This window comes from Pelobates fuscus, chromosome 3 (assembly GCF_036172605.1).
Source record: "Pelobates fuscus isolate aPelFus1 chromosome 3, aPelFus1.pri, whole genome shotgun sequence".
NCBI lineage: Eukaryota > Metazoa > Chordata > Amphibia > Anura > Pelobatidae > Pelobates > Pelobates fuscus.
The window spans coordinates 72,012,939-72,157,117 of NC_086319.1; the positions used below are offsets into that span (position 1 = coordinate 72,012,939).

At 41.4% G+C, this 144,179-nt stretch overlaps 4 protein-coding genes across 4 annotated transcripts in view; 1 reads left to right on the top strand and 3 right to left on the bottom strand.

Moving 5' to 3' along the window:
• Positions 1 to 11,626, bottom strand: part of WASHC3 (WASH complex subunit 3) — a 19,683-nt gene extending 8,057 nt beyond the window's left edge. Inside the window, exons 1-3 of the mRNA XM_063447201.1 lie at positions 11,519 to 11,626; positions 8,350 to 8,448; positions 6,925 to 6,990 (exon numbers count right to left, since the gene is read on the bottom strand). Coding sequence (XP_063303271.1) covers positions 6,925 to 6,990; positions 8,350 to 8,448; positions 11,519 to 11,569 — 216 coding nt within the window. The 5' untranslated portion in view covers positions 11,570 to 11,626. The remainder of the gene's footprint in view (positions 1 to 6,924; positions 6,991 to 8,349; positions 8,449 to 11,518) is intronic.
• A 21,103-nt stretch (positions 11,627 to 32,729) lies between these two features.
• NUP37 (nucleoporin 37) lies at positions 32,730 to 78,274 on the bottom strand. The gene is made up of 10 exons (XM_063445178.1): positions 78,193 to 78,274; positions 70,814 to 71,007; positions 58,313 to 58,437; positions 56,721 to 56,793; positions 52,791 to 52,885; positions 44,465 to 44,555; positions 40,918 to 41,099; positions 40,742 to 40,792; positions 38,192 to 38,285; positions 32,730 to 32,886 (listed from the first exon to the last, which is right to left on the bottom strand). The coding sequence occupies exons 2-10, from the start codon at positions 70,967 to 70,969 to the stop codon at positions 32,773 to 32,775; spliced, it is 981 nt and encodes a 326-aa protein (XP_063301248.1). The 5' UTR covers positions 70,970 to 71,007; positions 78,193 to 78,274; the 3' UTR covers positions 32,730 to 32,772.
• Positions 78,275 to 78,581: 307 nt separating this feature from the next.
• On the top strand, positions 78,582 to 111,456 carry PARPBP (PARP1 binding protein). Its single transcript, XM_063447202.1, has 11 exons — positions 78,582 to 78,656; positions 87,712 to 87,868; positions 94,193 to 94,423; positions 94,848 to 94,949; positions 95,359 to 95,529; positions 96,139 to 96,293; positions 100,280 to 100,463; positions 102,171 to 102,349; positions 106,692 to 106,773; positions 108,949 to 109,111; positions 110,906 to 111,456. The coding sequence occupies exons 2-11, from the start codon at positions 87,719 to 87,721 to the stop codon at positions 111,202 to 111,204; spliced, it is 1,716 nt and encodes a 571-aa protein (XP_063303272.1). The 5' UTR covers positions 78,582 to 78,656; positions 87,712 to 87,718; the 3' UTR covers positions 111,205 to 111,456.
• Positions 111,371 to 114,637, bottom strand: PMCH (pro-melanin concentrating hormone). The gene is made up of 3 exons (XM_063447204.1): positions 114,370 to 114,637; positions 113,234 to 113,438; positions 111,371 to 111,544 (listed from the first exon to the last, which is right to left on the bottom strand). Exons 1-3 carry the CDS (start codon positions 114,628 to 114,630, stop codon positions 111,495 to 111,497), a joined length of 516 nt encoding a protein of 171 aa, XP_063303274.1. The 5' UTR covers positions 114,631 to 114,637; the 3' UTR covers positions 111,371 to 111,494.
• Positions 114,638 to 144,179: the final 29,542 nt, after the last annotated feature.

The window sequence follows — 144,179 nt, forward strand, 5'->3', positions numbered from 1 at the left end:
GGCTGCCAGAGCTAGTATGAATTGGAATTGTCAGAAGGAAGGGTATAAATCACTTTACAGGAAGTGTTTAGGAAGGCTGCGTAAGTCACATGCAGGAAGGTGTGATTGGGGCTGAATAAACAAAGTGATTTAACTCATAAATGGCAAAGAATTGAACAGTGAATATTCCTCACAAACTGCTTAATTAGTAAAGTTGTATTGGTGCCTGTAGTGCCCCTTTAAAAGGTACACTTTAATGTTGGGAATACAAAGATGTTTCCTCTACCCCTGCAGCCCCCACCTATGATGTGAAGGGTTAAATTACCCTTCATGTTCCTCTGCGCTGGGTCGGGCTTCACCTCCTCCGACAGCCAATGGGGGAGATCTAATGCACATGTTCCATGTGCGCATTAGGACTTCCCCATAGGAAAGTATAGCCTCAATACTCGGTGTCAAACTCTGTGAAATGCCAGGAAGCGCCTCTAGTAGCTGTGTGATTTACAGCCACTAGAGGTAGTCTTAACACGGCAATGTAAACATTGCAGCATCTCTAAACTGCAATGTTATACATTGAAGACAACTACAATGAGATGTCCCTTTAAAGAAAAACTAAAAAGTGTTAGGAATACAAGTTTGTACTCCTAACACTTTAGTGTCCCTTGTCCTTGATAACAAGGTTCGCCCCAGTTCAGCTTGAAAATACATTTTTCACTTACCTTTTTCAAGCACCGTGGCTCACTCGCCTCCTCCTGCAGAGTCATGGCCTCATCAGGAGTCTATCAAATCCAATGCTCCTCAGCAATGAATCAATGCTTTCTAATTGGGGTCATCAGTCACGTGACAAGAGTTTAACTCTGCTACTGCAACCAGCAGTGCATCTAGTGGCTGTCACTAGGATAGTCGCCAGAAGATGATTTAACCACATTGAGATGAAGTGGCCTGGGTGACTTTAATATGCCTTTGAAGAAGTTAAAGGGACACTATAGTCACCTGAACAACTTTAGCTTAATGAAGCAGTTTTGGTGTATAGAACATGCCCCTGCAGCCTCACTGCTCAATCCTCTGCCATTTAGGAGTTAAATCCCTTTGTTTATGAACCCTAGTCACACCTCCCTGCATGTGACTTGCACAGCCTTCCATAAACACTTCCTGTAAAGAGAGCCCTATTTAGGCTTTCTTTATTGAAAGTTCTGTTTAATTAAGATTTTCTTATCCCCTGCTATGTTAATAGCTTGATAGACCCTGCAAGAACCTCCTGTATGTGGTTAAAGTTCAATTTAGAGATTGAGATACAATTATTTAAGGTAAATTACATCTGTTTGAAAGTGAAACCAGTTTTTTTTTTCATGCAGGCTCTGTCAATCATAGCCAGGGGAGGTGTGGCTAGGGCTGCATAAACAGAAACAAAGTGATTTAACTCCTAAATGACTGAATTGAGCAGTGAAATTGCAGGGGAATGATCTATACCAGGGCTTCCCAAACTTTTATGGGCCGAGACCCACTTTTCAAAATGGTAATTTTTCGAGACCCACTTGCTTTTAATGCGTATTTTAAAAAGTGAACACCATGGCAATCCGCTTCAGAGGCATACAATTGGCAAACTATAGCAATCCGCTTTAGATGCATACAATTGGCACACCGTGGAAAGCCGCTTTAGATGCACACAATTGACACACCAATGCAATCCGCTTTAGATGCATAAAATTGGCATATCATGGCAATCACTTTTAGATGCATAAACTTGGTACATCATGGCAATCAGCTTCAGAAGCATACAATTGGCACACCGTGGAAATCCGCTTTAGATGCATACAATTGGCACACCATGGCAATCCGCTTAAGATGCATACAATTGGCATACCATTGCAATCAGTTTTAGATGCATAAAATTGGTACATCATTGCAATCAGTTTTAGAGGCATACAATTGGAACATCATGACAGCTTTAAATACATAAACTTGGCACACCATGGCAATCAGCTTCAGAAGCATTCAATTGGCACACCATGGCAATCAGCTTTAGATGCATAAAATTGGCATATCATGGCAATCACTTTTAGATGCATAAACTTGGCACATCATGGCAATCAGCTTCAGAAGCATTCAATTGGCACACCATGGAAAACAGTCAGATGCATACCATTGGCACACCATGGCAATCAGCTTTAGATGCATACACTTGGCATATCATGGCAATCACTTTTAGATGCATAAACTTGGCATATCATGGCAATCACTTTTAGATGCATAAACTTGGCACATCATGGCAATCAGCTTCAGAAGCATACAATTGGCATACCATTGCAATCACTTTTAGATGCATAAAAGTGGTACATCATGGCAATCAGTTATAGAGGCATACAATTGGAACATCATGACAGCTTCAAATACATAAACTTGGCACACCATGGCAATCAGCTTTAGATGCATAAACTTGGCATATCATGGCAATCACTTTTAGATGCATAAACTTGGCACATCATGGCAATCAGCTTCAGAAGCATACAATTGGCACACCGTGGAAATCCGCTTTAGATGCATACAATTGGCACACCATGGCAATCCGCTTTAGATGCATACAATTGGCATACCATTGCAATCAGTTTTAGATGCATAAAAGTGGTACATCATGGCAATCAGTTATAGAGGCATACAATTGGAACATCATGACAGCTTTAAATACATAAACTTGGCACACCATGGCAATCAGCTTTAGATGCATAAACCTGGCATATCATGGCAATCACTTTTAGATGCATAAACGTGGCACATCATGGCAATCAGCTTCAGAAGCATTCAATTGGCACACCATGGCAATCAGCTTTAGATGCATAAAATTGGCATATCATGGCAATGACTTTTAGATGTATAAACTTGGCACATCATGGCAATCAGCTTCAGAAGCATACAATTGGCACACCATGGCAAACAGCTTTATAAGCATATAATTGGCAAACTATAGCAATCCGCTTTAGATGCATACAATTGGCACACCATGGCAATTCGCTTTAGATGCAAACAATTGGCATACCATTGCAATCAGTTTTAGATGCATAAAATTGGTACATCATGGCAATCAGTTTTAGAGGCATACAATTGGAACATCATGACAGCTTTAAATACATAAACTTGGCACACCATGGCAATCAGCTTTAGATGCATAAACTTGGCATATCATGGCAATCACTTTTAGATGCATAAACTTGGCACATCATGGCAATCAGCTTCAGAAGCATTCAATTGGCACACCATGGCAATCAGCTTTAGATGCATAAACCTGGCATATCATGGCAATCACTTTTAGATGCATAAACGTGGCACATCATGGCAATCAGTTTCAGAAGCATTCAATTGGCACACCATTGCAAACAGTCAGATGCATAAAATTGGCACACCATGGCAATCAGCTTTAGATGCATAAAATTGGCATAACATGGCAGTTTTAGAGGCATAATTTTGATATATCATGGCAGTTTTAGAGGCAGAAACTTTACACATCATGGCAATCAGTTTTAGAGACATACAACTGCTTACTCACAAACTCAGAATCAGAAATTTTGTTGTCCTGCTCTTTCATCCAGGCACCTCACGTTGATTATCCTAGTGGTGGAACTAATGTAGAGAGGACCGTGGTGCAAGTATGTTTTCTGGGCCCCCATCTAGTGAAAGTGTGGCCAAAAGGTAGATCTCCATCTGTCGGAGAACTTCAACAATAATATGCCAGATGGAGATCTACCATTTGCACATCATTGCAGGGTTATATTTGTGAGCAGTGTTTAAATGTAAGCATGTTTTTGTATTAAGTATATGTGTGCATGTATGAGTGTATTTGTATGTACTGTTGCTATTGGAATGTAGTGGTGTACTTGTTTGTAATGTTTGCATCTGAATGCAGGGGTGTTTGTATATGTAGTGTAGGACTTTAAATGCAGGTGTGCTTTTTGTGTGTAGTGTTGGTGTTTGAATGAAGGGGTGTTTGTAGATCATTTTAGTGTTTTAATGCAGGGGTGTATTTGTATGTAATGTTTGCGTTTGATTGCAGTGTGTGTGTGTGTGTAGTGGATGCAGTGTGTGTATATTGTGTTTATAAAATATACATATACACAATGTGTGTTTCAATGTAAGCATGGTTTTTGTATGGAGTATGTGTGCAGTGTATACACACAAATACACACATTGACACAGCGATACACACAATGACACTTAGTTTCCCACACACAGATACACAGACACTCATGTACACAGATACACACAGACACACAAATACACGCAGAGACATGAGGTGAGGGTGACAGTGTGGGAGGGAGTGTGTGTACTGGTAACAGTGTGGGGGGCAGTGTGAGAAAGGGTTACAGTGGGTGGGCAGGGGGAGAAAGGGTTACAGTGTGGGGGGGGCAGGGGGAGAAAAGGCGACAGTGGGGGGGCAGGGGGAGAAAAGGTTACAGTGTGGGGAGAGGGGCAGGGAGAGAAGGGGTTACAGTGGGGGGGTAGGCAGAGAAGGGGGTTACAGTGGGGGGAGGGGGCAGGGAGAGAAGGGGTTACAGTGGGGGTAGGCAGAGAATGGGTTACAGTGGGGGAGGGGGCAGGGAGAGAAGGGGTTACAGTGGGTAGGGTGAGAAGGGGTTACAGTGGGTAGGGTAGGCAGAGAAGGGGTTACAGTGGGTAGGGTAGGCAGAGAAGGGGTTACAGTGGGGAGGGGAGGCAGAGACGGGGTTAGAGTGGGGGGTAGGCAGAGACGGGGTTAGAGTGGGGGGTAGGGCAGGCAGAGAAGGGGTTACAGTGGGGGGAGGGCAGGCAGAGAAGGGGTTACAGGGGGGGAGGGCAGGCAGAGAAGGGGTTACAGGGGGGGAGGGCAGGCAGAGTAGGCGTTACAGTGGGGGAGGGGGCAGGCAGAGAAGGGGTTACAGTGGGGGGAGGGGGGCAGGCAGAGAAGGGGTTACAGTGGGGGAGGAGGGCAGGCAGAGAAGGGGTTACAGGGGGGCAGGCAGAGAAGGGGTTACAACGGGGGGGAGGGCAGGCAGAGAAGGGGTTACAGGGGGGCAGGCAGAGAAGGGGTTACAACGGGGGGGAGGGCAGGCAGAGAAGGGGTTACAGTGGGGGGAGGGGGCAGGCAGAGAAGGGGTTGCAGTGGGGGGAGGAGGGCAGGCAGAGAAGGGGTTACATTGGGGGGAGGGGGTCAGACAGAAGGGGTTACAGTGGGGGGGAGGAGGGCAGGCAGAGAAGGGGTTACATTGGGGGGGAGGGGGGCAGGCAGAGAAGGGGTTACAGGGGGAGGGGGGCAGAAAGAGAAGGGGTTACATTGGGGGGAGGGGGTCACATTGGGGGGCGGGGGTCAGACAGAGAAGGGGTTACAGTGGGGGGGAGGAGGCCAGGCAGAGAAGGGGTTACAGGGGGGCAGACAGAAGGGGTTACATTGGGGGGGAGGGGGGGCAGAAAGAGAAGGGGTTACATTGGGGGGGAGGGGGGCAGGCAGAGAAGGGGTTACAGGGGGGAGGGGGGCAGAAAGAGAAGGGGTTACATGGGGGGAGGGGGTCAGACAGAGAAGGGGTTACAGTGGGGGGGAGGGCAGGCAGAGAAGGGGTTGCAGTGGGGGGGGAGGGCAGGCAGAGAAGGGGTTACATTGGGGGGAGGGGGTCAGACAGAGAAGGGGTTACAGTGGGGGGGAGGAGGGCAGGCAGAGAAGGGGTTACATTGGGGGGGAGGGGGGCAGGCAGAGAAGGGGTTACAGGGGGGAGGGGGTCAGAAAGAGAAGGGGTTACATTGGGGGGAGGGGGTCAGACAGAGAAGGGGTTACAGTGGGGGGGAGGAGGCCAGGCAGAGAAGGGGTTACAGGGGGGCAGACAGAGAAGGGGTTACATTGGGGGGGAGGGGGGCAGACAGAGAAGGGGTTACATTGGGGGGAGGGGGGCAGAAAGAGAAGGGGTTACATTGGGGGGAGGGGGGCAGACAGAGAAGGGGTTACATTGGGGGGAGGGGGGCAGGCAGAGAAGGGGTTACAGGGGGGCAGACAGAGAAGGGGTTACATTGGGGGGGAGGGCAGGCAGCGAAGGGGTTACGGGGGAGGGGGGCAGACAGAGAAGGGGTTACAGGGGGAGGAGGGGGCAGAGAAGGGGTTACAGTGGGTGGGGGGTAGACAGAGAAGGGGTTACATTGGGGTGGGGGGGCATTGTTTGGGCTCTGTGCCCTACCTTCTTTAAACATCCCTGGTGGTCCAGTGTCTCCCTGGTGGTCCGGTGGGTTACCTCTCCGGTCTGCAGCTCCGCCGGGTGCTGAGCTGCAGACAGTGTAATAAAAGTCTCGCGAGCTCCCTGAGTGTTGCCATGGTAACGTTATGGGAGCTCGCGAGACTTCTATCACACGGTCTGCAGCTCTGCACCCGGCGGAGCTGCAGACCGGAGCTGCTGGCAGACTGACTGGAGGGAGCCCGGCGGCATACAGGGCAAGCTGCCGGGCTCCCTCCTGGTGTCAGTCTGCATGCCTGACTGCCCGGCGGCCCTGGATGTGTGGGTCAGCGCGACCCACTGGGGATCGCCCTGCGACCCACCAGTGGGTCGCGACCCACACTTTGGGAACCGCTGATCTATACACTAAAACTGCTTTATTTAGCTAAAGTAATTTAGGTGACTATAGTGCTCCTTTAACTCTTCTACTTTCTCTGACATCACCATCTTCAATATCTGTCAGGAAAGCCTCACACACAGGACATACATATACATATGTAATTGGCATAATTTACATTCACTGAAATGGATACCATTGTTGTAATTAACAAGCTAGAGAGATATAGAATGGAAGAACTGCCATGTTTGTGCACCTTTTATGTCATAAATGAATACATGATTCTCCCTTTGACCACTACCTAAATTAAGTGAAATTTATAGAAATAGGCTCACAGCCCTAGAAAGAAATCTCATTTTAATTATTATTATTTTTTTCACAACAGACCTTGGCATCCAAGATGTTTAAAGTGGTTTCAATTTGTTGAACACGGAGAGATAGTGCTGACAGTTTCTAAATTAAATTAAAACATTCGTTAATCAAATGTACAAACTGTACAGTCATAAACTTGCATATACTTTTGAATTAGTGTGCATTAAGTACTCAGAAATACGAACACAAATAATCAGATTTGTATGGTTCCAGGCAATGAAATATTTGTCAACTCAAGGAAGAAAATTAGAATTCAAGGTGAAATCAAAGTGAATTTTAAATTTAAGGTTAAAACAGCCAAACTGGTAGTACTGTAATCCTTTCTTCTCCCACGGACAACACTAGGTATAACTGCACCTGCGGCTCCATGAAAGACGCGGGGGCTCTAAGGCACGATGAGGATTCATAGGATGGCAGGACCAACACGCCAGCTTGAGAATGCACCGCCAACCTATCATGATGTACCACTTATATGCATGCCTTGCCCTTGTGTTAGTTCTCTTTTCATGTTTCTGTGTTAAATGTTAAAATTTGTCGGTGGACAACCGCAGGTGATGCATTAGTTACACTATCCAAATATGCATTATACACAATCTAGTGGCTGTCAGACTGAGGTGCAGCAGTAAGTGGAGTCTGTCTAAACACAGAATTAAGCTTTTTATATGAATAAAGAAAAGAATGAAGGATAAAGGAACACCATAGTGTTATGAATACAAACTTGTATTGCGAAAACTATAGCGCCCTTGTCCCAAATTAGATTTTAGGCCCCCTCCCCAACACAAATTAAAAATAAAAAGTTATACTTACCTTTTTTTTTTTTTCACCCAACATTGAGACTCCCTATGTCCAGCTGCCCACTTCATCTCGCACAACGTCATTGTGGATGCATCGCATCCTTGGCAATCGTCCAATCCAATGCTCCGCATAGGAAAGTATGAAACGCATTGCTTTCCTATGAGCTGCATTTAGTCACATGACCGAGTTACACTCGGTTGTTTGCATTAGAAGCGCCACTAGAAGTATGTTTAACTCTGCAATGGAATGGAATGCAATGCAATGTTTTACATTGCAGAATTCAAACTACAGGGGCATTGAGATGAACTGGTCTAAGGGCATTTAGTGGTCCACTAAAAGTAATAATGCAAAGTATAATTACAAATAAACACACACACACTTCCTTTAACTGTGAAATTGTGTTTGTAAACTTGAACCAGAATTAATTTATTAAAACATTATCGGTGGTCTTATAGTGAACCACCAATACTCTGTAAACGACAAGGCGTTATCCTTTTCTATTCTCTACCAATTATTGCATGAAGGTTTTTTTCTTTTAATAACTTTATATCTGATGACCTGATCTTACCCTATGATAAACTATTATATCATATCCAAAATATTAAACACAAGCATTGTAAACAGCTATTGGGGTTAACAAATTACCTCCTCACAAATGGTTGCAAAACGGTTAAGGAACTGAGCCGTGTGCACGACAAACTGGTTCAAGAAAGCCACCGTTCTTTTTTGCTGGATCGCTGGAACCTAGAAAAAACAAGACGCGTTATTATTCTTTAAAAAGCGACAAGAGGGTGGAGCCTAGAAGCTAACCTGAGCGGTCGCATTTCAGCAGAGCTCCCGGAAAATCAGCCTGACTTAAGCATAAAATTCAGCAAAACCCAACAAAAACCAACCCTGCGGGACCCCCGGTCACCCACACCAATATGGGGCGCAAAACAAAAAAAAAAACAGAGGGCAGACAAACCGAACTTAGGCATGAATATAGGGGACTTATGGCGGCAAGCACATGGCGCCTCGCAAGCCAAGATGGCGTCTTACCCCGACGAAAGCTCCGACTTCTCGGACGATCACACCTTGGGGTTGAAGGACCTCCTCATGCCGGACCCTCAAAGACCAAAAGTGACCACGGCACCACCCTCCACCCTCAAGGACTCATCTCCCGTAACCAAGGCCGACATGCAAGAGCTGCTGTCGGGCCTCCGACGAGACATACATGCGGACGTTGCCGCACTCCGTGCCGACCTCCACGGCCTGACAAGCCGCATGGGAGCTCTGGAAACGGACTCCCACAATACCAAACAGCAAGTAACTCACCTTCAATCGGAGATGAGGTCCCTACGGAGACATCATGCCGCCCTGGAAAGGAAGGTCACATCCATGGAAGACACAAGGCGGTCCAAGAATTTAAAGATAAGAGGGGTGGCGGAGACGGTGCCAGACGCGGAATTACCACACTTCATGAGATGCCTACTGGGATCGATCATGCCCCAGAAACAGGCAAAACTGATCACGACAGAGCACCAGTTCAGAATACCCAAGCCCATTAAAGCCCCTAAATAGGCTCCCAGGGATCTAATTGTACGCTTCCAGACCAGACAAGACAAAGCAGCGGTGATGACTGCCTTACGGACACACACACACACACACACACTATATGTTCAAAAACTCTTCCCTTTCCTTCTTTGCGGACCTATCCGGAGATACACTAAAGTGGCGACGATCCATGCAGCCTCTAACATCACTGCTCCGTGCACACACCATCATCTACCGGTGGAGGGCAACCCAAACCCTGATGATCACTCACGGGGGGAATTCCTACCCGATACACCGGTTGGAAGAAGCGACTGCGATCCTCGGAAACCTTGGTCTCCCGTCTGACTCAATTTCCAAAGCCATGCATAATCCGCCAGACACACCGCACAACTGGGACCCAGCGAACATCACCACCTTCGTGCCCCGGAGACCCCAGGAGACCACCTACGCAAAGGCCACAACATGAAGGTGAAGCGCGGAGGAGCATCTGCAGCCTCCCCTTGCAAGGGACAAGCTGCTCTCCAAGTGACACCCAGACGCGGTCAGGACAGTCAATACAAAGTTTAATAATAGCTGACCGAACTGTGTTTAATGTTTAACATTTAATACTTACAAATGTTGACGATAAGCCTAATCACTATTACCCCTATTGCTATGAGGCTATTGTTGCTACCTACTCTTTACTATTATTTTAACTTGACTACCTTGATTTAATTTGCTTAATTTTCTCTTATCAATGACGACCTCTGATACTGTATGCCATGCAGAATCTACCATACACCTTGCTGGTCAGACTCTACCGTAGCTCCCTAATCTAACCATACATACAACAGGCACACTTTTCAATCATACCTCACACACACACACACACTAACCACAAGACTAAGACCAGGCAACCATCCCAGGGCGAAACCCTGCACTACAGGTACACACTCACACACGCGACTACTCGACCCCAACTGCACATCTATCACAAATTGCGACTCTCACACTGACTACCAGCCAGAGAAAATGTTTATGCCTGAGTTATGGCCTACCGGAACCAATCTCTAACCTACAAACATAAAATGTGCAGGTACATATAGTGCCACAGTTTTTGCTGTTTTGTTTCTCCCCTCTTATGCACACAAAAACTAGCGAATATGGGAAACAAAAAGGGGAAGGGAAAAAGAAAAGGGGGAAAAAGAAAAGTTAAGCAGACATAACTAGGAGAAAATCTACTGTACTCTAACACTTAATCCGACATCCAGACGACCACCCATACATTGACTATTGTTACCACAATGTAGTCTTGATCTAGTTAGATTGAAAAAGCGTGTTTAAAATCTTGTTATACCTACAAAAAAAAAAATGGTGCATCTTAAACATACTGCCTTATTGCCTGTAAAGTGTGTATCCTGAACCTCTTGTCAACTGCTGTCGGGGCATGACAAACTGTTTGTTATTATCTGCACTACAAAAATAAAGAATTAAAAAAAAAAAAAAAAAGCGACAACAAATCCCGCAGCACTGTACAATGGGTGGACTAACAGACACGTATTTGCAACCAAAAGAGTTGGACGCACAGGAACAGAGGGGGTTAAGGGCCCTGCTCAATGAGCTTACATGCTAGAGGGAGGGGGTAAAATAACAAAAAGTAAGGGTAGGCTAGGCAAGTAGGTTCCTAGAATAGTATTCACAGAGGGCTTAGCTGTTTTTTTGATCACAGTTGCAGGAAAAGATCAAGATGTGAGGAGAGAAAATTATAAACAGTTAAATTGATATGCTTTTAGAAGTGACAATAATAATAATAATAATAATAATAAGTTTTTTTGGCAGATGTAGCGGCTTAGAGAGAACATACATGTTTATTAGGGAGCTGAGGTAGAAAGGAGCAGCCTTATGTAGGGATACCACAGTATTCCAACTGGGGTAGCATATTCAACAAATAATCCCAGCAACATTTATAAATGGTAAAATGGGATCTATTACCACTCATAATTACCCGGCCAATGAGGGAATATTTCAATATTGATATAGGAACAAACAAAGGCTTAACAGATGTCAGTACTATTTTCCTGTTACTTGTGTACACAACATGTTGCAGTTTAGATATCAGAGGTGATATCTGAGCTTCTCCACTCCAACTCAGTGTTACAATTATATTTTTGACATTTACACTGGCTGACAAGGATGGGGAATGTATATGTTTATATATAGATATCCATATAAATGAGAACATGCCATAGCTCTGCACTGTAAACGTGTACAGTACTTGTATTACTCAGTAGAGAAGCCCCACCTTTGTGAGATCTATCCCGGAGCCAACGATAGGCAGCCCATCTTCATCCATGACACTCCAATAGGGTCCACACTTCCTGTACAAGCAGCTGTCAGATCATGTGATCCCATGATTCACTCGTACCATAGAGGATTAGAGTGAAACCAGAGCGACGATCGGTGGACTCCTGCTGCCGCCATCTTTGATTAGGGCAAACAGTTCGGACGCCAGCTGTCGCCATCTTTGATTAGGGCACACGGGTCAGTTAATCAACATTGTCAGGTTTATGTAAATATGCTGTGTGTTCAATTATATTACTCCTCTAATGGTTATATAGGAGAATATTCACTAAATACCAAACATTCTTAAATAGGGGAATATTCACTAAATACCAAACATTCTTATATAGGGGGACATTCACTAAATAACAAACATTCTTATACAGGGAAATATTTACCAAATACCAAACATTCTTATATGTAGGGAAAATACACTAAATACCAAACATTCTTATATAGGAGACTATTCACTAAATACCAAACATTCTTATATAGGAGAATATTCACTAAACACAAACCTTTCTTATATATTGGGAATATTCACTAAATACCTAACATTTTTATATAGGAGAATATTCACTAAATACCAAACATATTCTTATATAGGAGAATATTCACTAAATACCAAACATTCTTACATAGGGGAATATTCATTAAATACCAAACATTCTTATATACAGGGGAATATTCATTAAATACCAAACATTCTTATATACAGGGGAATATTCACTAAATACCAAACATTCTTATATACAGGGGAATATTCACTAAATACCAAACATTCTTACATAGGGGAATATTCATTAAATACCAAACATTTTTATATACAGGGGAATATTCACTAAATACCAAACATATTCTTATATAGGAGAATATTCACTAAACGCCAAACATTCCTATATGTAGGGGAATATTCACTAAACATCAAACATTCTTAATTATAGGGGAATATTCACTAAACACCTAACATTTTTATATAGGAGAATATTCACTAAATACCAAACATATTCTTATATAGGGGAATATTCACTAAATACCAAACATTTTTATATAGGAGAATATTCACTAAATACCAAACATTCTTATATACAGGGGAATATTCACTAAATACCAAACATTGTTTTAAATAGGCGAATATTCACTAAACATCAAACATTCTTAATTATAGGGGAATATTCACTAAATACCTAACATTCTTATATAGGGGAATATTCATTAAATACCAAATATTCTTATATAGGAGAATAATCACTAAATACCAAACATTCTTATATATAGGGGAATATTCACTAAATACCAAACATTCTTATATATAGGAGAATATTCACTAAATACCAAACATTCTTATATATAGGGGAATATTCACTAAATACCAAACATTCTTATATATAGGGGAATATTCACTAAATACCAAACATTCTTATATACAGGGGAATATTCACTAAATACCAAACATTGTTTTAAATAGGCGAATATTCACTAAACATCAAACATTCTTAATTATAGGGGAATATTCACTAAATACCTAACATTCTTATATAGGGGAATATTCATTAAATACCAAATATTCTTATATAGGAGAATATTCACTAAATACCTAACATTCTTATATAGGGGAATATTCATTAAATACCAAATATTCGTATATAGGAGAATATTCACTAAATACCAAACATTCTTATATATAGGAGAATATTCACTAAATGCCAAACATTCTTATCCAGGGAAATATTTACCAAATACCAAACATTCTTATATGTAGGGAAAATACACTAAATACCAAACATTCTTATATAGGAGACTATTCACTAAATACCAAACATTCTTATATACAGGGGAATATTCACTAAACACAAAACATTCTTATATATTGGGAATATTCACTAAATACCAAACATTTTTATATAGGAGAATATTCACTAAATACCAAACATATTCTTATATAGGAGAATATTCACTAAATACCAAACATATTCTCATATAGGAGAATATTCACTAAATACCAAACATTCTTATATATATAGGGGAATATTCATTAAATACCAAACATTCTTATACATAGGGGAATATTCACTAAATACCAAACATTCTTACATAGGGGAATATTCATTAAATACCAAACATTCTTATATACAGGAGAATATTCACTAAACACCAAACATTCTTATATATAGGGGAATATTCACTAAACATCAAACATTCTTAATTATAGGGGAATATTCACTAAATACCTAACATTTTTATATAGGGGAATATTCACTAAATACCTAACATTTTTATATAGGAGAATATTCACTAAATACCAAACATATTCTTATATAGCAGAATATTCACTAAACACAACACATTCTTATATATTGGGAATATTCACTAAATACCTAACATTTTTATTTAGGAGAATATTCACTAAATACCAAACATATTCTTATATAGGAGAATATTCACTAAATACCAAACAATCTTATACGTAGGGGAATATTCACTAAATACCAAACATATTCTTATATAGGAGAATATTCACTAAACACAACACATTCTTATATATTGGGAATATTCACTAAATACCAAACATATTCTTATATAGGGCAATATTCACTAAATACCAAACATTTTTATATAGGAGAATATTCACTAAATACCAAACATATTCTCATATAGGAGAATATTCACTAAATACCAAACATATTCTTATATAGGAGAATATTCACTAAATACCAAACATATTCTCATATAGGAGAATATTCACTAAATACCAAACATATTCTTATATAGGAGAATATTCACTAAATACCAAACATATTCTCATATAGGAGAATATTCACTAAATACCAAACATATTCTTATATAGGAGAATATTCACTAAACATCAAACATTCTTAATTATAGGGGAATATTCACTAAATACCAAACATTCTTATATAGGGGAATATTCACTAAATACCAAACATTCTTATATAGGGGAATATTCACTAAATACCAAACATTCTTATATAGGAGAATATTCACTAAATTCCAAACATTCTTATATATAGAGAATATTCACTAAATACCAAACATTCTTATTTAGGAGAATATTCAATAACTACCAAACATTCTTATATATAGAGAATATTAAGTAAATACCAAACATTGTTATTTAGGAGAATATTCACTAAATACCAAACATTCCTATATATAGGGGAATATTCACTAAATGCCAAACATTCTTATATAGGGGAATAATCACTAAATACCAAACATTCTTATTTAGGAGAATATTCACTAAATACCAAACATTCTTATATATAGGAGAATATTCACTAAATGCCAAACATTCTTATTTAGGAGAATATTCACTAAATGCAGAACAGCAGCTGGATCCTATACACTATGGGGTTTATATTCACTACATAATACTCTTGTTGCACTGTGTTAATCTTGTCTTATATATTTTATTTCATTATTATATTGTGTTACTTGCTGGATATAATTCCCTATATTGATTTTTTTTTTCTTATACATGAGCAATATCCATGATTTATTTATACATATTAAAAATAAAGAATTACCATATTTTTCCATGTACAAGACAGTTTTTCCTAAACATTTTTTGCCTAAAATCAGGGTCCCATACTTATGTCTTATACACAGAATGTCACTGCAGGGGATAAAAAAACAAACAAACAAAAAAACCACTTGTGCGCGGGGCATAAGCCAAGATGGCACCTGCCGCATTTCAGTGTTCCACGGCCAACACACACACACCTGGCCTCCCTTCCACCGATCCACTTCTGAATGCTGTGGCAAGGAGGAAGAGGTCCAAATATGCATGGGGGCTGTAGCAGACATGAGCACTTTCCACAAACGGAGCTCCAGATACATGCCACACCATAAAAGGCAGCCATATTAAGGTTTGCTCCACCTCAGGTAGGTCTTGCTTTCTGATTTATATTTATGGGGAAGGAAATGGGGATCAGGGAGTAGAGTGAATACTAATGTGATGTCCCAGCATGTCCTCACACCAGGGCCGGATTAAGAGCCCAGTGGGCCTGGTGCTGACAATTATGAGGGGCCTAAGTACAGAATCTTATCGACCAAAAACACTAAAACAGACATACCTCTCAAGCATTATGTATCTGGTGGAGATGTTGCCGGAGGGAAACTTATAGGATGCAGCTATAAAAAAAAAAAAAAAACTCAGATTCTCTTAAAATATGCTAATCTCTCTCTAAATTATGCTTTCATCTTTGAAGTAAATCCATACCCCCTAACAGCAGTGTCCAGTGAAGCAGTAAGTCAATGGGCGGTGTAAAAGGGTGGGCCAGTGACGCGTATCATGGAACCAGAACTTCCGAAAAGGCCGAACATGCCCAAAAAGGAGGCGTGTCTGCCCAAAGAATTGGAAGGCTAGTCTAGCATGAATTCTTGCTGGTCAACAGCTTCCTGAGCGTGGCATAAATGCATCTAATGATGCGCTAGCTCTGTGCTTTCTAAGGACTGTCCCCTAGTACTCGCTGGTCCACTTCTATCCTAACCTACTTACTAGAAGGAAGAAGCTCCTGGTATACAGTCTGAGACAGAGAAAAGGGGGATGTAGTGAGTGTAAAAGAAAGGGAACATGGCACCGTGTTAGAGAGACCAAAGTCAGCATTACCTTAACTAATTTAATTTCAGCTAGTCCACACAAGTTTTGTTCCTCTACATCCCTCTTAAGTTTCCATACTTAAGCAAGAGTATGTGAAGAGTAATTAGGGTTGCCACCTTTCTTGGACAGGTTCTTTCTTTCTACAGGCCTTACTAATTTGCATAACTAATTATGTATGCGTGACATCACATGATGTAAATCACAAGGAGTGACAGAGAATATTCTGTGAAATTACCAAAATAGACTTAGTTTGATTCTGCTATATAGATGGATTGCTCCCAGTGTCTCCCAGTCTCCCAGTGTCCCCATGTCACCCAGTGTCCCCATGTGTATGTGTCCCCATGTCTCCCAGTGTCCCCATGTCACAAGGGTACACTGTGAGACATGGGGACACTGAGACTATGCATCACAATGTCTCTGTATCCCCATGTCTCCCAGGGACACTGGGAGACATGGGGACACAGACACTGGGAGGCATGGGGACACAGACACTGGGAGACATGGGGATACTGGGAGACTAGGGACACTGAGACATTAGGGACACTGGGAGACATGGACATACAGACACTAGGGACACTGGGAGACATGGGAACACTGAGAAACTAGGGACACTGGGAGACATGGGCACACAGACACTAGGGACACTGGGAGACATGGGGAGACTGAGACACCAGGGACACTGGCTGGGAGACATGGGGACACTGATACACTTGGGGACATTGTGTTCCTAGTGTCTGTGTCCCCATGTCTCCTGGTGTCTCAGTGTCCCCATGTGTGTCTGTTTTCCCATGTCTCAGTGTCCCCATGTGTGTCTGTGTCCCCATGTCCCCTAGTGTTTCAGTGTCCCCATGTGTGTGTGTGTGTGTGTGTGTGTGTGTGTGTGTCTGTGTCCCCATGTCTCCAAGAGTCCCCAAGTGTTTCAGCATCCCCAGAGGTCTCCATGTGTCCCCATGTCTCATAGTGTCCCCTAGTGTCTCAGTGTCACCATGTCTCCCTGCAGCCTTTACACCATCCCTCACTTCTCTGAGCTGTAGGCTGTCTCTGCAGGCTGGGAGCTGCTGTCTGGTCTCTTTTTGCTGTGTAGCTGCTCCCCCGCAGATCAGTGAGTAGAGCAATGCAGGTATATGCTGTAACTTCCTATCCCTGCCTCTCTCCACACACACAGCGACCCCTAATGGCCGATAATTGTATTGCAGAGTAATCTCAAATAAATAAATACCGGCCAGGTGAACAACCCTAAGAGTAGTGTGTTAAAAAAAAAAATAGTAAAAATTTTTTTTTTCATTAATGGGCCTATTCCATGGGCCTGGGCCTGGAGCTGCAGCTGCAGCTCCATCAGCCCCTATGTTAATCCAGCCCTGCCTCACACCACCTGCTGTATTGTGGGAGCTGTAGTCTCCCAGCATGCCCTATAGAGCCATTAACTTCACAGAATACCGTAGCACAGAGGAGGCGTGAGAAACAGTAGTGTGTGGTTCTCCTCAGAAGTCACCTCTAAAATATCAAAGTTGTTCTATTTGATGTTTAAAATATTGATTTCTTAATATTGGGCTCAAAAATTAGGGGTCGTCTTATACATAGAGGCGTCTTATACATGGAGATATATATATAGTTAGTCATTCATATATTCATTAATGGGAAATTCAGTTGTAATTTTGTCTGAACAGTTGGATCAGCAAAAATAATTCTGTCACTTCCAGGACGTAAGTGAAATACTTCCGTCTATACTTCCTCTTTGTCGCTACTTCACCATTCCATGATATTTCATGTCCAAATGCATGCTCGGGCGCCTACATTAGAAATGCAATCAACGTGTATGTGTGCTTAGCATTTTCTCCAGCAGTGCTGCACATACAATTGGTAAAAATAAAGAAAGACAGTTGATTACTTAGTATGCAACCCTTGCACCACGAGGGCAGTCCAGGGCTTAGCCCAAATCAGATATAGAAAAAAAGGAGACGCAATAAAGTTTATTGCTGACTGGAAAGTAATCACAGCCTCAAATGTAACTAGAATAAATCAAAGCTAAATAAAAAAAAAAAAATAATAGTGAGAGAATCCTAATATGAATAAAACAACAAGTAAAGTAATCTAAACCTGTACAAACTATCTTAAAAAATAAAATACTGCAGTACCTAAAATGGGACACCAGATGGCACCAAAAAAAGGCTTTATTGTATCTGGCCTAATGAGCCATATTAGTGTGCATAATAATAGCACTTATAACCCATTCCCATTTCCATTACCTTCCCATGATTGTTGCTATGTATAGTTTAACTATTCTTATGGATATACAACTAAACCTAAAATGCCATCATAACCCCCAATGATAATAGTAGCAATTAAAATCTTGAGACAAGGTGTATCCTGCAAAAACTTGTCTAGTCAGTGGTAAATCGCCGTAACAGCCTCAACAAATTCAAATCCCTCTCTACCTTCCAAACTGCTTAGACAGGATAGGATCAAGATATCTGGCATAGAAACATAGTGTCAAAACATATTCATAAAGTAAGTGTGCATGATTACTGTGTGTATAGGAACATGCATAGTTAGGGAGTGACCTCAAAGAAAAGTATTTGGCATGTTGCCCAACTCGCGTTTCGGTGCCATCCAGTAGTGCACCTTCGTCAGGGTCGAGGAGAGAACTGAGTCTCTACTCCCTTTAAGCATTTTCCAGGGGGCGGCAAAAAAAGCCGCCCCCAAATACCCAGGGCAAATGTCTTATTAGCCTTGTGGCTAACTAAAAATCCGGTCGGTCGGCGCTGGCGAGGGAGCACTTTCCCCTGAGCTCTCTGCTCAGCTCCCTCGCACGCCGCAGAGTGATGCCGGGAGCCGAAATATGACGTCATATTCCGGCTCTCGGGATCATTCTGCGGCGCGCGAGGGAGCTGAGCAGAGAGCTCGCTAATTAGTGCTCCCTCGCCAGCGCCGCCCATCAGCCCCACTGGACCACTGGTTCCCAGGGACAGAGAGAACCCCCACCCAGCATTCCCTAGGGCAGCACAAAACCAGGATACACCACTGGGAGTACCATCTCTGAAATGCTGGCTCTGCACAGTATGCCAAACTGGGAACATTCTTTCAGTCAGCAATGCTGTCATTTGAGCTACTCTGGCCTTACATTTAAAATTTACTTTGAATTCTCTCTTTAGTCAATAGCTCACATTAGCACATTTAAACTGGATTCACTCTGAACAAATCTGGTAACAAGCAAATTCGTAAAAAACAAAAAAAGTTTTTTGCTTTAGAAATCCCCAATATTTGCTCATTGGCCGTGCAAATAAGGGAATATAAATAATAATAGTAACAAAAATGTAAATGATCTTATTAAACCTGTTGGGTGTTCTATGATGTTGTATATAAAGTGGACTTTAATGTCTTTAGGGTGGCATAGAATGCCCCGCAGATTTGGTGTGAGCAGGACTAAATAGCTGCTCACACAAGAGAACCCCAGGTATCACTGGATACCTTTGGCTCCCCTCTGTCTGCTGGGGTGATTTTTAGTGACCCCATAATTTTAGATAAGCTGTTTGCAGAGCTGGAAGCAAAAAGCTCTTTAAATAGCAATTTAAATGCCTATATAAAGATCACAATGTGAGCAGGGTTAAATCCCTGCTCACACTACTAATCCCAGGTATCAGTGGATATTTGGGGCTCCTGAAAGTTAGCTGGGCCATTTTTAGTGGCCCCAGACTGACCTATGAGCTCTGTGCAGAGCTGGAAGTCAGCAATGCACAGAGCCCTTTAATTCATTCATAACAATGTGGTCAGACACTTTTCTTTTTTTTTGTGGGGTAAAGGCAGCTTTGGGGGACCCTCCACGGTTTCCCAGTCTGGCCCCAGCTGACTGGGACTGATTCCTATATATGAAATATGCTGGGATCAGGGCTGTTATCAGAATTACACCAAGTGTAATTCAGAAAACAGCCAGTAGATGGTGGCAACACTCCATACTGTGTTAAATACAGTAAAATCGATTTCTAATATCAGAATTAATATTAGTTGTGTGTTACCTTAGGATTGGGTTTAGTGTTAAGGATAGGGTAGGGTTAGATTTACATGTAAGAGTAGGGTAGAGTTACACTTAGTGTTGGGGTAGGGTACATTTAGAGTTAGGGTAAGGTCAGGGTTAATGCTGTGTATGGGTTAATGCTGTTTTAGGGTTGAAGTTGAGGATAAATTAGGGGAGGCATAAGGTTAGGGTAAACAGTGAGGTAAGGGGTAAATGTTAGTGTGGGGTTTGGTACAGGGTTAATGTTCACTATCAAAAATGAATTTAGATCCTAGACACGTTGGGCATCTAACAATCAGGACTGATATATTCATCTATTTTGAGTTCTTTTTAAACAGTTGCACTGGATGTGTAAAAAATGTATAGATGCAAAAATTGTTGAAAAATTTTTTTTTTTTTACTTTATTCAAATGTAATGTTGTGTTAGGTGTACATATAGGATGTTAAATGAAATCCATTTCGGTCCTTTAACCCCTTAAGGACCAAACTTCTGGAATAAAAGGGAATCATGACATGTCACACATGTCATGTGTCTTTAAGGGGTTAAAAAAAAATTCTATAGAATTTGTATTTTGGCACTTTAAGAGAAACCCTTAAATTACAGTGGAACAAACCTAAAGTTGTCTCTGCCTTTAGGAGATTAAATTACATATATAGAGAAATCTCAATGTATTCTTCCAGGTAAAATATTTTATAAATAAATAATATATATAATAACTGATATAGCTATATTTTACTGATTGGGATCAATATCACCCCTTTATGGAGTTAAAGGAATATCCCACACACATAACAGTTTATAAAGTGATGATTACAGATGCGGACAGACGGGAAGGTTTTCTTCCTTTTCCATTATCTTCACAGAGCTAAAGAAAGCGATGGGGCCGGCCTCCCTCCCTCCCTCCCCTTCTTCTATAAGAACTGTACTGTGGATCATTGAGAAACATTGGAAAGTCGCAATTGTGCACTCTCAGTGTGTTTTTTTCATATATCCCCTCAAGAAAAACATGGAAAAACCCAATGCCTGCATGTTTTCTTTGAAGTATACTCATTTCTATGATAAGGTATTTAGAATGTCATAAAAGTCCCTGGCATAATTGTCAGGTGTCCCAATACTTTTGTCCATAATGCGTGTATATCTATAAAATTTAATTATTTCTCTATATGATGTTATACATTACATATATAATTAAATAAAAAATGGAGGGGTCAATTCCTTCCTATTGTTTCATGTTAAGAATTAATCTGCATGATACTTATTCATATATATGTATGCACATTCTTCTCTCTTATTGTTGGGTGGCTCGCCTTCTATCATGCATATTATAGTTCTTCTTTGTCACTTAAAAATATAACGCAATCAGACTTTCCTGGCTTTTCTTATTAAAAGAGATTTATTCTTCTTGCTCCGCAAATACAAAGTCAGTACTTACAATGTCATTGATGTTAAATAGGTCAACGGCTGATGGTACATGCTGGACATTCAGAGTGTGAAGACACTCTGCCCTTGTTGTTCCGTGTCTCATTCCCCTAGATTCCCTCTTACACAGATAATACATTCCACATCTATACCACCAAAATGGCGATGTAAGCATTACAAGTCAATGTTAATGATACAATATGCTTGTTGGCAATTCTAATAACCCTATTAGGTCATCCCATGTTCCATGGACACTCAGAAATAAAGAATAGTTTACAAACACTTATTGTCATCTGTTCAGGTCACTCAAGACCCACCACACCTCAGTGTGAAATGTATGTAAGAGACATTTCCAAAATATTAAATATTTAACATTTCATGTTAAACTAGGACACTCTAGTGCAGGGCTGCGCAAAAGGTAGATTCCCTGATGTTGTAGAACTACACCTCCCATGGTGCTTTGCATGCCTTTAGAAGGAAAAAGAATCATGAAATCTGTAGTTTTAAAACATCTGGGGATCTACCATTTGGGCACCCCTGCTCTAATGGTTATGGGGTTTAGTGAGTGGGAAGAGAAATCTCAATGTTTTATCAGGAATACTTTTTAATTCTTTTATTCCAATTACTCCTTTATTGTGTTAAGAAAGTGGTGATTATCTCCAATACAGAGTGCCCCTTTACAATAATTTTGAAATTATACCTGAAACATACCAAGATCACATTTCGATACCATGCTGCCCTCTGCTGGTAGTAAATGTACAAAATAAACAAATGAAAGAGACTAACAGGGTTATTCAAATCAAAGTGATTTTCAAATTTAAGTTCAAATTAGATTAATTGGAAAAAAGGTTTGCATAAACCAAAAGGGTGCAAAAATGATCCAATCAATATACTGCCAAATATATACATACTATAAATATTAAAATTTGCCAATAGAGGGAAAATGAAGGAACAGTAAAACAAAACAAAACAAAAAAATCTAAATTAATATAGTAGATATTAAATGTATAATATATAAATATAGATTTATTTTACTACTCCTTATTTTGTCCCCTCTACTGGTCACTTCTCATCTGTTAATAAAGTCAACATTTAGTGGCTGTCCCATTTTTAGCACTCGGATGGAAAAAATGAAAATGTTTGTCCACTTTACATTTCGATTGACTCGTGATACAGCCATATGACACTTTGGAGTTACGGAATTCAGAAAACCTGACTATTTTCAGACAAATTGCAATTCATTTAAATCCGAATGCATAAGATTGCTACCTGTTGTGGTTCAAAGCCTATAAGAACATGTATCTTGAAACCTTAATTTATTCCCACTAGAATCTAAATACATTGAACATTGTGAATCTCCCCACTCAGGCAATCAAGCATTGTTAAAGACATAACAGCTCTGTTCACGATCGATTTGAGTGAGAGGGTGAGTGTGAGGAGAGGGACAAGGAGTAGTAGTGGGTCGGGAGGGTGGAGAGCGACCAGTGAAATAAATGCAGACTGGGGATTGTGAGTGTAGCGGGGCTCCAATACCACGACAAGGTACTAGACGACACATAGTTCTGGGAATCAACTGAGCTTTATTTGGCCGCACACGGGCAAGGGGTCTACATGGCAACATTGCACGGGTTTCTTCCCAGGAGTCTCTATTTCTGAGAGATAATTGAGCTCAAAATAAGATAACTCCGTTATCTCTCAGTTACAGGAACTAACACAAAAGATTACAAATTACCCAAGGAATACACCATAATAACGCAGGAACCCCACAAAAGTCATATTACCGAATAGCTTGAGTCTGAGCATCCACTTATTCGAAATAGCGCTCAGATTCCTTCAGTAGTTTGGAATTGCCATTCAAATTAAGTTTTGACCGGTCGGCCACGAGGTGAGGTCCCAAAATAGTTCCACAGAAAACCAGTCATCTTTTGGGGGTTCCCATACGAATACATCCCCCCCCCGGCTGTTAGGAAGCCATTCTCCTAGCTCTTTGGGAAGTTGGACGGGCAGTGGCACAAATTTCCCGGGTGTGTACCGCTACCTGCGTTCGGGAGACAAAATGACCGCCAATTCTTGGAGCACATGTGTTTGGTTATACGAACGGCGGCCGAGTGTGGCTGAGAGTGCTGGGATGAGTGTTAACGGAAGTCTGGTGCGTGAAAGAGAGAATGGAGAATAGGCTGTGTAAAAGGTAAATTGATATCCTTAGATATTGTTTTGCGATGAGCAATCAAAGGGACAATAACAATGGACAAATAAAGTAAAAAAAACAACAATTACCAATCTAAAAATGGTAAAAGTATTGTTGAAAAGAGTTGGACTATGATCAGGACTGCCATCAAAAATATTGGGTCCCCTTTCACAGTTCAAAGCCTGGGCCCCCGGGGCACGTTCGCCAAATCCACACACAGAGTCCAACAAAGATGAGAGGATGCCGTGTGTGTAAAGTAGATGGATTGTGTGTTTAAAGTGGATGCAGAGTTTGAGCGTAGTGAATGAAGTGTGTGTTTGTATTCGTTTGTGGGGATGGATAAGGGTTGTGGGGGATGTAAGTTTTTTTTTTTTTGTAATTAAGTTAATTAACTGTGAGACTGTGAGAGATTCTCTGGTAGTCCAGCAGCTTACTTGTATAGTGAAGAGGGGGTCCAAGAGAGTCCAGCTTAAACCTCCAGCAGGAGACATGTCCTCTTCTTGCCAGAAGTCAAAGCTGGAGTTTCCTGGGCCCCTTCTACACTTTAGAAGAAAGCAGGGACTACTACAACTCTGGCTAGTATATCGATCTAAGACAGTTTGAATATATTATGATATAGCAATTGGTTCTCACTATTTAAAGTACTTCTATAAAAGCAGGATATTTAGATATTTCCAAATAATTATTAAACACAGAGATGATTTTATTTAAACAATTTCTTGAAGACAAAGGGCAAGTCTGATATATATTTAGTCCTTGCATGGACCCACATGACCTTTCACTATTTAGGAAGAATGCAGCAGTATAGGCGTTTCCATACTTTGATGGAAAAAAACAGGATCCTTAGAACCAATCAACTTCTAAAGAAGCTTAATTTAGAAAGCGCCCCTTCTTTTCTCAGCCTTGCCAAAAACTATCAGTTTTAAGAGACATGCATCACTTCACAATTGTTTTTAAACCAGGAAACACTTTACAATTAGTTTATAAACTAAAATAAAGCAAAAGACGCTTTAAAAAGTATGTAATAAACATTTATAAACCTACTACAAACTTTGTCAGTTTGCATTGTTGGGAACTCCTCTCATCTAGGGGAGTTTCTTTAGACGCCCCACCCATCTCTGTTTTCAGAGCAGTGCACTAATAACAGAAACAGGCCATCATTGTGCAGCTGCAAAACAGACAAAACTGGAGAATGCCTTGCACACTGATTAGACTTCAACTCTTCTCCCCATCAGGATGTTGCAAGGTAAAAATCTTTAAATTGCACGTTTAAATCGGTCACGCATGCCGAATGCATTCTTAGCGATAGGACACGGATTGGTTAGATCAATGTCCTTCTGGAGGGGCTGTAGAAAGCCTAAGAAGAAGAAGCAGGTAAACATTGGGAAAAATAAATAAAATAAATCATTACCTGCTTACCAAGCCCTCACTCTAGGAGCCTGGGGGTCTTGGGTGCATCGCTGCGGCCTGTGGATCTTGTAGCAGGGGGAGGCTGCTCTCCTGCTCGCGGTGTTTATAGCTAAACCTCACCTCCCCCCCTTTTGACCAGGGGGATATCCCGGTCCCCACTGGACTGCTGCAAGCTGCTCCAGCAGTTTCTAATACCTGCTTAAGTGGCATATTGCCCGAGGCGAGTAAACAAGATGGCAGCTGCCTTATCCTCCGACACACAGGGCATGCGTACAACTCAGGAGCCACATTGTGGCTACCTGGACTCTATCTTGTGGAAACTGGATGTGAAATTCTAGGACTTTGATAGAATCTCCAAAGCTGTGTACAAGCTACCTTGTATAAGCAGCTGGAGAGATCCGAGGGAGGAGTGCTGCTGAGGCAGAGCGAGACCCCTGAAGGCGTTCATATCATACAAGCGCCTCTACATCCTGCTGTCCTTCTGCCAGGGTCGAGAGTCTATCAAGGCACTGCCTCCAAGCATGAACTACACAAGCAGAGGATCGCCTGCCGTAAACAAAGCCTACTACCTCGACCCTCCGCTCAGACCCGGGTAGTGGAAAGACTTAACCCAAGTGGACTCCAAAGTCCATGAACTAGTGATGCTGGCCCTCACACAGGCCTGGGGCCGGAGGAATGTGCTGATCTGCCGTGTTCCAGCAGAGTTGCCCTTGAGTCTCCGAACTATCATGTTGTCTCTGTTACTCTCCAGCAGGTTACAACTTCCTGCCACAGCATTGGGCATCGGATGATGGGGACTCTTGCCTGCATATAGGCCTATCACTTGAGCTATCCATATGTTCCACAGATAGTTACTTTTCAAATTTTCCTTACTGTGGTGGAGCAGAAAAATTATGTGTTTTGTTCCAGTGGTCTAATCCTTTGATATATTACCTAGGACAAAGGAGGACAGACACTGGGATGAAGTGGGCTGGGTGCCTATAGTGTCCTTTCCACAAGTTTGGACAGAAATGACTTAAATCTCCCCTATTTGTCACAAACTGAAATGGGGAAAAACACTGATGATACATATAAAGACCCAAGTACTGGAGTAGACAAGATGGAAAAAAAGTGGAAGAAAGACCAGACCTCCATGTGGTTGCAGCTCCCAAAAAAACAAACAAAAGTAGCCTAGATATGTTAAAGCACTTTAATGAATGTAATTTTTTATATATATATATATATATATATATATATATATATATATATATATATATATTTGTGTTAGGGGCAAAAGCCATATATATGGAGTAAGATAAGTATAGGAGTAGAATAGTAGAAGAGAGCAAGTCGGTTGTGGTGTGCCAGAACCGACGATGCGATGGGCCTGTAAATAAAAGAGGGTCCACCCAAGGGTAAAGAGAGGAAAAAGGTGGAAAGGTTGTGTAGTGGGAGTGGAAGGAGGGCCATGCAAATTGCTAGACCTCGGACGGTGTGGAGTAAGGTAAGGGTTTCCTTTAAGTAAGGAAGCACACATAGCCTCTCCCACAATTACAGGCCAACCGGCCTGAATACTTGTGTTAGGGGCAAAAGCCGTATATGGAGTAAGAGATAAGTATAGGAGTAGATTAGTATAAGAGAGCAGGTCTGTTGTGGTGTGCTGGAACGGACGATGCAGTAGACCTGTAAATAAAAGAGGGCAAAAATAGATTCAGACAATTTTAATACAGTCAACAATATACATACATCTTATCCAGACATTTCTTTAAAAGCCATGCGTATTTCTTGGACAGGTTTTGGAATGTACCGAGTATATGCAGAAGATTTCCAACACCCTAGGGTCTTAATAATGTGTACTGGTATGTTGACACTTGAAGCCGTGGATGCTGCCCCTATTCTGAAGGAGTGACCTGAATAGCTGGAGGGGTTAAGTCCTAGTTGTATTATTAAGGATCTGATATGTAGCATGAATTTCGGGGTCGTAAGGACTGATCCGTGTAGTGAGAACAGAGGTTGCGAAGGGTGATTGCTGGGGGTATGAAGATGGGAGTCTAATACTGCTACAGGGCACCATTTGTTGTGCATAGGGTAGTATGTAATTTTTACTGGTAGGTTATGTTGACTTGTTTTAGTATGGGGTAAGGAAAGTATGTAATATCGTCTAAGGCAATAGTTAGTTGTGGTGGTAATGGTAAATTCCTGTGGCATAAAGAAGCCATAGAAAGCTACGTACATGGCAGTCTTAATGACTTAATTGGTACGGGGATTGAAAGGGCCCGAATGCAAAAGGTCACAGAGATTGGATAGAGGTTGTTGTCAATAAGTAATCTTTTCGGCATATGTGCGGGGAACGGATTTCTGAATGCCTCTAAGTACGGTTTTAATCTGATATGATGACATGAAACTATGATTGTTTGGCCATAGATTTAACATATGATGCTGTATGACTGTGAGGTATAATTTGATAATGTTATGAGATAATTGAAGTTTGAGGTTGCAAAAAGATGCAAACCCTAGTAAGATGCAAACCTAGTAACATAGCAAAAGGATGAGTGATGTTATGTTCTAGGATGAATCGTTTAAATAAAACAAAAGCTCTATCGTAGGTTCTTCCAACGTGTGTTGGCCGAGAGAGCCAGTTTAGATAACTTCCGGCTGTGTTGTAAAAGGATATCTAATCCAAGATTAGGTTCTGAAACGAAGGGGCGGCTGTGGGCAGGGCTTGGTGAAATGCCTGGAATTTAAATCGAGACAAACTGTCAACCGCAATGTTACAGACCTCTGTTACATGAATGTATGACAAGAAAAATTGGTGACAAGCCGCCAGCCAGGTTAATTTCCTTAGAAATTTCACGATAGTTAATGATGATGAGCGTCCTTTTTTGATAATGGGGCATGTGGCTTGGTTATCTGAGTAACAACGGACCAAATAACCCAACCACAAATGACCCCAAGTCACAGCAGCCGCTACGCTAGGGTACATCTTGAATAGGGCTGATGTACTTGAGAAATTCTGCCACATAAGCAGGTCTGCTGTGGCTTGGGCATCTAGTGTAAATCGGCTATCGTCATTGAAAAAATAGGGGAAAAGACAAAGCAATCTAGATATGAATGAGCGACTTTGGGGAATAATTCAAATTGCAAAGTTTAAAGGGACACTCCAGGCACCCAGACCACTTCTGCTCATTGGAGTGGTCTGGGTGCCAACTCCCACTACCCTTAACCCTGCAAGTGTAAATATTGCAGTTTTTCATAAACTGCGATATTTACATTGCAGGGTTAACTCCACCTCTAGTGGCTGTCTATTAGACAGCCACTAGAGGTCACTTCCTGGGTTCTAGCACAGGTTTCCTGTGCTAGAGCGTCGCTGGACGTCCTCACGCTGTGTGAGGACCTCCAGCGTCGCTCAAAACCCCATAGGAAAGCATTGAAATTATTTTTCAATGCTTTCCTATGGGGAGACGTAATGCGCATGCGCGGAATTTCCACGCATGCGCATTAGGTCTCCTCGGCCGGTGAGCGAGATTAGTCTCGCCCACCGGCCGACGTAATCACTAGGAGGAGCGTCGCGGAGGCGGAGACAGCGGCGAGGGACATCGCCGCTGTCCCAGGTAAGTGACTGAAGGGGTTTTCACCCCTTCAGTAACCGGGGATTGGTGGGTGGGAGGGAGAGGGACCCTCCAGTGCCAGAAAAACGGATCGTTTTTCTGGCACTGGAGTTTCCCTTTAAGGAACCTAATAGTGATTGCAATTCTTTCTGATTGCAGGAACCTGAGTGAAGGTATTGATCGATTCATGTGAGTATGTTTCCTATTTTGTCCTGAGGTAAGCTGCCCTGAATGGAAATAGAATCTAATTGAATGCCTAGGAAGTTAATGATCGTGTCCGGGCCTTCCGTTTTCTTTGGTGACACTGGAATTCCCAATTGGTCAAATAGGCTGATGGCTTCCCTGAGACTACTTGGGGGAAGGGCGTTATCTTGACCATCAGGAAGTTATCTAAGTAATGAGTGACTGTGGAGCATCTGTTTATGTTCAGAAGTAACAAACATAATGTCATAATGTTTTATGCCATGTATGTGCCATAGTGTAGGATGTATAGGTAGCAGTTTGAATGCGCTGACTATATCTGTTTTGCTTAGCCATGCACCTACCCCTGCTTTAATGATAGCTGCAATGGCATTGTCAATGGTAGTGTACTGTAGGGAAAACTCCTCTGAAGGGATCAGCGAGTTCAGACTTGGAATTGCTGAGGTATGGGGTGCTGACAGGTCAATGATTAATCTTTGTTTCATGAAGTTTCTTCCCGTGACAATACCGATAGGGTTTGTCCTCCATGAAGTAAAATGCGTAAGTGTTGTTTTCTACGATATCCTGGGAGGCAATTTGGAGTGATGCCAGGTTAACATCTTTACCTTCCATGATATATCTTTTTTAAGGTGAGCTGGGATCATATGAGCAGGATTAACGTTTTGTAAGTCTTAAGTGTTCACTGAAACACCTAGGTGAGTTTCAGTAGTTACTGGTTGAACTGTAGTGGAATATCTGGATGTTGTCAGAGCTAGAGTGACTGATTGTAGTTTCTCCAATCTGTCATTAATTTTCCCCATGGAGGCCATGAGAGATAACAACTTGGAGTGAATATCCGCTGAATTAGAACCGCTTGGGCCTTCCCCTGCATCCACATTATCTGTAGATGTGCATAGTAGTCTGAAAAGTTCTGCTTTCCTAGCGGTAGATGGGTATGGAATCTGTTGTTTCCGGAGTTCGGTAGTAATGCGGGGGATAGTCCAGGAATGTGAAGGTGTACCGGATCTAGCCAGAGTGCTGGGCAGAGATAACTCTTCACCACCGTCTTGAGACATGCTAAATAACAAAGATTACCATTATTACATGTATATCTTATAGTTGTACGGGCTTGCTAGCTAATGCCAAGTGGCGAAACAATTATACTAGATTGGTGACTGGTGAGGCTCTGCTAGATGCCAAGCTGGAAAACAGGAAGAAAGGATATAAAAACCCTATGTCCCTTACCATCTTGTTTAGACAGCAAAATTAAGTGCCAAGAATTATATGATATTTTAGGTGAATTTAATAAACTGGAATTAATATGTATAGGTACATAAACACAATAACACCATTGTGTGAAAATAGAGGCGTATTATAACCGAGAATGCAGAAAACCTAAATAAACATGAAAGACATGGGGAGATCAATAATTATCTAAATGCAATACAACAAATTAAAAGCCATCTAATCAGGTAGAACACTGAGTTGTCTGTTTGGAGGGAGTTGTTTGTACGCCCAAAGCCACGGCCCCTGACAACAAACCGAGGCAGGGACACTAAATACGTTTTTCCCAGTGTGGGCTAAACAACTGAAAAACTGGTTAGATTTTGTGGCCAAATAGCAACAAACTACAAGGACCTTGTTATTCTGCATTTTCTTAGGGATATAGAACTGCTATTTTACACGCATTATGTAATCTTATTTTCAGAGGAACATATTAACCTGCTCTTGGCTTGGCAGACACCAGCGGGTCAGGCACAGAAGAGCACATAATTTTTCCACCGTGTTGAAAATTTAAGCATTGCGATGAACTTTTGAAATATAACTAACTTTAGGCTGAGAGCCAAGTTTTTTTTATTTTAATGCTGATTTGCGTGCGTAGATAGAAATAAATCTAAGACCCAAGCCAGCATTTGCTACAATGCAATCTACAAATGTATCAAATTATATAAATGCAATCCTTATGCAAAAACACATTTTTCCTTTTAATATGCGGCGTCCAAAAGCAGAGGAAATTCAACTATATGTACACTAAAATAACAGTATGGGGAGATAAAGAAATATAAAACCAGTAGCTATTTTCCATCCCAATGCAGTGCTTTGCAATATAGTGGTAGGTTTTGAATAAACAGGTCACCAACACACTCTTATAGCGGAATAGCAAAAATTAATTTTTGGACAGTTATGTCTGTACAGTAAGAGGCACAAATGTTGAGGTCACGGATGTATCACAATATATTGAAAATAACACTGTTTTTAGTCAACTTAATTTTACAAAACCATTTCAAAATGACATGGGATGGACATTTCTTTCAGTTAACAAAATGTTAGTTTATGTAATTGAAAGCACATGGCACATTCTGTTCAGCCATATTCAATAAAATATTTTTAGTTAAATGCCCAATAAACTTGCAAACTCTTGAAAGATAATAAACCATCAACGTGTTTTCATTTCATTCTAAATGCTGTGATCTTTAACCAAATTGCAGGAAAAGTAGTTTGCATTTTTTAAACCAATTTCCACTGCTGTTCCCAGACTATATTATACGTACACTTGCAGAATTTAAATATATGTTCATTCGCATAGGTTAGATAGCAATAAGAAAAAAAATATATAATGTACAAAAACGAAATTGTGTTTTGCAATTTGACTGCCCCGTCACAATCCCTCATACTAAAAGATTTAATTTTAGTCTACCTGAGTGTAGCTCCCTTTCTGTCCATCCTAACCTGCTGTTGTACAGGTCAAGAAGCAATGAAAGGCTTTATTATTATTTATAAAGCACAAATAAATTCTGCAGCGCTGTAAAAAAGGTGGACCGGCAGACCGGTATTTATAACAAGACAAATTGGACACAGGGTGTGGAGGACCTTGCTCAAAGAAGCTTACATTCTAGCGAGAGTGACAACAATATTACAGTTCTCAGAAACTATGGCTTTGAGCAGAACTGCACAGAGAACTTTGATATCTGCAAATCAGATCATAGCCCTAAAACTTTAACTCTTTTGGTACCTAATTGAATATGTCCAGTTCAAGAACAGGTCAGATTTCATACATGAGGAAAAGCTATTTCCAGGAGTAGGCAAAAGACAAGTAGAGAATGTATATACTATGCATTAAAATGGGTAAATTAAAGTTTTGAGTACCACTTTAAGGAAATCAGTTGGTACCATAAATGCAGTTAATGATTTGCTTAGTTTCCATTAACCATAGAAAGTATCAGATTGGATTACAAAATATAACAGGTTATTGTACAAAGCAATGAAGTGTGTTCTCTCTCGCTCTCAATACTTAAAAAATCTAGAATTAAAATGGAGGAGATGAAGTTAAAGGATGTCTTTACTATTACAAACTTTTGTGTGTAAGGTTAATTATGCATACATTCCCAAAGCTCAATTTTAAAGGGATACTATAGTGCCAGGAATACAAAGCTGGAACTAGTTCCCTCTGCCTCCACCCCTCCCACTGCCGCGTTGAATAGTTATAAAAAAATAAAAATAAATGCAGATTGTAAGGATGTCCAGCGTCAGTTACCGGACCAAAAGTCTGTTAACATCCAGGAAGCGCATCTAGTGGCTGTCTGATAGACAGCCACTGGGGGCAGACTTAGTTCTGCAATGTAAACATTGCACTTTCTCTGGAACTGCGGTGTTTTACATTGCAGAACTAGGTGCAATGAGAGGAAGTGGTCTGGGTAGCTATAGTGTCCCTCTAATGCTATATATTAGAAATAAACCAAACAGCACATCAATTTCCATAATAATCTTTATTTTATAAAAACTCAACACAAATATTTACATTTCTGTAAACCAGAAATAAAGTTTGTGATTACCACCCACAACGCAGAGAGGAAGTGATCTGTGCCAGCTGAGTCCAGATCCCACAGGTACAGAGCCGATAAGAATAGGCTGGAATTTAAAACACAATAAGAAAACTTCAGATACATATTAACACATTTAATTAAAATTAAACAGCAATTCTGTGTATTGATAAATATTTAGAGATGTGACAGAATTTAATTATGTACTTTTTTATGTATTCGTTTGGTTTAATTTATACCCCCCATTTGTTTAGATATATACCTTATCTTGCAAACGTTTTAGAAAATTATCCCAGAAGGGGTAAATATCAATCTTGCAATAGGGGCAATAAAAGAAGAAAGATAAAAGACCCCACTCACAGGTAATTAGAAGCCACGGATTTACAAATTTGCTTTGAATCTAGAAGCCAGCTACAAAAGTTAGGAGCACGGTTTTTTAAACTTACAAGAATGTGTAAGCCTGTTCCTTCCGAAGCGGGCAGCGCATTCTGTAGGTAGGCAACAAGGGAGCTGTGGTCTTCTTGGTCTACTCCCTCACACACTGCTTAGTGAAGCCAAGGTTGGAGTGACATCATATTCCGGCTCCAGCATCACTAGGGGGCGTGTGAAAGAGCAAAGCATGGAGATCACAACCCCCTCACCACCTGCCGACAGAAAGCACAGCCGGCCACCTGCTTTGGAGGGAACAGGCTCACAAATCCTAGACACCAGGACTAAATTCCTATTCACCAAGGGGACCTGGGAGTTGTCGAGCCCGGTTAGTAAGCTGAGAACATAAGAACGTAGATACACTTTCCTGCTTTTTGCACCAGTTTAAAAATAGTGTGCATAGAGTACCACATAATTGTCAACAGAGTTTTGATTATATCTATTGGTTTCGCTCTTTGTTTTGTAACTATTTGTGAGACAGGCTGCATGGTGACTGCAGTATTAATGAGAGATGAAACCAGTCAAATAAAGTTGGCTAAGATTTAAAGGAAAACTCTGATCACCGCAACAACCTCATGTAAATTAAGTTGTTATGGTACCAGGAGGCACCCAGGTGCTATCTTACATCAAGGAGTTAAACTGTTCAAGAACGGTTTGGCCCCAAAGGCTGCCTCCAGCGCTGATCCTTATTCACCTGGCTTCTAAACTGAGTTTGACTGGAACCACGGAGTGCTGACAGGCAGGGACATTGCTGATTGGCAAGAGTGGTCAGCGGACACTATCTACTGTACAATACTAGAAGCAGCAGAGAAGCTTTAGCTGTGGGCAGAGCACTGTATTGTTACGCACACTGGGGAGAATGGGGACCAAAGACTCCCTGCGCCATACACAACCAGCAATGTTAACTTTGTCCAAAGTTGGACAGCATTCATTGGCTGAGAGTGAAAACCAAAGAAAAAAGTTACATGCACTCTTCCCAAATCCCTATACATATTTAAACAAATAGAGGCTATTTAGTTTCTCCAATGACCATGAGAGACTTTAGCCCACCTGCCATGTCAAGGCAAACCTCTCAGGTAGGACACTAACCTTTCACCTTGATTCCTAGAGCTACTGGCAAAGATCTCTCTAATGAGACAGAAATAAGTATTTTTTTTTTTTATATACACCCCTACATGCTTATTAACCCATAATAAGGAACACATGGGATGGGAGGCAGCATTGTAACATAGCTGTGTGATACAAAAGTGAATACAAATACAAAAAAACAAGTCCTATGCTCAAACTCCCATCACTCCTGGGCAGCAGCAACGACCATAGTACACATTTGTTTTTGTATATGATAGTGAAAATAGTTTCCACACAAAAAGGAGAGACCGCATTGGGAGTGTCACAATAACCTCTAAAGTGAGCTGTGGCAGTTATGGTGCTTAGAGTGTCTCTTTCATATGGAATATCGCTATAGTCTTGCAAGGTTATGTAAGGTCTTTTCTATATCAGCAAACATCCTGTTTTCAGAAATCATAGCTTTAATGCAATGAGTAATTGAAAAATAGGGAAAAAAGATTACAAAACAAAGGAAGATTTATAATTATTTATATAGTGCCATCAAATTCCGTAATTTTTCAAAATTGATTTTAGTCAGATTTATCAAAATATTATATTCTAAAAAGTGGTGCAAAGTCCTAAAAGTTGAGTAATCATCACTGGAATGTGTCTGCTTGTTCTACTGGTTACCATGCTGATTACTCAGCTTCTAGAAGTTTGCACCATTACTCGGACACAATATTTTGATACGTCACCCCAATAGTGAGGCACTGATTGGTGTTACAATAGTTTCATAACTTGTGCTAAATTTGGTCTAGACTTCTAACTAAATCAAATCGACGCACTAGTGTGCATTCCAAGAAAAATATAGTGTTACTTTAGTTACATAAGTTTTAATGGGAACAACTTAATATTTTGAATTGATATAGGATATTGAAATGTTTAAATACCCCACCCACACAACAGAAACCAACCCCAAAACACATACACACATCTATTCGCTATAGACAACTAAAATTGTCACCATATGCTATTCTATAATCTGTTCTGCTCTATCTGAATAAAATGTTTGGCACACAATGTTCTCTCCAATCCATCAGCAAGTCCTAAACACACAGATCATATCCTGACAAAGATTTGTAACAAGTACAGTTAGAAACATGTTGACTTTATGAACTAAATATTTCCTATTTATACATGCTTTCGTTTTAAAGGAAGGGTTTTCACAGCAATACAGTGCAACCCCTAGAGTTATTCCATATATATTTCCAATATAACATTTACAGATGGTGTATATCAGTGATGGTGAACATTTTGGAGTCAGAGTGCCCAAACCACAATACAAACCAACTTTTATTCCTCAAAGTGCCAACACGGCAATTATACACACGGACACTCACATATATACACTGACATTCACAGACACCCAGCCGGCCAGCTCTTGGGCCCCTAGGATACGAGGCTAACAAGGCAGTGCCGCCTAAGGCACCCTACCGATAACTTATGGCCACGTGCCCACAGAGAGGGCTCGGCAGGCAAGCTGTGGCACACATGCCATAGGTTCGCCATCACTGGTCTATATGCACAAAAAACAAATAGACCCAAGCAAAAGAGAAATGAACATAAATATTAAAAAAAAACAACAAAAAACAACATATGGGACAAAATACTTCCTTTGAAACCTTATGTGTTTAAAAAAAAATTATTTAAAGGAACACTATAGTCACCTAAACAACTTTAGCTTAATGAAGCAGTTTTAGTGTATAGATCATGCTCTGTATGTTTCACTGCTTAATTCACTGCCATTTAGAAGTTAAAGGACCACTCTAGTGCCAGGAAAACATACTAGTTTTCCTGGCACTAGAGTGCCCTGAGGGTGCCCCCACCCTCAGGGACCCACTCCTGCCGGGCTCTGGGGGGAGGAAGGGGTTAAACGTACCTCTTTCTCCAGCGCCGGGCGGGGAGCTTTCCTCCTCCTCTCCTCCTTCCTTGCGACGTCATCGGCTGAATGCGCATGCGCGGCAGGAGCCGCGCTCGCATTCAGCCGGTCGCATGGGAAAGCATTTACAATGCTTTCCTATGGACGCTTGCGTGCTCTCACTGTGATTTTCACAGTGAGAAGCACGCAAGCGCCTCTAGCGGCTGTCAATGAGACAGCCACTAGAGGTTTTGGAGGCTGGATTAACCCATTTTTTATAAACATAGCAGTTTCTCTGAAACTGCTATGTTTATAAAAAAAAGGGTTAATCCTAGAGGGACCTGGCACCCAGACCACCTCATTAAGCTGAAGTGGTCTGTCTGGGTGCCAAGAGTGGTCCTTTAAATCACGTTTTTGTTTTTGCAGCCCTTGTCACACCTAACCTGGCTCTGATTGACACAGCCTGCATGAAAAAAAAAAAAATGATTTCACTTTCAATCAGATATAATTTACCTTAAACAATTGTATCTCTTTCTCTGTAAATTGAACTTTAATCACATACAGGGGGCTCTTGCAGGGTCTAACAAGCTATAAACATAGCAGAGGATAGGAAACTCTAAATTAAACAGAATTTGCAATAAAGGAAGGATAAACTTTAGCTGACTCTTTACAGGAAGTGTTTAGGAAGGCAGTGCAAGTCACATGCAGGTAGGTGTGACTAGGGTTCATAAACAAAAAGTGATTTAATGCCTAAATGGCAGAGAAATGAGCAGTGAGACTGCAGGGACATATTTTGCACACCAAAACTGCTTCATTAAGCTAAAGTTGTTTTGGTGACTATAGTGTCCCTTTAATTTTAGATCAGATCTTATAGCACAGTGTTTGTCTGCAATGGAATACATATCAGTAGATAATTAAGAGGTACCAATTACAATTCACCTTGAGATGTATGACATGGTCTACTGTGCCATACCCGAAGTGTTTGCTTTATAAGCTCTTATCTCTTGCTCTGTTAATTGAGCTTTAATCATACACAGAAAGTTCAGTAGGCTATAAATTATTAGTTATACACAATGTGCAATTAAAAAAAATAAAATAAAAAAGGAAGCGTGTAGGTGTGACAAAATGCTGGTACGCCATCACTTGGGCATCAATTTGTTTGGGTGGGCTCTGGTGGGGAGCGGCCATTTAGACTGCACAGACTTAGACCTATTCACGACATGGAGAGACAAGATGGCGCCGAACCATGTGGGTGGGGGTTGGAACTTTCCCCTTTGTGACTAAGGGAGCCGAGTCACTTATTGTTGACTGTGTGTTAATACATTACATAATGCATAATGTTTTCCTGTGTATGCAAAGTAGGTGTTCTGTGATGCTGTGTCCTATTGGTTATTAATAGGCTTAGTGTGATTGGCTGTATGTTTAGGCCCAGTTTGATTGGTTGCTGTTCCAAACCTTTGTGTATTTATTAATGAGTTTACTTCTATACAAATACCTAAGTGTGTCTAATAAAGTTAGTTCCTGTTCTACCCTCAACCTGTGTGTGTCTACTGTTCTTGGGGGAGAGGTGTTAGCTGACTGAATCTTCGTGAACATCTGTGGTTTGGCTGGCGGGAAGAAGCTGTTCGGACGGGTGTGCTCAGTCGGAGCACAGGGTACCTGTCACAGTAGGTAGGCTGTATAAGTCACAACAAAGTAAAGTGTTGCTAGGGCTGTATAAACAAACTGATTTAACTCTGAAAACGGGAGTCAATTGAGCAGTGAGACTGCAAGGGCATGATACTTACACCAGAACTATTTCATTAAGCGAAGGTTATTTTGCCTAAAAGGTTAATTTAAATTGCAGACCAATATGATGTAATTTATTTAGAGAATGGTCAGTGTTAAAATACACCCTTCTCCATATCCAGTCAAAAAGCTGCATCTCATTAACATAAGGTTCAACCAAGAGCTGCATCACATATTAACATAAGATTCAACCATTATTTAACAACATTACCTGTGGATGTTTTAAATGATGAATAAGAATCTGAGTGTTTTTCTTTCCTGGATAGCCTGTGGTTGCAAATAGATTTTCACTACACCTTGACCACCTGAAAACAAATTATAGTAAAAAAAAGTCATTAACTATGTATACACCTACGTGAATAATAATCAGATAAACATGCCACAAGCTGAATAGGTCTGGGCCTTGGGGTGGCAAAAGCACCCACTATTTGCCACACCCCATCAATTACAAGAACTGTGAAAACAGTTGAGCACTCAATCACGTTCACTGGAAAGGAATCCCTTTATAAATGAAATCTTATTTATATATCCATTATCAAACAGTACATATGGTGCAAGGAACAGTTTGTTGGATTGGGCAGATTGGATCCCAAGTGGGCAAAGTATCTAGGGAGAGTACATTATGAGTTCATTTATTTATTGCTTGCATGCTCCCCCACAAGCTCCATGGACCTTTTCCAGCTTTTCAGTTAGACACGGGCAAAAAGCAGTTTAACCCCTTAAGGACCAAACTTCTGGAATAAAAGGGAATCATGACATGTCACACATGTCATGTGTCCTTAAGGGGTTAAGTGACACTATAGGCCCCCAGACCACTTCAGCTAATTGAAGTGGTCTGGGTGCTGTGCCCCTTTTACACTTAGTGCTGCAATGTAAAACATTGCAGTTCCAGAGAACTGCAATGTTTATATTGCAGCTCTAAGTCTGCCCTCAGTGGCTGTCTACCAGACAACCACTAGAGGACTTCCGGAATCGTAACAGACTTTTGGTCTATCTGATGCTGGACGTCCTCACGCTTTGCATGAGGACCTCAAGCGTCAGATTTTCCTCGATAGGAAAGCATTGATTCAGTGCTTTCCTATGGGGAGGTCTAATGCACGAGCGGCATTTGTGCATTATACCCACTCGTCACGGGACAGAGGAGGGGGCAGAGCTTCAACCCAGCACCTAGGGACATCAGCACTGGGATCAGGTAAGTAACTAAAGGGGTTTTAACACTTTATTTACCAGGTAAGTAGGGGGCGCGAGGGAGGCAGAGGGATCGGTAGTGCCAGAAATACAGCTTTGTTTTCCTGGCACTACAGTATCCCTTTAATGCTCTTCAGCAGGGCAGAGCTGCACACATATTTACAATAATGTAACCACGAATGTAGCATCTTTCAGATAAATGCATTGCTGAAGGGTGTGAATGGCAGATTTAAAATTACCTCCTGGTGATCCCGTCTCTTAAACGTAAATCGTGACAGAGCAGGAACGAGTGTGCATCAGAGTGTACAGCTCTAAGGCTGCACACTAGTTAGGCACGCTTGTATGCGAGTGTGGCTGAATATGTATCTATCTCTGTGAGCGCTGATGGTTATGTATATATACATGTCTTTTTGTATTTATTTATTTAATTATATATATATATATATATATATATATATATGTGTATATATATATATATATATATATATATATATACACACATATATATATAATTTTTTTCTATTTCTCACCCCCCTATATAGCACTGCTTTGCATGTTTGCACATTCTTAAAGGATATTTAAAGGTATAGCAGCATTCTCTTTGTATTTTTGCACATTTAAAGGGATATCACGTTTGAGATCTCCACTCATAGCACCTTTATAGGGATACTTTGTCTATTCCAGATTTAAAGGCATAGTACCATATATTTATATTTGTATTCTCTATTTAGTAGTATTTTAGCCACTAGTCACCTAGCCAGCTCCTGGTATTCCCACTCTTCTAGAGAGTTATTTTCCCATATATACATGTCTGTCTTAAATCATATATATTTGTGTGGTTAGTTATGCATGTTTATGAGCGTATGGCTTGTTATATATATGTGTATACAAGCACAAATTGTACACAGATTTGGTAAAGTGTATGATCTACTTTTTAGGAAGTATGTAATCTCACGTATTTCTCCTACACTTGACAATCTTGACAAAGGCTAGAGCTTAAGGCAAGCTCAATGTTCATTGAGAAGAGAAGTGGAGCTTTAATTACGCTCCACCCTATATCAAGAGTAGGAAAAATACCTAAAACAAAGTTGTCGCTATTTTCCCTTATGTTTTAAAAAGAAATAGATCCGAAATTAAGAAAAGAAGAAGAACAAATTCTGAAAGAGGAAGAGAAGAGGAAACAATACCACTCTTAGATAAGTTCTCATCTTTGTGACCTTCTGACATAAGGAGTGAGCTCATTCTTTTCATTTTTATAATATGAAGTGCCATGAAGTGATATTTTCTGTATCTCAAAATTCCCAGCTACTAGCCTCATTGGCAACTACCATTCAAGGGTTTCTAATCACAGATAAGTTTTTGCTCAAATACATCATATCGAAGCAAACAAACTATATGAACCAGCTGCTATTCAAATCTCACCGGTTTGCCAAGCTGACACACAGTTTTATTTCAAACATAGAAATTAAATAGACAGTGAATACATTTTACGTACAAAAATCAACTCATGTAAATCTAAGGTTTTTTTCATATTTTTTTTGCGATGTACACAAACACTTTAATAATGGTATACCTGAATAATCTTGCTCTATCAGCATGGACAGGCTTATTGTTTTGAGGATAGCTGCAATAAAATAAAATAAAGTCAAACATGTTGAACCCAAAACCTCTTCAGTTCGAAGAGCATACTATAAATATATTAAAAGATATAATTTTAGAACTCAAGTAGGAATCCGAATATTAAAGTACCTGGAACGCGGCATCTCCCATATGATCCAGTCATTTCCTGCCACTGCTCCTACCCTGAAAGGGTTTTTTAAACACCAGTCAGCTGACATAAGAGGAACTTGCACAGATTCGAGCGACAAAATGGCCTGATGTGTAAGCAAATCATAGAAACGTATAGTTCCTGTTTTTTCTGCTACCATCAACTGGAAGGAGGGAAAACAAAACTTTTTTATGTTGTACACATAATTTTGGGATCTTATGCTTATGAAATGTGTCCATATAAGGAGTTACAAAGTATAATTGCAGCTTTATTTTATATCAGTGTCAATTGCAAGACAAAATGAACAGTTATATAACTCCACCTTGGTACTGCGAGGCGGTTTAGTTCCCTTCCTTTTTTGCCTAGAGTGCTTGCTAATGCCATGCATATGCCCTGCCTACCAATGCTTTTCTACAAGGAACATTGAATTAGCTGGGAAATCAACACTAATGAGCGCAGAGCTGCAGCGAAAGATCTTCTTAATGCTAGGTAAGAGACATTTTTTTTTTTTACATTTTCATTTTGCATCATGACAGATTTTTAAGGTACAGCATGGGCATACAATACAAAAATTATCTTGACCTCACAGTGCTGACCCTGCTAATGTCAGAAAGGCATGTATCCAGCTAGAGAACCATGTAAGGAATGCTCCAGTAAGGGGAGATAAATAAATAAAACACAGCTCCCACCTGAGCTGTCAGTTAGGAAACCATAATTCTCAATTCCTGTTTACTTATATAAATTTTGTATAACGTATGTTTACATTGTGTGCATGTTGTCTACTTATCTCATAAACCTCTGGATCAAACAGCAAAAAGAATAAAAATATCCTGACTGATGAGCCTCTTGATGCTATTGATATTTTTAACGCATTTTCTATGTGCATTAACTGGGGAGACTAGCTCCCTTATTACTACTGGCAGTTTATAGTGTTAACATTTTAGGAGGGTTATATGACATATAACAAGTAACTGACAGACACAGATGTTGACAGATTCAATAGTCGAAGAGGGCTCTATTCAAATGAGCTTACAATTTGGGAGGAATTGAGATAAAGGATGTATTGGGCAGAGAGATTAACATGTTTTTTATATGAATATGGTAGGGCTCCACAAATCCCGGGGGCCTAAGAATTTTGTCCTAGCGTCTGAGATTGGTCAACCTGTTCCCTCCTCAATGCCCGTGCAGCTCTCTGTGCGCCGGTGTAACAGGAGGAAGTGAAGGGATCTCTATTTTCTTCCTCCCGTCGTTGAGACTGCACAGGTAAATGACAAGCTGGCAGGGGAGAAGCTAAAGTCTGCTCTGCTTGCTGTCCGCACCCCATTCCACAGAGCCGGCCTCCAGTCTGCCCCCATTACTCAGAGATTGTCCGTCCCAGTCCGCTCCCCTGCACAGCCTCATCACCGGGAGGAAGTCATTACAGTTCCCTTCACTTCCTCCCGGCGCACATGAGAGCTGCACGGAGCTGTAGAGACAGAAGGATAGGGAGTCTGCTCCAGAGGCAGCCAGCTCCCATCAGCCGCTCCCATCAACCGCAGCCAGCCTCACTAATCCAATGTCACTTGCAGCCCAGTCCCACTGGACCTCAGGAAAGTCACCCTCCTGAGCCCAAAAGGTAGGAAACAGGAAGGTGGCTAATAATATGTTTGTTTTTCATTTATGTGTGTATTTGTTTGTGTGTATCAAATAATGATAAATACTTTGTGTGTGAGAGAATGTGTGTGTATCAGTGAATGAGTATGCTTATGTTACCAGCCCCCTCTGATCCCATGGGAATGTTTTTACTCACCTTTTTTCCGACACATTGCCGGTCTTGCCTCAGCTGGCCCATAGCGGAGATAATCAATTTCCAATCAAGCATCTCCTCATAGGGATGCATTATATCAATGCATCTCTGTGGGAAACTTTCAGTGCCTCCATGCAGAGTGTGGAGACGCTGAATGAACTAGGAGACACCTGAGAGACTGCCACTAGAGGGGTTTCAATGCAGTAATGTGTACACTGCCTTTTCTTTGAAAAGGCAGAGTTTACATTGAAAAGCCTGCAGGATAGGCTATTGACATCAGAACCACTACATTAAGCTGTAGTAGTTCTGGTGACTATAGTGTTCCTTTAAAAAAAATATTTTTGTCTTTGGAATACAAAAAGCTCCTAACATTTTTTTTAAGCTGGCTCCTAGATTGAAAGCAAATCGGTCAAGCCCTGGATTATGGTAGTGCATTCCATAGGAATCATGCAGTCCCCAAGAAATCATGTAAGTGAGACATGGCAATGTGACAATGAGCAGAGGAAAAGAGAAGGTCACTGACAGAGTTTAACAAGAAAACTTTGAGAATTAAAAAGGAAATGCAATAAGATGTCAGTGTTCATAATTGGATCATGAATGGTATAGTAAGCCAATAGAAGGACTGGAAAAGAAATGAGGGGTGAAAGAAGTGGTGAGTGAGAAATAAGTCTAGTTGCAGCATTCATAAGCTATTGCAGTGGGACAATGCAGGTTTTGGGAGGACTGATAAGAAGTAGCTTGCAATATTAAGTTATGAAATAATAACTTCATAAACAAGTGCCTTACTAGCATCTTGCATTAGATATAGGTCAATATATTCAATTCTTTCAACGGGTGGGGTAGGGTAATGAGTGGCCCACTGACTTGTAAGGAGCTAGACAAAGGAGGTGGAGTGTTTAAAGAAGGAAAGAGGAGTATTGAAAAGATTGAGCTGTAGAAAATGGGTCATTTAATTAGAGACTGAAGAGAGACAGTAAGGGATGTGTTCCAGGCTAGATATAATCAGAGTATAGATGATTCTGAAATCCAAAGGAGCTAATGAGGTTTCCAATAAAGGCAGTATAAAGAGGAAACAAAAAAGGGTCTTTTAGGGACTCCAAATGAGACCGTTAGTTTGGCGAAAGTGGTGCCAGAAAAGAAGACGCTAAGTGAGTGTTGGTGGAAGGCAAGAGGAGAATCAAGAAAGAATGGTGCTGCAACGGACAACGTTATTGACAGTGTCAAAAGCGGCAGAAAGCTTCAGGTGACTTGAAAGGGAATAAGTGAGTAAATCATCAGTTGATTCTGTATAATTAAACATTGATATTCCTTTGGGTGGGTCATTAATCCTAAACTACCAGATACCTAATATGCTGCTGACTTGTATTGAAGCATTTTTCCTCAATGTAATTTTAAAGTTTCAAAGTTTAAATAAAAACAAATTGACATTAAGTGGCATGTTGCTACTTGAATGAGCATGGTACCTTGTGAGTAGATAACCTGCACAAACTAAAAAAAACAGGTGAGAAAACAGAAAATCTATCAGCTAGTTTTCAAGAACATTAACTGAAGTTGGAAATATTGCACCCAGACGGAAGAAAAAAACACAACAACTGTGTTTAAAAAATGTTATGCCCTGTATATTGGAAAGGAATTCATATCGGAGTTAAAAACTAATTATTTTGTTATTCAAAAGTACACAGAACTCTTTAGAGGGAACATGCTGAAGTTCTGAAAAAAAAAGGTACTATTAAAGCACTTACCTTCGAAGATTCTTCTGGGTGCCATGCCACACTCATTCCTGGGGATCGTAACATAAACATAGCAGTCTGACCTTTTCCTATATTCCACATTCTTAAAAAAATATAAAATACATATATGTATTGAGAAGATGCAACACAAATATTTATAGTGATGCATCAAACAAATAAATAAAACCCCACACATATCTATCTATCTATAAGTGACCCACTAGATGTCAGTGTCTATATATGGGTGCATGATGATATATATAAAAATAAATAAAGGGGGCAATTAAACGCAGAACAAAAGATTTACCTCTCCTTTCCCCATTACACCCGCTCTTTAAAAGTATGGGTCTCTCACATGAAACAGGTACATCCTAAATCCATTCCTGCAGGCATTGTGAATGTCTCAACAAAAGTATCCAACTAGTTTGTTAAAAAGAAAAATTTGGGCAGAGACTGACGATGATCTTGGTGGCCCTCCTCTGAGATTAAGTGGGCATGTACATTGACTAATTGTAGACATAATGGACTCTACAATACACTATTGGTTCCAGCACTGTTTGAGTAAGTTAACCCAAGCAGCCAAAAAGCTTTTCACAAAGCCTGTGGAGGTGGATTTGAATAAAAAGATCAATAACATTTTCTTTTGCAGGGTGTAAAAAAGTAATGTGGGTTGGTTACATCAAGACATAAAGGAAAACACAACAAACAAAAAGCTCTTTAGACATATTCAATTAAGTAGGCTGGATAATTCAAAGTTTTTATGATGTTTCAGCTTTTCTGCTGTAATGTGGAAAGGTAATATCTATACCATTATTTTTGTCATCTAATGCATTCATAGTAATAAGTACATTTAAGGATTTCTGTGTATTTATTACATATATATTAACTCGAAAACAGATTTTTTTTTCCAGTAATAAACTGTGTGCCATTACATACAATATGAGAAAACAATGCTGTATATTCTATGTACTGTGGCTCTCAATCTGCAACCCGTGCAGCACAGGGACATGTATGTACTGAGCTAGCGGAGTGATGAGATTTATCATCCATGGTTACTGGCTGCTGGCTCTTACTAGTGGATGGAGTGAGAATTTACTTGAGTAATAGTAAAATAAGTGTTATGGGAAATATATGCAATCTCTGGGTTTTAGAAATATTACTAACGATAGTAAATTCTGATGATCTCAACCAAAGAGGCAAGCCGAGGGGCAGAGCCAAACACCACCCTGGCCAATCAGCTGCTCCGCAAAGATGCACTGAATCAAAAGTTCTGTGTCCTCATGCAGACGGTGGAGACACTGTAATGTAAACCAGGGATATGCTATCCTGACCAGAACAACTACATTAAGCTGTAGTTGTTCTGGTGACTATAGTATCCCTTTAAATACTACTGTGCATATGCTCAGCCTGCATTAGGTGTCTAATCAACAACATAACATTTTCAATATAAATTCTTGCGTACGCAAATCTATCTATACCCTTTCATCAACTGCGTGATATGTCTAAATACGTCTGCAAGTATCTTCTCTGCTTCCTTACCTAAACATACCTCATCTCACCATCCTTCCTTGTGCTCCTTTACAGTATTGCTCTCACTGCCCTTGGCATCCTAGAACTAGTCCACCTCCCATATCACCTCCTTTTTACAAATATAAAAAAATCTACCTGAAAATGGCAAGCATATAGGCATGGAAACTGGGAAAAGATGCTAGGAATCTCCGAATATAAGTGGATGGCAGAGCCTATAACTATCACATTGAAGATTTTTAAATACATTTTTAAAACTTTGTTAATATGGAGACTGACAAGTTGAAGCCTGGTCCTGTGTCTTGATGCAGCTCAAGTCAATAAAGTACAATTCTTTTAAATCGACATATGACTAAATGCCAGACAAAACTACAGAATTAAGCTGTGCTTCACCAAAAGCTATTAAATACTTGTCAAGCAAAAGAGAGTAAATGTAACTGCTTGACTGTTTTTCCTTAAGCTACGTATACAAGCTGTAGACACTGTTAAGGGCCTCGTATAACAAGAGAAGTGATCTAAAGTTAAGAATAACAAGAGCAAGCTGACCTTTTGGAAATGGTCTTAATGTTCTTTTACAAAGTATTCTGCTTTTTATGTATTTGGCAATATTTATTGGTTCTTGTCCAATGTCATAATACTTTCTCAACATTGAAACAATCACCAAACAGGCTGGATGAGTAGCAACCTCTGACAAATTTAGCCATTACTTTAATATGGATTATACTGGTTCTCAAAAAGGGAACTGTGAGATTATAACATTAAGTCGTAACAGTTTATTTAATTACGTATATCAGAAAGCAGTTTTATGTTTCCTTATAGGTTTTGCAGAGAAGCACGAGAGATCAAGCAAGCATCTGTAACCAAAGTTTCTAACTAAATGTGAGAAATTGATACTTCATAATGGACTGCAGTGGTATTGAAATCTAAAGCAAACTAAAGAAAAACTGGAAAATGTGATGTTGCTGAACACATATTGGGGGTTTCTTTGTCAGTAACACATAACAGGAACTGAGAATCCATGCCTACAGTACAATGTGAGAGAAAAATAACAACAACAAAAAAACGACTACCCAAAAGTTTGACAAAGACTGGTAGTAGAATTAGTGCATGGAAAGTGTTAAAATACCACAATTTGAAATACCCTAGGGTGTATACTTTTAAAAAAGATATGGTTTGATAGGGGTAAATTACATTGGCCGGCTTAAAAAATGTCCCAAATAGGACATGGGTGCATGATGACCAGCTAAGAAAATCCCAAGTTGGAAAACTGGAATGTGCACCCTCCAAATAAGGTATTTTATCCCCCATAGAACCCGACCCACCTATACATGGAGGGTGTCACTGTACTCAGGAGATGTTGCTGAACACATATTGGGGTGTTCTTTGGTAGTAACCCTTAAAGTTCTCTGTATTCTTAAATGTGTGTGAAAAAAACAAAAATCACCCAATTTAAATATTTGTTTTTTTTTTCATTTGGGATAGATTGTTGGTAAAATGGTTGCATGAAAAGAGTCAAAATAGGTTGTCTTTTATATTAAAAAAAAAAAAAAAATAATAATAAATTTTTTTTTATATATATACATGTGAAGGGTTATTCAGGGATTCTTGACAGATATCAGTGTTACAATGTAAATTGCGTTAATTTTAGGGGGAAATGGTTTGGAAATAGCAAAGTGCTACTTGTGCTTATAGCCCTATAACTTTCCAAAAAAAGCTAAGAACATGTTAAACTATGTAGAAACTATTTAGCATGGGTGTTTTTTGGAAGTTGTAAATCCATAAGAGATTTTGGCGGTCAAAATTTGAAAAAGTGGGGGCGTGGCCTGACTGTGAAGCTGTACAGTCGCACAAGCTTTGAGCTCCTGGGCCTGGGCCAGGGCCTAAATACCGGCTGAAACCCGGGGCAAACCAACTAATTTTGAACCCCCACTCACCACAACTTGCCACGCAGACTCTGGCGAACCAGGGGATACCTCACACGCCCAGTATACCCGCCAAATAACTGAGCTGAAGCCTGGGGCCTACGCCAAGCAGGGCAAGGGAGCGACGTCCGCTCTCCCGGCCAACAAACACACGCAGCACCCGGCTGCCCCCCCCCTCTAGGATCGGTGGGGGTTATCCCGGTCCAACTCGTCTCGAGTGGCATGTCTCAGTGGGCCCAAAAGGCGGACATCAGCCCCAACCACGCACCATGCTTACAGGCAGCCCACCGCACAAAAATGGCGGACGCGCAATCTTGGGAGTGGGGGGGGGAATGTAGACCTCTGACACACAGCCCCAGCACAAACGATCTCCTCACCACCCGCTTGAATGAGCTGTGTGAGGCCTTCTGGGCACGGATCGAGGCCCGACGCACAGCGGAGCCGCCCCAGCTGCGGTTGAGCGGGAACACGGAGGGTCGACAAGGCAACATCGGCCGGAGTGGAACTAGGCTACCCTCAAGCACAGCCGCTGAAAAGCAGTCCACAACTCTCCACAACTGCCCATCTGGGCCGAGGGCCATCAGGGGAACAACCCCGGCGCATCACCCACGCATGCGGAGACCTGCCCGTCGACCACGGCGCCACACCATCACCAAGGCCTCCAGACCTGTCCCGACGGAAGGACCCGGTCTTCAGAAGTCCCCGCGTCCGTGGCTACAGGATGACGGCCCAGCTTCCGGCCCGGAGCTGTAGGGCGCAACCGGTTCGCACCTGGCCAACCGCTGAACCTCAGATGCTGCAGGCACGGTTCCCACCTGAAGGAATGGGGTAACTAATCAGCAAACAGTATTCTTAAATGTGTGTGAAAAAAACAAAAATCACCCAATTTAAATATTTGTTTTTTTTTTCATTTGGGATAGATTGTTGGTAAAATGGTTGCATGAAAAGAGTCAAAATAGGTTGTCTTTTATATTAAAAAAAAAAAAAAATAATAATAAATTTTTTTTTATATATACATGTGAAGGGTTATTCAGGGATTCTTGACAGATATCAGTGTTACAATGTAAATTGCGTTAATTTTAGGGGGAAATGGTTTGGAAATAGCAAAGTGCTACTTGTGCTTATAGCCCTATAACTTTCCAAAAAAAGCTAAGAACATGTTAAACTATGTAGAAACTATTTAGCATGGGTGTTTTTTGGAAGTTGTAAATCCATAAGAGATTTTGGCGGTCAAAATTTGAAAAAGTGGGGGCGTGGCCTGACTGTGAAGCTGTACAGTCGCACAAGCTTTGAGCTCCTGGGCCTGGGCCAGGGCCTAAATACCGGCTGAAACCCGGGGCAAACCAACTAATTTTGAACCCCCACTCACCACAACTTGCCACGCAGACTCTGGCGAACCAGGGGATACCTCACACGCCCAGTATACCCGCCAAATGACTGAGCTGAAGCCTGGGGCCTACGCCAAGCAGGGCAAGGGAGCGACGTCCGCTCTCCCGGCCAACAAACACACGCAGCACCCGGCTGCCCCCCCCTCTAGGATCGGTGGGGGTTATCCCGGTCCAACTCGTCTCGAGTGGCATGTCTCAGTGGGCCCAAAAGGCGGACATCAGCCCCAACCACGCACCATGCTTACAGGCAGCCCACCGCACAAAAATGGCGGACGCGCAATCTTGGGAGTGGGGGGGGGGATGTAGACCTCCGACACACAGCCCCAGCACAAACGATCTCCTCACCACCCGCTTGAATGAGCTGTGTGAGGCCTTCTGGGCACGGATCGAGGCCCGACGCACAGCGGAGCCGCCCCAGCTGCGGTTGAGCGGGAACACGGAGGGTCGACAAGGCAACATCGGCCGGAGTGGAACTAGGCTACCCTCAAGCACAGCCGCTGAAAAGCAGTCCACAACTCTCCACAACTGCCCATCTGGGCCGAGGGCCATCCGGGGAACAACCCCGGCGCATCACCCACGCATGCGGAGACCTGCCCGTCGACCACGGCGCCACACCATCACCAAGGCCTCCAGACCTGTCCCGACGGAAGGACCCGGTCTTCAGAAGTCCCCGCGTCCGTGGCTACAGGATGACGGCCCAGCTACCGGCCCGGAGCTGTAGGGCGCAACCGGTTCGCACCTGGCCAACCGCTGAACCTCAGATGCTGCAGGCACGATTCCCACCTGAAGGAATGGGGTAACTAATCAGCAAACAGGCGGTCATCCTCCGCCCCACGCTCATAAATGAACGCTACCCAGACACCCATGAACATGGATTCCACAAAACATGACATACATGTCTCCTCTCAAGCACATAAGCACCAGTACCAGATATACTGCTCAGACATTTGTTTATCTTGCCTGTTACTCACCAAAACATATTTAACGCTACCCAGTCTCGCACCACAACACCTAAGCTGTAATATACACCAGCACTCTATATCACCCCTATCTGAGCCTCCAGTAAGTGCAGATACACATACTCACACAGGGCCCATGGAGGTACACTTGACATAGATAAGCAAGTTCAAGTCCAATCAGTTCAACCTACATATGCATGCCTTCTTAGTCGTGTAACTTAATTCTATCTCTTTGTGACACAGCGGAAAGTTTAAGCCTGGTTTAGAAATACTAATATGCAATGTTTCCATGTCACTGTCTCATCAAAATGTCAGTATGTATGCTGCAGATTCCATAGCATTGTTGGCTTACATTATGGTCTTATTATTTAAAAAAAAAAAATTGAAAAAGTGCTCTCCCCCCCATCTTATTTTATAATTTTTTTATAGTAAATTATATGATGAAAATAATAGCATCCTTGGAAAGACCATTTAATGGCGAGAAAAATGGTATATAATATGTGTGGGTAGAGTAAATGAGTAAGAGGAAAATTACAGCTAAAACAAACACTGCAGAAATGTAAAAAGAGTCCTGGTCCTTAACGGTAAGAAAATTTAAAAACAGTCTGGTCCCTAAGGGGTTAAAGGAACACTAACATGTATTCCTAACCCTAGTGTTTAACCCACCATTTAGGTAGCTTGCCCCCTTCCCACCCCCAGAAAAACTACATTAAGCTGTTCTGGTGACTATAGTGTCCCTTTAAATAATGTGCAATCTATGCATATTGAAATGAAAAATACATTCAAAACACTGATTTGTGGTGTGGTTCTTCTACAAGCTATTTGGAAGTGAAGGAGTTAATTACAATTTTCAACAGCTGCTTTTTTTTTTTTTTTTTAATATGTATTCTAGGTAAATTTGTCAAACTCTGTCCTATGTGTCCTTACTGAGTGAAAGTGTAACCGCACATTTTCACAAACTTGATAATGAACGTGTTGGACTCTTGCTCTTCTCTTACTAAAAGGGACACTACAGTCACCAGAACAACTACAGCTTATTGAATTTGTTCTGGTGAGTAGAATCATTACCTTCAGGCTTTTTGCTGTAAGCACGGTCTTTTCAGAGAAAATGCAGTGTTTACATTACAGCCTAGTGATAACTTCACTGGCCCCTCCTCAGATGGCTGTTGGAGATCCTTCCTGGGTCATTGCTGCCTAAAATGCATCCAAACATTCAGTATCTCCTCTCTCTGCATGCAGACACTGAACTTTCCTCAGAGATTCATTGATTCAATTAATCTCTATTATTATTATTTTATTATTTATATAGCGCCATCAGATTCAGTAGCGCTGATTGGCCAGGGCTGTGTTTGACTTGTGCTGGCTCTGGACCTGATTTGACTCCTTGTCAGTCTCAGCCAATCCTATAGAGAAGCATTGTGATTTGATCAGGCCACCTCTTCTGATGATGTCAGCAGGTAGCTTGCTGTTCTGAGGCAAACAGCATGCAGAGCTTCAGCTTCAGGCTTGAATACAAGTACGATTTTACTATATTTAGGGAGACATGAGAGGGTCAGGAGGACTAGATGGTGATTTTAACACTACAGGGTCAGGAATACATGTTTGTGTTCCTGACCCTATAGTATTCCCCAATCATTTATACTTGTTCTTGCATGCACTCATCTAAAAACTTACACAAAAGCACTAACACTTATGAAAATAGTAGACATTAGGTTTCCTATGTTATGGAAAGAGCCTCATTAATCCTGCATGCTATAGAAGGAAGGAAAAAAAAAGAGATTGTTAACTGTAGTACACCAAGCGTCGAATTTTGAATAGCATTCAAAGTGCAACTGAAACCATTATAAAAGAACACAGTAATAATCACTACATTTACCAATTTTGCTTTGGAAGACTGACATTTAATTTGGATTGGTGCTGGCAACTCGTCTTTACGAGATATTTCAGTTAGTACAATATATTTTATGAGTAGTTTTCTTAGTAACAGAAAATATTTATTTCCCTGCATTGAATATAGAAACACACCTCTAATTACCACAGTGGTCATAAGAAAGACATACACATGTAGAACACATTAGCTTGTACACAGCAGGTGCCAGAGATCCAGGCAACTACGTTGTAACACATTCATGTCAGTCAACATATTATTTTTTTGTGTTCCCTCTTCCACATGCACATTAATGAACGGTCTTTGTTTTTCTTTTACTAAAGGTAGTTAGAGTAATACAACTACTAATGATACTTTCAAGAAGGGAAAAAAAAATTTAGTTTATGAATATTTCTGTGAAATCATAGTCTCTCACATTTTCCATAAACCTTGAATGCCAGTCCCGCAACATGGCATAATATACAGTGCTTCTCGGAAAAAGTGCATTCCTGCCCAATACAAACAAATATTAAAAAGGGCAGTTAACCTACAATAAAATATATACATTTTATTTTTGTCATCCAAAAACAGGAATTTTTTTTTAGCTTCAAACAGGGCAACATAACTCTAACCCCATTTTAATAGACGAGCTTAGCAATTGAGAACATATCTTACCTGCATGTGTGATCATCACTGACACTTGCAAATGTATTGCCGTCATGAGAACAAAACACCATATCATTGATGTAACTGGTGTGTCCATCAAACACCTGACAGCAAAAAAAAAAAACAAGAGCACAAGATTGCAATTGAAAACACTGTTAATACATCATTTTTTTTTTTAAATATAAAGATATATTTCTATAGCCTGACAAACCGTGCATGGAAATCATGGTCCACTTTCTGAGGTAGCAAGAAACAGCAATATAAAGAATTGGTTCTCTACCCGATGTCCTAGTGAATTTACCCAAATACACATTTTAGGTGAACAAAGTGTGTACTACTGATAGACTTCTAAAAATCAATTCCCGGTATGACCATACCTATGTGCAGGAATGGATTAAAATAGAAAACTAAAAGAGATGCAGGTACAGGCCCAGTGATTTTTAACCCCTTAAGGACACATGACGTGTGTGACACGTCATGATTCCATTTTATTCCAGAAGTTTGGTCCTTAAGGGGTTAAAAAAAAAAACATTTTTTAAATAATACAACCCCTCCACCCCCACGCTGTTATACTATATGGTTGTGCAGTTGGAGAGAAGTGAAGGGATGTAAGAGGGAAACAGGGAAGCAGGTCTGTTGCAAACTGGCTAGCCATTAAAAATTAAACTTAATGCTCAGATAATTGATTAACCCCTTCTGCACCAGGGGTTGTGGGGAGGCCTTGACATAGTGCCAAAACTTTGTTGTCCTGGTACTATAATTTCCATTTAAGTTATTGTATGAATTTACACAACTGCATGTAATCAGTGTATATGAATAAAACTTGTTCTGAAGGCTTGATATATTCTATGAAATGCAAATCAGAACATATGATTGAGAGATTTGTGTTAAGTATTAGCAGTGGAGTTTTAATACATTGCCTCCATTGTGACTTATGCAATCTTAACTATAGTGTTACGGAAAGCAAACCTTTGTTATACAACACCTCCCTTATTAAACTATAAGGATGGTAGCCTTATTCTAACAGTCTGATGTTAGGTTACAGTTTATAGTATACCAAAAAAGGGGGTTTATTCCTTGCATTTAAAGTTAGCAGGTAAAATGAAAGCAGTTGGTGAATTGCTTTGTTCACTAACAGTTTTGTCACCAAAACAACTTTAGCTTAAAAGGACACTATAGTCACCAGAACAACTTTAGCTTAATGAAGCAGTTTTGGTGTATAGAACATGCCCCTGCAGCCTCACTGCTCAATCCTCTGCCATTTAGGAGTTAAATCCCTTGGTTTATGAACCCTAGTCACACCTACCTGCATGTGACTTGCACAGCCTTCCATAAACACTTCCTGTAAAGAGAGCCCTATTTATGCTGTTTAATTAAGATTTTCTTATCCCCTGCTATGTTAACAGCTTGCTAGACCCTGCAAGAGCCTCCTGTATGTGATTAAAGTTCAATTTAGAGATTGAGATACAATTATTTAAGGTAAATTACATCTGTTTGAAAGTGAAACCAGTATTTTTTCATGCAGGCTCTGTCAATCATAGCCAGGGGAAGTGTGGCTAGGGCTGCATAAACAGAAACAAAGTGATTGAACTCCTAAATGACAGTGAATTGAGCAGTGAAATTGCAGGGGAATGATCTATACACTAAAACTGCTTTATTTAGCTAAAGTAATTTAGGTGACTATAGTGTTCCTTTAATGAAGCAGTTTCTTTTTTGTAATTCTTTATTTTTTTATGTGCAAAGATACACCAAGGATATCGTCACAACAACTGAATAGTCATCATTAAACTGATACATATCCATCAAATAACATATTTGTAGAGAAAAACACACATTTTGCAATAATAACAAAGAGAAAAAAATAACAGTGCTTGGTAGTTACAACTGTAGTGTATCAAGGATAGTATATCATATGCACTGGTCTCAGATACCTCAGGCTTTAGGTAGAAATACAGTAAATTATCTAGCATGACTGGGATATGTAACCTTTTTTCGAACCCTTATTGGTACCTGTATGCAACTTCTGTTCAGACTTAAGGTGCCTTAGCCCTGACCTGCTCTGCAGAATAAATTTTTTATTTGTATTGTTCTTGTAACATTTTTATTTTGACGTGTTAGTCAACAAATTTGTTTGAATACATTGGTCACAGTAGTGTATTTTCCTTACATACCAGTTGGCAAAATTTAAACTATGTTTCAGATAATTAATATTCTTGTTTAGGAGGTGTCTACGGTAGCTCCACTAAGCCTATCTATCTAAAAATTTACCCGTACAAGGTAAAGTACTATAACTGAGAGGTCTATCCCACCGTTCAATTGAACTTTTGTGAGTTGTGATAGCATGATCTAGTGCCTACTATCAAATTGCTATAATTAAGCAGTTTCTGTGTATAGATCATGCCTCTGAATTCTCACTGCTAAATCCTCTGCTTCTGGAGTTAAATCATATTTGCTTATGTTTATGCAGCACTAACCACACCTCCCCTGACTGTGAATGACACAGCCTGCATGAAAAGTAAAATGGTTTTACTTTCAGTTAGATAGTAAAATACTTTTAAAGTTTTTATCTCCAGCTCTATAAATTGGAACCTCAATTACATACAGGAGGTTCCTGCAGGGTCTAGCAAGCTATTAACAGAGCAGGAGATAAACTCTAAATTAAAATAAAAGTACAATAAAGCAGGGATCGACCGATTATCGGTCTGGACGATATTCTGTATTTTCGGCAATATCGGTATCGGCCAATTCAGATACCGATATTGCCAATAATATATAACAGGCCCGCCGGCCCCATTACAATCCCGGCAGTCCTGGAGGGCCCGCAGGTAGCGTTTACTTACCTTCCCAGCAGCTCCTTCAGCTCCTCTGTACTTTCCATGCCACTGGACCACCAGGGAATAATATATCCCCCCTCCCTGGCCAAGTAACAAGCAGGGAGGAGGGACTAAAAAATAAATAATAATACATATTTAAAAAAAATGTTTTAATAAAAAATGCCCCCTCAATTACATACCTACACAAACACACACACTCCATTATATACACTACACAAACACACTGTGTATTTAATGCAGTGTGTTTATATAATGCAGTGTGTGTTTGTGTAGTGTGCATATAATGCAGTGTGTTTATATAATGCACACTACACAAACACACTGCATTATATAAACACACACACACACTACACAAACACACTGCATTCACTATACACACACTAAACAAATACACACACTTTGTATTTAGTATATACAGCGTTCACTTTACGCACACACTGCATTCACTTTACGCACACTACTCACACACTGCACAAACACTCTGCATTCATTATATGCACACTACACAAACACACACTGCATCCACTACAAACACTACACAAACACACACAGCTCCCCTGTCTGAACACACTGCACATGGCATGTATATTTTGTGCATTTACCTTTAGAAAAAGTTTTTTTTTTTTTTCCAAAATGTTAAATGTACAGAATATCGTTAAGTTATCGGCTATCGGCCTGAAAGTTCACAGATTATCGGTATCGGCTCTGAAAAAAATCAATATCGGTCGATCCCTACAATAAAGTAAGTGTAAACATTAGATGACTCTTTAACAGGACGTGTTTAGGAAGGCTGTGTAAGTCATATACAGGGAGATGTGGCTAGGGCTGCATTAACAAAGTGATTTAACTCCTAATTGGTACAGAATTGAGCAGGGAGAGTGCAGGGGCATGATATGTAGACCATGACTGCTTCATTAAGCTAAAGTTGTTTTGTTGACTATTGTGTCCCTTTAAGGAGTCTTTTGCCAAAAAGAGTCCATTGGGTATGGACATGTCATTTAGCTAGTATCCTCTGGATTCTGCAAGTTTCTTTTCCTTGCCAAGTATGTAATGAATACAGATCGTGCAGAGTATGCCTTTAAACAAAACATAATATAATGTGTACCTTAAATTCATTTCTGTCCTGAAGGTCTGATGTGAAGATTCGTAGATTTTTATCACTAGCTGCAGTACAAAACCTGCATTACAAAGAGCCTTTGAGTACATGTAAAACAAGCGTACATTTATCTTCAAGACACTAAAAAATTACCATGATACATAGAGAAATAAAAAAGAAAGGAAACATGAGCCAAGGTACTGCCATAGAAAAAGCCTGAAAGATAGATACCACAATAGAATGCATCAAATTGGCGTTAAGTCTCAATTGTAATCAAACATGAAGCAACAGACAGTATTACTCAGCATGTATCATTAAGACTAAAGCCAACCAGATACAGTCTTTTTGCTGCATTGTAGTATCATACTGCTACTTATGGATAGAAGAAGTGGAAATGTTAGAGGCTGCCGTCTTACTTGATTAAAGCAGCTACGTTTTAAACTGTCATTGATTTGCTACATTATGTAAAATCTCACAAGCAAAAAGCACAACACTTTTTTTCAGTTTCAGCAGTGCACAGGTTATATGAACATAAAACAGATAAGACTGCATGTAAGTGGAAATCTCAAATTGCTAAGAATAGGATGTACTGTTCTATTTCAGCTCTGGAAGAATGGACAATTAGGTGTTAATAGTCGGCTTATAGAGGTCTTCATTTAAATCTTGTCATCCTTTGTGTTTATCTTTTTTTCTTAATACATATTTGTTTCTATTTTACTCATTTTATTTTAAATATATATATTTTTGAATTTCTTCAAAGGGTTACGCCAAAACAAACAAAAAACAGTGTTTTAACAAAACAAGCAATTTACGGTCAGAGTAACCCTTAATTACATCGACCTGTCCCATCAAAAAAATAAAATAAAAAATAAAGTGGTGGTGGGGCACGCAGTAGTGTGTACTGAGGAAAGATGCCCAAATATGAACAAAATTAATATTAGCTAGCCCAAAACTCTTGTTCCAGGCTGGCTCATGACGCCCTAATGGCACTGCTAGACGTGGAGTTACACTGCACATACAGAGTTCAGGCACCATGACCACTTCAAATCACTGAAAGGGTCATGGTGCTTGGAGTAACCCTTTAATTATGGCCATTCTTTTTGTTTTTTAAATTTTGATTTGTATGTAAGCTTCACCAGCTGATCCGTATCTGTCAGAACAGCCCTCATACATCTAGTTGCACATTTCTTTCTGCGGGTAATTCTAGGTAACTATGTAATACCCCTCCTGTGTATCTTTGAGGGTGCATTACTACAGCTTGGTAATGCTAATAACCTTTAGTAAGGCCAAGTATCAGAATTTCCCTTGTTATGGTGACAAGTAAAGACGGTGTGGTGTTTTTGGGGCTACCAGGTACAATACTGGAAATGGTGTACTACCTCCTTGTAAGATTGAGGATTGTGTGTGTGTAATGAAAAATGTCAGTCACTTCTTGGTACGGATGGAGTATAATGCAAACATCTCTTTTAATATTATATTGACAATTAATGTGCATTAAAAATTGTTTTGAAGTAATTCTTGGTTGCAGGACATTTTTATTACTCTTAGATAAAGCAGACATAAATGTGGTTTAGAAGTCTAATAAGTGGACAAATACATACCTTAAAAGAGGAGTTAAAGAATCATAGTTTGTGTCTGGACTCCAGGCTATAGCGTCCGCTCTTATGCCTTGGTTAAATGTTTTCAGCGTCTTAAATTCTATACCACTCACTGAAGCATCATCCTCCTGGACAAAAAATGGTGAATAACTAACATTTAGAACTGCAAAAAAGAATGCCCCACTAGCAGCAATGTAACATCAAAAATACATAATTTATCTCAAATGTTTATTTTGAACACTAAATGTTGGTGCAAACATATGAATCACGTAAGCCCCTGCAGGACACATCCAAATAACACAATGAGATGCTCCGGACTGGTGAGGCCTCTTCTTCTGGGAGGAGCCCGTGATTAGTTCAATAGACAAAACATGCTTTAGAGAACACGTTTTGCATATTTGGAGAACTTTAATAAGTTGCATTTTCAGTTAAATTTGGGGAAACCACCTGAAGCATTCGTCGTGTTGAGCTTTTTCAATTGCTTTTTTTTTGATTTGTTAATCGCAAACAGCTGAAAGTCCGTATATTTTGACAATAAACTGGATTTTCAATGGAGAGTGAATAATTTTGATTTGAACTGTATTTCCGTGCTACACTGTCGTTCAGCATCTCAACGCTCTGCGTGGAGGAGCTAAACATTCACCATAGAGATGCATTGATTTAATGCATCTCTACGAGAAGATGCCGATAGGAACAGCATGGAGTTTTGCCATGCATGCACAATAGTCTCCCAATGCTTTCCTATGGTGAATCTTGCTTACATCAGCCAGGTAGGTGGAGCCAAGCAGAACAAGCCACGCAAAACCAACGTGGTGAGAAAAAAAAAAGGGAGTTTAAATAGCAGTTCACTGTACAGAGTAAAGCCAGTTTTCTTTAATGGACACTATAGTCACATCTACAGCTACATCTACATCTACACTACTGGTGACGCGCACGGTGATGAGATCCGTCCATCGCGTCACTTCCGGTTTCGCTGAGGGACATTGCTGATTTAATCTCAGCGAAACCGGAAGTGACGCGATGGACGGATCTCATCACCGTGCGCGTCACCGGAAGTGACGCGACGGACAATCGGAATATACTCACAATACCCCCAACCACCTAGTCACCCACGATCTGGCTATATCGTGTAGGTTGACTATGATGGGGGGGAGAAAGTGATGCGTTATTTTGGATTTCTGTTATATTGTGAAAATATTATGAAATGTATGATCTTGGTACTCTGTATATCCGAACCGGATGTGGAGCCATATTGGAGGTGGCAGTTCACATCCGGTTCGGACCATATAAGGCAATTGTACTTCAATTAGTGTTACACTTTGAACATCACCTGAGGAAGACCACTAGTAGATGGTTGAAACGCGTTGTGCAACACTTTTATATTTATTTTTGTTTTATACAAATACATTTCTTATATATATATCCTGATACTCCTGGCCCCTGACTCCAACTTTTCAACAGATGGTTATTCAGATCAGTGGAGAATTTGCCTGAAGAAAGGAGGAAATTCGTATGTCCCATTTAAGTAACATAAAAGCTGCATAAGTCCATAAGTGTGAGTGATTTCAGCTCAAAAATCACTGCATAAGTGTGAGTGATTTCAGCTCAAAAATTTCCACTTCACTGTGTATTATATACAGATTACACTATGTTTTGTTTTGTGCTTATATTTTTTGTATAGGCAATACAATATTGAATATTTTTGCTGTATATGAGGAGGAGATATCTATCATCAGTTACTAAATATGACATTAGACGTCAGGTAACTACCTCCTTGCTTGTGTGTGCACTTTTAGCTTTTTTACGTTTTACTGAATTCTTTCTAAGTATACATAGTGGTGATATACTTGGGTATAGCAGCACCATTCACTATCTTTATCCTCAAGCACCACTTCTATATATTTCTTTGTCAGTGTTTACATCACAGCCTAGGGATACATCCATTGGACACTCATCAGACGGCTACTAGAGGTGCTTTCTGGGGCACGACATTCAGTTACTCTACCCTCTGCATGGAGAAACTAAACCTTCTTCATAGAGGTGCATTGAGGAGATGCTGATTGGCCAGGGCTGTGTTTGGTTTGTGCTGGCTCTGCCACTGATCTGCCTCCTTCATAAGCTCAGCCAATCCAATGCTCTCCTTTGGGAAAGCATTGTGATTGGCTCAGATCATAACTTCTGATGATGTCAGCCAAGGAGGCAGATCCGGGGCAGAGCCAGCAGCAGCAGACTGAACTAAAGGAAAGTTTTTTTCTATATTTAGGGATAGATGGTGTTTTTTTAAACTATAGGGTCAGGAATAAATGTTTATGTTCCTGACCCTATAGTGTCCCTTTAATAGTTACTTAACCCCTTAAGGACACATGACATGTGTGATGTCATGATTCCCTTTTATTCCAGAAGTTTGGTGCTTAAGGGGTTAAACATGATAGTGTCAGGAATACATGTTTGTGTTCCTGACACTGTAGTGTTCATTTCAGTTAAAAAGTACTGCAGATTCTTTGCTGCTTGTCCTTCTGGCCAGACACTGATGTATTATTATTTTTTTTTTTATAAACTCTGACTTATTAGGACTGCAATCTGGATTTAATAAATAGGTCAAAATTCCAGCCAGCCACTAACACATGCAATGCTTGACAGACATTTAAATTAAACTAAATGAACAATTAAAAGAAGGCTGTGTTCCCTTCTAAATTAATATTTCAAACAGATATGTGCAGACTGTGTTCTTTTTTTTTTTGGCTTTTAAGTTAAATAAATTAAGAACGGAAGCATAAGGTCAATATGTTTTCATTGAAACTTTGTATACCCTTCTAAAGAAATCATTTGGGATTTTCTGCATAATTTAAATTTATGTAAAACCCAATTCTGAAGCAAGGATTCATCTACACAATACATGTAGTTCCAATCTCTACTTGAAGATTGGGTGGCAATCCATTTATAAGCATTTATACAGACTGTTCCATTTCTTAAAGGGGAACTCACTTCACAGGATGTTAAATGTTATAACTTATATCCAGCGTAATAAGTTGAGTTTTATTAAAGGGACACTATAGTCACCAGAACAACTACAGCTTATTGAATTTGTTCTGGTTAGTAGAATCATTACATTCAGGCCTTTTGCTGTAAACACTGTCTTTTTAGAGAAAATACAGTGTTTACATTACAGCCTAGAGATAACTTCACTGGCCACTCCTCAGATAGCTGTTAGAGATCCTTCTTGGGTCATGGATACCTAAAATGCTTCCAAACATTCGGTATCTCCTCCCTCTGCATGCAGACACTGAACTTATCTCATAGAGTTTCATTGATTGAATTAATCTGATTGGCCAAGGCTGTGTTTGAATCATGCTGGATCTGCCCCTTTGTCAGTCTTTTGTCAGTCTCAGCCAATCCTATGGGGAAGTACTGTGATTGGATCAGGCTACCACATGTCAGCCGACTGCTTGTTTTTCTGAGTCTAACAGCACGCAGAGTTACAGCTTCAGGTTTGAATACAGTAAGATTTTTACTATATTTATGGAGGCATAAGGGGCTCAGGGGGGCTAGATGGTGGTGTTAATACTATAGGGTCAGGAATACATGTTTGTGTTCCTGACCCTATAGTGATCCTTTAACTTAAGTGGGGGGAGCAAGGCACCTAAATGGTGGTTTTAAAACTATAGGATTAATAATACACGTTTGTGTTCCTGATCCTGTAATATTCCTTTAATATTTTCCAATTGGTGTTGCACTTAGGGTCACCTGATGGGTTTTGCGGCCCTCGTAGTATGGGATGCTGGGGGGAATTGATGGATGCTCACTTCCTTCAGGCTTCATATAGAGAACGAACACACACGAACACACACACGAACACACCAAGTCACCCTCCTGCAGACAACTGGTATACTAACAGGAGGGTTACTGCAAATATAAAAAATGACGTGTGTATCTTGTGCCAGTGTGTGTATGTGCCAGTGATTGTACATCTGTGTCAGTGTTTCTCTGAGTGTATATGTCTGTTTTTTATCTGTGTGTGTATATGTCTGTGCTAATTAAAACGTGTTGTGGTGCAAATTGTTTTGGGCGGTTCCACGATGTTGGTACACTATGTCAAAAGGTTCCAAGGAAAAAATAAGTATTGGGAACCCCTGCTATAAGTTATAGGTGTGTTTAAAAGTTGTGTTCAGTGATGTAGTATCCAGTCCCCTTTAATCATTTTTCTGAATGCATATTTATTCATTCTTTTGGTCAAACTAAGGCCAAATAACTTGCCATCGTAAGAAATTAAAAATCAAAAGTAATATTGTGCCACTACCCCAAATGTGATCGGGATTACATAGTAGGCATCCCAGTTGCCAGGGGTTGGTTCAGTTGGTGTGATATGTATTAAAGGGACACTCTAGGCACCCAGACCACTTCTGCCCATTGGAGTGGTCTGGGTGCCAACTCTCACCACCCTTAACCCTGCAAGTGTAATTATTGCAGTTTTTATAAACTGCAATAATTACCTTGCAGTGTTAAGTCCTCCTCTGGCGGCTGTCTATCAGACAGCGGTTGGAATGGTCTTTTTAACCTGCCAGATACTTGACCCCCTATGGATAGTCAAAGTTAATGTATACCCCCAAGAGAAAAGAAAAAAACAAAAACCCCAAAACCGAGTGGCAATCAGATTCATTAAGGGCTAGCCATTTTCCATAAAACAGCTTAAGTAGCTGCTAGATATCACAAATGTACACTGAAACATCAAACTCACTAGTGTCAGATATACCCTACAATCTGGAATAATCTTTGGATCTGCACGTATGAGACTCTGTCGCACTTCTATAGTTTGCAAACTCCTTATCAAAACAGGATTCACATGGTTGCTAAAGTCACCATTAAGTCACAATCACCAATGGGTTTTGTGCTCTTGCAGTGGCCTTAAAACAAGTCAACAAAATCTAATATTTAAAATATATTATAGATTTTTCATGCATAAGAATACATTACTGGTTATTATTATAGCCAGTAATTATATATTTCTAGAACCAAAAATCTGAACTAAACAAATGTTTAATGCTACATAAACAAATTAAGCCATCTGGAGTCCCCTAGTAGGCCTTTGCTTTGCTGCTCTGCTAACTTAGAAACATCACTGGTTGCCTTCAGGGAGTATATATTACAAAATGTAAATACATTTACTCACCAATGGTAGCCAGTTATAGGCGGAGATTGCCACCTAATGCTCAACCTAATACTTCTGCAATAGTTGCCTAGCAAAGAGAAGCAATTGAGGGGTATCTGAAGACTTTGCTTCTCCATTAAAAAAAAAAAAAAAAAAACTGTTCAAAAGCGGTTTTGCAGAAACAAAAAAACAAAAAAATTGTCTGAATTCATTTAGACAAACCAATACTTTCCGGGGGCGGAGCCGACTGCCAAACCGCATGGACGTGTGTTAGCTGAGCTCCTCAATCTTGGAAAACCTATCCACTGCTATCGGGCACTAAAACTCTTAAAATGGGTCACCCAAAACGCTGCACTGCTGGACAGCACCCTGCTGGCAAGACACTGGCAGGAAAAAACGGAACTATGACTAAATTTCTCAGAGATACTGCAGAACATGCACCAGACCCAGTAGGCCCCAACGAGGCCCCAGACTCACCTCCAATCTGCTCCGCTCCAATGAGCCCATGTGAGGTCTCCTCACATTCAACAGACCCAGACATCAGGGAGATACTCAAAGCTCTCCCCTCTAAACAGGACCTGGTCTTCATGCTGCACAAGTTAGAAGCCTCGTTTCAAACCAAGCTGGACGCAATAGGAGCTGACTTCAAGCAGACTAAACATAGGATATCCTCCCTTGAAGAAGATAGAGACACAATGCAAGCGCAAATTAGAGCGCTCCGAGACACAGTGTCAGCTCAAAATAATCAGGTATCAATCCTACAACGATCACTGGACGATCTGGACAACAGGGGACGGCGAAACAATTTGAGAGTGAAGGGCCTTCCAGAAACAGACCGGGAAAACCTTCCCAACATACTGCAGGAACTCTTCAACCTTTGATAGGGTCCATAGAGCCCTACGCCCTAGGAGCACACCGTCCGATATGCCCAGAGATGTGATTTGCAGACTGCACTACTACGAGTGCAAGAATAAAATTATGGAGGCTTTGCGTCACTCTCAGCAACCCCTTCTCTAGCATGAAGCCCCGATTGCAATCTACCCTGATCTGTCATGGATGACACTGCAGGCCCGCAGAGTGCTGAAGCCCATCACCGATCAGCTCCGAGCTCGGAACCTGCGATATCGCTGGGGCTTCCCACTCTCGCTCACAGCTACCTACAATGGGGCATCACACACTATCTCCTCGATCCACGATGTTCCGGTATTCCCTAAGAGAGATGGACCTACCTAACATCCAGGTTCCAGACTGGTACGGCACTGTCCCGCCGCCTAACTCCTCACGACTGCCGCACCGCAATCAGTGGCCACAAACGCCCCCCAAAAAAAGAACAGATCTAGCGGCAACCACCCCAGAAGATTCAGCGCACCACTAAATGACCAGCACCCACAACTATGACCACAAGACAACGCCTAACTGCCACGGACTCACACCACCCCCTCATCTTGCCCTGACAGACGACGACACCCCACAGAGGACAAGATACCTTGCTGAGACTCATACTCACTGACATACCGCAACAGCGATGGGAGAAGCTCCGGCCAACACCTCCGTAGCAGCGCAGCAACCTCTGAGCTCTGACCTTTACCCTCCTCCCCCACCTCTCCAACACGATCCGAGATGAGGGACACATTCGTGACTCCTGTACCCCTTGAGGAGCGATGCGAGCTTAGCCTCGACGGGCTGTCCTTAATTATCTAAATGAGACTTGTCACCAAAGCTGCATCGCTATCTCGAAGGACGACCCCCCCATTCCCTTCCCTCGCCTGCCCCACTCCTTCCTGACAGTATGCCTAAGTATTCCAACACTATGGGACAAAATTATAAATAAATAATAAAAAAATATATATAATAATAATAATAATAATAATAACAATAAGATAAATAAATAACTAAAAATAAAGCCCATATGTATATATGTACAAATACCTCTACATAGTGGAGCTCGCCACATCCAGAAACAAGCGTCCAGCAACAGTAACTCCCAGATATCTCACTCTGACATGCAAAACAGACCTCACATATTAGAGACCCCATACACCCCTTGAAGTCCATCCCATCCAGCCCCAAGTCACTCATACTGAATCTACCAAGGGTCAATGTGCAGTAGCAGAGGGGACTGGTACCCTGTTATACATGCCCCTCATTATAGGACCCGAGTAACACTAAGCTGCACAAGCGAAACACTATGGCGACTACGCTACAACACGATTGCGCTGGACAATGCCAACTCATGGCCCGACTCCTACCTGTCCTATTACCCTCCTTTGGAGACTCACCAGCAGCCCAATATAGACCACGCGTGGTTGCGCACCTTACCTAACTCATCATAACCCTGTACCCTCGCACCCCACACCAGTCCGTGGCAGGACATAGACACAGGAGCTAAACATGTTGGACTACAGATGTTGCCCCACACCCTTACATCAGAATTTAGATTATTGGATTGGCCTCCAAGAGGCAAACACACACAGACCGCTTACGTTCCATACCCACACAGGGAACTAGACAGTTCTTCAACTCACCCGCTACCAGCAAGGCGGGTAAGCAGACCATTCGGCTCCTTACATAGGTCGGAGTGACCTATCCGATGTTAGCACCTGGTACCCCAGTGGTTTGACTTAACCACTTTCGGTACGCCAACAGAGGATACCCCCGGCTGTCTGTATACCTTGCAGTATACAGCTGCACGAGAAACACACTGTTAGACAGCTCTTCCCATTGTACATAGTTGTGTTATAAAAATACCACCTGCATCCCTTTCCCCCCCCCCCCCCCCCTGTCTCAGCCCCTTGTTCCCCTCCCTCCCCACAAATGACAACTGCTACGTCAATTCCAGAAGGGCAAAGTGGAGTAGAAAAGATGACACAGCCACACTCACCAATGGCCACCATACGCATTGTTAAACTTAATGTCAGAGGTCTTAACACCCCTGAAAAGCGATCCATGGCCCTTAATGAACTACACACATTGAAGGTTGATATAGCCTTCCTGCAAGAGACACATTTAAAAAAAAAAGGGGCAGCCCCCACCCTCAGAAACAGAAGATATCCAACCAGATACTTTAGCAACTTCACTGACACCAAGGCGAGAGGGGTGGCGATCCTGTTCTCGGCCCATGTGCCCTTTACATACTCCTCCCACAACACAAATCAGATGACGCGGGAAGACTGCTCATGGTCAAAGGCCACATAGGCCTGACCGCAGTCACGCTTGTAAATACATATCTCCCCAACAGACGCCAATGCCACGTGTTCAAAAAACAGCTCAAAGCCATAGAACAATTCACTGAAGGTATTCTAATTCTTGGCAGAGACTTTAACCTCTCGCTAGACTCACAAATGGACACAACATCCCAAGCGACGAAATACCAAACATCAGCGCGTGCACGACTAGCCAAACTCTTAGACAATGGACAACTTTACGACTGTTGGCGCACCACACATCCATCGACCAAAGACTTAGCATTTTACTCATCCACGACACATACATACTCTAGATTGGACATGCTCTTTCTACAGCACAGATTCCTCCACCTAGTACAATCCGTCAGCTATGGATCTATCACATGGTCAGACCATGCACCCCTATCACTAGATCTACACATACCTACCATCCCACAAAAAACGTTCCAATGGAAACTCAATGATCTTCTTCTTAATATCCCTGAAGTAGTTTCACAGCTCAAAAACTCAATAGACAGCTACTTCACCACCAACGCTACCCCTTCCTCACCCCCGCCTATCACGTGGGAGGCACATAAATGTGTACTGAGGGGAGAAATAATAGCGTTAGCTGCACGTCACAAAAAGACCAGGGAGGCCAAGATCCGTACACTTACAGAAGACATAAGAACATTACAGAAGACATAAGAACAGACCAAACACAAAACAGACACACAACTGAGCACCTACACAGCCCTCACAGCTAAACGATCAGCCCTTCAGGATCTACTAAATGCTAAAATCAAACGCACACTTATGCTCACAAAGCACTCTTACTATGCCCAAGGAGGTAAATGTGGCCGCCTACTCGCAAACTCCCTGAAACAACAAAGGCAGTCGACCTTCATCTCCAAAATTAAAACCCCCTCAGGAGCCGTATCATATATACTCCCAGACATACTGTCAGCCTTTCACGACTTTTATATTAAGCTTTACAACCTAAGAGATTCCCCTCCACCGAGCCAAGACATTGAAAGATTCCTGAATGCCAGAATCCACCAGAATATACCTACCAATGTCCTTCCAACACTAGATGCACCACTATCCAACGACGAAGTTGCCTTAGCTATAAAACACCTTAAACTGGGGAAGAGTCCAGGCCCTGATGGCTACATGGCCAAATACTATAAGACGCTCTCGACCTCCCTATCTGAACCCTTCACACAAGCATTTAACTCTCTCGCCCACTCTGCTACCTTCCCGAAGGCATCATTGGAAGCCCACATAGCCCTCATACCCAAACCGGGTAAAGACCCGACCAACTGTGGCAGCTACCGCCCTATATCCTTGATAAATTTAGACGTGAAAATATTTACGAAAATATTAGCCACCGCTCCACACTCTGATACACTCAGACCAGGCGGGCTTCGTCCCCAATAGAGAGGCAAAACATAATACCACAAAAATCCTAAACCTGATATATATGGCACAACGCCTTCAAACTGAGAGCCTCCTACTCTCAATTGACGCGGAAAAGGCGTTTGACAGGATAGACTGGTCACTATTGACAGCCACCCTGCGAAAGTTTGGTTTCGGACCCAGATGGTTGGAGTGGATGGAAACCATCTACTCCAATCCCACAGCCCGTCTAAGAGTCAACGGACAACTCTCAGACCCAGTTCAAATAAGAAATGGTACAGGGCAGGGCTGCCCCCTTTCCCCACTCCTCTTCATCATCGTATTAGAACCCTTCTTAAATGCAGTAAGAGACAACCCAGGTATCAAGGGCATCCAAATACAAGGTGCGGAATACAAAGTCTCAGCGTTCGCTGATGATTTACTATTCACCATACAAACACCAGACTCTTCGTTGCCCCCCCCCCCTTAGCAGAAATCACTCTGTACCATAAACTTTCCAATTTTCAAGTTAACTACTCGAAAAGCAAGATCTTGCCACTTCGAATAACTCCCCTCTCACGCACGCACCTGCAAGCAGCATTTCCCTTTGCGTGGGCGGACAGATCCATTACATACCTAGGTGTCCGCCTATCAGCAGACCTATCGTCCATATTCGCTCTGAACTACGACCCATTATACCTAGCCATCTCGAAGGACCTACAAACATGGCACAAACCGCAATTCTCATGGCTCTGTAGAATCAACATTCTTAAAATGAACTCCCTCCCTAAGATATTTTATCTCTTCCAAACTCTGCCTATAGCAATACCAAAATCCTTTTTCACTAAGCTCAGACAACTTTTCACCACCTTTATATGGGCACAGAAGCAACCCAGAATCCCCTACGAGGTTCTCACTAGGCACAGATCCTGCGGAGGACTGGGCCTTCCACACATGGAACGCTACTATAAGGCAGTAATTCTCTCTAGAACCCATGACTGGTCTACCCATCCACCAACACGGCAATGGGTGCCCCTTTATACTCTCCCATGGCAGAGAGCCATCCCCTCAAAACTGCTCTCGTGCTGTTCCGCTCACCCCACCATTCTTCCCACACTCAAGACTTGGACGGGCATGCGAGAGGCTGAGAATATTTCTCCTCACCCATCCCCTCTGTTTCCCATCACACACAACTCACTCTTTCCCCCGGGAATGCAACCTGGGACATACCAACGATACAATAAAATGTTGGACGCCCCCTACCTAACGCTCGGCTCAGTAATCGAGAAGGACTCCATACGGACACTGGCTAATCTGATAGACCCTGAGGTTCCACACACATTACATGCATTTCACTATGCCCAATTGACCCACTTCCTAATGACTAACGCATCCCTACTCAGAGGCTCCCGCATCTTGTCTGACTTTGAGACACATTGCCTGACCCACAACGTCAAGACTAAACAATTATCGACCTTCTATAAACTGCTGCAGGCCGAACATGGCTCCCAACTACCCCCTTTCACTGACTCCTGGTCAACTGACCTGAATACACAAATCACGATACCACAATGGCAGACTGCCCTCTCACAAATCCACACAACATCCATATGCACCAGGATACAAGAAAGTTGTTACAAGAGAATATCCAGGTGGCATTACTCCCCGGCCAAAATTCACCATATCTTCCCTGGCACTCCGGACGTGTGCTGGAAATGCTCTCAACCGAGGGCATCCCTCGCACACATGTGGAGGAATTGTCCGCTCACACGGAGATACTGGACCAACATAGCATCAATGATCAACACCATCACAGGTACCCAACTGCCTCACACCCCACACACTCTGCTGTTCCTGATCCTACCCACTTCAACCCCCAAACCACAAAAAAATCCTCCTGACAAATCTCCTGACCGCGGCCAATCTGCTCATCCCAGTCAAATGGAAAAATCCAGCAGTCCCCACAATTAGGGAATGGATAGCGAAGGTGGACTCTATCAAATCCATGGAAGAGATTCATGCCGCCACTTCCCACAGATAAACGCTTTTCAAGGAAACATGGGAACCATGGGTGAGATTTCTGGCCGAGGACTCAGCTTGAATACCCGTAGTTCCAACCCTTCCAATCGGAGATACTCTCCGAGAAGGGACATCCACACCGCGTTTAAGCAGCACAACACAAATACCTCACACGACCACTTGAGAGACCAAGCTGGGCAGCCGGAGCCACCACGCAACGCAGTAGACACTCCCAAATACAACCACTTACTATGCATACTAGTACTTATCCAACACTTGGGACAGTAATAGCCGCCCGAGTTAGGACATACCCACAAACAGGAGAACTGGGGAGGGCAACACCACACAACACCAGACTACAAAGAAAAAACATATCCTATATAGTAACCGAAATGATAATCAGGGCCTCTTTCCCAGAGACAATGACCGGGACGGGTTAAAGACAATCCCCACTCTCAGTCTCGATGTAAATCTCAGGAACAAATATGAAAACAATGATACACTTCCTGTACAACTTCATGTCTCTTACAATGTATCCATTCTATATTCAATACTATATCCACTAAATATGATGTCAGTTGTCACCCTTGCTGTAACCCTAAATATCCCCCCCTTCTGTAACCTTTTCAATATGACTTTAATTGTTTTTGAAAAACAAATAAAAACTTAAAAAAAAAAAACAATACTTTCCACAGTACACAAATCAAATTAGAATGCAATATTTCTAATACAAAAGTCCATTAGAAAACAAAAATATTAATAACATTTTGCACCTACCTGGAACCTGCATGAAGCAATACTGACATAATTGTTGCCACCAAATGCAATTAATGACCCTTCTTCTCCAGATTCAAAGGGGTTAAATTCAACCACATGGATATAATCTGCACAGTCAACTGTGTAGCTAGCACTCCTTACTGAATCTTGTTTCATTTTCTAATGCAAAGGATTACTACAACGCATTCATTAACCTGAAAGAAGAAAGGAAAACAGATTAATGAACAAGTGTTACAAGGATCAAAATATTATGAGCCTTCAAAATTACTTTAATAAAATGTTTACCTGATATCATTGACTGGAACTATTCTGTATGCTCTGTCATATATAGCTATATACCTTATCTAATGCACAGAGAACAGATTATATTTTTGTAGACAAAACTTTGCAGTGCTGGCATTTGTAGGGTTACATCTGTCAGAGTCAACTCAGTCAACTCTCCATAGAATGCCCTTGTACAGCATATACTGTAAGTTTAAAATTATGCACTCTCCAAAAAATAACAGAAAGAAAAGATTTCCCATATCTTTATTGCTGGCTAACTATACCCCACTACCCACCCACAACATTTTTTTTAAAGTCACTGTTTAGTAGATATATTCCAAATGAAAACAGGCATGCATGTAATTATGCGCAATTGCTGCCTCTTGAGTTTAGCTCTAATGAACTACCCAAACCAGGAGGTAACAGGACCTGTTATCTGCTTAAAGCCAAGGGGGGTGTAACCAGGTTAATTTTAAAAAGTTTTAATTTCTATTGTAATCTGCACTGTTTGCAAAATAAAATGATATGACACACTTCACACAAAGTTTTTCAGCAAGGTAAAGTACTTTAGAGGTCCCTTTAAAAACAATATGGAATCTTGGGGAAAGAAATCTATTTCTCATTTTTTTTGTCCAAGCCCTACCGTTTGCGGTTTCTAAACATGATCTAGCCAGCCTACAGATGAGTATAGATCAGCTGGTTTGGAATATTAGAAGGCATTGGATTGCCAGGAAACTATTGTACAGGCCTAGACAGGGGGGCACAGCTCAGATGACTCAGGTTGTGATGTGGCACTCTCCCAATGGGTTGAGGTGATGGGTGGACCATGAATCTTCTCTATTAGGGTTGGACCTCCAACAGTTCTATATATGTTCGGTAAAAAGCAAAGAGCAATTTTGAGTATTCAATATCCGGCCATCCTGAATTCCTTTTCTTTATGTTATAGACTTAGGACTAAAATTTTGTGTCTGATACCCTTCCCCCCTAATGGCCCCATACTTTTGGAATATGGATTTCCCCCTGGGCATGGGTGCTAGGGATTTTAAAAACACAGAGGAAGCAGGAATTCAAAGGAACTGCCATTTGTGGACAGGGGGGGGAGGAGGGGACAAACATTAGGGAATTGTCTGGGACAGTCCTTATAACCACAAGGGATTATTTTTCCATACAACTTCGAAACTTTGCAGCTAGAGAAGAGGTTAAAACAGCAGCCAAAAGAGTTTCCGATGTTTGAACAATTATGTGAAGGAGAAGTTGCCCCAAAAAAGAATTGATTTCTAATATATAACCACATGCTCTAATTCTCGGCTTTGGGTACACTTAACACATATTCGGCAGTGGGAGGAAGACCCAGGAGACGGAGGTATAGAAAACCATCTGGGAGACCGCAGCATTTATATCTATATCCCTACAGGAACATATGCAGAAAATAATACACAGATGGTATACTACCCCACTCAAACTATTTAAAATAGGCAAAATCCCTGTAATGCAGGGAATCCTATGTTCATATGTGGTGGGAGTGCCCTAAGGTTATGCAGGTTTTTACGACAAATTAAATCATTACTAGATAAAGTGTTCCAGAGACCAAAATGGAAATTGACCCTTGCCCTTTTTTCTTTTTAGATTAGTGGAAGGTCTGTCCAGGCATAAGCAAAAACGTAACGCTAAAATAATTTTAGCTGCCAGGCTGTTGCTGGTGACCACGTGGCTTAAGCAGGATGTGATCTAACGTAGAGAAGTTAATTCTATTATAGAACACAATAAGATAATGGATTAGCTTGTGGTTGCTGTGAGGGGCGGCATAGCTACTACTTTCCAGAAAATCTGGACTACGCAGTATGACCTTCCATAAAATGCGATGCAAGAGAGTTTATGATTGGGCAGAGGCAGCACCTGTTTTTCCCCTACCCCGCCCTCCAACTATTTACATTTATTTAATCTAAGATTTTATATGTCCAGTTGCAACACAGGCTCCAACGCTCTGGATGTTACACAATCACACTCGTACAAAACAATGTATGCATTTTTGTACTGATTGATTTTATTGATTTGTATCTTGGTCCCTGAGGAAGCTCCTTTGCACAGGAACGAAACGCGTAGGACCTCACTTTGATCTTGTGAGTGCATTATTGTATCAGCGCATTATCTTTTATTTTGCTGTATTACACTATGTATCTTTTTCTGTTCCTGTTTTAGATTATGTACAGCCGTATCTAATTTCCCTCTGTGTCTATGTATATGTTGTAAAAGGTCGGGAACTGGGCCACGACCTTGAGAGGTTTTAAACCTTGAGAGGTTTTAACTACACCAGATAAGTATAACTAGATACCATTGTTACTTATTTGGAGGTATCATATATATATATATATATATATATATATATATATACTGTTTGTATTTTCGTACAAAACAATGCCAAGGTTGACAGCTAGTTATAAGCACATTGTAATCTTATTAGAACCTGTCTAGATGGTGTACTGTGCAAACGTTTTAGATTTCTTTTTTGTTTATTTATAATTTAAATGCTAATTTAAATGCTTCCTTATTTACAAGGGTGGGAATGACTTTTGTGTCTTCTCAGTTTATTTATAGGACAGGCACAAAGGTGTACCATATTACAAAGAATAAAAAAAATACTTCTACTCTGAATTAAAAAAATAAAAAGCCTAAAACAAAGCTTTTATTTCTAAAAGAAAATAAAAATATGTAATTGTTATTTCTGCTTTCTATGTGCACACAAAGGGGATTATTAACTACAGTCCAAATGGCCATGGTTCAGTACAGGGGCATTCAGACTGCAAAATCTGAACACAGTTCATGAGATATAACAAATGTCTGGATTGGGCAAAACTGACTGCAAAGGCAGCACAGCAGAGGCATAAGAGAGGAAATGTGCATTTTATTCATTTTTACTGTGGTTGTTGGCTAGCAAGCACCGGATAGAAGACATATAACCTAAAGGGACACTATAGTCACCAAAGAACTTTAGTTTATTGAAGCAGTTTTTGTGTATAGATCATGCCTCTGAAGTTTCATTGCTCAATTCACTAGCATTATTTTGTTAAATCTCTTTTTTTGGTTTACACGGGCCTAGCCACACCTCCACTGACTGTGACTGACACAGCCTGCATGAAAACAAATTGAAAAAGAAAAAAAAACTTTTAAGGAATATGTGGCGCTAGGCAAATAGTAACCCAGTGAAGTCTAAAATACACTTAAAAGGGACACTGTAGTCACCAAAATAACTATCTTAATCAAGTGGATTTGGTGTATAGATCACGCCGCTGCAGTCTCACTGGTCAACTCTCTGCCATTTAGAAGTTAAATCACTTTGTTTATGCAGCTCTAGTCACACCTACCTGCATGTAATTTGCACATCTGTCCAAAACACTTCCTGTGAAGAGTCACCTAATGTTTATACTTCAGCAGTTCTCAAACTGTGTGCTGAGGTGCCCGATGGGCACACAGGGGAGCCACAAGATATTTTCCCGGCGCTATGATCATAGCACCAGGATCTGTGCCTCCCTTTCCCCTGCTGGCTCTGCAGGACCAGAGGGGAGATCAGAGATCTCCATCTCCGCCCTGCTAGCAGTGTAATGCTGGCAGACGGCAGGGGAGGGAGGGAGAGAGGACCCGAGAAGCTATAACCTGCAGCTCCACCGGGTTTCTCCTCTTGTGAGGTCGGAGTGTTGCCGTGGTAATCTCCGAATCTCGCTAGAGTGAACTCTAGCAGCTCCTTAGGCTGCTAGAGTTCACTCTCACCACTCGGACCACCAGGGATTGTCCCCCCTCCCAGGCAAAGGTAAGCAGGGAGGGGGATATAAAATAATTTTTAATTGTAAAAAATTAATTATATATTCATGAATTTGCCCTCCCACACCATACAACACAATAACTCCCCCCCCCCCCAACACACTGCCCCCCCCACACAATTACCCTCTGTACACACAAACTGTAACCCCTCATACAACCTGCCCCCACACACACACATACTACTGCCCCTATCCCCTTCTACAGTCCCAATCCCAGCAGATCCAAGGTAAGTTGTCAAACTGTTGTTAAACATTTTTACTACTTACTCTGGGAGGGCACTATAACCACTACAAAGTGCTGTAGTGGTTATTGTACCTGGATTGTTTCTTTAAATAATCTACCGGTACCCCTCCCAAGATTAGCTTCTGGATCTGCGCTTGAACAGCAAGCATTTCTGCCGAACAGGGGACCAGTATATGCTGCTGCGCTGTACATAAATACAACCTACTTTACTGTAAATTCTGTTTAATTTAGAATGTATTATCTCCTGCACTGCTAAAAGCTTGCTAGACCCTACTGGGACCTCCTGTGTGTGATTTAAAGTTCAATTTACAGAGCAGGAGCTAAAAACTTTTAAATTAAGCACCATCTGTAAGCATGTATTCCTGACCCTATAGTGTTAAAACCACCATCTAGTCTCCCTAAAAATAGCAAAATCTTACTTGTATTCAAGCCTGAAACTGTAGCTCTGCATGCTGTTTGACTCAGAATAGAAACCTGTCTGCTGACATCATCAGAAGTGGTGGCCTGATCCAATCACAGTGGAGGCAGATCAGGGGCAGAGCCAGCACAATTCAAACACAGCCTTGGCCAATCAGCATCTCCTCATAGAGATGAATTGAATCAATTAATCTTCATAAGGAAAGTTCAGTGTCTGCATGCAGAGGGGGGGAGACACTGAATGTTGGGATGCATTTTAGGCAGCCATGACCCAGGAAGGATCTCTAACAGCCATCTGAGGAGTGGCCAGTGAAGTTATCACTAGGCTGTAATGTAAACACTGCATTTTCTCTAAACAGTGTTTACAGCAAAAAGCCTGAAGGTAATGATTCTACTCACCAGAAGAAATTAAATAAGCTGTAGTTGATCTGGTGACTATAGTGTCCCTTTAACCCCTTAAGGACACATGACATGTGTGACATGTCATGATTCCCTTTTATTCCAGAAGTTTGGTCCTTAAGGGGTTAAAATGAAACCTACGTTTTCATGCAGCCTGTGTCAGTCAAAGCCAGTGGAGGTGTGGCTAGAGCTATGCAAACAGAAACAAAAGTGATTGAACTCCTAAATGGCAGTGAATTGAGCAGGGAGACTGCATGGGCATGATATATACACCAAAATTGCTTCATTAAGGTAAAGTTGTTTTGGTGACTATATAGTGTTCCTTTAACCCCTTAAGGACACATGACATGTGTGACATGTCATGATTCCCTTTTATTCCAGAAGTTTGGTCCTTAAGGGGTTAAAGTCATCAAGTACACTTAAAATTGTAAAATCTAAAATCTAAAATAAAAGTGTAAAAGCGCACAATATTATTAAAAATGTATTACTTTTTTAATATATTATGGGTCTTTTTTCAATATAATCATCAAAGAACCCTATATACCGGTAGCTTAAATTCTTACACACTGACTGTGTCAATTTCATCCAAGTTGTACAGTTGGCGCACACTCAACATGGACAGATTTCTCTCTGCCAATCAGTGCACAGTCTGTTTTACAAAACGGTCAACCAGGCTGCGTATAAACTGATGGCAGCCACAGAATGGCTACTATCAGATCAACCCTTGCATAATCGGTGGGCATCCATGCTACATTTGGTCTTCTTGAGGTGTTGGAACTAGTTGCCAATATAATTAATCCGTGGTTGAGAGTCTGGAGCCATGGACATTCATGGCACAATAACGATTTAAAGGACCACTATAGCGCCAGGAAAACAAACTCGTTTTCCTGGCACTATAGGGTCTTTGGGTCCCCCCCACCGCCGGGCTCAAGTGGGGTTAAATGCTTACCTTTCTCCATCGCCGGGCTTCCTTCAGCACTGGGGACTCTCCTCCCTCTTCTGACGTCATCCGCGGCAAAAGCCGTGCGCAATCAGTCCATAGGAAAGCATTTCTCAATGCTTTCCTATGGACGGCTGCGTCTTCTCACTGTGAAGCGCGGAAGCTCTCTAGCGGCTGTCAATGAGACAGTCACTAGACACTGGATGAACTGTAATGTAAACATAGCAGTTTGTTTACAGCTGCAGGGTTAACCCTAGATGGACCTGGCACCCAGACCACTTTATTGAGCTGAAATGGTCTGGGTGCCTATAGTGGTCCTTTAAGGATTCAATCACTAAAGTTCGAATGTATAGTGAAATACAAATGTGTCAACTTGTCCAGAAGGGCTGAGAGTTTTAAGAGACGGCAAGTTGATTTTGATAAACACTACTCCCTGCTGTAACAGCGTCTGATATTTATCCAGTGTAAACACTGACACTAACTTTCATAAATTTTAGGTATGGATTTTAGGACAGTTTGCGAATTTAATGGCGCTATATAAATAATAATAATAAGGGCACAAATAATTATATTAATAATTCCAAGTTTGATCAAATCTGCACTATATTTACTTTTTTATTCTAAGCCGTATAATACTGGCATTTATATATTCAGGAATATAGCATGTTTAATGCAAACATTCAGTAATATAACAGCGGATATTCATTCATAGCGGCAGACATAGGATGCGAGAAGGAACGCAATTTTAACCCCTTAAGGACCAAACTTCTGGAATAAAAGGGAATCATGACATGTCACACATGTCATGTGTCCTTAAGGGGTTAAACCAGGGACATTAGAAATGGCTAATAAATAGGGATTTGTGATATTGGTCAGGTAACTTTGATTTTTGTTTAATGTATGTATTGGGGATGATGTGTACTATAGTCATTGCTAGTAGTAGTGGGAGTTAGAGCTCAGAGCGTTGTATATTAGAAATGGCTAATAAATAGGGATTTGTGATATTATTCTGGTAACTTGTATCTTTGTTTATTTTTATTGTATGCATTGGGATTGATGTGTATTATAGTCATTGCTGCTGCCCAGGAGTAGTGGGAGTTAGAGCGTTGTACATTAGAAATGGTGACGGAGATTACATAATAACTGGTTCTGAAATATAGTTAAGCCGATATAACATTTATACATTGTAAATGGTAGCTGTAGTGACTATAGTCCAGTCTGCTCTTACCGCAGAGAGCTCAGTCACTTAGCCCACACCGGCCCTGACTGAACTGTTCCCGCCAAAATAATCGTATCTTACCACACGGGCCCGCGAGACGGAGATTCCTGTCTACTTCCGGTTTTCTATTCTATCAAACTGAGAATCCTTCAGCGATTTCCGGAACCCCGCCTCCCCAGCGGTATACCCGCCCACAACTTCTCAAACTCCGCCCACCCACTCCGAACTCCGCCTTTCCAAATTCCTAATGCGTTGAAGAATGCTCTGTCTTCTTCTAATCTAACCCCCTGCTCACAAACCCCGCCCCCATCACTGAGCCCCGCCCTCCTGCGTGCTGCTCATACAGTGTCACCTCCCCCCTGCAGCAAAACGCGAACGGTTCAAGTTTTAGGTCGCGCCAGCTGATTGGCTGGTGCTGCCGCCGAGCCGTGACGTCACGACCACTAGCGCTTGCTGCCACACTTTTTAAATGTGCTCAGCTGTGCGAACCGTTTGGGTGTTTATTGAAGGATCAGACTGCCGGAGAGCACGGACAGTGTACACAGGTACTGATAATATAATAATAATAATAATAACAACAACCACCACCACCACCATAACTGGAGAGCACGGAAAGTGTACAAAGGTACTGCCATAATATAATAATAAAAACTGGAGCACAGGCAGTATAATATAATAACTATAACTGGAGATCACGGACAGTGTACAAAGGTACTGCCATAATATAATATAATAATAATAATAAAAACTGGAGCACAGGCAGTAAGTATAATATAATAACTAACTGGAGAGCACGGACAGTGTACACAGGTACTGCCATAATATAATAATAATAATAATAAAAACTGGAGCACAGGCAGTATAATATAATAACTATAACTGGAGAGCACGGACAGTGTACACAGGTACTGCCATAATATAATAATAATAATAAAAACTGGAGCACAGGCAGTATAATATAATAACTATAACTGGAGAGCACGGACAGTGTACACAGGTACTGTAATAATAATAATAAACTGGAGCACAGGCAGTATAATAACTATAACTGGAGAGCATGGACAGTGTACACAGGTACTGACCTAAACATACAGGAAAACAAAATGGTTTCACTTTCAATCAGATGCAACTTTAAAAGTTTTTGTTTATTTTTATCTCCTGCTCTGTAAATCGAACTTTAATGATATACCTACAGGAGAATCCTACAGGGTCTAGCAAGCTATTAACAGAGCAGGAGATAAGAAATTCTAAACTAAAACAAAATTGCAATAAAGGAAGTATAAATATTAGATGACTCTTTACAGGAAGTGTTTAGGAAGGATGTTTAAGTCACATGCATGGTGGTGTGTCTAGGGCTGTATAGGTTCCTAAATGGCAGAGATTTGATTTGAGCAGTGAGACTGCAGGGGCATGACCAAAACTGAGTTAAAGGGACACTCCAGGCACCCAGACCACTTCTGCCCATTAGAGTGGTCTGGGTGCCAACTCCCACTATCCTTAACCCTGCAACTTTAATTATTGCAGTTTTTATAAAGTGCAATAATTACCTTGCAGGGTTAACTCCTCCTCTAGTGGCTGTTTACTAGACAACCACTAGAGGGCACTTCTGGAATTATAGCACAGATTTTCTGTGCTATAGCGTCGCTGGACGTCCTCACGCTATGTGAGGACCTCAAGCGTTGCTTAACTTCCCATAGGAAAGCATTGAATACATTTTCAATGATTTCCTATGGGGAGGTCTAATGCGCGTGCGCAGCACTGCCATGCATGCGCATTAGGTCACTCCCTGGCCGGCTGACGTGGTGATGGGAGGAGCGTGGGCGGACCAAGAAGCAGCGCCGAGGGACAGCATTGCTGCCTCTGGTTAGTCACTTCAGCAACCTGGGAGGGAGAGGGGACCTGCAGTTTTCCTGGCACTGGAGAGTCCCTTTAACCCCTTAAGGACCAAACTTCTGGAATAAAATGGAATCATGACGTGTCACACATGTCATGTGTCCTTAAGGGGTTAAGCTACAGGTTGGTTTTTTCTTTTCTTGGTGACTATAGTGTCTCTTTTAATGGCTGATTAGTCACAGCCTGGCTATATTTTGTGAAAATTTTACACAAGGCCACACATTAGAATTTAGTTAATAATCTCCAAAGTGAGTTTAACACTTTAGGCCCCAGTTGTTGAATTGGAAACATTTTTTAAAAAATTGTTTTTCAGTTTGTGTTTTTGTAATGTTTTAGACAAAAATGTGGAATTCAGTCAATTCTTGAAAACTTACAAATTCATGAATACAATTGTGTTATGCATTATTTTCTGTGGTGGTTTTTTTTTTTTTTTTTTTTTAACGGTATAATCAGTCAGAAAAAAATAATTTTATTAAAGGACACGGAGGCTCATATTATGCTTATCTCTTTCTTTATTATACCTCAGCAGCAAAGAGAAGGTATAAACATTCATAGAAAAAAGTTTTAACAGGTTCTCCAAGGGTTAACACAACATTATACCCTTAACCAATAGGAACAGTCCTTCTATCTATAACTACTCATGTGACCTTTCCTTTCCCTCTTTCTTTGCTGCTGCCTCAGCTAAGTACCATCTAATTTTAGCTCTCCTCAGAGCAACTTATTTAGATTGTTAAAGCTTCTTTTACTGATGTCTTTAATTTTAATGTTATTTTAATGTTATTTTCTATGTTATTTACATGTCTTAATCCTATGTGTGGGATATGTTAATCCTTCTGCTCTGCTACCGACCGGTGCCTATCGGCGCCTGGTGCAGATAGAGGGCTTCACTGGGGTTTCCCTCCCCCCTCCGGCGGTTAACCCCCCTCCCACACCTCCCCGGGTAGTTTATTACCCGTTCTACTCCATCCTCCTGCGAATCGCGGCGGCTGTTACCGGCGCGAGCGCTCTGAACCTAGAGACCGCTCGCGCATGCGCAATAACGGTCGCACGGCGCGGCGGCCATTTTCCAGCAGTCTGGCTGGGCCTTGCCGCGCTTTTTCTCCGCCCGCCCCCTGTACCTGAGGGCGGACGCTCAGGGATTGGCTATCGGCATTGGCTAGCAGCTTACCAGTGCTCCCTGGCGGCCATTCCGGAGGGAACACTCGGTAAGCTGACAGCCTTTGTTTGTGCCTTAATCCCCTTGACAAATAGCAGAGCTCACTGCCCGGGTAGTTACTTCTGCCTTTTCCCCACATAGGGTTTAAAGGGATAGCTCCTTTTTCCACACACCTTTTTACAGTTTGGGGCAAATTCACTGGGTCATCCAGTATACCCTAACATACCTGTTTTTATTAACTCGGCGTCCCAAGAAATTTGTATAACCTGCCTGTAATGCAGCACCTCAGGGACCAAGGGGTTTCCACACCCACCGATATCAGCAAGGACACCACACACGTGTCCCAGTTAACACGTCCATGCTCACCACAGAGAGAGGACATGGCATCCATGGAGCAGTTGAACTCGGAGGAGTTTCACTCGCTTCTGGATGCCACCATGACCAAATCGGTCACCCAAGCCATTTTCACGGCAATGGGGGCGATGTCAGAGAACCTGACACAATCTATTAGTAACGCCATACTGGCGTCTAACAACAACCCCAGCGGCCTCCGCCCCAAGGCCCAAACTGACAAGCCTGCGCCCCTCAGCGGCCGTAAGGCTACGGAGAAGACCCACCATACGGGCAAACACACCTCCAAAACCAGCATGACGGACAGGTCACGCCCTGTCACTACTGAGGACGTGGGGCCCCCACGTAAGAGAGCCACCCGCCGGGCAAAAACGGTGAGGACGTGGAAATGGGCAAAAGCCCAGACAGAGACATCCGACTCTGGTTCGGACATAGAGGAGGTAATGAGTGAGTCCGAAGAAATCGGCTCTTTGGAATCAGGGAACTCTTCCCCTGAGCGCAACCTGGCAATCACACCAGCTAAGGGTAAAGGGTCCACGGATGACTCCATCATCCTAGACCCTCAGGGTGAACCCCTATTTAACCCAGACGACCTCCAACACCCTAGGTCTTCAGACTGGTTCCCAGCTGACCATGTGGCCCAATATATAGCGGCCAGGATCAGGAAGCCCCTGGATAAAACAACCAGGAATAAGTTAAGAGCAGAATGCCCACGCCCAACGGTCCCCGATATGGCTTGCGCCACACCGGAGGTGGACCCTAAGATTGCCCAGTTCCTGGGTAAAGCAGGCTGGAAAGCCAAAAAAGGGCTGGACTACTCCTTACGCCACTGCCAAGACAAGGTGCTTGACTCCTTGGGCCCCAGCGCAAAAATCTTCGACTTAGTCGAAGCGACACTCTCAGGTGGCGCACCACTAGATCCCTTAGAGATCCGAGAGTGGGCGCAACGCTCTATTTGCCTCATCGGCAACTCCAATGCCGCACTTAGTACTGAGAGGCGGAAAACAATTCTCATGAAAATAGACCCTAAACTGGTCAACATGGCCATAACCGAGCCTGGACCCCAGGCAAAAGGCCTCCTTTTCGGAGACAATTTTGTAAAAGAGCTGGGCAACTACGTGAGCACATTTACAGCCATAGATAAGGCACAAACAAACCTGAAACGGGTGTTCTCCCCAAAGGTTTTTGGAGGGGCTGGCAGGTACAAGGGCCGCCTGTCCAGCCGCCCATCACGGAGCTCCCATCGGGGCTACCGAGGCCCCACTACTCCAAGGTTCCCACAGACGGAGACCAGAACCCCCGCACCTTTCTTCCCGGTCAGGGGCAGATCGTGGCAGCCCAGAGGACACAGGGGTTCCACATACGGCCGACGACCTTATGGTAAGTGTTTTCCCCCCTTCCCTCTCTCGTACCTCACACGTGGGGGGCAGACTTTCCAAATTTATCGGGGCATGGCACAGACTCACGTCCGATGCCTGGATTCTCAACACAGTAACAGGGTACCACATAGAATTCGTAAAGGGCCCAACCCAATCCGCAATACCAAGGCGGATGGTGTTCACCCCACGGGACAGAGAACTCGTGTCGAAGGAAATCAGAGCACTGGAGGAGAAGGGAGCGATCTATCAGGTCGCACCTCACTCCCCTGGCTTCCTGAGCAACCTGTTCCTGGTCCCCAAGAAAGGCGGTGGGGTAAGACCAGTGATCAACCTACGCCCGCTCAATGCGTTTGTAAGATATCACCATTTCAAAATGGAAGGGATTCATTGCCTACGAGATCTTCAGGCTGGGGGACTGGATGGTCAAACTAGACCTCCAAGATGCATATCTCACCATCCCCATTGCGAAGGAATGTCAACATCTCCTTCAATTCCGTTGGGACTCTCAGACGTGGAGGTTCCAGTGCCTACCGTTTGGCCTATCATCAGCACCATGGTGCTTTACAAAACTGTTAAAACCAGTGGTTGCGCTGCTACGCAGCAGAGGGGTTCGCATGATCATATATCTGGACGATATGCTGATCATGGCACAAGACACCCTACTACTACAACAACACTTATATTGGGCAATAACACTTCTACAAAACCTGGGATTTCTAATCAACTGGGAGAAGTCGGTACTAGTCCCCTCCCAGTCCTTAGAATTCCTAGGATTCGAGATAGGGGCGGTCTTAGGGACCCTAAGCCTACCACCCTCAAAGATAAAAATCATCAAGAAGGAGATCCGCAGAACATTGGCTCGTCCAATACTCACGGTCAGACAACTAGCCAGAATAATTGGACTCCTTTCCGCTTCCATACAAGCGATCTTCCCGGGACCCCTGCACTACAGGGCCCTACAGAGACTAAAAGCCGCACAACTACGCTCAGGACACTCCTACTCAGACTCTGTGCCACTCGATCACACAGCCAAGGAGGAGCTCAAGTGGTGGCTACAGCACATGGAAGCGTGGAACGGCAGAGCAATCTTCGGCAACAACCCGGACTGCGTAATAGAATCAGATGCCAGCACACGGGGCTGGGGAGCGCGCTGTGGACATACCTCCACAGGCGGAAAATGGTCCCAATCGGAGAGGACACTACATATCAACAGCCTGGAATTAATGGCGGGATCGTTCGCGCTAAAGAGCCTGCTGGGCCCCGCGACACATTGCTCCATCATCCTGAGGATGGACAACGTATCAGCCGTACAGTACATCAACCGCCTCGGCGGCACCAAGTCCAAAATCCTGGCAGACTTAGCCACAGAATTGTGGCAGTTTTGCTTAGAACGCAACATAACAGTACGGGCCGAATACATCCCGGGACTTTCAAATACCGTAGCGGATTGGAACTCCAGACACCTACGGGATACCAGCGATTGGCGCCTGAACCGAGAGACGTTCCTACGATTGCAAACACTATGGGGTCCGATGTATATAGACCTGTTTGCGTCGCGGTTGAATGCACAACTCCCAGAGTTCTTCAGCTGGAGACCGGACCCAGACGCATTGGCTACGGACGCGTTCCTACAACCATGGCCGAACAAACGATTATACGCGTTCCCTCCGTTCGCTCTGCTGGCACGAACACTAGTACACCTCGACCGTGCACGGACGTCCCTAGTCCTCATAACCCCATTCTGGACTGCACAGCCTTGGTTCCCTTCACTTATGGAGATGTCCATAGATCTTCCCAGAATGCTACCCGAGAACCCACGTCTCCTTTCAGACCCAGATGGGAACCCACACCCTCTGATGACGCAGGGACAACTCAAATTGTTAGCATGGCTTCTTTCCGGGGACCCTGGGTCGTGCCAAACGTTCCGCAAACAACTCTCGAACTTCTGGCGGGAGCCTGGGCTCCTGGAACACGGAGATCCTACTCTAAAGCTTGGAACATCTGGAGTGGTTGGTGCATGGAACAACACGTGGATCCCGTATGTGCCTCTGTAAACCACCTGTTACGTTTTATTACACACCTATACGACCAAGGATTAGCATACCGAACCATCAATGTATACAGGTCAGCAATATCCGCTGGACACAAGTGCATAGAAGGATTCCCAGCGGGTAAACATCTGTTGGTATGCAGACTCTTACGCGGAATTCGATTGGCAAGACCACCACGACCCCGATATAGTACAGTATGGGACGTGAATTTGGTCTTAAACCTTTTGGAACAATGGCCACAGGACTCTGACCTCACGATGAAACAACTATCAGCAAAACTGGCCATGCTCTTATGCCTAATATCCTGCAAAAGAGTCTCGGATGTCAGGGCATTGGACGTCGACGCACGCACGTTCACTCCAACAGGAGTAACGTTTAATATTTCCAGACGTACTAAATCAGCGACATCATCAGTATCATATCCAGCATTCCCCCACAACAAAAAACTGTGCCCAATAGCCTGTCTCAAAGAATATGAGACACGGACACAGGCATTTCGAAACCCTGGACATCATGAATTATTTCTGGCCATTAACTCACCACATCAGCCAGTATCTTCAATAACGATAGCCCGATGGGTGAAGTGGATAATGACCTCGGCAAACATAGATACCTCAGTATACGGAGCGCACTCCACTAGAGGAGCTATGGCATCTAAAGTATTCAACTTGGGATGCAGGCTGGAAGACCTGTTACGGACAGCAGATTGGTCTCGAGAATCCACCTTTAAGGAATATTATTTTCACCCTACAGACCACGTATCATCAACAGTCATTGCACAGCTTTAAACTAGCATAATATGAGCCTCCGTGTCCTTTAATAAAATTACCAGATTTTACTAATTACATGACGTAAAGTCATGATTTTATAAAGGACACGGAGGCGAATATTGGCCCACCCGGTAAGTATATCAAGCCTACATCGGCGAAAGACAAGGGAAATTCCCACCCAATAAACAATAGAATAAGGGTCATTGTGGTGTCTTCTTTTGTCTAGACTTAATTCATTTATATAGAACAACAGTTGCTTATATACTTGTGAGTCTGTAGTATCTAATACATATAATAAGATGTAGTCACTACCATTGTGACAAACAGTTCCTAAGATCACAATTTACCACTTTTTTCTCTATCCCATTACAGCTTAATCCACAATAAGCGACACCATGGATGACCAGTTGTCACCGCAGTTCACACAGACAAGTTCCTACAAGTTCGATATGAGAATGTTCGACACAACGGATAAAGTGTTCCAGTGTCTTCTCAAGTTATAAAGATACAGCTTCGGCATGACCAAAGAAAGAGGGAAAGGAAAGGTCACATGAGTAGTTATAGATAGAAGGACTGTTCCTATTGGTTAAGGGTATAATGTTGTGTTAACCCTTGGAGAACCTGTTAAAACTTTTTTCTATGAATGTTTATACCTTCTCTTTGCTGCTGAGGTATAATAAAGAAAGAGATAAGCATAATATTCGCCTCCGTGTCCTTTATAAAATCATGACTTTACGTCATGTAATTAGTAAAATCTGGTAATTTTAAAGAGACACTTCAGGCACCAAAACAACTTAATCTGAATTAAGTTGTTATGGTCCCTGGAGTCATTTTTACTTCAAGAGGTTAAAGCGTTCTCCAATGGTTTAACCCCAAAGTCTGTTCTCATGTGCTGTTCTGCCCTGCCCCCTTTCCTTCTGCTTTCTGAAATTCTTCATAAAAGAAGGCTTCGACAGGGGAAACTTAGACTGGCTTAGAGTGTGTCTCTAGGGCAGCGTTTCCCAATTGATGTTCCTCAACCGAAATGGGGTACCACGAAAATTCTGGGAAACAAAATGGCCGCCACGATAATTGAGGTGGGCGGTAAGGGAGCTGAGCTGGGGTGAGCGCTCCCTCACTGTCCGCCTCAATTATCGCTGCAGCCATTAACGCGGCGCGCACAGCAGTGATGGCGAAACCGGAATACGAAGTGAAATATATAAAATACCGAACGTATAGCTTCGGGAGTAGTCTCAGTTCATGTCTCTCGTTCGGAAGTTTAGTTTTACTGGACCCGTTCGACTCCCGTTTGAATAGCCGAACATCCGTGGAAGGTAAATAGTTAGCGGTGTTTGTACCGTCGAGTGTCCGATTTGAGTTCCATGTATTGGTCGACCAAACACCATTCATTGTGCTCGCGGCTTAAGATGGCCACAGTCACGTGTTTGAATGCCGCTTCGATAAGTCATAAAAGGCACGAACAGTGGTTTTAAACAAGGTTTATCACAGTCTGGCAAGTAGGCTTCTCCAGGAGCTCATGGCAAACTCGTGTAAAAAGGGGAGTTTGTCACACCCTGGTCTAGGGTTGGGGATAGTATCCACACCTGTTACATACATTGTGCACAAACTGGACAAGGCAGATTTTATTTTAGCGCAATGAAGAATAGATTCAGGACCATTGTAATTGGCTGAGAGTGCTCACGCTAGCCTGCATTGGCTCACTTAGCTCTAAAGTGAAGTATGGTTTCTCTTTTTTGCTTTTACCTCTTTGTTGTGATTCTCGATATGTTGAATTATAGCTGTGGAACACTGAATTATTATTATTATTATTATTATTATTATTATTTTGTACAATGGGTGGACTAACACACATAATTGTAACTAGACAAATGGATGCACAGGAACAGAGGGGTTAAGGGCCCTGCTCAATGAGCTTACATGCTAGAGGTAGTGTGGTCTAGTGACCCAAAGGGTAGTAATCTTTCCTGTATGAGATTGCTAATCTGTCATCTTTGCTTTAGGTTGAATATGGCGTGTCACCAGCAAAAAGTACTGAATTTGATTAGATTCTTCAGGCGACACAGCTCCCTCTTGATTGAATGCGAGAGGACTACAGTATGTGGCGCAGATAACATGATACTTGTATTGCAGTTGGCAATGGCTGAGGTTAACAAAAAGGTAAGTGTGGAACATTAACGTTCCCATAATGCAGTGTATAACAATTTTCACTAGGTGTACTGCTGAACCAGTGGCGAACAAAAGTTCCTGTAGTAAGTTGCACATGCTTATCTTGCCACTCCTAAATAAAGTGTTTCAAAAATCTGTTTTTGCATGCGTCCCCCCTCTTAAACTAAAAATGGGGTGGGGGGGGAGGGCAAAATAGAAAAAATAAACAAAACATTTACCTTGGGTCCCACCTCAAAACAAAGTGACCCACACACATTGTGGGGGTGCATGCTATGCATGTTGATGACAGGCCAGTCTGGAACGATTGTTACACCACTGACAGCAATCTGCTATATAGGATATTGCGGTTTCAAAACATACATTTTTAAAATGTATCAATAGTGACATTGTAACACTGTTATCTGTCATAAATTGCTAAATAACACCCCACATGTACATATTTTTTTAAAAGTAGACAACCCAGGGTATTCAATATGGGGTATGTCCAGACTTTTTTAGTAGCCACTTAGTCGCAAACACTGGCCAAAGTTAGCGTTCATATTTGTTTGTGTGTGAAAAAAGTAAAAAACTAAATTGAACGCTAATTTTGGCCAGTGTTTGTGACTAAGTGGTTACTAAAAACGACTGGACTTACCCCATTTGCAATACCTTGGGTTGTCTTCTTTTGCAAATGGTATGCCATCATGGGGGTAATTCTCATTCCTGGGTTACCATATGCTCTCAAAGGCAACGTAACCAACCTGGCCATTTTCAATGTAAAAATATTTGACCTATATATTTGACCCTGTAACTTTCAAAAACGCTATAAAACCTGTACATGGGGGGTCCTGTTCTACTCAGGAGACTTTGCTGAACACAAATATTAGTGTTTCAAAACTGGAAAATGTATCACAACAATTATATCATCAGTAAAAGTGCTGTTTGTGTGTGAAAAATGCAAAAAAAGTCACTTTCACTGACAATATCATCGCTGTGATATGTTTTACTGTTTTGAATCACTAATATTTGTGTTCAGCGAAGTCTCCCGAGTAAAACAGTACCCCCCATGTACATGTTTTAGGGTGTCGTAGAACGTTACAGGGTAAAATACAGTGATAGCAAATTAAATTCTCTGGTCTTTCGGCCTGGGTTGGCAGGCAGGTCCCTTAAATTGCAATCAATAAAATAACTTAATTATGTAAAAATATTGCCTAAATACGCACATAGAATTTAAATATATATGCATATTTATATATTTGAAGTCTACGTGTATATTTATATAATTATTTATGTAATTTTGTATATCGACATATGAATAGTTCGCATTCTTTTTATTTATTTAAATATACATAGATATATATACAATTTCATTCTAAGTGTATTTTGATATAAATATATATATATATTAATATCAAAATACAGTTAGAATAAAATTTCGTATAGATATATAATTTATTTTCAATTTTTTATTATTTTTAATTTTTTTAATTTAATTTAAATTATTTATTATTCGTATTTTATAATAATATATATATACAATATATATAGTTATTATATATATTATATATATACGTGTGCAAATTAATTATAAGTGTATTTTTATATTAATATATGTACATATTAATATAAAAATACACTTAGCATGACATTATATATGATAGACATATATTATATAGGTATAATATATGTCTATATATCATATATATACATATATAATAATATTTTATTTTTTATTTACTTTCACTTTAATTTTTTTTAATGATTTTACACTTGCAGGGAGACTGCCTGTCAGCACAGACAGTCCCCCTGCAGGCAGAGTCTAGGACACCTATTGTGACCATGTGGTCGCCCTGTTGGGCGATCACATGGCCCCAGGGGTCCTAAACCGCCATGGGGAGACTGTTGGAATGCAGGCAGTCTCCCCACACCGGGAGCACCGCCGATCGCCGCCGGGGGAACGACGGCGATCGGGTAAGTACATTTTAAATTTAGGACGGTTCAGGACCGTCGTCGGTCGGCAACGCAAAAATGCCGATGACGGTCCTGAACCGTCCTGCGTCCTCAAGGGGTTAAATATTGACCATCTACAATTAAAAAAACAAAACAAAAAATAAACACGGGGAAAGAATTTCTGGGTGCACACTATAATAAAATGTGCTTTGCACCTCTATGCAGGAAAAAGTTAGGATAGAGACAGACTGCTGCAGGCATGTCTTTAATGGCAAATGTGGATTCTTGAAAAACTGACCACCTAATCTGTTTAAAATACAGGTTTCTTATCCATCTTCTAACCATTGTCCCCTCCTTCAGGAAAGATTTTTAAGGGACACTCTGAGGTACTGTGACCACTTCACCTCATTGAAGTGGTTAAAGTATCCAGACACCCTTGGTACCATCCTTCGATTGAAATGTTAAACCATTTATAAGAAGTTTATGTTCAACGTGAGTCCCCTCTGCTGCTGGGATAAAGCAAAAGCATTATTATTGTCGATGACCATTAAGTGACAATGCTATTTACTAAAGTAAGAATTTTGAGAACTCAAAGTGACTTGTAGCTAAAAGGGAAAAATTCTTCATGGAACACTAGTCACCTAAATAACTTTAGCTAAATAAAGCAGTTTTTGTGTATAGAACATGCCCCTGCAGCCTCACTGCTCAATCCTCTGCCATTTAGGAGTTAAATCCCTTTGTTTATGAACCCTAGTCACACCTCCCTGCATGTGACTTGCACAGCCTTCCATAAACACTTCCTGTAAAGAGAGCCCTCTTTAGGCTTTCTTTATTGCAAGTTCTGTTTAATTAAGATTTTCTTATCCCCTGCTATGTTAACAGCTTGCTAGACCCTGCAAGAGCCTCCTGTATGTGATTAAAGTTCAATTTAGAGATTGAGATACAATTATTTAAGGTAAATTACATCTGTTTGAAAGTGAAACCAGTTTTTTTTCATGCAGGCTCTGTCAATCATAGCCAGGGGAGGTGTGGCTAGGGCTGCATAAACAGAAACAAAGTGATTGAACTCCTAAATGACAGTGAATTGAGCAGTGAAATTGCAGGGGAATGATCTATACACTAAAACTGCTTTATTTAGCTAAAGTAATTTAGGTGACTATAGTGTTCCTGTAAACCACTTTGTTTCTGTTTATGCAGCCCTAGCCATACCTCCCCTGGCTATGATTGACAGAGCCTGCATGAAAAAAAAAACTGGTCTCACTTTCAGACATATGTAATTTACCTTAAATAATTGTATCTCAATCTCTAAATTGAACTTCAATCACATACAGGAGGCTCTTGCAGGGTCTAGTAAGCTATTAACATAGCAGGGGATAAGAAAATCTTAATTAAACAGAACTTGCAATAAAGAGAGCCTAAATAGGGCTCTCTTTACAGGAAGTGTTTATGGAAGGCTGTGCAAGTCACATGCAGGGAGGTGTGACTAGGGTTCATAAACAAAGGGATTTAACTCCTAAATGGAAGAGGATTGAGCAGTGAGGCTGCAAGGGGCATGTTCTATACACCAAAACTGCTTCATTAAGCTAAAGTTGTTCAGGTGACTATAGTGTCCCTTTCAGTTATCCGTCCAGTTTAGCTGTTAGGACTAAAATATATAAAATTCACTGAATTACGAACAATTCTGACTATAGTAAATATTTTAGACTGTCAGCTGAGCTTTCAGCCTATCACAGCAGCCTATTGCTGGTATGACGAACGCAGTGTCATCTCTGCTTTAGCCATACTTCCTGTGGGGGGCTGAGCTGTGGGCAGCAATGAACCCTCACTTAGTGCAGGGGTCCTCAAACTGCGGCCCACCAGATGTTGCTGAACTACAACTCCCATGATTCTTTGAATTACATAGATAGCCAGAGAATCATTGGAGTTGTAGTTCAGCAACATCTGGGGGGCCGGAGTTTGAAGACCCCTGACTTAGTGTTAAACTGTTTGAACATGGTTTAACATTGAATTGAGGGACTGCACCAGAGGCTTTAGTCATTTGTAACTAATTTTAATTGGATGGATGAAATGGCTATAGTGCCTTGAGTACCTCTTTTAGGTCAAGCCTTCAGTCACTAAAAGGAGGTACACACAGGGGGACTTTTTTTATTTTTTTTCCAAAGGGCAGCGTGGATAGATTATCCAGAAAGAGGCTTAACTCTACTGGCTTGGCCTTTTTCAAAAAGTGGCCTTGTTGACATAAAATTAAGACCTGGCCTGCTAAATTTATCCTTGTGCTGTGAAGGACAGATGACAGACTTATAGTAGGGAAGGGGCTGTCCCATTTCTTCTAATCTCAGTTTTATTTCCTGTTCTTTCATCTGTGCTTGTGAGCGAACCATGGTGATTGATCAGGAAATGGCTTTTTCTGATGTTTATAAAAATTTTTTATTTTTTTTTATTACATGGATTCAAAATGGGATATGGAGGAAATCTGTTAAAATTATTTTCCTAGGAAATGGCACAGTTGAAATATCTTCTGTTCCGAACAACCTGTCAAAATTGCCTGAAGTTATGTTATTAATTAGAAAGTCTTATAAATATGATCTTGCTGATGTCTATTGCTGGAATAAAAAAATGTACCTTCTGAACTTCCTTCCAGCTTGAGCCAGCTGGCATAGTCTGTCAGCCCACGCATTTCTCTGATTTTGACCACATGCTGGCACAACCGATGGCTGCTTTATAAAACAATAAAAAGTGCTGTCATGGTGGGACTTGATCAGGAAAACTGATCTATAAGCAATGTTTTATCTGGAATTCAAATGGTGTTTAACCCCAAAATAAACACTCCTGTCACACTTCTCATAACAGTGTCTCAAGGCTTTGTAGAGATTATCTATGCACCCAGCATTATGGTTTAATAGAATCCTACTGTAATGTAGCGCAAAGGGACATATTGCATTCTGTTCATGCTGAAATGACATATGTCTTGTTGTGGCTTGTTAGGTTGTTTCTGTCTGAAGAAAGGCAGTAACCACTCTATCTACTTCACTTTACCATTTACCACTTTTCCAGAAGTGAGAACAGAATGAATAACTGTCATAAAGCAGTGTGCCTTAAAGGAACACTATAGTGTCAGGCACACAAACATATATTCCTGACCCCAGTGTTGAATCCACCATTTAGGTAGCTAAATCCCCTTAGGACCAGTGCTGGCCCTGCCCACTCAAACCACTTCCTTGGTGACATTAGAATGTACGATTTTTAGCCATTGGCTGAAATTGACAAGGAGGTGGGATCAGGGCAGGGCCAAACGCCAGCTTGGCCAATCAGAGCCACCTCCTAGAGATGCATGGAACCAATGAACCACTATGAGGAAAATTCTGCGTCCTGACTGGCAATGTTGCCCACTGTGCAGTACTGCTCCAGGAAACACTTCTAGTAGCCATCTGGGGAGTGGCTACATGAGGTATCCTGAGGGCATGAGTGCCTGAAGATAATGATTATACTCGCCACAACAACTACATTAAGCTGTAGTTGTTCTGGTGACTATTGTGTCACTTTAATATTCAATGCAGAAACAAGTAAAACTGTTACTTATGGAAAAGTGTGGGGGACGTATTGCAGCCCTTGTGCTCCTTAGAAAGCACAAGGGCTGCAATACTTCCAGCACTGCAAAGATTAAACAATAGTGCGAGGTATCAAAAAGGCTGACATTTATTGGAATTTTCTATTCTTTTTAAACTCTTAATATCATACTGCAGTGCTCATACGCATAAAGTCCTGGGTTAGGTAGAAGAGATCTGTCCCACTGTCCTGTTTTATGCGGGATTTTTTTTTTTTTTTAAATGCATGTTATCTGTGCTTTGAAAGTGTGGAGTGAGCTTTTCTACAGTACGGTTCAGCTCAGGAGATCTAAAGGAAGCTCCTGCTTAGGAGGTGGGGGGGGGGGGGGCTATGCCCAGTGTTAGCCCGATATATATTTTTTTTTGGTTTGACTATTTAATCTTGGTTGGAGCAGGCTGTAGTGTCCGTGGTGCTTAGAATGTCCCTTTGCACATGCTCTTCACCTTTGTAAAATATCAACACATTGCATTGCAGTGCTCAATTTTGACCAGCTTCAGTAGACCCAAATTGGTCAGATGGTTGAAATTGAAGGTCCAATTTTCCTGGCAGAAGTAATGTTCTGTCTATTTATCTAACTCTGCTAGATTGAGTATTCCAGGCCGTATGACATATTACAAAACTTTCTTGTGGATACATTGTGACCTCCTCTGTTAATTATCACTTCGCACATAATTGTCTACACTAACTTTTGTTTCAATCCCCCCCCCCAAAACCCCACCAGTATCTGTTTCTTGTGCACTGTGATTTTTCCTTAATTTTGTTATCTCTCCTCTGTTTTAGAATGGTAGAGAATTTTCGGTGTCACTTAGTGACCTGTTACTGGTATGGAAATACTTGCTTAAAGATAAACTTGGACTGCATCGTGATGCTGAAGAGGTTCCTGAAAGTTATGCATCTGTGAAAGAAATGTATAATCTTTTCCTTAAAAACAGCAGCACGTTGGATCTAATTGATCTACACGAGAAGTGCCGTACACTGGAGGATTACAGTGAGCCAGACAGCTTATCTTCTGTAAGTCTTGGCAGCTTGTAAGTCTAAATAAAACTGGACTGGCATTCTTGTTTAGTTTTGGCCATGATGATTTTTGTCCAATTTACACTGTTGCAGGGGTCCAAACCTATATAGTCATGTATAACACGTGGATATATAAAAGGGCACAGCCATGGTGCTTCTGTAATCATAGCAAGCTTTCAACTCCCTGGAATTCTAAATGAAAGTGAACAAATATACATCTAAATGAACTTATGTTTAACTGTAACGCAAGCCATGTCGTGGTAATTTGGTAACTCTCTGTATAGAGATCCAATATGATGTAACAATTCCCATGTGATGCTATAGAAGTATTTATATTTTAATATAAAACTTAATTCATTATTTATTTTGTAAATTGTTATGTGCGAAAAGTTGCAAAACTTACATTTTTTTTATTGAACAGGATCAGTTACTGGAATTTATTGCTGGAAGACATCCTGAAGAGACAGAGACCACTCTTATGCCTGTGTTTACTCCAAGTAAAAATAACCTGGACTCTCTGAAGGTAGTTGCTGCTGTTCTAATACCTTGTGGAGAGCTGGTGCAGGGGGGCTACCTCTTTTTATGCTTTGTTTTGTTCTATTAAGCAATTTTATACTATTGTGTTGATCTGACAGCCCACTCAGGTGGTCTATATTTACGTAATCCAGGTATAATACATATGGTTATTTGTTTTAAACTAATTACTTTCTTGTCTAGCTATCATGTATCGTTTGTTCTTTCTCTATACTATTTCAACAAAAATGTGTAGTTGTGTAGCTCTTTTGAAACAAAGTCCTACTCGGCATTGCCCTGTTGTATTTATATTAAGCAAGGGAGTTTTTCTTAATATTGCTTGACTTAATTTGAAAACCTTACTCTGACTGTAAGAATGTGTTTAATGTGTTTAAGTTTTTCATTTTTGCTTTGTGCAGGTTAATGAAACACTGAAGAGAATTTTCTGTGGGTATTTAAATCTCCTGGTTAATTCAAAAAATGACATTGCTTTGGCCCAGGTCCTCAATTGTCCTGATAGGGGGCTCGGAAGGGAAGCCTTCACGGACCTGAAACGCAAATCACGACAGAATCAGATGTCTCTGTTTTTGGTAAGATAATAAACACGAACATTGGTCAGTAAATTATTGGAAATTCCAAATATTACAATGAGAACATTATAAACCAGTCTGGCCAATACCCATGACTCTGCAAATTATGGTTAAACCTATATTGTACATATTTTGTCAACAAGAGGTGTCATGCATGGCTGTATTTTAATGAATCTACAGATGATGCTTCTGGGATAAAATATAACATTGTGCCTTGCTAATGTGGAAGTAGCCTTCCACATTAGCCCATCTGACTTTGGTTAGTAATAATAGCTCAGCCTTAGACTCTTGGCCTTTTATTACCATCCACTGCAAACTTATGTACTGAAAAGACCTGTGGTGTGTATCTTTCTTTTTATAGATTACCTTATTTATTTTAAATCCTCTCTAACAGTTTACCACAAACAGGACAGCAACCAAAGACGCTTTGGTCCATAAATCCTAGATTAAGTTATTGTCTATAAAGCTTAGAATCCCCCCCGGCATATGGATATTAGGAAATAGGTTTTGGAGCAAGGAATAACTGGAATTCTGTGGGGTGTTTGTTTATTTATTTTATGAGACTGCCATGGAAAAAACAGAGCTTTGAACCTTGTGTTTTTTTGCCAGGTTGCTACATCGTTTATCAGAACTCTAGAACTCGGAGGAAAGGGCTACGCACCTTCTGAATCAGATCCTTTAAGAAAGCATGTGAAAGGACTTACTCATTTTGTTCACTTCATAGACAAACTTAATGAAATTCTTGGAGAAACAAAAGACACAAGGTATTAATGATTACTTTGAATAGTTTGACATGGTACTCGCGCTAAACAACTTCACATTTGTTTGCACATCTGTTTTGTGCATCTATGTAGTCCAGTAACGGCTAATGTTGGCAGTGCAAATGTGTTTTTGTGTTACATTTCCTATTAACCTCAGTCTGCCTCTAGGTCAGAAATATCTCAAATTCTGGTGATGATAATCACTGTATAAAGCAAAAGGACAAACAATGAAGAACACAGTGGAAAAGAATTCGTGAGAAATTGCAACACACAGAAAGTTTAAAGTTAGGTGGGAAATAGGTGTAAATAGCCGTTCTTATAGGCTCACTCTCTAAGCACCATAAAAAAAAACTGTGCGTCATTGAAAAACTATGGTGCAGGGTAGTCATTCTACCTAAAGTGGCTTATAGCTGCAGCCATTTGTAAAATGGCTGTAGCTATAACAAACCACAAAGGAGGATTTGTTTTATAAAATGTTATCATTTTTTTTGCGCCTATTAACATGTGTGTCTAATGTGCCAAAAGGAAATTTGCTCTTCAGTTTTTTGGGGTTTTTTTTTTGCAATTGTAATTCGGAATCTATTTAAAATTTTTAGAAGGGATTTGAGGGTTTCTGCTTGAATACTTTATACTTTTTCCAGTAATGGCTGATTTCCAGAGAATGCTCACTGAGAGCTGAAAAATAAATCATGCATTCATGACGCGTGTTATTTCACTTTACATAAAAAAAAAAATATTTTGGCTTTCAACCACTTTGATTTTTGTTTATTTTGTTGCAATCAATATGATAGTGGTAAATATGTATTAAAGGTTGTACGCAGTTTGCTCAGACTTTATGAATGGTTATTTTGCTTACAAAGGAAGTGTTTTAAACCTTTTGCTGGGATTCAAGTCCTGTTAAAGGTACACTAACATTACATGGTTACTCAAACCACCATTTCAGTGATTTGAAGTGGCCATGGTGGTAGGAGTGTGTATATGCAGTTATTCAGCTTGACACACTGCACATACTTTTTAATCTACAATTTTGTGCCTGGGTCTAGTTGCACCCCTGGTACAACTTACTTCCTGGGCACGTTACAGTCCAAAACTCTTATCAATTCTGTGCATAAAATACGCCTGTCATCGGCGCACACAGCATGCTGGCAATGTGGACATATTGAGCCTGCAGTGCCTGTAAGAGGAAGCCTTTTTCTCCCCCAACTACTACTCAAGAAAATTACTACAAATTCCCGGTGATTTGTCCGCGCAAAGTCTTGGTTGACATCAGAAGGGGGGGGGAGGGGGTGGAAGTTGGCGCCAGGACCCTCCCTGGTGCCTTTTTCCAGGTAATTAATTAATTATCCCTTTCGTTTTGTTTTGTTTTTGGTTTTTGCATGCTTGACTGCAAACTGAAGGGTGGTGGGGGTGGTGTGCTAATTAATGGTACCTAATAGGGCATGTTACATAGAAAATGATCTCCACCCCACACACATTTAAAGGGATGGATTAACCCTTTAAAATAAATACTATATATACATATATATATATATATATATATATTCTTTTCTTGGAGATGTTTAGGTTATGCCCCCCCCCCCCCCTAAATAAAAAGGCCCTTTCTGCTTGCTTTTTACTAAGCACTGGGTAGTCTCCCTGATGCAGTTGCCGCTCTTCCCCTTTTGAGATCATCGGTACTCATTCCAATCACATGCTTCTTAAAGACTTGGCCAGGCGAATACTTCTCATGGAGAGCTGCTGGGCACACGTGGCAATCACAGCATAACATATTCTGCTGTATTTAATATTCTTTACATTTTATCTGCCTACATCTGAGCCAAGGCTTTTTGAGTTTCTAGGTCTTCAGAAGGTAGCACCACTAAATTAGATTTCATGTTAGAATTTGGATGCATCATTAAATGTATAATGCCATTGATCAAATGTTTATTTAATTATTGCCTAAAACAATGAATATGCCAGTTACTGGTCTTGAAAGTGCCATGGCAGTGAAAGGGTAGTTGGGTAGGATACTAAAAATCTCATAAGATGTCCATTTGATCTGATTTGCTCCTGTTAATAAATGTGTCTTCAGTATCCATTTGTTTTCATTTTCTTTTGTTCTTCATTCCATCCCACTCTTAAGGGAAGCATTATTCTTGGCACTGTGTTTATTCACTGTTTTGACTCTTACTTCTGATCCAAAATCTGTAATAAGTTATATCTCCTGTGTCCAAGCCTGTCTCTCATGTCCAATTTGTCCACTTGCCATAGAGTGTTGCATAATATTACCGTTCAAAGCAAATGCGAACGCAATAATTTTTTTCCCTTTCTGGCTTTTTTTAAATGCATTTTTTGCACACTTTATATGCATAATGACAAATTTTGTTCTTATATCCTTGGCTTTCCAATAATGTATTTTCCATTAAAAAAAATAAATAAATAAAATAAAAAAAAATATTCAGTTTGATGGCGTTGTCAAGAATTCCGCTTGAAGAACACTCTAGGTTCAGTGTCGCTCCCCACACTCTGAAGGAAGATGCTGAATTCTCCCAATAGACATGCGTGCCCAGCGGCGACTAGTTGTCTGGTGCCAGCATGCCAAAGATTAAGTTACACTTTTGGAAGCACAGGGGCTAATCTCCATATGTGCAGCGTTTTTTCTTACTGAAACATTGTACAGACTCCAGGTACCATGACCACTCTAAGCACGATGGCCACTTCAGGGGTTTAGAGTAACCCTTTATTGCTAAAGTTTGTATTCCTTATAGGTACACATTGATATTTTTCGTATATATTTTTTTCATTTATTTTTGATGTGCTTAAAATCTAAGTAATTATGAGGCAAAGTGGAGTGATTTGGAAACTTTTTGTGAATCACCTCTGTCTGCTTAATATCTTGCCTTACAGACCATTTGTAGCCAAGCACCACAAAAAATAAATATAAAATAAAAAATTAAAATAAACCTATAGTGACTTCTTTATAAAGTTTACGAATAGTTTAATAATCACCACTGAAACAAACAGTATGTTGCCATGTTTCTGCTTCCAGTATTCAAGATGGTAGGAAAAAGTGGCAAGTACCTCTGTGATTACTGGCATTTTATAAAGTGCCAACATGTTCCGCAGCATACATTTGGGAGGGGGTGGATGTTGGGGAGGAGTGGGGGAATAGTACAATACAAATGGTAAAGATGTCCTGCTTGTGAACATAGATCTAGCCATTGAACCTTTTTTTTTTTTAATGCTAGGTGTCTAATTACATAGCCCATGAGCTTACAATCTAAAGGATATAATGGGGATTTTAGACGAGATGTAGTAGGGGGAATTTGGAAGTGATGGCCAGAGTAAATGAAAAGAAACGTTGCATCTACTGTTACTGTGTGAATGGGAAAAGGGAGAGTAAAATCTCAAACCACTAGCATTCTATAAATTTAGAAGGAAATTTGGGAGTGTAGAACTTGGAAAAAGCTAACCGCCCTAAGAAAAAGACAGGGATGCAGATAAGACCGTTGTATGAAGGTCTTTACAGCCAGGAACGACAAAGGATGGAGAGAGGGTGGATAAAGTACAAAAGTTTACCAATTAGATTCCATCACCCCACATTTTAATAACTACGTACATGAAATATTGGTGGAATGCATTCACTGAAAATGACTAATGTAGAGAAAATTATACTGGTAAGCTGGTATAAATGGTTAAGTAAGATTATCATTTGTAATATGGTGATAAATTTCGAATAACTGAGGTGGACAATCTTCCAAGGTTCAGTCAATAACAGAAAATGTGTAATATTTTTATGTTTATTGGTTTCTTTCTTCGATGCTTTATTTGTATTTTTAATTCACTTGTATTCGGTTTTGTTGAGCATTAATTAGTCCCTTTTAAAACTTATTTCTTTAGCCATTCAGATTAAAGTGAATTGATTTCAGGGCAGCCTTTTATAATACTACTGTTGAAATCGTACCTGACTTATAAAACCATACTCGGGTCACTGGATGCCTGTTTTTCAGAACTGCAGGAGAGATGATCCTATCCACAATAAAGACACATCTGATAAAAGGCAGAGGCAGCGGGGATCCACTTAGTGAAGCAGCAGCGGATGTTGCACAAGATTTGGATTTAAGGATTAAAAACCTTATTAACTTTTCCTATGAGGATGGAAATGGGAACACCACAGGCATCAGTCCAGCACGGGTAAGAAGTGTTTTATAAATTACATGTGTGCATAAAACAAATGTGATATATTTTTGGCTTACAGTTCCCTATTGGGCATTGCTAATAGCCCTCCCCCGTTATAAAACATAGAGAAATTGTTTAAACTTGCCTGTAATCCAGCGCTGGGTAAAGCTCCCGGTGCCGATCACCCTCATTCGCCTGGCGTCGGCAGGGGCTTTGCATGGTCCAATCAAAGGCTTCTCATGCACATGCGAAGAGACTGATTATAACATGATTTTAAAAATAGGATGGAAAATGAGCTTTAACTTGTTGGCGCAATGCCTTCAAGGGAGAAGATTGTTTCGTCTGCCCATGTGCAGTGAGTGCTGATGAGATGTAAATTTGGCACATAATTGACACATGGCAGATTCTGGGTTGCCAAAGTCAAGTGCTGGCCCCAGCATACAAGTGCAAATATCTTTGAATGTGCTGCATTTAAAGACTTCTACCACCATGAATACTTCAAATCACTGAAGTGGTCATGGTAGTTGCAGTAATCCTTTTTATACTTTTACAACTCATTCTTAGAATGACTGTCATCTCTCAAACATTTTTGAGAAACTGGGAATCTTTATGAAATAGTCTGTTTCATAAAGATTTACGGTTTTGGAATATCTTTTTAAATTCCAATGCAGTCAGAGATACCATACAACAAAGAAGGGGACGCCTTTGTCTTATGGGTTTTCAACATCCCCGCATCAATGGGGCTTCATTAGCCAGTTGGAAACCAGAATTCTGTGCATATTTGGCATCTGTCAGCATGCTGGCAAAAGAATTCCAATGGTGGCATGAGTGCTGCCTATGTCCTCTCCTCAGCTTGTTATTCACCTTCATCCCTATGCCAATAGCTTGGGGCAGAGGAGGATCTGGCTGTAGGGAGAACTTGGTCTCTGCATTGGATTAGAGGAAATTTATTTTTTATTAATATAACCTTGACTTGGGAAGGGGAAATGCAAGGGTAACTTATCAAAACCAGTGTTTTCTTACAATGTTTCAGTAAGAAAAATAACGCTGCACATACGGTGATTAACCCCTGTGCCAAAAGTGTAACTTAATCTCTCTCATGCTGGCACCAGACAACTAATCGCTGCTGGGCATGCTGGCACCAGACAACTAATCGCCGCTGGGCATGCTGGCACCAGACAACTAATCGCCGCTGGGCACGCATGTCTATGGGGAGAATTCAGCATCTTCCTGCAGAGTGTGGGGAGCGACACTGAATTTCAGCCCTGCGGTCTGTACCGAGTGTCTTTAACCCCTTAAGGACACGTGACATGTCATGATTCCCTTTTATTCCCGAAGTTTGGTCCTTAAGGGGTTAATTGGCATTTGTTAGGATTTTTGTGTATGTAAATTTGGTTGGTATACCTTACACAGGTAGCCACATCAACATTGCTAATCCTTTTGTGACCACGGTATGTCCATGATAATCATTCTTTGTGTGAGGCAAAAAAAAATCAATGTATTTAATGACACTAATAAAGCCTGACACAGGTTTCCACCATTCATCTTTCCATTATGGAAAAAATACAAGCCTGTATCTTCAGAGCATTTATCTTTAGAAGTGTGTGCAGTTTTCAAACTGTTGGGGAAAGTGCTACTATACAAACTAATTGCTTGTATGTAAATGCACACAAAGCCCTTCTTACTGAAGAGGATGTTTGATGAAATGTAATCTATTTGCAGCCTCGAATCCATGCAATAAATCGTGGCACTGCTTCAATTGATAGAGAAACTATAAAAATGTTACTACTTCTTTTGGATGAAGAAGCTGCATGTCTCCCCAGCAAAAACAAGGCAGAGCTGCTGTGTGCAGATGAAGATTCTACATTGATGGGAGCCTTCTCTCTTGTAACGCTATTTAGGTATTTTTTGCACTTTTTCAAATTTCCGTGTAGAATATATTTTGTGAACGAGTGGTTGTCCTTTGTGGCCAATTTATATACTGTAATTTGAATGAGTTTTAATTCTATGCCGTCCATCACCTATTCATCTGTCTGTGTTACAGGGGAAATTTTATTTTGTTTTGTTTTTTTTTAAACACAATTTTCAGCCTTCTTAAACAATTGCTTAAATTGTTAGCAGCTTATTACAGATTTTTACTTCTGTTTATTATTTATGTATTTTTTTAAGTTCTTTATTTTTCTCAGGTCATAGCCGCAATATAAAACATTACATGTCATGAGTATGTGAAAGACAATATGAACTGGTGGAGCATAATAAACTGGTCATCGGACACCTTTTAACAATGGGCTACGAGCTGAGGATTTTATTTAATACTGATGGTGCCACTGCGTGGTCCAAGTCCTCTCTTGCCTGGGATTATGGCGATGTTCCCGGTGGGACCAATATTTGGTGGTTGAGCTATATGGTCTATCAAGAGCAGCAAGGCTACATTTTGTTTCCCTTGTCTATGAGGCAGTTAGAAGGAGCAACCTGAAGTAATGCGCGGTCATGCGTTGTAACATAAGAAAATAAGCATTAAAATAAACATTGAAAGAGTTAATTCTGCATACAATGGGAGGCTGGAAAAAGGTAGGTTCAAGCCATTTGTTTCTGTCCAAGAGTGACTGCTGCATAGGCCTCTTTCCCGGGCAGTCAGGGGACGAACAAGGCCACCTTTGTGGAGTCAGATACAGAGTGGTACAGATGTGGTCCTTGTTTGTTCCCACAAGGGGTAAGGAGTCCTGCGGAAGCCCCAAGGTGGGCAGGAGAGCTTTTGCATCTTGTATGTCTTGAATGGTGGAAGAAGAGTCCCTGTGGTGGACTAGCTTTGTGCGAGGCCCCCTCCATTTGTATTTGTTTGTTACAAACCACTGGGGTAGTGTTCAATCCTGAAACTCGGGTGTAGTAACAAGAAGGGTCAGGCAGAAATCAGTCAGATGGTCCAGAGGTCAGGGCAGACCGCAATCCGCAAAGTCAGAAAACCCAGAAACACAAGGAAATAAACACTAGTAATTTTGAGGCGGGCAACAAAACAGCCAAGCACTGACCGAAAGGTGTGCTCTGCTTATAAAGGAGTGTGGCTTAATCACATTACCTTAGGTCAATGTGACTGACTGACTGGACTCATCTTGGATGCATCATTGTCCTGGCTCCGCCCCTCAGCCACACCTCCTTCAACTTCTGATCTGCAGACCAGTCTCCAAAAATACCAGGAACTTGCAGCGACTGCCACGTTGGAATGCTGGAGCATTCACTTTGAGTTTACTGGCTGTGAATCGAAGTTCAGAGTTTAGACTCTGGTGCAGCAGCCGCAGGCACTAGCTGCAGACTGACCTTCCAGGGCGTTGTGGACACCCTGGGACAGGTGACAATGTTATGTAGGAATCGGAGGGCTGTAAATGGTTCGAGTGAGAGTCGCCAAGCCACCGTGAACCCTGACAGGTCTGTATAAAACAAGAGCTGCATGTTCTCGAATAGGTAAGGTGAGTGGGTTTGTGTTGCTTTAATCACTGCTGTTTTGTTCTTGTGATTTTAAAAACGCACCAGGAGATCCCTTGGTGATAAGGTCGGAACCTTGGCTGGTCTCGGTAAACGGAACATCCCCTCTATGGTCACTTGTTTCGTTTGCCTTGCAGGCAAGAGAACCAGCATGAGTCTCCTTACTAAGTGCAGTATTTCGACCTCCAGTATTTCCTCTCCAATACCCCTGATCTTGATGTTCAGGCTGCACTCTGATCTTCCAGTGCAGCAAAGCGCTGGTCAAAAGTAAGATTCTGCTATGGCAGGTCATGCACTGCTTGCTGCAGGAGTTTGGTATTTGTGTTTTGGCAGGATTCTTCCTCCAAGGTACCCAGATGGCCTGTCAGGCCCTGCAGGTCTTTGCAAATTTGGGCCGTGTCAGAATGTATGGTGGGCTGTAGTCCCCCTGCCAGCAGTTACTTTGTTACCGCTGTGGTAACCAGAGACTAGTCTGATTGTGGGGGAATCTGCAGAGGTGCCCGTGGTAGGTGCTTAATCTCTACTCCTGTTGTGAGGTCATCTGAGATATTGGCGCAGTCGTCGGCAAAGGCGGCCATATTTTGGCCCATAGCACTGTGTGCTTGTCTCCCTAGATTGCCGATATTCATGCTTTGCCACGGTTTGTTGGCCTTTTTTTGGTTTTCAGCCCATTATGCTGACAGCAGTCTGTGGGTCTGCTTGGCACAGTTTTCGTTGGATTAGTGCTGTGGTAGCAGGCCCTGGGTGGTTGTTTTGTGCAGAGCTCGGGCAGAATGCAGCCATTTAGGCCAGTTGCTTGGCTCCGCCTCTTCTATTTATATAAAGGCCAATTTATATATTCATACCATATCCACTATCATCCATGACTTAAAAGGGTCCTACTAATAACATATATATTTAAGGTTCATAGATTCACACACTAAACATTTAGCAGGCTGAGCCATAGTTAAATGCATTTACAATAGTTAAAGTTTAGTATTGTTTACACATAAAATACTATTTTTTTTTAAATTCTGAAATGGTTATATCCCCTCCTGCACATGACGAGTCTATTCTAAACACAGCAGCTTTGAAAGACTGTTTTTGCAATTGTAACAAAATGCTATGCTGAATATGTAGATGTATACCAATCAAATTATTTTTTCCAGATATGCATCCCATGTTTTATGTAGTCTCCCCAACTCTTTTTTTCTTCAAGTGCACCCATACACATTGTTTTAAATGGCAGAAATTATGTATTCTTTTTTTGTGTGTATGTGTGTATATATTTGTCATGTGCAGGAGTAGTGTTAGGTGTGTGTGTGTGTGTGTATATAACACTACATTCACAACTATAGCTTAATTAAGCAGTTTTGGTGTATAGATCATGTCCTGGCAGTCTCACTGCTCAATTCTCTGCCATTAGGAGTTAAATCACTTTGTTTATAGAACCCTAGTCACACCTACCTTAACACTTCCTGTAAAGAGTCCTCTATGGTCTACATTTCCTTTATTAAAAATTCTGCTTGATTTAGAATGTCTTATCTCATGCTCTGTTAATAGCTTTCTATACCCTGCTGGAGTTAAAAGTTTTTATCTCCTGCTCTGTAAATTAAACTTTAAAGTAAGTTACATCTGATTTAAAAGGAAACCATTTTGGTTTCATGCATGCTGTCAGTCACAGCCAGGGGAGGTGTAGCTAGGGCTATGTAAACCGAAACAAAAGTGATTTAAAACCTAAATGGCAGAGTATTATTATTTGTAATTATTTGTATTATTTTTTTTATTTTTTTTTATTAGCCACACCTCCCCTGGCTGTGACTGACACAAATGGTGGTGGGGTGGAGGGGGACAGGTGGGGAGGACACCTTTTCAGTTTTACTTACTTGAATTGAGGTGTCAAATTAGATCAGTCTAGCACATTTGCACAAGCACTTCAATATACATAAAAGTTAACACTGTTTTTTTGCCTTATGTGTAATATTATACACCTTAAAGGATCACTATAGTGCCAGGAAAACAAATCTCTTTTCCTGACACTAGTACCCTGAGGGTGGCCCACCCTCAGGGTCCCCCTCCCGTGGTGCTGAAGGGGTAAAAACCTCTTTACTCTCCTTATTCCGCCGCCGGGCTCCCTTACCACTCCTCCCCCAACGACGTCAGCTCCCCGTCTGACGCCAGCGGAGCGGAATTTCTCAATGCTTTCCTATTGACTCTCTGCGTGATGGAGGCATAATATGCCTCTAGTGGCTGTCCAGAAGACAGCCACTAGAGGCTGGCTTAACCCCAAATGTAAACATAGCAGTTTCTCTGAAACTGCTATTTTTACAGCAGGCAGGGTTAACCCTAGAGGGACCTGGCACCCAGACCACTTCATTGAGCTGAAGTGGTCTGGGTGACTATAGTGGTCCTTTAACCCCTTAAGGAGCAAACTTCTGGAATAAACATAACATGTCATGTGTCCTTAAGGGGTTAAACAAGTTTAAGCCCAAATGTGCCTTTACAGAAAACCCATATCTTTCCATATCAGAGTGATTCAAACTATATAGTGATATCCGCACATTTGTTTTATATACTTTGAGTTTTAATAGATAGATCTTGTAGTCTATACATTTCCTTGTGATTTGGCATAATCCATAGATTAAGTGTATATTTGTGTAAAAGTTATCTTGTAATCCTCCTCTTTTATGTCGTACTAAAATGATATAAATCTGTGTACATGCAGATCTTGTATGCTAATCATAAATTATTAGTTCTGGTTTAATATACATTTTCATTCTGTAGGTCACCTGAGCAATGTAGCGGGTTGTCTCCGAAACCTCTCAGTCAACGTATACAGAAATGCACTAAAGAAAGTAAACCCAAGGTAGAATAGTTTTCTTTACATATTAATGGCTTGCAAAATGTTCTAATGATACACCAGCTGGCCCTACTGTTTTTCAAAATGTATGCAGCCTTTAATATTCCTGTCCAAATTTAGATGGTCTTTTAAGGGTAATATGGAAGTAAAATATCTGTATTAACTTGGCAGAAGTAGATAGAAGAATGTCCAGGCTTTTAAAGAATTGTAATATACCTCCCCTTCTGATGAAAATCTATTCCCTATTACTAAACAGGAATTCCCTCTCAATATCCTGCATTGGCAGACCCCACGAATACAAAGTAATATGCTTTTAAAACTCCTATATTCTCTTCCATGCCGACCCCCACTCCGTACCATCTCTGAAATTATTTAACAAACACATTAGCTCTTTTTCTCAAATCTGTTTTCCAAACCTTGAATAACTAAATCTAGCAAATATGCAGAGTAAAGAAGCACAATTAAATCAATTTTTATGTTATTGTCTGGCTCACCATCTGGTGACTCCCACTACGTGGGCCATACTCCTCTATCCCCAAACATGTAATGATTAACACACACTATTAAACTGAACCCAACCGGCATGGGAAGCTGTATTCCAGACTGGGACTGCATCACACACACTTTCTCTCATATAAAGCATTCCCCTATTTCATGTATACTCCTTCTCCTCTGTCCATTCTATGGCTAGATCACCGTTTCTTTTCATAGATTCAAATTAAAAAAAAATAGCCTTACACCTATAAAATGGGGCGAGATTTTCCTTACATGTTAGAGGCAGTGCAACATTAGGGATATCTCCATTTCCTACAGACATGACACTATAAAAAAAAAACAAAAAAAGTTAAGATTCATCCATCCATCAATCCTTCCTTCCTCCCATCTCCTCTTTAGACTATAAAATCCCCCAAAGACAAATTCCCTAGAAAGTACACAAGCCACAAATCATCCAAAAATAATTTATGAAATAAGGAGGGCCATATAAGTGCACTGCCTCTGGTCTAGAACAATGTGCTTCCCAATGAGTTCCTGCAAATTATTCCTTAATTTAATGTAGTAATCCATCAGATACTTTCTTATCTATAAAGTGAAGTTCACAGGCTTATCAATTCCAGGCAAGAATTTTGAACCCTTTTTGAAAATAGGAACCACCTATTCCTTCCTCCAATTTTTGAACGAAAAGAATCCTGAAAGATGAAAAACTTTCCACACTTGGCTCATTAAAAGGATACTATAATGCTAGGAATACAAAGCTGTATTCCTAGCACTATAGCTCCCTTGTGACCCACCCTCCCCCACTGCCCTGCAATTAAGTGTTAAAATACCCTTACTGTACTTGCCCAATCCCAGTACCGATGTCCCTTGGCGCTGGTCAGTGCTCAAACTCCTTCAATGTGGGGTGCTAAGGCGTTTGTGCGGAAAAATAATTAGGCCCTCCCCATAGGAATGCATTGCTGCAATGCTTTCCGGGGGGTTTTGCTTTACTCTGATGGTCTCATGCAGAGCGTGAGGACGTCCAGCATAAGTTAGGTGACCAAACATAGGGCCTAACCACAAGGAAATGCCATTAGTGGCTGTCCATAATTACATTGCAGGGTTATCAGAAACTGCAATAATTACAATTGCAGGGTTCAGGGCACAGGGACATTGCACCCAGACCACTTCAATGAGTTGAAGTGGTCTGGGTGGCCTATAATGTCTTTTACACGTACTCAAGTGAATGCTGTCAGGCCCTGGGGCTTTCTTTACATTAACTTTCTTTAGTGGATGCAGCACCTTGTCTTAAGTCATCCAATCATTTTTTTTTTTTTTTTCCTGCAAATTCTTTGCAGCAATCACTTGCATATCTCTTGCCATATATTCCTTAATATATACTGAGGGCAAATAGTTCCGTGTCTTCATTAACCAACACACCATCTGTTTTCAGTGTACCTACACTTCATTTTTGTTTTTAAAATGTATGTAAAATATTCATAATATATACATTTATTATGTGTATTTTACATAGTCTAAAAACAAAAAATTGTGTGTATTTAAAAATGTATTTTCTTTCTTTTATAGTTTTTTTCTTTAGTGATTCAATGTAAATATTTTGTTCAGTTTTATTTATTTAATGCTAAAAAAAGTTATAAAAGAGGTGTGAATTTGTAACTTTTTTTTTTTTTTTTTACACCCCCTTAGTTGAAACAGAATCTGATCAAATCTCAGTTTTCATGCACCTATAAAGATGGTAACCCAATGCAAATAAAGCCAGGTGACTTCCCCAGTATGAGCCAAGTTCCTACATGTGTTCATCCAGCACCAAAGATTGTTCCAGTACTCTGTTTTGATGAAGACACCAATGGTATGTTATTAATGTCAGTTACCGGGTAAAAAAAAAAAAATGCAATCTCACTACATATTTTAGCAAAGATTCCACAAGGAGGCGATGTCAAATTTTAATCCTATGATTTCATGTAAACAGAGGCCTAAACAAGCAGAGGATTCAGATCTGTTAGAGTTCAGTCTATATATGTATGGTAGGCAATATTTGTATAAATAAAGTGAGACCACACAATAACCACAGACAACGTTTAATTACTTTTCAATGGGCTTGGTCATGGTGTTTATTCAAAGCTCAAGAGGTTTACAACCATAACTTTGTAACCCTAACCATATAACCACCTTTCTAAACTTTTAACTTTATTAACCACCATATTGCCAGTCAGTCATAACTAACCTGACTGCCTTTTATTTAAAACCATTTGCCACCATATCCTTCCTCAGAACTTGACCCGTAGGATGACTTTTGCCCCAATGCTTCATAACACCAGGACAATACAATTCAATAAAACTACAGGGAGGGGTCCACCTGGACTGTTCCTGCTGCAGTCAACTCTGACTGGATTAAACGTGTGCTGCTTCTTTTTATACCGTTCCAGTTTCCCGCTCTTTTTCTGCTTGCTGCTTTCAACCAATCCCAGGCCAGCTCCAGCCCCCAGAAACAACTGTGCCATCAATTCTGCCCAGAAACTGGTCTAACTGACAAACTACCACAAGATGTAAAATTCCTCACATTCAAATCCTAGACACAACAGATTAACTACTTCATTGCCACCATACATATATGCCACAGTGCTTAGTGCCTGTGTCTTCTTAATTGTTTATAAAAGATTCTAGAAAATGATTCTACTTGACTACATGAACATAAAATGCTTTTGGTATTCGTGACCGCACGGTTAAATTGCTTTATGACCAATGTTGACAATGCATAATGAGAAGTTAGTGTGACTTCCTTGGGAAGCAGTTATAAAGTACTTGATGATGGGTAATTTGATACTTTATCCCTTCGTTGCAGATGTGACCAGTGTAGAATATTAATTCAAAAACAAATCTTTTTTTATTGAAAAGCTGTATGAAAAAAGCAATTGACTTTTCAAACCTGTCATCTAGATTTACTTGTAGTGCAGCATAAGTTTATGAAAGGTACCTTGTGGAGTCAAGAGGATTATATTCTAGACTTAGTAGGGCTTGCCTAGAAAATATTCTTGGTTTTTACAAATAAAATGTTTGTTATACTTGCATAAAGATCCCCACTGTCTCTATATGGTTACTGAAACTGCATGTAAGTAGTACATGCATCTACTAACCTCAAAGGCTACATGCCACGTCCCATGATGTGTGGTTCGCGTGTCATTTATCAGCAGGTGGCTGCAAGGTTGTAACCACTTGTTAAAGTCTCCACTTATCATGTGTAAATAATTTTGTTTGGAGTTGTTAGGATAGGTAGGTATACAAAAAAGTGTGTATATTGCACTCTGCTCCTTAAAGGTGCTTGGTTAGCACAACTTGTACACAACCTTTGCAAGACAACAAATCTGGTGTCTGCAATTATTGCACTAAGAGAAACCCTTTTTATGTGTTTTGAACATTTGATATGCTACCATTACCATCATGTTACAGGTCATGGTGCATGACTGACTGGATATTGTATTTCAAGGTTTACCACGAATCAGAACAATATGATTAATGGCCATCTGTTTAAACCAAATTCAAACATTTATATGGTTGTGGCTCAAATAAAATGGAATCGACTGTTACACAGGAACACTACAATAATGCAGCTTCATAATTAACATATTCTTCTCACTCACTGCAGACGTGCGTGTGGAAAGACGAGGACTTCAATCAGTTTCTGGAAACATAAATGTCAGTGATACAGATGTGAAAAGAAAAGGCAAAGCATCCAAGAGCACAAAGAGGAAGAAAGTAGACATGAACCGTGAAAACCGCAACGATCGAGACAATGAACCTCCTGGAAAGAAAAGCATGTCTCAGCTAACCTCTACAAAACCAAAAGACTCCTCTAAACAAACCTCAAGAATCAGCAGTAAAACCACAACTAAAAATAAACTGATCGCAGGACAAGCCAAGTTAACAACCTTTTTTAGACTGTAATTTTGATTTACCAGTAGTTTTAATTCTGTACATAGTTATTTTGTAAGTTATTTTTGTTTCTTTAAACAGGGTTGTACAGTGTTGTTGTATGTTTTGATTTTACCGTTACATGAAGGTTTTGTAAGAATGGTCAATACTTGTTTGTGTTGCTCAGTTTTTTTTATTTACAATAATAAATTTACAAAGCAATTACCGACTTTTCATTTGATTTTCTTTTTAAAGTAACAAATTGCAAATGTTTGTCGGATGTAATTCCGGTTAGAACGGTGTTCAAGAGGAATCTTTGTGCATCATATCTGCCAGCATGGTCGATACACTCTTCCAAGCATGCACCTCAGCACTGGAATGTAAAAAAAGTACCATTTTAATATTTAAGCAATTTAATGTAGCACTTCAATTTTAGTGTTAACAAAACTATTAGATTTTTTTTTTGTTTTTGATTTTTTCCATATTGAATTGTTCATTAAATATTTGTAAACAATCTGCCTTTTAAGTCATTCTAAACAAGTCTTGCAATCTTTGAAGAGTTGTTGTTTAAAAAAAAAAAAAAAAACCCCCACAACTGTGCTAAACATTTTTCATAAAGCTACATTTTTCAAACGAGATTATCAGTTACACCTTGTTGATGAAATTACTTATATTTCAGGATCTAAAATAAAGGCATAAGATCCAAAGTGGCCTAAGCAATCTTACATGATCTTCAATAAATTCTAATCTATTCTCATGCATGAGCAAAAATTCAATAGTGACGGAGGGTGAAAACGATGGAAGTCGTGGAACTGGGAGAGATGTAGTAGAATGTTTGCCAGAGTAAAGTAGCGACACACTATTAAGTGATTGCATCTGTATAAAGTTATTACAGCCAAGAAAAAGCATCAATGCAACAGCGAAGCCAAGTAGGAATGTGATTGAATTAAATAAATTTTCCACAAACTGTAGAATAGTGAATACATTTTGACTCCTTTTTTTGCACTGTAATTCTGTTCATTTTTGTTCTGTCAGAAGACAGACCTATTTTCTATAGATTTTGAAGAAAAGGCAGAAATGATGAACAAATGGTGCTGATATATCTAATTTTTTTTATTTTTATTTTTTTTTTAAATCTCCGCTATGTTTTAATATTGTGCCTTTTTAAAACTGGTTAGTAATTAATGTAATAAAGTGACTTTATACGCTGTGAATGAATAGCTAAAATACAGCACCATTAAAAAAAAAAAAAAAAAAAAAAAAAACAGACCACTTTATCTCAATGAAGTTGGGTGGTCCTGTAGTTTTTACCCTCCAATGTAAAACTTTGTAGATTTGTAGAAACTGCAGGGTCAAACATGTCTCTAGTGGATGTCTGTAGGCATTTTCTCGGTCATTGTGTTCAATTCTTTCCTACGAGAAGCATTTAACTGCATTGCCCATAAAGAGACGGCTCCATGATGTCATGGGAGGCGAAGTGGGCAGAAGTACAGAGGGAGACTTGGGGCTGGGAAAGTAAATCTGTTTGGGGATAGCACACTCTAGCACTCTAAACCAGTCTCCACTCCTTCAAAAAAATCATTAAAAACCCACTTATTCATATAATCGCTCCCGACTGATTCCTCTTCTGCAACTGTCATTAGTCTAATACTATCCTTACCTTTTTGTATCCTTTAACCCCACTCCCTCTAGCATGTAAGCTCATTGAGCAGGGCCCTCAACCCCTCTGTTCCTGTGTATCCAACTTGTCTGGTTACAACTACATGTCTGTTTGTCCACCCATTGTAAAGCCCTGCGTAATTTGTTTGCGCTATATAAAAAAAAATAAGGTAAGCTTGTTTATTTACAGCAAGGGGGGGAAACCTTTGGCCCTCCAGATGTTTTGGACTACTTGGCAAAGCATCAAGGGAGATGTAGTCCAAAACATCTGGAGGGCCCAAGGTTCCCCACCCCTAATTTACAGGTTTTTCACAAAAAAAAATAAGTGCCCAACATTGCATTACAAAGTAAAATACACTTATGATTAAAAAAAATATATATGATATTGGGGTGAAATACTTACTATCAAAATCTCTTCGTCCTACAGGAAACTTGGCTCCATTTTCATCCTCTCCAATGTCTCTCCTTTCCTGTGCTAATTCAATGCTCTGATCTTCTGACTCTGGGTGATGTACAGAATTTTTAAGCGTGAGGTAGGGAAGCTGTTTTATTCCAATACTACGTGGAAGGCCATCACGATTGAAGAAATTATTTTGGGTACCCATACTCTGCAAGATAAAGATTAATTTTAAAGTTAGGACTTGTTCATAGTTTGATTAATATATCCGCTAAAACTGCAACCAAATTAGCAGAATATTCACTGATATATGAATTTTATTGTATTTTAAATTTTGTGTCGAAATATCCAAACTTGAAACTACCTTAGTTGTAGATTATTTTCGAGATTGGCTGTTTGCATATAAAAAAAATTACATGTGAGTAAATAATTATTTACTAATAAACAAATCAATTGCATTTTAGTATGTGAAATGTTTGTAGTTACAGCAAAATTATTTCTCTATCGAACAGTTTCATTGTTTGCACTATTAGAAACCACCCACAATTGTAACAGATTTAAAAAAATAAATTAAAAAAATTCAATATGTGAAAAGCATCCCCAAACATGCTTAAAGTAACACTGTAGTGCCCTCTGGCCTCCCTGTGGCAAAAGGTTTTTTAAAAAAAAAAACAAAAAAAAAAACACTTTTTACCTGATTCCAGTGGTCATGTCCCTTGGTGCTGACATAAACTGATAAGGGGACCTAATGCACATGTGCATTAGACTTGTCTATGGGGATTTTCTATATTCTGGACGTCCTCGTGCACACTGTGAGGATGACCAGCATCGTTTCACAGAGTCAAACTTTGTGAAGCTGCAGGAAGTGCTTCTAGTGGCTGTTTGATAGACAGCCACTAGAGGTTTTCTTAACACTGCAATGTTTTAAATTGAAGGGTTAAGGGGTCAGGCACACTGCACCCAAACTACTTCAATGTGACAAAGTGGTCTGGGTGCCTATAGTGTCCCTTTAAAGAATTTTTCACTTTAACAAGCACATTACTTCTCTATTGTATTTAATGTAATCTCGATGACATACCATCTCAGGAAAATTAAACATCCCCAAAATATTTAAATGTTTGGTTTTACAAACGTAGTTTTACCTTTAAGCTTCTTTCTTCTTCATTTAAAACGTTGCCACTGTCCATCTTGTAACTCTCTAAAGGAGACCCCATTACTTTTTCCGAAGCATCTCCAGTCTGGTAAGCTTTTCTTAGTGTGATCTTATCGAGTAACATGTCCTCGTTCTCCGCCTTTCTAATAGACTTAGAGACTGAAAATAGGAAGCCTTGGGAAAGTATAGACAAAGACATAAGGAGAGGGTATCCTAAGCTAATCATTCTTACCATTTGTTGCTCGGACATAAAAATCTGGTTATCTGGCAGTGAAAAAAAGACAAATGTGAACCTTTTTATATAATTTCTGAAACATTTAAAGCAAAGCTGCCACTTGTCAAAAAATGAATTGACAATGGAGCAGTTTAATCCACCTTTTGTATAGATTTTAGAATATATAATGTGTAAACACTCTTGAACAAAAACCTTGTTAACATTATTCCAGCAAAGAGGATTTACCAATTAAAGGTAATTGAAGATCTCCCTCACTAGCCGCAGGGTGCTGTCCAGTGAATGGAAATGTAATTTTTATGTGGACAATGGGAGACATATTGCTACAGCTTATATGATTGCGCTTGGTTTATGTAGATCTAAAACCTAACATCTTAACACTGTAAGTACATGTTGGTTACTCTTTGTAAAATAATCCTTTATTTGCTTTGAGATGTCTGTATCTAAAGCCCACCATAGTTTCAAGCTTTTATTAGTCACTCTGTTTTCTTTGAAAGAAACGTATGCAATTACTGCTTAACAAAGCCGGTCATAAAACTCTTTCTAAATTCTAGTTTTACATGTAAAGTCCGAGTGCTTCTCCAGCTGTGTAGCTCTATCCCGTAATCAAATTAAATTTGAAGTTTTCAAATTAGACTGATGTAACTTTTACAAAACCCACCATTGTAGCTTCATTGTAGTCATGTTTCCCTATAACCGCAAGATTATTAAGAGCTAAATGTCATAACTGAATTGCAAATATGAGTGGTACAACACTATGGATGTAATATAGCTATATCAATGGGTGGTTATCTAAATCCATCAAATGTGTATCTGATATGTGTGAAACATTCATAGACTACCAATATGTATTTCTTCGTTTATATTATGGAAATAGCTATACAAATATACAAAGTGCCGAAGTTCAGAAATGCCGAAGTGCTTTGGATTTCTGAAAAAACTAAACAAGTGGTTAGTGTTAGGGTTAGGGGTTAGGGACCTAATTACCGAAGTGCCGAACCGAACCGAATGTCATTGGTCCGAATTGCCAAAGCAGACTACGGTAATTGCTTTACTTACCTGAATTTCCCAACCAAATTTTTTGCCCATGCACATCCCTAGTCTTCAGTCCTGTGTACTATTTCAAGAGAATAGTAAAAAGATTTTGAAACAATCCACAGGACTGAAAGATCTCACTGATAATTCAAATTGCTAGATGGACCTGGGGAAGTGATCCATTCTTACATTAACGGAATACTCCAAACACCATAATCTCTATGGTGTGCTGTGGTAGTTATGGTATCAGAGTGCCTTGGCACTCCCCATTGTAACCAGTCAAACCATTTTAGAATAACTTAACTTCTTACCTAGGGTCAGTCAGGCCCTGCTCACTGCCTTGGTTAAACTATTTACAATGTGAACTGGCCAAGGCATAACATGCTGTTGCGGTTATGGTGCTTGGCATGTTGCCTTAATCACTAAGACTATCATTTGCAGTTGGTAGTAGGGAGATAGTATTGTAGTTGGATGTGAAATTTGCATTGAGTGTAGGCTTTTTAAAATGGGAGAGATAGTATCATGGACGGGAAACAGACTAGAACAGAAAAAAGAGATATGAAGAATTGGGAGATGGTTCAAAACTGATCCACGTGGTAGGGTAGCACAACTGAAGAAGAGTATTTGGTGAAACAGAGCTTAACATAGAATTAGATAAAGGGTTCAGTATAGGTTAAGCATTGGGAATGGTGATTTTCTTTTTTTATATTCCCTGTCATAATAAAAAAAAAAAAAAGAAAGAAAATTGGAAATCTTTTTAGTAACACAACTAATGAACTAATGTGTTCAATATTTGGAAAATACATCTTGGGTCATGAGAGAAGGTGGTAATTAAGGAATTAAAGTCATAGTGTTTGGCAAAGGAGAGTTCTAAGCTGTAGATGTTCAGCATGAATTTATTGCGCAGGAAGCCAGATGTAACTTCCTCCAGCTAAGTGGATCCTTTCTTGGGCCCCTTTGTTGGTATTTTGCTAACTTTGCCATATTGTTCCCTGCTTTCTCTAGGAAGGATGAAACTAAAGAGAAATATTTTTGAAGTTATCCCTCTTTGATGGCTCCATTCTTTGCATAACTTCTGCCATGAGACCCATATTTTTATGCTCATGAATGAATGAGAGTACATAGTTACATAGCTGAAAAGATACCTGCGTCCATCAAGTTCAGCCTTCCTCACATTTGTTTTTGCTGTTGATTCAACAGAAGGCAAAAAAACCCAGTTTGAAGCACTTACAATTTTGGAACAAACTAGGAAAAAGATTCCTTCTTGACCCCAGAATTGCAGTCAGATTTATCCTCGGATCAAGCAGCTATTACCCTACATTGAAAAATTATATCCTTGAATATTCTGTTTTTGCAAGTATGCATCTACTTACTTTTTGAACATCTGTATGGACTCTGATAAAACCACTTCTTCAGGCAGATAATTCCACATCCTTATTTTTCTTACAGTAAGAAAACCTTTCCTTTGCCTTAGACGAAATCTTATTTTTTCCAGTCTAAACGCATGACCTTGTGTCCTATGTAAAGTCTGTTTTGTGAATAGATTTCCACACAATAGTTTGTATTGGTCCCGAATATATTTGTATATAGTACAAAGTAGGGGATAAGGAAATATTAGGCACAACTAATAATTTTTTCACACATGTAATGAAATAACATACATTTACAAAATATCACATGAGAAGATACCTATCTTAGCTGCTGTAGCAAGTGTGGCTTTTGGGAAATGGGACAATGAAGAGGTATGGCTTTTACCACATTTTGACAAAGCTCAACGTACACGTGAAACAAATTGGGACTTCTCTGGATGCATTGCAATAAGTTTTCATGCACGTGCTGATACATAGTGAAACATAAAGTACTCAGTGGGTTATGGGTGTATCCATTTTTTATGACATTCAATAACAAACATAGATAACTTACAGCAGGGAAAATGGAATTATACCCCGTTCCCTTAAAGGACCACTCTAGTGCCAGGAAAACATACTCGTTTTCCTGGCACTAGAGTGCCCTGAGGGTGCCCCCACCCTCAGGGTCCTGAGGGTGCCCCCACCCTCAGGGTCCCACTCCCGCCGGGCTCTGGAAAGGGGTAAAAACTTACCTTTTTCCAGCGGTGGGCGGAGAGCTCTCCTCCTCCGATCCTCCTCTTCTCCTCCCCGTCGGCTGAATGCGCACGCGCGGCAAGAGCTGCGCGCGCATTCAGCCGGTCACATAGGAAAGCATTCATAATGCTTTCCTATGGACGCTTGCGTGCTCTCTACCTCTGCCTGCAATGTGATTTCTACTGTCTTTACAAAGGCACTTGCAGTTTTAAGGCCCAGCTGTTTTGATTAATCCCAGGGCTAGAGGGGGTCATACTACCAGCCAACAGGTCCAAAGACTCTGTTACTGGGACCCCTAAAATTCCACACAGGACACAAGATCCAAAAGTAACTGACATACAATACTTTATTTTTACTTGGGACCAGCCCATATGCTCATAACATTTAGATTGCTGTGACTACTATAATACAAATACAATGATAAAGAACATATAGAAATTAAGCAATTAAAATTAATACATGAACTATATAATACAAATAACATTTTCAAACACAATAAAAAGCAGTAATATATGCATTAAACTACTTATTTGGTTGCCCTCATTTGCATACAAGTGTTATGCAAATGAACACACTTCTTGACAGTCAGCAGAAGGTGCGGCAGAGTTCTCAAGTAACAATAAATAACTTATCCATTGAGTGCTGCTGTCACACACCTTTTTTAGGGAGTCCTGGGACCAGGTCTGTAGTCTGCTGACTTTTAAGCTTCTCCAAAAGGCCATGGCATAGGAGCTTCTGTCACATACATTAGCATTCAACAATGTCACCTAATATACGACAAGTCTAAAGCAGCATTCTTATGTGAGACAAAATGAATTTAGACTTGAAGATTTCTAATTGAAACCAGCAATATTCTAAATACCATGCAAAGCGTGTATAGCAGAGATCCGGCTTCTATGTATACAGCTTACATATCAGGATTCTTAATTTTATCATAATATTTATTTACGTTGGGGTGATTTATTTTATACAAATAGTTAAGTGATTTATTTTATACATATGCTGAGATTCGTAGTGTGGATGTTTTCCACAGTCGTTGCTATTGCAACTGGCAGCAAAATCTCCCGCAGCCAGATGTTTCTTATTGTAGCTTGTTAATATTTAATCTTCGCATTACTAAATAAAATAAGAATTATTATGACTTAAGAAGAAATCAATGTATCGGCGAGTGGAGCACACACAGTTTACATTACTGGAGCATTATTACATGTCACCACATGGTGGTGCTGTTCATACTATGTAAGCTTTCACACTGTCTATTGTATTATAATAGTGCCTTGTGAAGACAAAATATGGGTTATATTAAATTTTCATGTTTTCTAGAATGACTGATATGTTTCTATTTCAGATAAAAGTGAGCCGGTCATTTGCATTGGCATCAGCGTAGGATGTACCACTCCGATATTGTCTCTGAAGAGTTAGTTAACATCATAGATACTCAAAAGGTAGATCCCTAGCTGTTGTAGAACTAACATTCCTGCAATACTCTTGCAGTGTTGAGGCTGTTGGTGCAACATGGGAGGTGTAGTTCTTTAACAGCTGGGGGATCTGCCTTTTAAAGCCCTTATGATATACAGCAACAACATTATTGCAACCATGAAATTGCAGACAGCAATATTAGTCTCAGACAATAAGGGTGTGGTGGTGTTGTGGAGGCAATATATATATAACATTAGTGTTTGGAAAAATCACTACATGACATGATACTCAATAGTCTCAAATACTATATTGCAAAGTTTAACCCGAAATTGCTGAGCTTAAAGAAATCTTTAGTACAACAGTTTTTCCAACTTGTGATTTGGTGTACATTTTAAAAATTGGATTTTCATTTGTTTTTGGATTTTAGAAAATGGTATTATTGGAGTACCCAAAGCACCATAACCACTGCTACGCAGTCCTGATTTTTTTCTGACAATCTTTATTTGCAAGCTTGCTATTTATAACAGGGTAAGAAAGTATAATAAAAAAAATGGTGGATAAAGAGCACTTCGACAAGCTAAGAGAATACATGTAATTTCAAAAGCCATTTAAGCCGCTCCCCTCAAAAAATAAAAATAAATAATAAATCAGCAGACTAACGAAATTGACAATGTTTGTAAAGTTATGGTAAATAGGATACCCAAATCATACAGAACATAATGATAACTTAGATGCAGTAAAATGTAAAAAAATGTGTAATTATACATTAGGTACGAAAGTAATGATCATCAGAGTGGGGTTCTGCAGCCTATATTAGTCCCCGATAACAAACAAATATGTTACTCCATTTGGTAGAAAACAATCTCCTAAACCAGCGCTGCTATTTTACAAATGTGACACAGAGAAAGAGTTTTGTAAGAGATACGAGGAAGAGAGTGGGGTGAAAGGGAATCAGAAGGAGTGGGAAAAAAAATAGGGGTGGGATGGGGTGAGGGAAAGAGCAGGAGGGGGCCAATTGCTGATTAATATTTAATGAGTATCAGTGGAAATAGTGCAGATAATAAGTTAAAAATTACTGCTGACGCTATGTAGAAAAACATTGTGTTAGTAAGGCAATCTGCTTTAACATTCCAATTTGTGCATGCTTTTATGAAAAAACAGGGTCTTCACGTCCATTATTAGGAGAGAAGTTCAAAGACCACCTGTGTGGAGCACAGTTCCAAGTAATGAGGGACAATTAGTCAATGACATGTTTGTGTAAGATAAGAAGTCTGAGTGCTACAGGTCATCAGTGCTTGGCGCCTCTCGGAGCCATCACTTCCACCTCCTCAGCCTGCTGGGGCAAAGAAATGATTATATCGATACATTAGCTCAAAGTAGATGTTAAACACCCTGATCAATAAAATTAAATATACATTTCAAATCCTAGTCAGACGCTGCCCAGAACCAAATTACTTTTCAATCGGGGAGAGCTATTGATCACATGTAAAAGAGCTACAGCTACAGCTATTCCCTTGGCCTATGCAAAGTTCACTGTCCTAGTAATGATTCTAGTCCACAAATATTTGAAGTCTGTAATGATTATACTTTGGTAAATATGTAATATTCAACATTTTGTTTCATTTGATTCTTTTTTTTTGCCAATTAAAGGTATCCACAATACTTTTAATGTCACTATTTCTGTTATTGATGATAGTTAATTTTTCCCCAGTGGCAGGACTGATGTAGAGAAGACCGTGGTGCAAGAATTCTTGTTGGGCCCCTCCAGCACAAAGGTGGAGGTGCCCATCCTCGAAGGGTTGTATTTGTGAGCAGTGTTTGGGTTTGAATGTAAGCATGTTTTTGCACAGAGTAATTGTGTGCATGAATAGATGTTTCTGTGCGTTGTATTTGCATTTCAATGCAGTGTATCTGTATGTAATGTTACTATTTGAAAGCAATGGTGTACTTGTGTGTAGTGTTTGTGTTTGAATATGTCTGAATGAAGAGTTGGAATTTGAAAGCAGGCATGTGTTTGTATGTAAACCAACACAAAGTACCCACATCAAATTGAACACCAGTGGAGTGAGACACTTGAGACAGCTGGGAGGCCTGCCATTTACATGAAGAAATTATATTTGTCCTGAAATATTTGGCAGCCCATGCATAATATATAAATGTTTATTAAACTGTTGGGTTGTACAGAGATCCCAGAAGGTTCCACTTTGAACAAACCTGTAAGCAGTAAACAGTTATGACTGGTGTGAGTGTAAAACAGAAATCCTAACATATTATCGATGTGCACAATTTCTTTCCTACTCACCACACAACAATTTTTTTTTTTTAAATGAATCAAAAAAATGATATCCTAATGCATCAAAAGCAGTTCCTTTACTATCAGTTCAATATGGCTGACACAGGTAATGTGTTTTGCCAGAGAGTCAATTTTTCGCCATTCTTTCGGGGTTATTTACCTATATGGGAATTGTCAGGAATTGGCAAGGGAATTGCAGGTCTAAGACAAAATAGCCACGCTGCAAAAAAATATCTGCGTTGTATTGATCTAAAATGAGTAATTCCCTGGTAAATTCCCATCAATTCCTGGTATAGTTAATAACCCTGTTTGCTGGACAAAGGTTAGTTATTCTCCACAGATCTAAGGTTATAGAAGTTAGACTTGTGCATTCGTATTCGGAAGTGACCAAAGTGACCGAAAATTCAAGTTTTGGGTTTTTTAGTCAGAATCTGAAACAAAAAGAGCTAGATACCCCTAGGGGAACCAGCTAAGTGTGTGTCAGGGGCGACCAAGACAGGGGATAACCCTCACATATGTGCGTACAAACAGGAAAACAGACCTGATAGGTCAGAAAAATAGGGCGCCCTCCTAATTGATTACCGTATATATATAAAACATAACTTTTAATAGTTACTATAGTAAAATACTCATGCTAGTAATGAAGAAACAAATAATATTAAAATAGGTATAGATAGGTGAAATCGTGTCTCCTGAATGGGATATATACCCTAATGATATCTCCTAAATAGAACCAATACAATCTTGGAAGGGAAGGAGGTCCCAATACAGTACTCGTACTGTTGCTTGAAGAGATCAAGGTGGCAACAACTTGTTATAATGCTCCCATCTATAATAATGGATAACTGATGACCCTCCCAACAAATCCCTAATAGTTACTTGGAAAGTCCTATAGGGTAAAGGTAGCAAAATAGTGCTACAAATCAGGGAGAGAAGTCTACTACTAAGTTGCTAGTACTGCTCAGCTAATGTACAATCAGAGGTAAAGTAATACAATGTGAACAATACCTCTGTGGCTGTCAATGACAAAACCTCACTTGGCTAGAGTGTGGGCATGAGGTGGGAAGTTAGAAATGGAGTATCCCCCAAACAAATGATGAATCCCCCTGATGACCCACAACTCTCAAAGACATAGCCTAATATGGGCAGTTGAAGCAAAGACTTCTAACTAGCTAGCTAACAAGAACTGGAACGGCTGGAGCACCAACACCTATCTAACCTAACTACCTGCAGCCTGCCAAGTGTTTCGGCGCTGCTAAACGCGCCTTCTTCTGAGGCTATACAGGGGTCCTCACGCTTCAGTGGCTACTTTATAGCCCGATTACACCAATGAATAGAGGGGGCGTGTACTGCCTGTTCGCGCCAAAAACGGGACCCAAACAAGCCACGCCCCCACATTGACGTGTCATCATGCAATTGGTTGACACTTCTCTCTATACGAGCATGCAAATTTAACCAAATAAGTACCGTTGTCCTATGACTGATAGCAAAGTCATTTCGCTAGTAAAGTTGGCTAAATAGTCAGGAAGTGCAAAATCACATATATGTGCTACTAAATATAAGTAGCCACCCCAGTTATAACAGGGGAGATACACCTTAATATTAGGACACGTGGAATAAATCATTTTACATACATATCCATGTATAACACTAATATCTGGAATGGAAGCTGTATAAAGCATGATAAAGTAAAGTAGTTACTGATCAGTCTTATAAAGGGCTTACACCAATGTGTGTATACTTTCCCTATTGAACTGTTTACTACACCATGATAGTGGGTATGTCTCTCAGTGGTCTGGGGTTATAATTGACTACGGTGGGCAACCCCACTGATGCCATCTTAGAGTCCAAGGAAGAACTGGTTAACCCTCTCAGATTATTAGAGGAACCACTTCCCCCAATTACTGTCCCTCCTAGAGGAATACGGACATATCTCAGGCTATAAAATCAACTTAAAAACATAGGTGGCCATGCCACTGGAAATGGACATGGCGGATGTCAACAATATAAAAGCCAACCATCCCCTCAAACTTACAAGAACTGACACTAAATATCGAGGTATCAAACTCACTGCAGACCCAGAGAAACTGTATAACGCGAATTACACATCCACTATCCAAGCACTCTGCCGGGATATAGAAAATTGGCAAGAAAAGCCAATCTCTTGGATAGGCAGACTGCATGCAATAAAAATGACGTTGCTCCCTCGCCTACTGTTCCTGTTCAAGGCCCTACAGATCAAAGTTACCAAGCAAGACCTAACGACACTACAAAGACACATAGATAACTTCATATGCTTACAAAAAAGACACAGAGTAGCTAGACAAGTACTGTACCGACCGAAAACAAGGGGCGGACTAGGTCTCCCAAACCTGTATCAATACTATTTGGCGGCTCATTTAGCCCAAATAGTAGCATGGCATGCACCAGAGGGCTTACACAGGTGGGTTGACCTGGAAACAAAACTAATGAGCACGGACCTACCGCAATTCTGGATATGGGTACCCAAACAGGACAGACCAGCCCTACGAACCACCTGCCAGGCGATCCTAAATTCCATACGCATATGGGACAGGACAGCTACCAAATATGCACTAAAACACACACCCTCACCACTGACTCCGTATCTGCGGAATAAAGCGTTCAAACCCGGGCTGAGCGCACAAGACCTTCGGGGAATAGAAAGCACAGGGATACAGAGATATGGTCACATGTATGACGGGGAATCCTTCAAAACGTTTCATAATCTTAAAACCTTGGCACCCCTAACCACTAAAGACGTATTTCGATACGTACAACTACGAGACTTTGCCAAAAACCCAGAGGTTAAAAGAGCAGCCCATACTCCAATGATGTTCTATGAACAGCTATGCAATGCCAAAACCGTTCAAAAGGGCTTAATAACAGCCATATACATACAACTCAGCGCTCCAGACAAAGACGCTAAAGACACACGGTATATTAAAAGTGGGAGACGGATCTGGGTGGGGAACTGGAGGGTGAGGACTGGGTGGACATATGAAAAGCGACGGCTAAGACATCGATATGTGTATTACATCAGGAACAATCCTATAAAATGCTTATGAGATAGTACACCACACCAGTGCAATTACATAGAATGGGGAAAACCACGACAGATACATGCTGGAAAGGATGCGGTAGTAAAGGCACCTTCGTGCACATGTGGTGGTGATATAGATTCTTTTAAGCAAACAAATAAGTTTGAATGTCTATCTGTTCCTGTCCAAATTTGAGATGATTAAATTGCGTATACGCAGAAGTAAATTCACACTGACACACGGAGTTCAGGTTAAAAGAACTTCGAGAAAATTTAATGGCATCTGGTTAAAAAGCGGGCTCGCAGACCCTTATAAGAGCAATATTACATCATCATAGAATATCAAGATAACAACAAATAAACATCATTAATTGGGTTAGGTGTTAAGTGGCTATGTCAATATCCACCCATCAATATTATTAATTGGCTTAAGTACTAAGTGGCCGGCTAAATGTCCTCCCACCGAGAGGTGGCGTCATCTTGGACACGGGAGTGGACACGATGGCTCAGACGCCATCTTGCTAGCACGAGGCTTCACTCGATGGGAGGGGGGCTTTAGGCGCCATTTTGAGTAGTTAGTGCTGTTAGACTCGAGGTCAGGTTCAAGGCTTTTTAGTGAATGGACATTTCATTAGTACAGTTCTCATGATCTAACTATGGCATACAATGTTTCATATTACAGGAACTTGACAATTCCGGTGTTACTCATATCCTTCTAGAAAATATATTCTCTTTCTAATATTCTAAATGCTGTTAGGAAAATCTGTCATATAATGAAGTTAATGGAGTTAATGGGGAAATTTAATAAAGGTTTTAATAATTCTATAACAGTCCCCCCTATGAAATGTTAGGCACTAAAAAGATAAACTTTATTTGTTAATACCAGAAGACGTGTTAGCCCAAAGGCACAGAAACCCCATGACCGCTAGCTAGGTGTTATTGCAAAGTGCAATTCTGTCCCTTCCTGTCCCTAATAGGCTGCAGCTCATCCGTCAATACGGTCAGGAACTTTCTTCACTCCGCTGGTATCCCGCAGTGGCTTGCCCACCACATCTCCGCACGGCAGTCTATCCATAAAGACGGACGCTGTCCCTAAGCTGGTTCCCTACCTAAAACTCTTGCACTTTATCAGTAAAAGGGATAGTTTTCAGCGGTATACAGGGTGAGGTGAAATCTTGGAAATCTTGGTCATCAATTGTCAGATGTGCAAAAGTTGGTGCCGCTTGGTCTGCAGTCTTCTGTAGGAATTTTCTCAGACAGGGGAGGACACAACAAACGAGAAGAGCGAGAATAAAAAGAAAAATTAGTAATGCCATACCAATGTGAATTAAAGCTTTTTGCCACCCTGTCATCCAACCAAACCACCTTTCCCAGGGATCTTTCACCCCAGAATTCCTTTTTAACTCTTCAGAGAGCTTATTTAATTTCTCTATGGCCATGGTGACTTTACCATTAGGACCTGTGTTTTCTGGGATGTATGTACAACAGGTCATGGTGTCGGGCAGTATTTTACATACGCCCCCCTTCTCAGCTAGGATCATGTCTAAGGCCATTCTGTTCTGGAAGGACATCTGGGATGTGGCCTGCAATTGTTCGGCTAAACCCTGGAGGGCATCCCTGGTGTAGTTGACAAAGCGTTGTTGGTTGTAATAAATGTAATTAATCCAATTTAAATTCTTGTTTGCAGTAACTATGGTAAAAAGTGATTCAAACCCCGCAGCAACTTCATCTCTTGCTTTAAATTCATTAGGCACCCCCCTAGGCACCCCAATGGCATCAATATAAATGTGGGGGTCAAAACTGCCTCTTACTGGGGCTTCACGCTTAACCTTGGCTGGTGTGTGTATGGACTCATGTATGTCAGGGTGTGTGTCAGAGATAATATGTATGGGCATGATGGCTTTAGCCAGAGTACACCCCCCCCACCATTCCTTGTCCATTCTGGATCTTAACTGTAAATCCCCACACAACCAGTAAATATCTCCTAATGACCTAGTATGGAATTGTAATAGGTACATAGGGACAGTTCTGTAGGTGGCACAATATCCTTCGGAAAAGTTACCCATGAACTTACCAATTCCGTCATAATTGGCACAACAGGTGTAGTTTCCCTTATAGATCGTAACACCATCTGGGGGTTTGACATCCTTGATTAGGAGGGGATATTCTACTGTCCATGCTTTGCAGAGGGACCTGTTAAAATTGTAATGGTAGGCAAAAAGACTTAATATGCAATTTTCTATTTCTAATGGCAAAGTCAAGGGCACGGTGCCGAGGTGAGGCCGGGCACCACCACACACATAGCATGCGGTTCTGTTATGCTTGTTGGCATTATATTTCATCCATTCCAACCATAAATTAACATCATTAAAACCTGTTTCAGCGGCCATGGTATCTTCAAAAGTGGGGTTAGCAATGGCCATCATGTCTTTAAAGGACTGGATGTGTGGTTTTAATGGGTTTGGGACCATGTGGGTAGCCCCTTGCCACTCTGGAGAGTGGCACATATTCTTTAGGTAGAAGTGCCCCAATTTGTTATAGGAACCTTTCTTCCAATACATTCCCATTACATACTGGTCTGCATCCGTTGGGCTGGGATGCTCTATGTTTAGAATTAATTTTATGGGTGTACCTCCTCCAGGCTTCCTTAAAGTCATTCTTTGATGGAGGGATCTACCATGGTCATCTACCTTAGATAAGGCACTTTTGGGTTTGTAACCCCAGGTAGGCCCAGCATTCCACCCTGCAGCCCCCCAATGGTTACAGTTATGCCCCCATTGTTTGTCAACTACACAAACATAGGGGTCTTTTACATGAGGTATATCTCTATAGATGGTTTGAATTTGTGACGTAGGGAATGGGCAGTCTACAATGTCACAATAGTCAAAAGTATATGTAGCCACACGGGTACATGAGGAATTGTACCAGAAGGTGTACCCACTGGCATCTTTAGTAATGGCTACTTGTTGGGCCTTAATTAGGCTAACTAAGGAGATAATGTACCAGGGGTACATGGTTGTGCAGTGTCTGCTTCCTCTGGGGCAGGAGTCTTCTTGCAATGGGAAGCGTGGATCCAATGTGGCCTGCCAGCCAACTTAACGGAGGTTGAAGTGATCAGGAGAACTTGGAATGGTCCGTCAAATCTTGGTTCCAGGGTATGTTTCCGCACAAATTTCTTGACCAGGACCCAATCTCCGGGAAGTAGGCCGTGGGTACCCGTATCAAAATCGGGATCTGGAATTGAAGAGAAAACTTGGGCATGTATTTTGTTCAAAGCACTTGCAAGTTCAGTTACATAATCTACCAAAACATCAGTTTGAAGCTGAAGCTGTTGGTGGTAATAACAACCTAGTCTGGGTGCAGTCCCAAATAGAATCTCATATGGGGATAGTGAGTGCTTCCCTCTAGGTGTGTGTCTAACGCTGAATAAAGCTACTGACAAGCTTTCTGGCCAGGGCATCTTGGTTTCTTGTGACATCTTTAACATTCTAGGTTTTAGGGTACCATTTATGCGTTCCACTTTGCCACTGCTTTGTGGGTGGTAGGGGGTGTGGAAAGCTAGGGTCACACCCAGAGCGGTCCAAATTTCTTTAGTCACTGTTGCTGTAAAAGCTGGGCCCTGGTCACTCTCAATAACTTCTGGGAGTCCAAATCTACATACAATATCTGCAAGTAGACGCTTTGCTGTTGTCTTGGCAGTGATATTGGCTACTGGATAGGCTTCTGGCCATCCTGAAAACATATCCACTATCACTAGTGCATATTCATGGGGACCACTCTTTGGCATTTGTATGTGGTCAATCTGAATTCTCTGGAATGGGTACATAGGCTTAGCCAGGTGTTTCAAGGGCACTTTGGTTGGTTTCCCTGGGTTGCATTTTGCGCAAATGACACAGGCCTTGCAAAAGTTGTTGACTAGTGTAGTAATTCCAGGTGCTTGGTAATACTTCTGTATGAGGGCAGCCATTAGGTCTTTTGACAGATGTGCAGGTCCATGTGCCCATTGGACTACTGCTGGATATAAATTCTTAGGGAGGCAGAATCTAAGATTGCTGTAGTATACTCCATCTTTTAGGACTGCTCCTTTCTTCTTCCATTTCTGTATTTCCTCAGGGGCAATTGCAGCTTGCTGTTCCCGTAGGATTCTTAGGTCAGTAGGAAGAGTCTGCAAGGTAAAAATAGGAATTTCTTCGTGTCCGGACACTCCTTCATCCACTTCCTGCAATTCTCTTGCTGCTTGCTTAGCAGCCTGATCAGCTAAATGGTTGCCCTTTGCTTCATCTGTATCCAATTTCCCGTGTGCCTTCACTTTAAAAATGGCCACTTCTTCTGGGAGTAGGAGGGCATCCATTAGTTCCTTGATTGCAGAACTGTGTTTGACTGGCGTACCGGCAGTGGTAAGAAATCCTCTTGTTTTCCAAATTAATCCGAAGTCATGTGCCACGCCCAATGCATATCTTGAATCAGTGTAGATGTTGGCGCGCTTTCCTTCAGAGATCTTGCACGCTGAAGTCAGGGCTTGCAATTCGGCTTCTTGTGCAGACATTGTTGGTGGTAAAGATGATGACTTGATAATTTCATCTGTTGTGGTTACGGCATATCCTGTGTGGTATTTTCCTTCTTCATCAGCATATCTTGAACCGTCCACAAACAGAGTGAGATCAGGATCTACTAGTGGATCCTCATGCACGGTTGGTAGATGTGTTGTCTCCATTTTCATCTGTTCAAAACAGTCATGAGGTGTTTCTGGGTCATAGTCATTTACTATGACCAGATCTTGAAATTCATTTTCCAGGAAGTGGCGTGGCCATGCCTCTAGATGGTCAGTTGCTGGGTATTTGACAACGCCATTTTCCTGTAGCTGTGATTCATTCATGGTGGCCCATACTTTTGCCATGGGCCCAAGATCATTCCATGATCTTGTCTTTAACTTGGTGACAGGGACATGTGGAATGGCAATGTCCCAATGACGATACAAATGTTTGAGTTCTGGAGGTAGATGAATCAAGACCATACTGTTGCCTTCAGAGTCACAGTAGAAGTCTTGTGAAGTAAGTTTCACCTCTACCAGATGATAGAGCTCATCTTCATAGCAAGGTTCAGGAGTGATGTTTGGCTTGTACCACATGGTACAGAAGGCATATCCTGCTCCATCACAGAGAGGTGTTTGTCCGTCATAGAAGGATAAATTGGGATGCATCTTCTTGATGGTGCCAGCAAGAAGAAAAATATAGGTTTCATCCATGATAAACCCATAGTATATACCCCCCTCAGGAAGTGGGAGAAGGGTGGACGGATTGAGAACCTGACATCTTTGGAGGGTGATGTTGTCAGGTAACAGGAGATGACATTGAAGACGGAGGTGTCTGGCAGGAGAGACATGCTTGAGTTGTACTTGGTTGATGATAGCAGAAATGTCATGAGGGGCCAAAACAACTAGAGGGTGGCCAAGGACCAGGTCAGCAGTTCTTTCAATTAGTTCTCTGGCTGCCCGAAAAAAAAAAAACGTCCCGAAGCAAGAAGGGGTTCCTGTGGCCACAAGATCCAGTTGGCAGGAGAAAAATCCAATAGGCCTTTGTCGTCCTCTAGATTCATGTGCTTGGGTAAGAACTCCTGTAGCATGGCCCTGTCTTTCAGAGACAAATAACTTGAAGGGTTTGGTATAGTCTGGTAGGCCAAGGGCAGGAGCAGATGCAATAGCACGTTTTATAGTGCAGAAGTTGTCATGGGCTTCTATGGTCAAGCAGAATGGGTCTGATTTGAGGGTATCATAGAGTGGTTGCATGAGCAGAGAAGCCTCTGGGATCCAGGCACGGCAGTAAGAAATGAGGCCTAGAAAGGCATGTAGAGACTTTGAAGTCCTTGGAGGTGGAATATCCAGTACTGCTCTGACTCGGTCACGGGTGAGATGTCTAGTACCCTGAGATAGGCAATGGCCAAGGAAGATAACAGTAGGTTGACAGAATTGAAGCTTGAGACGTGAAGCTTTACATCCTTGTTCTGCTAAATAGCGAAGGAGATTAATTGAGCATTCTTCTGTTGTGGGTATGTCATCTCCACAGAGCAGCAAATCATCCACATACTGAAGCAAGACAACCTCTGGATGGTCAGATTGCCATGGATCAAGAATAGAACACATGGCCTTTGCAAATTGACTTGGAAAATTTTGTGCCCTTTGGGGCATGACAGTCCATGTATACTGTTGTTTTTCATGTGTGAAGGCAAACAGGTATTGACAGACTGGATCCAGGGGTACACTGAAGAAGGCATTGGCCAGATCAATGACTGTGAAGTACTTTGCAGAAGGAGGAACTCCAGAGAGCAGAGTGTGTGGGTTTGGCACAATAGGGGTGTCCAGGACTGTTGCTTCATTCACTGCACGGAGATCCTGGACCATTCTGTACTTCTCTGGTTCTCCTTTTGGTGTCTTTTTCTTCAGAGGAAACAACGGGGTGTTGCATGGTGATTCACATTTGACAAGAGCACCCTTCTCCAGGAGTGCTTGGATTTGAATTGTGATAGCTGCAGCGTGTGCTGGTTTCAAAGGGTACTGTGATTTCCTTGGTAACTTTGCTCCTGGAATGAGTTTTACCATCACAGGTGGTACCTTTAGATGACTTATGTCTTCTGGGCCTGAGGACCACAGTTTTGCAGGAACATCTGTCTTTAGTGAATCAGGGAAATTAGTTCTCAGTTCCTTTGCATCCCCATGGGGTTGTTCTAAATGGAGCATCAGAGGCAGGGAGCACAAGGCTGAGGTGTCAGAAACGGATAGAGGGGTAGATAATTCTACTTGTCCATCTGGAGTGAAGATGATAGATGCCTGCAGGCGTGAAAGAACATCAGCGCCTAACAGGTTAATGGGGCATGTGGAGGACACCACAAAACGAGCAAGCAAGCTAGGATAGTTGCCAACCCGTAAGGGAGTTGTTAAAGGACTTTGTCTTGGTAGGCCATCCACTCCTACACAAGAGACATCAATTTTTGACAGAAATGATGGGTCTGGCAGGTCTTGTTCTCGCAGAACACTTCGGGCTGCACCTGTGTCAACAAGAAATGTAGTAGGTTGTCCCTCAATGGGTAGAGTCACAGTAGCAAGTGGCCCCCCCTGATCCCCTGAAGACACTGCCATGACAGGGGTTAATGACACAGGCTTGCCAATTTCCTAATCTTCTGGCTCCTCAACAAGTGGAATGGCTTTTGGGGTCTTGTGGACATGTGCAGACTTTGTCACTTTCTTGGGTTCAGGACATTCACCCCTGAAGTGACCTTTAGCACCACAATTAAAACAATTTCCATCCTCGGGCTTGGTGCCCCTTGGAACAGGTCCGGGGCGGGACACCATGAGAGGAGCTGAATTGGGCTTTCTTGGAGTCTGAGCAGATTCTAGGCCCCTAGCCACCTGGAGTAATGTATCCAGAGGAACAACTCTATATTCAGGGCGTGCAGCAATGATCCCTTTGCGTATAGAGTCTTTGATGCCGAGGACAAAGGCACCGGACAGCATTTGAGAATGAATCTTATTAGTAAGATCAAATCCCAAATCTGAGAACACTTGAAACAGTCTTGCATGGAACCTTTCCACTGACTCTCCTTTTTCCTGCACAATATCAGTAAGGCCAGCAGCCTGATCTGCAAGTTTGTCCTTAGCCCAGTCCTGGTTGCAGAATGCTATTCCAGAAGAGTAATCAATATCAGTCTCAAGCAAATTTGTGCTGAGGTGGCGGGCTATGCTAGGCCAGTATGCATCTCCGGCCTTAATGGCACAAATGCTTAGTAAATCACGCCATGCGGCAGAATAGGTCTTTTGAATCTGAACTATCCCTCGGTAAAAAGGCATTGGTTGCTTTTCTGGGTCAGGTAGTGATTTCATCAAAGCACTAGCCTGAGTGGGATTAAAAGCAACATATTTAGGAGGAGCCTGTTCTCCCCGGCCCATGTGTCCGAAAGGATCATCGAGGGAACAGCGAGGCTGAGGCTCCATGGCATCAGGTGAACCATGGTAACCATGAGAGCCAGCCTCTTCATACTCATCTTCGTATGTGACCTGGACCCCTCTGGGAAGTGGAGCCGCTTGAGGTGTCAGGACCGGGGGATATGAGGGGATCCCGGATGCCGGGGTGGCCAGTGGGTTATGAGCTCGGGGTGAGAAATCATTAGGAAGTACCGGCATTAGGGGTGCTGGATTACTGGGGGCCGCCATATTGGAGGCGTGAAAGGAAGCTGCGTTAGGGTCAAGAGAGGTAGTGGCGGCCATGTTGGATGTGGGCATATCCGGGGCAGACTGTATTAGGATGGGCGTGAACGGGGCCTGGGGTGTGGCTAGGGAAGGGAAGTAGGGATTGTTTGGATAGGACAGGGCCACGGGATAGGGGTAGGGGTATGGTCAAGCCATCTGGGCAGGGGCTAAGGCGGAACTTGGGGAGGGCGAGACAGCTGGGCAGGGATTAGGAAGGGAGGTGGGATATCCGGGGTAGGGAAGTGAAGGTGGGGAGGCGGGAACTTGGGCTGCGGGAGGAGTAGGCAGAAGGGAGGACGGAGAGAGATTAGCAGGGGCAGGTGTAGTAGGAGGGACCGAAGCGGGTGTAGTAGGATGGGTAATAGCAAGTGAGGAGGGGTTAGTGGACTGGGTGGGTGCAGGTGGGAGGGTAGGATTATTGACGGAGAGAGAGCGTAGAGAAGGAATGACGGATGGAATAGCTGGATTAGGCAGGGAAGATAGTGCAGGGAAAGATGAGGGTGATGATAGTTGTAGGGATGATGGGGGGGAGAATAAAGATCCATCGGAATTCAGGACTGGGTAAACAGGGGCGATGACGGGATGGGTGATGGGAGGGTTAGGGGTAGGGAACATGGTCAGCTGAATGTCACTCATTGCTGACTGAACCTTGGGAATGGACATCCCCTGGGCGCCATTTTGGGGCGCTGGCTGAGGGAATCCCCCAGCAACATAATTATTATGATATACATACAGTTTCAAACCTTTGTGATCAATTTCTTCCTCAACCCAACCTTCCTGCTGAATAGCTCTTGCTACTCTGTACCAGGCTTCTGCTGTACGAAGCAAATCATTATCTGTAAGCTTGCCTTTCTTCTCTGTCAGTAATCTGCGCCAGCTCTCTGGCTGTAATCTACCACATGAAGGTACAGCAATTTTACACACTTTAGCAATCTTTTCAACTCCCTTAACCATCTCTTCACCCTCTCTGTCTTCAACTAGATCACACGCTAACCAGCCCTTACTGGGCTTATCTAACCCCTGTCCCATTCCCCCTATAAAAGGGTGGGTCCCTACGTGCGTCTTCCCAAAACGTAGACTAGTCACTTATTCCGCCTACCCGAGGTAGCCACGGATTGGAGCGAGGTGAGAAGTGTGTGACCAATCACTTCTCTCACAAAGAGAAATAGGAGGGGAAAGTGTAAATAACACAGGAAGTAGAGTAAAAGTAAAAAGTGAAAGTAGAGATAGACACAGGAGTTTGAATGACTCCCAATTAAGACAACATTTCAATTGAAATACAGTGCATGCATCACAGTTCAAATAAATTCAACAGTAATCCCTTTCCTTTACTCATGTGGCCAAAGCCACCTCCCTCAACCTCGTAGTGTCCCCGCTCGGAGAACGACTTTCGTAAGTCCCACTACCAGCGGCCACAGGAAACAGCAACCATCTCCGACCCGAATCCTGTGTAGCCTCCCTTGTTACAGTGGCCCGGTACCCGTGACCACCACTTCCCTCACCCCCGTAGTGCCCCTACGGACCCACCCGTAAGTCCCACTACCACGTGGTGCTGGAGACAGCAATGCCTGCTTGAATCCACCCGCCACAAATAAAATTGGAATGCCACCAGCCTCAGCGCTCGAGGCTGGAGGGTACCACCTCTCTGCAAGCAGAGCAATGTGCACAATGAGGCTAGCTAGGCTATCAGAGTGACACCATGGGGAATCCCCAGGAAGCAGTGAGTCTACACCCCTCCACAGATTCCCCCCTCCTCTTTTTCCTTACTGCCGCAGCTACCCGGCACCTAAAAGAGGTAAACAGGCAAAAGAAGACCCCCAGGAAAACTTCCACAGGTCCACCCCCCTTTTTCCTTACAGCCACAGCCACGTGGCTCCTAAAAGGGGTAAACAGGCAACAGAGGACCCCCAGGAAAACTTCCACAGGTCCACCCCCCTTTTCCCTAAAAGGGGTAAACAGGCAAACACTCTACCCGGGCACTTAAGCTAAAGACAGACCAATACAAACACACCCAGGCAACAGATAGGCAAAATGCAGGTAAACAGGTGGGTAACAATAAGGCCCCGGGCAAGTTATTACCTGACTTTGATGTCCTCCCGGCAGCAGTCGCAGACACTGGGACGGGTCAATCAAAGGGGCTGGAACATACCGGCTAGGCTCTGCAGCAATCTCTACCGTGTACTGGGAGGTGATCAGTCTCCTTTCCTTCCCCCAGGATTCCTCCGTCCAGTGTCTTCTAGGACGGCTGACCGGCCAAAGGCCATAACCCGGAGCCCCACGTTGGATGCGCCAAATTGATATAGATTCTTTTAAGCAAACAAATAAGTTTGAATGTCTATCTGTTCCTGTCCAAATTTGAGATGATTAAATTGCGTATACGCAGAAGTAAATTCACACTGACACACGGAGTTCAGGTTAAAAGAACTTCGAGAAAATTTAATGGCATCTGGTTAAAAAGCGGGCTCGCAGACCCTTATAAGAGCAATATTACATCATCATAGAATATCAAGATAACAACAAATAAACATCATTAATTGGGTTAGGTGTTAAGTGGCTATGTCAATATCCACCCATCAATATTATTAATATTGGTGGGAGGACTAAATGTCCTCCCACCGAGAGGTGGCGTCATCTTGGACACGATGGCTCAGACGCCATCTTGCTAGCACGAGGCTTCACTCGATGGGAGGGGGGCTTTAGGCGCCATTTTGAGTAGTTAGTGCTGTTAGACTCGAGGTCAGGTTCAAGGCTTTTTAGTGAATGGACATTTCATTAGTACAGTTCTCATGATCTAACTATGGCATACAATGTTTCATATTACAGGAACTTGTCAATTCCGGTGTTACTCATATCCTTCTAGAAAATATATTCTCTTTCTAATATTCTAAATGCTGTTAGGAAAATCTGTCATATAATGAAGTTAATGGAGTTAATGGGGAAATTTAATAAAGGTTTTAATAATTCTATAACAGTGGGAATGCCCAGAAATCACCAAATACTAGAAGCGCATACAGACACTACTGACCGACGTAATGGCGAGACACATAGATTTAGACCCTTGGTCAGTCCTGTTGTCCAGACCCATAGACGGCCTCCCCAGGAAAGAACAACAACTCCTTAATTGAAGGAGCCCGTCGGGTGGCCAATGCTCTTGGGGCCACCCGATGGCAATGGATTTTCTGGGGCCCGGTCAGCGCTGCAGCACTTTAAGAGTGTGACCGGGCCCCAGTGATGATGTCAGAGCATGGAGGAAGCCGTCACTTCCTTCCAGCCAACAGAGCACCGCAGAAAAGGAGAGGAGGGAGTCAGAGTGGGAGCTCTGACTCCCATCAGCATGAGGCAGCTACTGGACCCCAGGTAAGTCACAATTTTTTTTTAACAGTTTGTGTGTGTGTGTGTGTGTGTCAATGGCCATTTGATCTTGAGGAAGGTCCCTTCCCGGACCGAAACGTTGATCTGCTTTTTTAATAAAGGAAACTATACAAGGAAAGACTGTGAGTGCAGCCCATTTGTTTATTATTCTATATATATAATAACTACAGCTGCTTGATAAGCACACAATGCAACCCCAATACACATACACTCACAATGCAGCCCCTAGATGCACATGCACACACACTTTACAGGCCCTTTCAGCACGCACACACACACACATTTTCTCACAAATTGCTATTTTTATTTTATTTAAAAGTAGATAAATGTCAGCGCTGTGCAATAGCCCCAAATCAGTGTTTGTGGGGAAGCTGGGTATTGAGATAAATGTGTATGATTTCCATCTCCACAGCGGTGGCTTAGGAAATTAGGAGTATTCTGTGTAAACTTTGTATCCAACAGCAGTGGTCACAGTAACGTATCTTCAAAGATACAAACCAAGCAGAGAAAGTGCAACACAGTTTATTGATATCATATAAAAATAAAAACTCCAAATATTATAAACTGTGATATTAAAAAACTGTGTTGCACTTTCTCTGCTTGGTTTGTATCTTTAGCTCCCCCTGCACTCACCCGGCCATGTGCTAGCTGTGTCGGCCACATTGGCGCCCCTTGCTGCATGTCGCCCTGTGCGGCTGCAAAGCTCGCACACCGCTAAGGCAGACCCTGTCTGCACTATTATATGCTCATTTTACTGACATTTATAAAGGATAAGGACACTCCACAGAAATACCCTCCTGATACACTCAAATGCCATCCAAAACTATACCCCTGCTCCACACCACACAAACACTATACATATATACCCCTGCACATCACAGATATATTCCTGCATCCACACACAGAGACACCATGTACAATTCACACATGCACCAGAGAAAACATACACACACATACCCAGAGGCATAACTAGAAACCACTGGGCACTGGTGCGAAAATTGCCCTTGGGCCCCCACATGTGTCTCATTCTCTCTAAGCCCCTCCATGTGTCTCATCCTCCCACCACCCCCTTCATATGTCTTATTTCCCCATTCTGCCCCCCAAGTCCTCCATGTGCCTTATTCCCCCATTCAGCCTCCATATGTGTTATACCCCTATGATGCCCCCCAGCCCCTCCACGTGTGTTATTTCTCCCTCTCCCCTCCTCTACCTTCTGACTGTATGTAGCTCTCTCAGTGAGCACTTCCTGTCAGACTGCACACCACTTGGCCATGTTACATATAGTGACCAGCAGGGGGGGAGCAATGTGTGCTCACCTCTTGCCGGTCATCTGGCGACCATGAAGGGGTTGACATGGAAGCCATGCTTCCTACAGTGACGGGCCCGGTTGCAGCTGTGACCCCTTAACCGCAGTAGTTACACCACTGCACATACCCATTCCACATAAAAACACCCCATGCATTTGAGAGGGGTCAATACCTTTTTGGGATTATGTGTATTTTTTGAACTTAGCAATGCTCCTGAGTGGCATATGCTCTGCGATTGTGCCACGCGCAATTTCATTGTTTACTTTTAGAGCAGCAGTGATTGGTAGGGCAAAAATCAGCAACAAGACTTCCAATCTAGATAATAAGTCATTTGATAAAATGTTTATTTTGCCTAAAATGTCTGCATTGGCAGGATTGGATGAATACCTAATAGAAAGTATATTTATTTCCAAGAACTTCACTTATTATTAAGAAGAATAAAAAAAAGATTCAGCACACCTACAAACAAAGATCTTCAAGGTCATTTGAGTAGTTTTTAACAAGAAAAATGAATTTTCACATTTTTCCACTAAAAATAACTTGGCACCCCTACCGTCAGCATGTTGTGTAATATCAAATAATCAAATTTCTACTTTAAAACTTCTCAGTTCTATTAAAATATTAAAAAAAAATCCTAACAAGCACACTAAAATAATGCCATTCTGTTTATGCCCACCTCCTTTTATAAAATGTTGCCAACTTCCACTGCCTATCTCCCCATGTTCAAATTATTCTAGGAAAAGTTTCAGACCAAAGGTTCACAATCTGACCGATCAATGCCAAACATCCAGTGTAATCAAAGGTCTTAGTATGTATCAGTCTCTGTCTGAGAAATTGAGGTCAACACAATACTGCGAACTTTCAGGCTACATCCATCAGTTCCTGGGGTATTACCACCTTGTTTGCTTTTTAGCTTATTAAATAACACTTTCTGTAATTAAAAAATGTATCCGTTTTTCTTGGCCCAAGTAAGGGTGCAATGTGGTTTTTCTCATAAGTATATCCTACGACTTACTCTTTCAGGGCATGGGAAGGACAGATTATTTTTCTACTTTGTCGTTTTGTTGGAATAATAATAACTAGTTCTGCCAGGAAATATCTTAAAGGGCTACTCATTGTCGTGGTTTGATTTTATATCAAACTGTTTTGGAATGTTTTTTTTGGTTTTTTTTACAAAAACTGGGGCCCTTCCACCACCTGCAGGAAGAGACTGAGAGCATTAAAGGACCACTATAGACACTCAGTTCACTTCAGCTCATTGAAGTGGTCTGGGTTTTTTTTTTTTTTTTACAAAAACTGGGGCCCTTCCACCACCTGCAGGAAGAGACTGAGAGCATTAAAGGACCACTATAGACACCCAGTTCACTTCAGCTCAATGAAGTGGTCTGGGTGCCAGGTCCCCCTAGTTTTAACCCTGCCACTGAAAACATAGAAGTTTCAGAGAAACTGCTATGTTTACACTTCAGGGTTAATCCAGCCTCTAGTGGCTGTCTCACAGACAGCAACTAGAGGCCGCTTCCGCAATTTACACTAAGTAAATCACACTTATTTGACGCTGGACGTCCTCACAGACCTCCAGCGTCAAATAAGATCCCCATAGGAAAGCATTGAGTACTCCATATTAATTCTCCTTGACCTCTCTGCTGCCTTTGACACAGTTGATCATGCTCTCCTCCTTCAAACTCTTCAATCACTCGGTCTCTGTGACTCTGTCCTCTCTTGGTTTTCCTCCTATCTCTCCCAACGCTCATTTAGTGTCTCCTTTTCCAAGGATACCTCCTCCCCTCGCCCTGTCTCGGTTGGAGTTCCCCAAGGCTCTGTCCTTGGTCCCCTTCTACTTTCTCTTTATACTGCCTCTCTTGGAAAACGTATTGCCTCTTTTGGATTCAACTACCACCTGTACGCTGATGACACTCAGATATACCTCTCCTCACCGGACCTCTCCCCGGCCGTCCTGCAACGTGTCACTGCTTGCCTCTCTTCCATCTCTGACTGGATGTCGTCACGCTTTCTCAAACTTAACCTCTCTAAAACTGAACTCCTTGTCTTTCCTCCTCCTAATACTGAATCTCCTCTCTCACTCTCCCTTCAAGTCAGTGATATCCACATGAGTCCATCCCTACAAGCGCGCTGTCTTGGCGTCATACTTGACTCTGGTCTCACCTTTGAGTCTCACATCCAGTTTGTTGCCAAGTCCTGTAGGTTCCAACTCAAAAACATAGCCCACATCCGCCCCTTTCTTACGCAAGATGCTACCAAGGAGCTTGTCCATGCTCTAGTAATTTCCCGCATGGATTACTGTAACCCTCTCCTGATTGGTCTCCCCAAAAGCCGTACTGCCCCGCTACAGTCTGTAATGAATGCTGCAGCTAGACTGATTTTCCTATCCAGTCGGTCCTCTCACACCTCGCCCCTCTGCCAGTCCTTACATTGGCTCCCTGTATCCTATAGGAGTCAATTCAAAGTGCTAACCCATACATTTAAAGCACTGAACAATTCCAGCCCCTCTTATATCTCTTCACTGATCCAGAGGTATGCCCCTCCTCGTACCCTCCGCTCTGCCCGCGACCACCTCCTGACCGCTGCTCACACCCGTACGGCCAACTCACGCTTGCAGGACCTCTCACGGGCGGCTCCTCTCCTATGGAATAACTTGCCTACTGCCATCAGACTCTCCCCTAGTCTTCAATCATTTAAGAAGGGCCTTAAATCCCATCTCTTCAGGAAAGCGTATGGCCTCCCAGAGTAATCTCTCCCTTACATACCTGTCTCTTGCTCTCCTATGGGATAGTGCTTTGCTCTCTCCTCCAGCTCTGCTTCACTCCTACTTGATATTTCCTATCCTAATGTTTCTAATACCCCACCTCCTATAGACTGTAAGCTCATTTGAGCAGGGTCCTCTTCAACCTATTATTCCTGTAAGTTTTCTTGTAATTGTCTTATTTATTGTTACATCCCCCCTCTGAAAATATTGTAAAGGGCTACGGAATCTGTTGGCGCTATATAAATGGCAATAATAATAATAATAATAATAATATGAGTGGGTTTGAATGCGCGCGCACCTCCGGCCGCGCATGTGCATTCGGCTCCACTAGGGAACTGACGTTGATGGAGGAGGAGAGGTCACCAGCGCCGAGGGAGCCCGGCACTGGATTATGGTAAGCAAATAAATGGTTAATTAACCATTTATTCACTGCGGAACGGGCCCTAGTCACCTAAATAGTGACTAGGGCTCTATAGCATTAGGAATACATATTTGTATTCCTAACACTATAGTGTTCCTTTAAGATTTGCAATAAATTCTTTATATTTAAAGTTAGGCCCGTGACACCTGTTAAATTACATTTACAAAAACATTTGTAGGACATCTTCCTTTAACTCTTAGTTGTAGCACACAGTTTTTTTGTGGCCAGTTGTATATAGCATGGAGACCCAATTTAGGGTTCCAACTCATATAAAGCGACAATTGGCTAACTGGGGATCCCGAGGAGACCCACATTATTTAACATTTTCTCCATCTCACAGGAAAGGAGTGAGCAGCTTTGTTATCTGTTTACTATAAACACAGCATGCCAAATATATGGGGCCATAAAATAAAATGGTCCTTACTACCAGGCCGCCTCTTTGCTCCTCTGGGTTTTTGAGGAAGCATTATTAAAGAATTACTATCAAGGTTGAATGGAGAGCATGTGGGCAATTTCATGTCACCCTACACTTAGAAAATTAACCTTGACACTAATATTCAAAGGTGCAAACAACATGCTGTTTATTAGGGGTGCGTGGGTATTACTAGTCTAGTTTAACTATTGTTATTTTATTTTTTTATTTAAAAGGATACTCCAAGGACCAAGACCACTTAAGGAACTATAAGTGGTTATCGTGCGGGAAGTCTGTATGTGTAGCGTTTCAGTATGAATTGCTGCACACGTAAAACGTAACCCCTTTGCTGCCAGAGGTGTAACTCTACCTCTAGCAGCGTCATTGCGGTGTCGGGCCAGAACAAGTGTTCCAAATGGCTAATGTCAATTCTGTGCAAATTTTCAAGCACTGTGTGCCATTCATTGATCAGTGAGTCTATGATTCAGAGATCAGTGAGTCTATGCTCTCAGCCAATGAATGGTGACTGCATGGGCTTCTGCAGAAGCCGGAACCGCATTAACCAGCGAGAGAGAATTCCATCTGTGACTCAAGTAAGAGGTCAAAATGTTTCTAAGTGCTTTTCCCCTATTACCTTGGAACTGGGCCAGGATACTCTTTGTGACAGTAGTCACCATCACTGGAGATAAAAGACAGACACTATATGTGGGTCCTCAGATTCTTCTTGTGTTTTGGTCACCCTGTGCCCATTATTGGTGCAGGGTATGTTGAATGTATTGATTGTCCAGATTGTATGTGCCTTTCCCCCTCCCCCTTTTTCCTGTCCTATTGTTTCCAAAGCAGGGCGTTGTCCCAGGGACATTGCCAGACCAGTTTGAACTACCTGCCCTGTCCCTCCTTAATCTCCTATCAGCCATTGCTATTGTCTGACCCCACCCTACATTGTACTACAGTGCTCTCATCAACCTATTGTATGTAAATGAGGCTGTTGGGGACTTAAAATATGTGTACTATGTCCATTAAAGTTAATTGTTGTTTTAACTTTCACCAATAGTGATGTCGCGAACATAAAATTTTCGGTTCTCGAACGGTGAACGCGAACTTCCGCAAATGTTCGCGAACCGGGTGAACCGGGCGAACCGCCATAGACTTCAATAGGCAGACAAATTTTAAAACCCACAGGGACTCTTCGGGCCACAATAGTGATGGAAAAGTTGTTTCAAGGGGACTAACACCTGGACTGTGGCATGCCGGAGGGGGATCCATGGCAAAACTCCCATGGAAAATTACATAGTTGATGCAGAGTCTGGTTTTAATCCTGTAACGAAAATATACCCCAACTCGCAGGATTCAACTCGACAAAAGACAACACAGAGGAGAGATACGTCTACCGGACCTTAGAATGGCCGGACTCGACGTATATGAGAGGAGACAGAGTCAGGAACAATCCGAGGTCAAGGGCACAGAGAGACAGCGTAAACTAGGACTAGCCGGGCTCTGGAACACAGTAAACAGCAAGCCGGCAAACAGAACAGATAAGGATAACGAGATAACGTAGTCAGAAACAAAGCCAAGATCAATACGAAGGAACACAACAGAACACAACAAGCGCTAAAGGGAACTGAAACAGAAACCACGATAGGGCAGGGAGTAAAGGGAGAGGTAAGTTTAAATACCTTCAACTTATTCTTGATTGGCCCCTGTCATATCCACGCCCCCAATATGTGAGAGTATGGTGGAGTGTGGAGTGACAGGGGCCAATGGGAAACCGTTTTTATTTTTGGCTCCCACTTCCCCTTTAAGAGCATGCTTGTGATGCGCGGCGCGCTCTCAAAGCTAGGCGGGACACGTGACCGCATTCCGCGGTCAGCGCCCGCTGTCATCAGCGCTCTGACGGGAACAAAGGACCTCGGCCGGTCCCCGGACAAGGTAAGTAACGCTACAGTACCCCCCCATGAGGACACGCCCTCCGGGCAGGTAGGGCCAGGTCTGGCAGGAAAACGAGAATGGAAAGAACGCACAAGGCGGGAAGCATGAACACCATCAGCAGAAATCCAACTGCGCTCCTCAGGCCCATAACCCTTCCAATGTACCAAGTACTGAAGTCGACCCCTAAGGAAACGAGAGTCAAGAACAGCAGAAACTTCGAATTCCTCATGATCCTCCACAGAGACAGCAGGGGGAGGAGGAGTATGCCGGGTATAGCGGTTGCGTACGTAAGGCTTCAACAATGAGGTGTGAAAGACATTAGGAATACGCAGATTCTTAGGCAGACCCAAGGCATACGAAACAGGATTAACCTTATGTAGAATACGATAAGGACCAATGAAGCAGGGAGCCAATTTCATAGAAGGCACCCGTAAGCGAATATTCCGCGTGGAAAGCAAAACCCTGTCCCCCACAACATAAGAAGGAGCCGCTCTGCGATGCTTGTCAGCCTGAGCCTTCTGGCGAGCAGCGGAATCCACCAAAGAACGCTGAGCCTGCTCCCAAGTATTACGCAAACCAGCCAAATGCTCATCCAGAACTGGCATGCCCTGTGAGGAGAATGCAGCCGGAAGAACAACGGGATGCTGGCCATAGACAACGTAAAAAGGGCTTTTGCCGGAAGAATCACGAGTGGCGTTATTCTGCACAAACTCAGCCCAAGGAAGAAGGTCAGACCAATTGTTCTGATGGTGGGACACAAAACAACGATGGTACTGCTCCAGAGACTGGTTGGCATGTTCTGCAGCTCCATTAGACTGGGGATGGTAAGCGGAAGAAAATGAGAGAGAAATACCCATTTCTGAACAAAAGGCTTTCCAGAACCTGGAAATAAATTGGCTACCCCTATCGGACACAATAGATACGGGAATACCATGCAACTGGAATACCTCTCTAGCGAAGATACTAGCTAGTTCCCTGGATGTGGGCAACTTGTGAAGAGGCACAAAGTGAGCCATTTTGGAAAACCGATCTACTATCATCAGGATTACTGTGTAACCATTTGAAGAGGGTAATTCAACAATAAAATCCATGGATAGGTTAGACCAAGGTCTCTCAGGAACGGGTAACGGATGCAAAAGCCCACAAGGAACTCTACGAGAAGATTTCATACATGCACAAGTAGTACAAGCACCTATATAGTCAGTAAAAAGGTTGC

Bases quoted from the DNA above. Each gene is read 5' to 3' on its own strand.
- PMCH (XM_063447204.1), bottom strand. From the start codon at position 114,630: ATGTCCGAGCAACAAATGGTAAGAATGATTAGCTTAGGATACCCTCTC. The intron at 113,439-114,369 runs GTAAAACTACGT...TTTATCTTGCAG, and splicing joins AAGAAGAAAGAAGCTTAAAG to AGTATGGGTACCCAAAATAA. The intron at 111,545-113,233 runs GTAAGTATTTCA...TTTACATTCCAG, and splicing joins AGGACGAAGAGATTTTGATA to TGCTGAGGTGCATGCTTGGA.
- NUP37 (XM_063445178.1), bottom strand. From the start codon at position 70,969: ATGAAACAAGATTCAGTAAGGAGTGCTAGCTACACAGTTGACTGTGCA. The intron at 58,438-70,813 runs GTAGGTGCAAAA...TTTTTTGTCCAG, and splicing joins TTGCTTCATGCAGGTTCCAG to GAGGATGATGCTTCAGTGAG. The intron at 40,793-40,917 runs GTACTTTAATAT...ATTTTATTGCAG, and splicing joins TGGGAGATGCCGCGTTCCAG to CTATCCTCAAAACAATAAGC.
- PARPBP (XM_063447202.1), top strand. From the start codon at position 87,719: ATGGCGTGTCACCAGCAAAAAGTACTGAATTTGATTAGATTCTTCAGG. The intron at 94,424-94,847 runs GTAAGTCTTGGC...TTTATTGAACAG, and splicing joins AGCCAGACAGCTTATCTTCT to GATCAGTTACTGGAATTTAT. The intron at 109,112-110,905 runs GTATGTTATTAA...CACTCACTGCAG, and splicing joins TTTTGATGAAGACACCAATG to ACGTGCGTGTGGAAAGACGA.